General features: G+C 39.1%; 4 protein-coding genes and 1 long non-coding RNA gene across 8 annotated transcripts; 3 read left to right on the top strand and 2 right to left on the bottom strand.

Annotated features, from left to right (window-relative positions):
* Positions 1 to 791: 791 nt before the first annotated feature.
* On the bottom strand, positions 792 to 25,183 carry tnfaip8l1 (tumor necrosis factor, alpha-induced protein 8-like 1). The gene is made up of 3 exons (XM_088426549.1): positions 24,776 to 25,183; positions 7,170 to 7,449; positions 792 to 4,011 (listed from the first exon to the last, which is right to left on the bottom strand). Exons 2-3 carry the CDS (start codon positions 7,439 to 7,441, stop codon positions 3,723 to 3,725), a joined length of 561 nt encoding a protein of 186 aa, XP_088282675.1. The 5' UTR covers positions 7,442 to 7,449; positions 24,776 to 25,183; the 3' UTR covers positions 792 to 3,722.
* Positions 25,184 to 28,591: 3,408 nt separating this feature from the next.
* On the top strand, positions 28,592 to 34,139 carry cope (COPI coat complex subunit epsilon). The gene is made up of 10 exons (XM_088426591.1): positions 28,592 to 28,743; positions 28,936 to 28,998; positions 29,088 to 29,188; positions 29,400 to 29,552; positions 29,650 to 29,703; positions 30,139 to 30,220; positions 30,297 to 30,452; positions 31,613 to 31,681; positions 32,437 to 32,511; positions 33,321 to 34,139. The coding sequence occupies exons 1-10, from the start codon at positions 28,642 to 28,644 to the stop codon at positions 33,372 to 33,374; spliced, it is 909 nt and encodes a 302-aa protein (XP_088282717.1). The 5' UTR covers positions 28,592 to 28,641; the 3' UTR covers positions 33,375 to 34,139.
* A 176-nt stretch (positions 34,140 to 34,315) lies between these two features.
* On the top strand, positions 34,316 to 72,421 carry cers1 (ceramide synthase 1). The gene is made up of 7 exons (XM_088425470.1): positions 34,316 to 35,346; positions 60,627 to 60,786; positions 64,723 to 64,903; positions 64,968 to 65,129; positions 66,166 to 66,301; positions 67,791 to 67,972; positions 69,378 to 72,421. Exons 1-7 carry the CDS (start codon positions 35,113 to 35,115, stop codon positions 69,418 to 69,420), a joined length of 1,098 nt encoding a protein of 365 aa, XP_088281596.1. The 5' UTR covers positions 34,316 to 35,112; the 3' UTR covers positions 69,421 to 72,421.
* Positions 72,422 to 72,668: 247 nt separating this feature from the next.
* Positions 72,669 to 80,559, bottom strand: ncln (nicalin). 4 transcript variants are annotated; one of them, XM_088425466.1, is made up of 15 exons: positions 80,296 to 80,559; positions 79,406 to 79,596; positions 78,621 to 78,765; positions 78,384 to 78,478; positions 78,218 to 78,298; positions 78,038 to 78,141; positions 77,129 to 77,217; positions 76,823 to 76,962; positions 76,507 to 76,733; positions 75,008 to 75,095; positions 74,891 to 74,929; positions 74,559 to 74,722; positions 74,145 to 74,198; positions 73,881 to 73,959; positions 72,669 to 73,790 (listed from the first exon to the last, which is right to left on the bottom strand). In XM_088425466.1, exons 1-15 carry the CDS (start codon positions 80,468 to 80,470, stop codon positions 73,728 to 73,730), a joined length of 1,734 nt encoding a protein of 577 aa, XP_088281592.1. In that variant the 5' UTR covers positions 80,471 to 80,559; the 3' UTR covers positions 72,669 to 73,727. The 4 variants fall into 4 exon arrangements, with proteins under 4 accessions (XP_088281592.1, XP_088281593.1, XP_088281594.1 ...); XM_088425467.1 differs by having other exon boundaries at positions 74,559 to 74,719; XM_088425468.1 differs by having other exon boundaries at positions 76,555 to 76,733.
* A 1,808-nt stretch (positions 80,560 to 82,367) lies between these two features.
* LOC148416950 (uncharacterized) lies at positions 82,368 to 94,097 on the top strand. The gene is made up of 3 exons (XR_015867039.1): positions 82,368 to 82,414; positions 83,482 to 83,629; positions 92,740 to 94,097. It is a non-coding gene; the product is annotated as an uncharacterized LOC148416950 (long non-coding RNA).
* The last annotated feature ends 10,446 nt before the right edge of the window (positions 94,098 to 104,543 follow it).

Below are 104,543 nucleotides of genomic sequence, written 5' to 3'. Positions count from 1 at the left end.
AAAAAAACAAATGAAGTCCTTTTGGTTCACAGAATGCATCAACAAATTACGTTATGAGGACATTAATTCTTCTCATGTGTTGATATTACTAATAGTTGAATGGGTGTCATATTTAACACACTTATGCTTGATTTGTTGCAATCTGTATTCATTTTTTTTAAGTAAACTGTGATTTAGTGTTGTAAGTAAATGTGTCAAGTCTTTCATTGCATTGCTCACCTAATGCATGCTTGTAAAAAATAAAGATCTGCTTAGTTTTGAATGACAGGTGCACCAAATGAGCATAAACAAATTTTATGATGTAAATTTGAGGATATGAGGTTTTGATATGGATTTATTTGTGATAGTAGTGATAGTGTTACTTGAATACAACTGCCACAAACGGTTAGGCCGCTTCTTCTCAATTATATTTTGCCAAACCCCCCCCAGGAAAGAGAAATCTTTTGGCGCCCCCTCCCCACTCAACGCACTGATTTTAAATAAGATTATTATCTACCAAATTTGTTTAAAACCGTACCACTTTAACATGAACAAAAAAAGCAAAAAAAAATCAACTTTCAACAAATGTTAATTATTTTTTACAGCGTTTATACAGGTTACAGCTTAGTCTAAATCAGAAAAAAAACCATCTGAGTGCCTGAACAAATATTTTATTGAAACTACACTACATTTGGAGCATTATTTTTAGCCATTATTAAGAGCCAAAATCGTCCGGTCACGACCTAGTTTGAAACTGAGCCATTGCATGTTGTTAATTGACAATTAGTTAAAAGAAGACAAGAAAAGCCACCTTTAAGAAAAGTAATATATATTTGCAAAACAACAACCGAACAACATTTCACGATAGCAGTAAAAATGTCTCAAGGAAAGTATGAAAAGTTTCAGTAAAGAAGTCATTGCAGACCATATTTCTATCCTGGTTTGATAAACAAGAGAACCCTGAGATGGCCTCCCAAAAAAAAAAAAAAAGCTGAAAACACAAGCCCCACATGTCTTCGTCATTGAGTGTTATGATAATCAAGTGCGCACTGTTTTGTGAACGATTCCCCAGGAAGAGGAGACGTGCCGAGTAACAACAGCTCTCGTACTCCTCCTCCTCTTTGGCAGAACAGGCCGAGTTAGAGGAAGTTAAAGTTTCTGCAATCCTATCTAGGAAACGTAGGGCGCTTATTACACGGCTCAATTTCCAATTCTGTCACAGGTACGCACGCACACGCTCACTCAGTCACCGGCGGAATACCAAATTAGAGAAAGGCGCAGAGCAATCTCACGGACGGACTCGGGTGATGGAAAAACAAAGACGGCCATTACGGACTAGCCGACGCTCCTTTGTGAAAGACAAACAACAAACGTCCTTTGACTGCATTAAGTGACGTGCTGTGCAAACAGCGTGCAGAGTTTGAGGTGAGGCGGCTTTGTGTAGAAATAGAGTGGCCCGGGCTGAGGACGTTCTAACAACCTCGGAGCGGTGCGCTGTAATTACAGTGAAACAATCAGGTGCCAGTTACGTGGCTTATCTTTACGCTGCACAAGTAGCGACACTTCTTTTTATCTCGGCGAGCTTTTTCAGCACGCGGCGTGCCTTTTAGTTTGTTTCTTTGGAACTTGTGGCCAAATCAAGCCCAACCGATTCCACGGGCCCGTCGCGACAATAAAATGCCAGTTCGCATTTCACACCAGATATGATGCAAGGCTGTTCCCACAATGTCATGATGACGTGTTCGCTTCCTCTACCCGTAATACCAAACTTGGGGTAGGTACCGAAAAAAAGTCTCCCTTATTCTATCGGGTCAGCAGTATTAGAAGCTATTATGTTGATTATTGAGCAGGGATGAGATTTCGCGGTTTATTACAGTTGTGGTCCTTTTGGGAGTCAAACTGAAAAAAATGTGGGGGTGAGGGTTGCTAAACAGAATAATAGAAAAAAAAAATGACAAGCGAGCTTGCCCTACCATTGGCTTTAGAGTGTTAGTGCTAGCTTGTCACCATATATATGATTCTTATATCTGTGCACTTCGGATCAAGGCCCCCAGAACCAGACCTAGACTGCTTTTAGCCTGGTTAGCAAACTGGTTTACTTGCAAGTCTAATTGGTGTTTTCACCTCCAATAGAGTCACTGTCGGATCAATCCACTATTTTTGCTTTTTTCCACACATTCTATCTTATTCACATACAACTGAATTTGTGCAATTTTTACCAAAACGTCTTGATAGCTACCAACAAACAAAGCACAGCTTAGCATGGTTTGCAAACTGGACTGTAAGAAGTCTTCTGTTTTGGCTACAACTGAATTGTGAGAGAATATTTAGGAAAACTTAAGTAGTAATAATCTTTATTTAATCACAACGTTTACATTTGTTATGGTAACCTCCCATTAGCAAATGCAGCTAGCGGAAATTGGCATTAAAACGTTAGTGCTAGCTAAGCTCCGGTTGCCATTCTCCATTCTTATATCTCTGTGCACTTCAGATCAAGTACCCAATTTTTGTTACACCCCACATAAAACTGCAACTTCTGCCAATCTCTATATGGGAAGTTCAACCAAAGGAAATATGCTCTTAGCATTGTTAGCAAAACGCTAACAGTAAGACTGCCGGGTGTTTGCCGCTACAAATGAGTAGTCACCGTTTGATCAACCCATTGTTATTTTTGCTTTAAATAGTTTTAGGGTTTTTTTTTTAAAATAGTTTTAGGGGTTTTTTTTTTTTGGTCTTAATCGCATACAACTGACTGTGCCGGTTTTACCTATCGAGGCCGAAAGCAACCAACAGAAAAATGCTTTCAAGCTAACTTAGCGTGGTTGGCAAACCAGTCTGTAAAGAATCTTGCGTTTTTCAGCTACGACTGGATGAATTGTGGTTAAATATTTAAGAAAAAGTAGCACTCATCCTTATGGATTCCTACTTTTACATTTGTGACTTTCCATTAGCGAATCCAGGTAGTAGAAGTGAAAATAGCGTCATCATTTACAGTCACAATGTTGACTCACTGAGAGATCCATCTGAGTCAGCGCCGAGACTATACACACACACAGCGTCAACTCCTTTATATTCCAGGTCCCCTATGACCCAAATACTGCATCTTTGTTGTGCTGGCTAGGAACCAGAAAGTTAAAAAAAAATAAATAACAACAAGAGGCTTTATTGATGACTATGGAACAAAAAGCCCAGCCTCACTACAAAGCTAAGATGTTTAGATGTTTAAATGCAGGCTAAGCAGGATTAATCTGCTCTGGTTCATATTGTTGCATTAATGCAGAAAAAAAAGTACAGTACAGTACAGCGCTTATTCAGGCTTGAGTGCAATAGTAGTTTAAAGATATATACAAAAGAGCTTTTATTTGAAAATGGTACAAACATTTCTTTCCACTCCAAGCCATTGTTTACCGAGATAAAACTGCCTGTTCCGGGACTCACTTCTTCTCAGCTGAGTGAGACAGCAAGCACTACGCCCTTGGATTGAGTAGGAAGGTGTTGAAGGCGCACTGGCTCTTTTACGCTTTTGTTTTACATTCATTTGTATGGACTTTCTTTGCTTTGAGACAATGCAAAAAGAAAAAAAAAAAAAGAGAAAATTTGGGGTCCCCCAAAAAAGCACTTCAGTGTTATGTTTAAAAGGCACGCACAAACCAAATATTGCGGGTAAAAGTTTACGATTGTCACCTTAAACTATCCTTCAAGATGTGAGGTGGGGTGTGAAGGAGAGGGGCCTCGAGCAGAGGTCAGAGGTTTCCCTCGTCCAGCATCTTGTTGACGCCGTTGCAGATCCTCTGCAGGTGAGCGCGATAAACCTCCGAGGGCCCGTAGAGAGCGGCCAGGAAGTCGCAGTCGGCGAAGTGATTGAAGACGTGGTTGACGCGCGAGTGGCTCTTGGCCGTCAGGTGGTGTTTGATGGCCTGGTGCAGAAGTTCGCGGCAGTCGTTCAACAGGGCGCTCATGACGCGGCGGTCAAAGGTGAAGTCGATTTGGTGGAAACTGACCGCCGTCATGGCCAGAGTGTGGACTTTCTTCCTGGGAGACGCCAAGAAGAGACAGGGGCTGTCAGTCGCATCCTGACACGGTCGCATCACTTGCTTATAAATAGAAACTGCTGCCTTGCTCTTTTCTTGATCAAACTTTGGACACCAAAAGAAAGTATCCATGCAAAAAAAAAAAACAAAAAATCAAGATGTGCACTTAAATGATCGAATTAATTTAAATCTCATCTAAAACGTTATACAAGAAAAAAAACAAAACAGATGATATGAACTTATTGTCTTTTTGTGGCAGAATGACAATTAAAAAAAATAGAAAATAGCATTAAAATAAAACATTATCCATCATGTCCATCAGACTTGCTCAAATGCATGGTGTTGTCCAGTTTAGTTTAACAAAAACCTTTGCTATGGCTCGAAACATTAACGTCTTTGTTGCTATTGTTAACTGTGGGTGCAGTCGCAGCTGGGTGCGTTGCATTGATGTGGTAGGCTAAACTTGAGCTGCTTCTGCAGTAAGCAAGCACCTTCTTATGAAGAATGCATTTAAATCTACCCTTTTCAAAGGTGCTGTTGGGACGCTTTTCGGATTTGACTTTAGCAATAACGCACTCTTCCATTTTTGTGTTTTTTTTTCTGCCCCTGGATTTGCCCTCCCACCCACAACAGTAGATGATGCCAAAACACAATTACAGCAAAGAGTGTCCACTTCAGAGTGAGACTGACTTTTGTTTTGCAAGAGCGATGCTTGATGTATAAAATACAATACATAAAGTATGAAATTAGGAATTAAAAATCAGGTGTGACTAAAAAACATAAAATATTACACAAAGCAGAGACTAAATTTTAAGACCCAGTCTATTCATTTGTGTCCACTGTAGTCAACATTCACTTTTTGTCAATATCGTTTGACTCATGTGAGCTAACCTGCTAAGTCCTAGTGTGCTCTGTAGGGGACATCCAATGAGGTCTCCTGTTTGGGTGGGATGTAATCAGGTTTGCTGTCTTGCTGAGGCAACATGGACACAGCCATGGACACAAATGAATAGGCAGGGTTTCGGGACAGTATTAAACAATTTTCAAACACAATGTTAACCTATTTGATGGCAAGCGTGTCGAAAATACCGTATGCATAGTATTTTTGTACATGTTTGTACCTTTAAGAGCTGGGCTCTGGTGGAGTGGCATGAAAAAAAATTAAGTGATGCAAACTGGGATCACTGTTCTTAAATATCTTCACTGAGTGTTCTGATTTGTTGGATAACGGCTGCACAAACAGTTGTGTATGTTTTGGAGTGGGGTGGGGTGGGGGGGTGGGGGTCCTGTTCAGATAAATCAGAGGATAATGAAGTCAGACAAAAACATCTGCTTGAGCAGCCAGATAAAGCAAAGTCAATGTTTAGCGAAGACAGTAGATGGGGCATAACTTACATTCACACACACAAGAGAGAAGCTCAGAAATTTTTTTTCTAAACAACTACGATGTTATAACTGTTTTTTAACTATAGTACACCTGTCCAATATATTAACTTGAGGTTTTACCTCAAACATTCACCTCGCAGTTCGGGCTGTGCGATAAAGGAAGAACGTATAATCACCATTATTATGATTGATATTAAAATGACGATAATCGATATTAGTTGGGCGCAGGTTTGGCTCACAACACAAAGCAAAGTGACGGATCAAACTCAGAAAAATCGTACGATGGTGCACTTATTAAGTCAAATCCTATTGTAAAACCCACTGAAAACATCAGTAGAGTATATGCTATCGTGGTTGACTTGCACCGTTTACAGATAAGCGCACAGGGATATCACTACTGGCTTGCTGATTTTGATATGATCTCACAAGACCAGTTCAAGAAAGAGTCAAAGTATGGAAAAGAAAGGGGGCTGTAGTAAGCTGACTCTACAATATAACACATGTAAAAATACAGTTCATATATTTTTCAGCTTGGCAAGCTTCAGTGGTATCTAATAACACAGTTTTAGTTCATATTTCTATATACTGTAGAATTATTAGCTCTAATAATAGATGGAATGTATGCTTTAAATAGAACATACCAGTGTACTATAACGTTCTTCTACAGTAGCGTTTCTCAAATGGGTGTATGTGTGTCACTGGGGGTACATGAAGGCACTTCGGCAGGTATTGTAAGATTTCAAAAGGGCTTCTGCAGGTAGCTCAAATGTAATTTATTGCTGTGACAGAAACAGTACCTTTTTATTTTCAAATTAAGAACAAATTGGTCGGAACATGAGGCAACATTTTGCCAAATAATGTTATGGTGACTCCTTTGCAAACCATTATATGTAGAATAAATAGTGCACAGTTGATTTCTCCAAAATATTCTTGAAAATCAATTCAGTGAATGAAATATAATTGATGGATCATTTTAAAAATGTTTTAATAGCACAGTGAGGTTGCTTGGGGAGTGATTAAGCAAGATTGGAGGTGGTCAACATTTGAAAACATTGTGACAATCCACCCGAATTATTTTATCATATGATAACGTTTACATTCATGCGAATCAATCAAATATAAAGAACAATCTGTCTAAATCAGGTAATTAAACTCAATATTCGAATGGCATGCCGTGATCATCACGGCACTACACAACTACGGGTGGAGTGGGGGAGGAGCACGGTTGTGGTTGCAAAGTGCTCTTCAAAGCATGCACATGCTATCACATTCAAAGTCATCCACCACAAGAAGGTTTCAGCTGTGTGAATGTGCGCCATTGCGTCACGCACGGACCAGCGAATCCACTTGTGCTTCGTAGAACTCGGCGTGCCTCTCTCACAACCTTATCCCAATACAAATTACTTTAGGGACAACGTCAGGATCGGCTGAGGTTCCGCTGGTTTCAGCATCGCAAACGCCCCGTTCCACCCGATTCTACCAAAGTCCAGCAAAATACTATAAGAAGAGAAAACCCCACCCAGGCTTACGTTTAGACTGCATGCGTTGAATCTGCACTTGAACACTAAAATAAAGGCCCAAATGTTTATTTTCACCATTTTAAGATGACTTTTTAACACTTGAGATAGAAAATGGATGTTTGGGCATATATTGACAACTAAATTCACCCAAGTGTATCGTCCCAGTTCTCAAAAAATAAAAAGACAATTAATAAAATAGTGACACAGACTAACAAAGACATTTCTCAAATCCTTAGTGAATCTTGGTGCCCACCTGAAGTTCTCCACAAGGATCAGCTCCTCGCCACTGAACTGGTTGTTCCTGTAGAGCACTCCCAACTTCACTACCATCTTAATCAGGTTCTTGATAATCTTCTGGGATTCTTTGCGGTTTCGGGTGTACTCTTTAGTGACCCGGTAAAGCTCGTCCAGCACTTCGCTGCTGGTGTCGTCGATGAAGAGGTTAGCCATGGTCTTGGTGGCCATCTTGCTCATCAGCTTCTTCTGCGCCTGCAGGGCCAAGCTCTTTGTGCTGAAAGAGTCCATGCTTAACCCTGGACAAATGGAAAGTTAAATTGGTACATACGGAGTGGGTTAATACAATTTCTGGTTCAGTTATAACTGAACTGAGACCAAGATGACACCTAATGAATCAACAGTAGCTTGGCCAGTGTGTGGTATGAGAGGATGTTCTCAGAGGGAAGAGGTCAGTAAGCTTGGAATGACACAGGGTTGTCATCAGCAGGTTGCTGGAGATGTAATGATACGGAAAGTCACAAATTAGCAAAAATAAAAAAAATAAAAAAATGGATGTCTTTGAGAATGTTAAAAACACATTTTTCGAATAGCTCCGTTGATCTCAAAATTAGTCAATTGCATTCAAAGGCTTAAAGAAGGTCAAATTAAGTTCTTTAAATGTTATGGTGCCTTTTAAGTTCATCCCGCAGTTTCGCCTGAAATTTGAATAACATTTCTTTTGTGAGGAGTGTGCACGAGAGAGAAAGCAATGCATTTCATTTTCCGTCAACAATTTGGCACCCTTTGATTTAAGTGCCAACAACCTTGGATAATTAATGTTTTCAGCAAATGATCCGCAGAGAAAATTTGACTTGAATCAATTCTGCATAAACGCAATCAGGTGCTTGTAGCTGTCAGTGCATTTCACAATAAAATAGAAATCCAATGCTTTGACAACATTGCAACCTTTGTTGAACACATTTTGTTGTACCCTGACACACGTTTTTATAAGTGCGGAAACAAAAACAGAAGGTTTGAGGCAGCATTGCATCATTATGGGTAGCAGCATAACCATTACCTGAAGGACATTCTTCCAAGTCCATTAAAACATAAAAAAAAAAGAAAAGAATATATCAATGGCTATAAAAAAGACAGCTTTCATTTTTTGGCCTATAGCCGACAATTGTTTTCTTAGCTGTTTTAAACATAAAACTTGAGGTGTAATGACTACAGCGGCAAATGGTCATGACGCTAGCAAGGTTTTGAGGTGGTGGTTATCAAACACGGCAAGTTTCATGGAACACCTATCCTCGCTGCTCAAAAATAACCCTAGAGGAAATGCTATAAATCAAGTACTAATCAATCGATAATCCATGAAATGTTCACATAACTCAAATTTCCCAAATGTTGAATTTTACCTTTCGAACATAAACATTATCCAATTTCTGTTAGCCTCCATGAAAGTGCATTTTTTTATTATCTTTGTGTTGACTTTTCTCTTATGTACCAAACCAGTCTCTGAATAAAATCAATTTCTGTCAGTGCATTGTTGTGGTCAATTTAAAATGTCCTTTTAAATACACATTTTTTAAAATCCAAGTCAGCGATTAAATGAACAAAATAATTGTTGCTTTCAGCCCTACATTAAAAAAATGCTGGTTTATGCTGACCAATCAATGGATCCAGCTCCAAAGTGAGGTTTTACAAAGCCAAAAAAAATACAAGTTTAGATATTTTGGGACCTTTCCCAATTCTTGACAGAGAAGGATCGATTCGTTTGTCGATTGATCGTGAAGAATTGCGTCGTATAGAATTGATTGTTGTTCTACCATGATGAGGTAAAATGGAGTTTATTACTGGCTGCAGCTGGCTCATGCGCTTCAGATTAAAAAGTTTGCTGCAGACTAGTGAAATAGTATATCACCTAGAGCATTTCTTACACGGCGTGCAAATAATTGGGAGATTATCACTCCCTTTTAGTGCCATCCAAAATTAATACAAAAACCTATTTTGGAAAGCAAGTGGTAAAATTGATGAATTTTCCCTCAAAGAAACGTAATGAAATCCCAAACCCTCCAACGCGCTCACAGAGAAGGAAACCGGAACCGAGCAGAGCGGTAGAAACGGGTCTTGAGAATTGCAACGTGCGAGGCTGATGCAAATAACGCGCCGCATAAAGTGCCGAGGCGAAATCTTTCGTCTTTATAAGATAATGAGCGGTGACAGCTTTCAAATGAGACCCTGCCACCTTCTGGCTCATGGCCTACAAGCTAGTTAGAGAAGAAGGAATCATAATGCATGTGGACATCTCATCTCCTCAACATACTGTGAGGCTTGCGCGAGGGGAACTTAGCCGGAGACCGAAACGTCACTCATTCTCCGTAGCCTGATTTATGGACGCTACCACTTCAGTATGGTAACACACCATGCGGACTCAAAAATAGCAAGGCTGGGAAATAGTGAGGGTCAGTGCTGTCTGCCAGCATCCACGACCCCCCCCCCCCCCCCCCCCCCCCCCCCCACCTCCATCTCCCAAATCAAATGAGACCGCAGCCCTCATCATCCCGGCAGCTGTGACTCAAAGCGTTCTGCGGGTCATCCCTTCAGGTTTGTACATTGTGTTTGTGAAAAATAAAATGAATCTGTTTTCCTGTGAACTCCCTCTATAACCTGCACAGATCTCCGAGGATAGTACATGAAAATAAATAGGCAACCAAAAGTCTTTTTCCCTGAAGGGCCTTTCAATGTCAGCACAAAGAGAATGAATAAAAAGGTGCAGAGATGGTGGAATTCTACTGCATGTGGAAGTTTACAGCTGACTTCAGGGTCTCAAAATAAAGAAAACCGGTCCATTTCGGTTTCACTTTCTGGACTGTGATTTACCGCTACTTTACGGTATGGATACCAAGAGATCATGATTATACCTCAAATCGGCGTCCTTATGATGATACTGACACAAGATATTCTAGGTTACGGATAGTTTCCAATTAACGACTGTGTTTTTCAGCCGCACCAGCGAAAATTGAGCGATAAAACCATTTTTGCCACGGATAAGCCGCACTGGACTATAAGATGCAAGCTGTAAGATATTTAGGCAGAAAGATACTATCTGGAAGTTTTTGATTTTTAACATTCTTATGTAAAACCTTTTTTAATTGCCTGCTTTGTTTAGCAGCAACATATTAATAGAAAATGGATGGACGAATGGATATTTTCAGCATAACACCAACACAATTCTGCAGTTAAATAGCAGTTCAAACTCAAAATCATTACTTCCATTGTCGGCTTATTTAATTGATTATTTTAGTGAACATATTAACACATTGCAAATAATTGATATACTGTATATGAAATTTATGTCACAAACTTTTATCCAAGATCTTATTCAATTTATACATGTATCAATAATTTTTTTATATTTTTAACACTAGGTTTTCAAAACCTTTTGTACACAGCCACATCTTTTTAGTTCTATTTCATGGTTGTTCCATAAATTGACACCTTGAACAGATACACGCATTTGATTGTCTCCGAGTGAAAAAAAAAAAAAAAACCCTGCAGGTAAGCCACACTGTACTATAAACTGCAGGAATCAAATCATGAGAACAAAAAATTGGGGCTTATAGTCTGAAAAATACGTTGGTTTGTGCAGCGACAGTCACACATTCCTGATGGGATTAGTTGTTTTTTTTTTTTTTAAGGAAAAATGGTCTAAATCTTACACATTGTCTCTTTAAGGGAAATCATTTTATCCAAATTCAATTCTACATCAATCAGGCACACCTGATTATAAGGCACAATGTCAATTTTGGAGAAAATTAAGATTTTTATGTCTGCTTTATCATCTGAAACATAGAGTAATCAGAACTGTGTTGAGACTTGAGTGGGACATACAATATTTACGTGATTATTTTTGTTTACACACTACCCCTTTAAAAAGGGACACTAAATGTATCTGTCCATTTTCACAAAGTAAAATGGTATGGACTATAATAAAATTGAAAACAAAACTATTTTTCATTTACATCTAACACATTTAAAATCATACTATTCACATGCTGTCAACTGACAATGACCACGCGATAACAACCAATCAAGGCTCAGCTTGCTAAAGTCAATGACCAAACCCAGAAAAGAAGTCAGCCATGAAAAATGTGTTTCAGCCGGTATTAATTGTACATGAAAAGTCATTTTTGCCTCTTAAAATTTGTAAAGAGGTTTAGTATCCCTTTAACTAAATCCAACGGAACTAAAGGATTTTTTTCTTTTTTTGAGTTCACAAGCTCACTCATTGAACAATTTGAAGGCGTGAGTCCAGATACGAGCGTAAAAGCACCGTCATCGGAGAAGCAAAATCTTGACAGAGTACCCTTCGAAGCAAGGCGCTGAGCAAAGTGTTAATATGCAGCTTTGCGTGCAACGGCAAAGACAAGCAGCAAAGGCAAAGAAGCGAAAGAAATATGCTGGGCCTCCCTGGGGCCAAAGATGTAGAACAGGCTTAGATCTAATATGCCTGATATATCCCTGACATGCTAAACATTGTTTGGTGTAGGAGCCTCGGTTGAAGTAACGATTTTGTCAATATTGGAGTCATGCACACATTCCCTTCACACGCATGTCATTTTCAAGCAGCGGCAAAGCCTCCATCAACGCGCATGTTTGAGACAGATATTACAGCCAAATGATCGGTCGATTGCCGTCCGTACTAGAAGGTAGCGCTTCAGTGTGACTTTCATTGCTTCTCTCTCACTGCGATGTCTCTCGAAGAATATCAATAAGACTCCTTGGAGAGTGTCAGCAGGAAGCTTCCCAGGGAGGAAGACGCGAAGGGAGGGGGGTAGATAACTTGAGAGGAGGGCTTGAATGGTAGCGGTGCTGGGGTCAGGTGCGACATATCAATTCTCAGCCAGCATGGGGGGAAACCTTGTCTTGAATGAGGGGGTCATTTATATACAGTCTCCCACTGAATCCACTTTCAAATCTCTCCATTCTCTTTGCATGCGCTGGTGGAAGATCATCTAGCGCCTCGGCATCAGGCTGCACTTGTTACCGGATATCCTGCACTGATGCAATGTGCGTGAAACAGATAACAGGGAGGAAGCAAATGATCTGACTGACATAAAAACAAAAACACAGAATTTGCTTTCATTACACACGATAAGTCAGCGTCCCCTCTATTTAATCACTAAAGTGGAGTCGCTTTTTGGCACACTTAGGCTAAGTACTACCCTTATCTCCGCAGCCTTACCGACGAATGAATCATCGCGTCAGAAGGCGCGATAATGGATCGTGTTTGCACAACCTCGTCTCTTAAGATTCACATTGCTCCGTTTAATGCTTCCTCGCCAGGGACCGCTGTCATCTAAGCTGTCAACTCCGTAAAGCTTGTTGATGAGCAACAGAAAAATCGGGCAAGAAAAGGAGGGGGTTTCGTAGTCACAAATACAACCTAAGAGTGTAACGTGTCAGGTTCCATATTGCCAGGATGGAATAAGATCCAATATGGCTTTTGCTTCCCTTCATCTATCGCCCTATGGCAAGAAAAGTAAAGACTTCATGGGGGGGGAAAAAAAAAATACCCCATGGGACAAGCACTCAGGATGATGAAAAGGCTTTGGATGGAGGAACTTTTCTGGTGACTTCACAGCATGACTGTGTTTAAGGCCAAATTCAAACATCTACTATCTGGCAATTGGTGTGAACCTGACTCCCAGTCCATAGTCCCTCAAAATGTCCCCAAAAGAACCCCGTTGTCACCACGTTGTCCCCACTAAGTCATCAAAACGGCTGAAGAATCCCCAGAATATTTCCACTTTATATGGATTGTCCCCAGAATATTTCCACTTTATATGGATTGTCCCCACAAAATCGCCACCGTGCGCCCATACCCCCATAATATCGCTGGAGCCTCTTCCCTATCGTATCTCTCCATTGTGTCACCGCAATGTCTCTAGATGTGCCCAAGGAAGGTGACATCACAATGTTTTGTGATGTCACTCTTTAGTAAACAGCATACGGATGAAAATGCACAACTGGTCTCTGTCACTCGCATCTGTAGATTCGTTCAACTGCAGTGAAAGACGAGATCTTATTCCATAATTGCTGGATACCTGTACTTCTTGAAAACAGGAGAGCTTTGATTGACGGTTATATTGTTAACGATGACGTGACTCACCCTGGACGATGCTTGGGTGAAGGCTGTTGCGTTTGGAATACAAAATATTTTGTTGTCCTTCGTTACTTGCTGTAGCTCAGAAGGGTAAGGCTATGCATGATGGGATTTGTAGTTAGAGAAAGGCTTCCAGAATGTGTGCAAATGAGACCGACATGGTGACCGATGAACTCATTCAATGCCAGGAACGTATTTTCACACACTCATTCAATGCCAGGGACGTATTTTCACATTTATTTTTAATTGTCTGGACATTAAATCCCAGATACTTAAGTATCAGTTAAATACTTGAGTATCTGGAAATTAATGTCCTTAGTATCAGTTTAATACTTACGTATCTGGGATTTAATGTCCAGACTCCCAAAAACGTGAAATTACAGTAAGTCCCTGGCATTGAATGAGTTAAATTCCAAATAAAAGATAAAAGTATCAAAGTGTCTATTTGATACAACCCAGAACATTACAGTGGCTTTTGGCTTTTGAAGAAGGTTGTGTGAAAAATAACTTTGTTTTGTAACGACAAAAAAACGAGAAATAAACATTGGCGGTTACTGACTAGCTTAATGCAGTTATACTGCTATTGCAGTTCCGCCCTTTTGCTTACGCATGTGCATGACCAAAAGGTTAGAAAGATTCAGACTTATTGATTGGAAGTTCAATATGACAATCAAGCGGCTGTTTTTTTTTTTGTTTGTTTTTTTTTTTACATGATTTCTCTGCAGTGTCCCTAAAACTTTGGCCTCTTTGGAAACTATAACATCCTAACCAATATATCACTTCCTTATTTTTGTAGACTACATCTTTGGGTTAAGATGAGATGAAAAGAAACTTCGCTTTGAACAAAGGAAAAGACAGCGCTGTTTAAAATAAAATCACTTTTCATTACCAATGTCATTGTGCAATGGAAAATATTGTTCACATAATACCTAGTGCGTTGTAGGTTATTTTTCTCTGACACACCTCATTCTTATCCTTATAAATTTCAATCCTATTTGGATTTTTGGTAATTACAGCCCAATTCTGAGGTCACCATCTTGAATAGCCACATGATCCCAAAACGATGATTAATGCAACTCCCAATGCTGAGGCGCTGTCGGAGTTACAACGAAGAAGTCCCGTGTGTGGGGAACAATGCCATCTGTGCTCAGGAGTCATAGGCGCCAGCAGCTGATGCCACACCGCCGATGTGTGCGCCATATTTTACAAATAAATGTTTTGTATTTTCCCCCATTGTTAATGATCTGTAAAACTAAATTATTAATATGTAAATGCACAATTCGGTACAACTACTATACTTATATCTAAATATTTACACAGCCTATCCAAGTTGTCATCCTCCAGTTGGTGAGGGCCATTAGCCACAGATATTTCCATCCCATCAACAAATTTCCACTACACACTTACAATGCCATTCAAACGGTTGAAAATACCTTTAAATTCCAATGGTCTAAATAAGAGTAAAGAAATTCAAACTATTGAAACTGTATGTCTGTCTATTTTAATGTCACTATGTCTCAGTGTTTCCTTAATGTCCCCGCTGTGTCTCGATGCCCTCATAGTGGCCCCCACCTCATGCCCTTAGCGTCTCCACAGTTGCTTCACGCTACAATGTTGCCACTAAGGTTTCACAATGTCTCGTTTATGTCACCACTACGTCCTCTCAGTGTCTCCACTATGTCTGAACTCAGGGTGCTTCAGTTTATTCAAAGCCTCTGCAGTAGCAGTAGAATTCAAATGCAATCACACTGCAAGATGGTGGAGATACTATTCAGTCCTGTCCTGTACGATCACCCCGGTCCTCACGTCAAAATGGCATAAAAACAAACAGCAGCAGCCCACAGATACAGATGTGTACACAGTTAAAAGAATGGTTCCGAAAACACGATTCATGGAAGTGATACCTGAACTCCCACGTAGGGATGTCTTGGCAGTCTTGTGATAGTGCAGCAAACCGGGTCGCACACTCACACCCTCATGCAGGTGCAGACAGCCTGCTAAAGGCAGTGAAAAAAGCCGGGCTTACCGGTCAAGTGAGGTAAGAAAAGAAGAGAAAAAAAATAAAAACGGTAGCTGTGCCAAAAACAACACGTCTTGCAAAAAGAGAGATAGGAAAAAAAAAACACTCTTGGCTGCTCATATTTTGGGATCCAGGATGTGAGCAGAACTCAAATATGAAGCACAAAGCAGAACAAGCATTTTCCGTTTGCATCAGACACACTTGCGCGTCAATCAGAGCTCCACAGAGGTATGAGAGGTGACAAAAGGGCAGAAAGCCTCCAGTCGATGAAATGGACGCTCAAAACCAACCAGCATAAGGACAAAATCAATAAAGAACGTTTCCCTCTTGCGTTTTGCCACGACAAACACTCGGGGAAGGATTGAAGAACTTTCCATGACGCTTTATGCTACAAGTGATTTGGTTGATGGCAAATGTCACCACTCGAATGCTCTTGGGGGAAATCTTGGGGAAGTCTAGTCACGTGGACCAGGACACCATGACCCTGAGAGAGACGTCAGTCGTTGAAGCGGGGAATATTGTGTTTAGGAGGATTTACTGCTATAACATTCTCAAGAGTCATAAATCATTTCGAAATTATGCACTCCATAAACACAAACAAGCCGATAACCAGCTGCTGACAGCGACCCTTTTTTCTGCTAACGGATGAATTCGGCATATTAAGGTCAGCTGAAATCTTGTTTTTTCAGCCCCGGTGTATCAAAATAAAATCACTCCTCCTTTGTTCAGCATCTTTTCAAAAACATTAGGAAACATCGCCTGATAAATACGAAATAGCAAAATGTCAAGAAGCTCAACAGACGCACCCAATCATCACAATCATAGAAGAGCTGAGGCAGGCTTTTGTGAAGCCACCGACACACACACACACACACCATTTCCATGTTGATTATTAAATTTAAATATCAAAACCCTCGGGGAAACGCTTCAAAAGGGCCTAGCTCGGAAAACATGAGGCTATAATCAAATGAAATTGTTGACAAGTCGAATGATCTATAGGCAGAAAAGGGCATCATAACATTAACGGATCAAAGGAATTTTGCTAATTGCGGAATTAATTGTTAGTTAATTGTATCCTTGAGCAACGCCGAAAAAAATGGAGTGTGCTCCTTGCTGCGGTTGATTCAGTATCAACTAACGTGCTATCTAAAGCGGAACAATAAACACTATAGGAGACTGAGCTACATCCACATTATGGCATGACTCCACTGAGGCAACATTAACCGGACGTTGGAGAGATCCTCCCAGCCCATTTAAATTAATTGGTTCAAGATTGATTGTTAATTTTCCTCGAGTATATTTACTCTGTGTCCAGCGTGTTGGGAAAGTATTTCTTAAAGACAGTAAGGAATAAAACGAGAGACAATTTCATTTTCCTAACATTTTGCACTGGATCTATTTTTGAATGAATCAAACTTTTCAATAAACATTTTGTTTATTACTTTGAATAAAACCGTAATCATCAACAATGATTGAAGAGAGAGAGAGAGAGAGAGAGAGAGAGAGAGAGAGAGAGAGAGAGAGAGAGAGGGAGGGAGAGAGAGAGATATTCTGGCCATATTGCACAGCCATAGGTGAAAATTATTCTTAATGAATAAAATGAGCTCAATTTCTGATTGGACCTCACTGGGAATTAATGGATACTTTGGGGGTAAAAAAAAGCATTTGGAATGAGAAAAATGTTATTACTCCTGACATACATTTTTGCAATATAAATGAAGTTAGAACTAAGAGAATACGTTAAAAAACTGCAGAAGGAGTAGCATGACAAAATAAAAGTACAAGATTAATATGTGGAGAATTAGTGGGTGGAATAAAACTGTGAAATTTGTGAAATCTTCATTTTTGGACAGAGAAAAAATGTCAACATGTTTACGGCATTAATTTTTGCCATACGTTGAAGTCATAATGGTGAGAATTAGTCAAAAATTACAGGAGGACTAGCTTGTCCAAAAAGTGCAAGAAATAATCAATGGAAAATTTGGGGGTGTCATTTTTTGAACTTGGGGAAAACACAATTTTTGTACTGAGAAAAATGTTAACACCTGGCGTGAATTTTTGCTATATGTTGAAATTTAAAGCCTTCACAGAATTATGTCCTAAGTGCAATGGACGATTATTGACCACGGGTCGAGTTGAATGAATGCCAGTTGTAAAAATGAACATTTTGGGCTTTTGCTTGTATATATCGAACGGACCGACTGAACTTGGAATTCACATTGACGGATTATGCTGAGGGATAAGTGCAATGATTAGAAGCGCCGAGAGTGAGCCTGAATGTTTGATCGCGATTAAAGTTCAAGCGAGAAATCCTGAATGAGAAAACTCCCAGCCGAAAGCTGCTGCCCCGGCCGCATGACATAATCCCCCTCTCCGCGTGGAGAGAAACAATAGACAATCGTGCTAGTTATATAAAAGGTGCATCCGTGCTTTGTGTTCACAAGTAAGCACTCCAAACGAGCCCGGCCAGCAGCAGGACGTGAGCATGAGAGCCGGCTGAAATTTCATCTCTCGTCAACTTTTTGTCACGGGCTTCTCTGCGGATGCTGCGTTTTACCCATTGCGTAAGCCGGGGCGGTATACATGCGTGCGCCGCCGCAACATTCGTGCAATTACTTGAAAGGTGCTCGCGTGTGGGGCGCTGTTCAACATGCGTGATTTGAAAGCAGCACGCCGATTATTTGCCGCTTTCTTATCTTCCCACGCGGTCTTGTCAAGTCTTATGCGACCCGGCAGGCTCTCAATCAGAACCCTCGCGCCTTTTTCATGATGCGACACATTCCCGTGAACAATTAATTATTAAAACAAAGGCATATAATGGCTCGCTGATTAATAATTCAGCTAGGCGATTTGGCCCAAAATAGACCCAAGGGCAAGTTAAAGGGAGGTCTGCGGCAACAGGTTGACGCAAAGATGGGAGGCTCAGCAAACCCGGTGCGTGATAGCGGCTGTGAGCCGAAGGCCTTAATGTGGGAACATAAGTCAGGAATATGCATGTATAATAAACGGCAATAGCCCAGGGTCAAAACAACATCGGCTGACATTTGTTCTTGCATTAAAATGCGCACTCTGGGCTGATTTGCGGAACACATACAGTAAACATTTTCCCTTCTTTGACTGCCAAGTCTAAATTTGAATTTCGCATTATTTACATTATAATACGCAACAGTGGCAGCCCAACAATTAATTGAATTCATATCGGTGTTGGAGAATGATTGATGTCCGGGCCAATGACATTTTAATTAAGGCCACCGCTGAAGCCAGTCACATAATGACTAATTTTACCTCACCTCCAGCCCACACAGCCTAATTTGTTAAGTTGGTTAATAGAACAGCAAGGAGTGCTTTTACACGACCGGGACAGAAAGGTCACGCGGCTGTTATGTCTCACCACTCCATAAATTAGCCACTGGCATGACTAATCAACTGTGAATTACTGGCGTAGTATATCATTTGGATTTTGATCGGTTTGACTGCCGGGAAGAAACCGGAAGAGGGTGTAAATTCAGATCAAACTTGCATGTTGCCCAAAGGTATCAAGATTACATTTGGTGTGGAACAGGTGAGACATTTTGTATTTCCTCCTAAGAAAAAATATAACGTGATTTCTTTTCGTTAATGTCGGCTTTTAAATTCGAACGTATCTGGTCTAAGCTCAGGGCCTCGGGCTACAGGGCTTTTATGGGCGCCGCTATTTTTCCTCTCTTTAAATAAGGCAGTAAATGTTTATTTGTTCAGATGACTTGGAAATATCATTTCTTCTTGGAAGAAAGATTTCATTGAGTAAAAACAAATTATTTGCTATTCAACGCCTTCAGATATGATGATTACAAAAGAGATTTACGGATAATTACTCCTCGGATAATCCATTTAGGAAACTTGTCCTCAACTGGCCTAATATAAACCAACATGACGGCTGCATTCGTGATAATGCAGCCATGAAATCTTGCAAATATCTCTTGTCAAAGCTTCAAATTGATGACTAGACTAGTTTACGTCCTTAATGAAGATAGCGGTAGATTGTGTGCCAAACAAATCCCTTCAAAGCGATCCGTGTGAATGTTGCCATCGCAGCAGTTTCATCAGAACTGAATGTAATGTTTTGATTAAAAGATATGTAAAGAACAGCACTGAAAGCTATTATTAATGTTGGAAAAGAGGTTTTTCCTCACTCACGCACACAATGATCAATTATCAATATATGTCTTTTGTAATTGTATTTTCCAATGCCTTTGAATGGCAAAACAAAACTTTAACGAAAAATCGATTAGGCTCCGACCATAGCTAGATTTTTTTTGAGACAGATACAAATTTTTGGTCAAAACAATTACTGATTAACTGGCCATAAGGGTTATGATGAACAAAATAACATTTGTTTATCCCAAACGCATTTGGCGTAAATGGCCATCAATTATATGTGTGTTTTCATCATTCAGGGGCCAACAGCAGTCATAAATAATAGGGCTTGACCAATTACATCAGCAGATAATAGACCTTCAAACATTGGCCTAAAACAAGCAACCAAATGGCAGATATTTGTCGATTATGTTGTACTCCACATATTTTAACCATTTACATATAACAACGGTGCCATTATTTATGACATGAAATGGGTCATTCAAAACAAAGATATTCTTAATTGTCAATGATTAGGTGAACCATGGAACAAAGATGTGAATTTCAACATATATTTACGGATGTATTTAAATCCACAGTATGCGTCGTAAGTTATGACTCTGCGAAGTGTCTTTCGTGTATCAAAGTAAACAACCAGAACACATTTGCAGTGTGATTATCTTTGCGCTATGTGTGAAGGGCCATAATTGGCTGATAAAGTCTGTCGGGCCCCAAAATTGATATCGTTGCTTCCGTTAAAACATTTGAGACCCTCTTCTATTTGCGCAAATGCAGACAACCAGAACCAGGACTAGCTCATTGAAAGACCACTGTTGAGAAAAGTCTACTGTTTGAACAGGAGCTGGGGCGATATTTGGATACGTTTGTCTAACTGACTGACTATCACCTCTTGCAACTTCTGCTCCTAACGATACAGTAGCCATTGTGTCGGTGTTTTGAGTTTCCTTGGAAACTGGAGACCAGCCGCTGAACTTTGCAAGCTAGTAAAACTGGGTCAAACACCTCAACTTGTCCGGTCAATAACTTAGCTTGGATTGCACTCGGCTAGTACAACAATATCTCAAGTGTTACTACCGCAGCACTTTCACACCTTGCTTTTAATGATGATAATAACGCCACATGGGGACAGTATGGTGCTGTGACTTTATTGTCCTGTTCTTGAAGACGTTCAGAGGGGAGCATCTTCAATGACTCAGAGGAGACCCACCAACCAGATTCTGTTAAGTCTTAACGGCTCATTATTGCACGTCATTATTTATCGTCTTCCAGAATTATGTTGTGCCTGAACAACGAGGAAGCTCAAGCGCAAATCTAAGATTAATATAGGTAAAGGAAAAAAAAAGCTCATTAAAAGCATCCATGGATGAAATCTAAAATAAACAGATTAATTGCACTTTTGCTGAAGTGTACTCCACTTTTATCATTTTAAAGTGTCAAGGAGTAATGGGAAATCGACATTTTTTTTAACCATAATTATTACAGCATGGTCAGTTAAATTAAATAACTTTCGCTTACTTAATCTAAAATAAATAAAGTACGCCTTGTTTTGTCTGGTACAAGAGTAAAACCCATTCACTTAATCATGTTCATAAATGTTAGGGCTGTTTGATATCATTTTTTTTTTAAGACCGATGCAAGTATGAGTAGTTGCTTGAGGAATCAATAATACCAACTATTGATACCACTAATACTTTTGATACACCAAATTTTCTCCCTCCAATAAGCTAAAAGAAAACTGTACAGAAAGACCTACAAATTTCAATACCATGCTTTACTTTAAAGTGTAATCAAATTAACAGCAATTTTCCATCGATGTGCAAGTTCATTGCAAGTACTGATACCCTGCAATAAGGCTAGATATCAGCCTGATATCACTAGCTCATCCCCGATAAATATGTTGATGGGAGGACAATTTCTCAAATGCTGCTTAAAATTAACCATCAATTAGTTGATTTATTTTTGAATGGGATAAGAGGATCTATCTATTAACTCGACATTTTTTTAAGAGTCCATACATTAAATTAAGTATCAATTTTATACTTAAATATCTGGAAATTAATGTCCTCCATTAAGTATCGATTTAATACTAAAGTACAGTACGTCCATGGCATTGAATGAGTTAATGTTCTGTTTGCTTGCCAATGTTTTATTGAGAATATACTTTCTTTTATGATGTCACAACAAATTAGTCGAGACTGAAACAACAGTGCCTCTACTGGTGGTAGTCAAGAAGTGCATTTCATTTTGCTTCAACTAGATCCTGCTGTTTTTTTTAACAACAATTTTAATGGGGTAATGTGATGTGAAACAGAAAAAAAAAGAGGCCAGCAGACCAAGTAATCAATTTTTGTAATTCTGCAAATTTTGTAGAGCCGCATGGAAAAACTGATAGCTGTTTCAAGACTCGGTGACAATCACTTTCAAACAAGCCGTTGATCGATTCCGATGCCCACCTCTAAACTAAACAACTTAAGGAACTCCCGAAACCAGATTCTCCCAAACGTATAAAACGAGACGACTGGAACACAGGCTTTTTGGCATTTGCTCCTCTGCGACTGCATTGAAATTGTTGACTCATATTTTTGTTATTATTTTGAGACTGTGAAATCACTTCTCCGACTCTCATGACATTTTGTTCCACCTTGTGGCTTGTTGACCATAATAGCAAAATAAATGTCAAAAAGAAAAAGCATGGGAAATTCAGAGAGAGAGGTAGTGAAACTCCTCGCTGTTAACTTTTGTTGCAGGTAATATGAAAAGTTCAGTCGAAAGCCATCATTCATCAGACATGTCTGTTGCTCCTGTGCAAGATAACGTGGGCTGCAAGGCGCCCAAACCCCCGGGCTGCACAGGCAAGCCATTCATCCACACATCAGCCTTGTTCTGGAACGGAGCTTTACATTGTAAACACTGCAATGTGTTACAAAACATATCAGTGTTTTCAAAACACATGTCTCAGCCTTTTAGTCTTAGTGCACAACACACGCAGTAAATTAGCCAGCCTGCGACAGCAAGGAAAGCTTATTCGAAACTAGCCTTTTTCTGCATTTCCTCCGCTTCCTGTGAGCTCCTTGCAACGCCTAATGCGAAACATAAACTGCCTTGTGCAATACAAAATAGGCATCTCCTTCTGCAGTCTGACTCATCTATTGTCTGAAATATTGGCCCCCCCAGCCTTTACATACTAAAAAGTGAAATATGGCAAACCATTTGACAATGACATGTTTTTATGTATTTGGAAAAAAAACAACTAATAGAAGGTGGGCTGAAAATCAAAGCAAACTCCCTCAAAGTCAACATAAGAGCATAGTCATTGACAGTTTATTCTGCACCCGCCCCTTTTCATTTCCCCATAACACAAAAATACATGACATCTGCCCCCAGCACTCTCTATCAAGACCTATCAAAACTGCCACGCACTCATTAGGGATTCACATCCACATTGAGCTATGGATATAACCAAAACTTATTGTTTCCCTAGGATACGCAATTCCTTTAGAAATTGCATGAAAGTGCAAAAAAATGTGCTTCTAACTGGAAAAATACATTTCTGAATTGGGGACTACAAGGTATCGGAGTAGACCCACATTTCAGGCAAATAAATACGCCTCCAGTCTCTCTCTTTTGACCACTTAAATCTGTCAAAGAGATGATGTCAAAGACTTTTTCTTTGAGGTCTCTGAAACCCTATGTGACTCTGAACAGCATGAACCAAAAATGCTTGACTCATGGCATTTATCCAAAAAAGGGGCTGTCAAAAAAATGAAAATGAAAAATAAGGCTGCTGGAAGGCAGGAATGAATGCTCAGTTCTCACCATTTACACAGTCAAGAATGGAAATATTGTGAATGCTTGAATCTACGCACAAATAGTGTGATACAGATTGGTGTAAAATTTGACTTAGCGTTCACCAACAATATTGATTAATACTTGATTGTCAGCCTTCACATTGTTATGTTTTATGACTGATACCATTAATGGGAATATTTTGAAACCAAACAATTGGTTGGACAATCAGCCATCATAAAAGTTTTCGACTCACAACTAAGGGTGTTCCGGTTAGTTATTAATATCAAATATGGGTTCGATATCAGTCCAAAACACAGCATTGGATAATATCAGTCTACGTTCCAAATACCAAAAGATATAATCACCTACATAGACGAGTTTTTAATTGATTCTTTTATATAAATAATTTTAAAGGAAGTGAAAGTTCATGTTTAATGTAAAATATGTCATCCAAATATCTGGAATAATTTTATTTTCTCATAAATACCTTTGCTGACTATTACCCATTGAATAGTATCACTTAATCAAACCTCTCCTAACATTTGGGTACGGTCCAATTGGAGAGGATCACGTGATGAAAACACTAATATTACAGAAAAGGTAAGAGGTGACGTTTTTTTTCCCCATGTTATTTGCTACGAAATTCACCTTTTTTTAATTGTTTTGTTTTGCATTTTTGTAAAAACATGGCACATCGTTTCTCCATGTACGACAACAAAACACACAAAAATGAAAGTTGAAACGAAAGTTGTACCATTCCATTGACTGACCCATACCTATTATTCCTAAAAAATATTAATTAAGGAATTAATTAATTAAAACATGTCATGCCTACTGATATCATATAGCGGATCGATAACGCTAAGTACTCTAGGTCGCAATATCGATCTCGAATCGGAAGTTAGAAAGTTGTATCGGGGCACCCTTACTATCAACACTGACGTGTGGAATGACGAAGCATCGACTGAACCTTTATTATTTATTTATTTATTTATTATTTATTTATTGTGCCACACAGAAGAACTGATGTGCATTCTTGACTGAACATTGAATCACCTCGTATTTTTTTTATTCCATGCATCACTGATGATAATCGCGGAGCATTCAAAAACATTTTACACGCTGCACAGCATGAAAAGCAGTACAAACAAAATAGCGTGGAAACTTTTTCAGCATTAACAGTTAACTCACGGAAGGTTTGGGCGTACAACCGAAGTAGCGTAAATACCTGCCTCTCGGCATTATTACAAGTATGTCTTCGACATATGTAATGTTAAAAAAACGACTTAGTGACACTTTGCTGTCATGTCCCGGCCGATATGCTCCCAAAATGCCGTTAACTTGTTAAAACAGTCACAAAACACGACGCCCCCGTTAAAATGCTCGACCGTGTCAAAAAGTGGGCTTCGTTTGACAGCGGTTGACTTTAGATGACCCTAGCCTACAAAGGCAAGCCTTTTCAGTCCGTTAATGAAATGTTTCATTAAAAAGCGCTCGACCATTAAAAAGTTCGAGACGAGGGACTCACCTTGCACGCTCTCTGTGTCCACACAGGAGCGGTCAGAGGGACACAAGGCAAACTGATCTCAACTTTATCTATCTGGTCTTCATCCCTCCGGACGAAGTGGGGAACGGTGTTTCACAGCATGTTTGGCCGCCTTTTGCTTGTTGTCTCTCGGTTTGATGTCGTCTCGGCTGCTCCTTTTCCTGTTCTCTCTTACAACCGTGTGCCAGGAACAGATGTGTGAATTATTCAAAGAGTGTTTTCTTCCCTCGGCCGCGAGTGAGCTCGGCTGCCAGAGCTCGTTTAGTTGTAACCTGATTCCAGTTTGAAAAAAAAAAAAAAGTTTCAAACTTGAGGGGAGACCTGGAAATGGGTAGATTGATGTGGTTTTGGGCCAATGGGGCCGCTACAAGGCCGCTGGCACGGCCCAATCAGGCCCAAAGAAAGGAGCATTGACGGTCAAGCGGATTCCCTGCCCCCATGGAGGTTTCCAGCAATTATCCAGGTCCAGGTCCAGGTCCCGGTCCCAGGGCTGGAAATTACCCAAAAGAAACGGGGTGAGGGGAACAATGAGCAGGAACTGTGAGAAGGGGCTTTTCCCTTTACACATAATCATTTGTTAGACCTTGGGCGCTTCTTGATCCTTCCCAAACTTATTTCTCAGAGGGCCATATAAGAAAAAACTCAAAGGATGCAAGGGCCACTTTGATTTTTTTTTTTTTTTTACCTAATTTATCAAGTGCACCAACATACAATCACGTATTAGTTTTTCATTATAATGCTTTAAAGATAAACAGCTTTCTATAAGGCAAATAGTTTAGGATTGTACAAGATTTTGCTACAATCAGCATGTTTTTAACCCACCGTGAAAAAATTCAGTCCCCGCCCTGAACAGCAACTGAATCTCATCCCTTCACTTATCAATCAATCAATCAATTAATCAATCAATCAATCAATCAATCAATCAATCAATCAATCAATCAATCAATCAATCAATCAAATTTTATTTGTATAGCCCTAAATCCCCGAAGTCTCAAAGGGCTTCACCGATGAAAAGAGGTCATGTGGAGACTTCTTTCGAAAAAAGGAAGTCATACAGAGACATCTTTTCAGTATAAGTTACACAACAGCATCCCCTGTCAAAGCTCCCAGACAGGGAAGGAAAAACTCAAAAACCCAATAAGGGGAAAATAAGAAACCTTCAGAAGGGACCATAAGTGGGAGGAGCCCCCTTCTAGGCCCACAGGTTGAAGTGGACGCTGCATGTACCAAATACAGACAAATAGATACACAAATAGTTGCATAAATACGTATGCAACAGAGAACGATTTCACTTAGAACCAAAACAGGAGCAATCTCCCATAAGATAACAATTTATTGAGGTGTTAGTTGGGAATCATTTACGTGACAACATTTACACTTTAAATCTTGACACAGAGCAAAAAATGAAGGGAACCTGGTTTGCTTGTAAAATGTTGTTATTTACCACAGTTTCATATTGTAAAAAAAAAAAAAAACTTTGCATCAAAATAAATAATCTATCAGTAGCAAATTTTCAGTATATGGTGCGGGCTGCTTCAAGGGAGTAAGTGTACTTTTTCGCACGCAACCATGGGAGCTTTAGGGCCATTACGGTAAATGCAACAATACACACAATACTTCCGGCTGTCCGTAGCTATAACAGACATGGCGACCTCCGGAGGAGTGCCACCCCTCATGTAATATAATTTAAGTTGTATAATATGAACTAAGCAGCAAAATCCACCCGTATTTATCCATCTCATGTAATGACCGTTTTTTCATTTGCTGTTGATAGAAAATGTCATCACAGTGCCTAATGGCTCAGCTTTGTAAATTGAACCACACTCTGGCAATCACAGTCCACGCTAAATGAACCGCAATTAAATGCCACTTATCGCCACCCAAGAATACAGTACCATATACCATCTTTGCAGTTGTCTAGACTGTACCTTTCATCAGAGATGGCTAAATACTCACACTCTATATTTAGTTGAACTGCAGCTTCAACTTCTTTAATTATGCAAAAGTAAAGACTCTGGAAACTACCTATGTACAAAAGTAAAAAATGTCAATTATACAGTAGACAACACCCATTCAGCAAACTGGGTACAACAACATGAAAAAGCCCTTTTATGCACACACATATAGGCTGTGTATTTTTTTTATTTCATGGTTTTCATCCAGACGTTTGTTTATTTATTTATTCTTGGACCAGGCGGAGAATTGCTGAAAGACTGACACTGGGGATGTTTAGTTTTCCTAAAGATGAAATATTCGCTACAAATTCTCAATGCTGACAGAACAATTATTTTAAACAAGGGGATGGATGAAGAATAGCTTGTTCATCCGAATGTTGCACCATCGTAAATAATGCTCCTTACTTTATGTTCTTTCATATTGCTGCCTTATAACTCAACTCAACTGTATTTATGACGCACTTAAAAAAATAACCATATCTGTCACAAAGTGTTCATCCATCCATTAGCTACAGCTTTATCGGGTCCTCTGTGAGGATTCCGAGGTGTTTCCAGGCCCGCCGAGAGACATAGTCCATCCAGCGTGTCCTGGGTCGACCCCGGGGCGTCCTCCCGTTGGGACATGCACGGAGCACCTTTCCAGGGAGGCGTCCGGGCGGCATCCTAACCAGATGCGTAAGCCACCTCAACTTGCTCCTCTCAACACAGAAGAGCAGCGGCTTGACACCGAGTCTCTCCTGGATGACCAAGCTTCTCACCCTGTCTCTAAGGAAGAGCCCGGAAACCCTGCGGAGGAAACTCATTTCGGCCGCTTGTATCTAGGATCTCGTTCTTTCGGTCACGACTCATAGCTCACGTCAAAGAGCCCGGGCAGCCTTTATCAAGGGTATTCCATACTCTGGAAGCATATGCAAGTATAAGTATACCTATACCGCTATCCTTTTCAACAATAACAAAAGAAAAAAGAATTATAAATAAAACTTTCATCAACTGTTTATTTTTACAGTATTCATACAGGTTACAGCTTAGTCTAAAACTGAAAAAAAAAACAAGTGCAGCAAAGTGCCAAATATGAAAATTCTTATTTTATTGCAATTATACTTCACATGACAAAAATGAAGCCTTTTCCCTGGGGTCATCTGCACCCTCCTGACATTACCTCATGTCCGCCCCACTATTTGAGAAGCACTGCTTTACACCAAATTGTCCTTTTGTTGGCCACCTGCCATGAACAACCTGTGAGAAACTTTCCACATATCAATCCAATCACTCAACATCTGAACTAACCAAAAAAAACCCAAAGTAAAATTCAGATATCTGAAAAATGACTAAAGTACAGGACCAACATAGTACCAGTGTTTTTCTTTTGATCCTACTTGTAAATCTACTGAAGGAATCAGCCAAAAGATGGAAATATATTGTCTTATTTCATGTAAACTGCCAGTTGTCATTTGGGTGACAGCTGCCACTTCATTGAATATTACTCTCATATATTCCAGTAATCACCTCTCCCATTCAAGGAATTCAGAAAATACTTATGCAACAGCCAACGATTTCAAAGAGTCAAATACATAATTTACATGACAGAAATATGTAATAAAGAACACATGTGAATAAACTTAATAGGTGACAGGCGCCGATGACTTTAAAATTGATTTGGCCCGCCCTCTACTGGTAGATTCTATTATTGGGATGTGAGGAAAAAATAGAAGCTACTTTTGTTGTTTATTGGTATTTTTTCCCACTGTTATTGACGTTGAAAATATGAATGTGTTTAACAGTTGTTAACGACGATGTTTTAAATTGTTCGAACCACATTCCCCACGAGTCACCACCCACAACCCGGAAATGACGTAATAGCCATACGTGTCAGGAAGTATCGTTGTGTTCAACATGGCGGCGCAGCAGACTGATGTTGACGAACTGTTCGATGTGAAAAATGCCTTTTACATCGGCAGTTATCAACAATGTATCAACGAAGCCCAGAAGGTGAAGGTAGGTCATGTTTTGTCAGTGTTTTAACATATTAAAGTACGATCGTTTGCTCTTTAGGAATCATCTGTGGCCACCCCAATTGGACCGAACGTTGCCGACTAAAGTTGTTTTAGTTTTTAAAATGGAAACTGTAAAATTGTCTGTCACTTAACTAAAAATATAAAATGTGAAATTTCTTTCATTCTTTCGAAGAATTCAACACCAGAAAAGGAGACTGAAAGGGACATGTTCTTGTACAGAGCATACATTGCCCAGGTGGGAAGCGCATTATTCGTGAGACAATCCATATCGATAAGCAAAATAAAAAGTTTGGCGATAATCACCTTTTATGTTGTAATTTATAGAGAAAGTATGCAGTCGTCATGGATGACATCAAGGCCAACTCTGCACCCGAGCTTCAAGCTGTCAAAATGTTTGCGGAGTATCTGTCAAGCGAAAGCAAACGGTAAACACTATGGCAACGATGTTCGTTTATGGGTGCCATTTTAATTGTATACCCACAATGAATTAACGACAATTATTCTCTGAAATAAAGTGTCTTCTCATTTCGGCTTTTCCTCTTTGCAAAAAGTGTACAGATGCAGTAATACTTCAGCGGTTGATAAACAAGACAGGTTGAAAACTTAATTTCCGTTCTAAATTGTTTTTCTATGCAGCGATGCAATAATGGATGATCTTGACAAGAAAATGGCAAAGAGTGTGGATGCTGCCAACACTACATTCCTCCTCATGGCAGCTTCCATCTACCACCATGCAGGGAACACTGATGCCGCTCTCAGGACTCTGCACCAAGGAGAAAGCCTGGAGTGGTAAACAGAGCTTGAAAGATGTTTATTGTGTTTCAGTGTTCACGTTACGAGTTTAAAAGAAGAAATGAACTGTTAAATGCAATGTTTCATTTTTCAGTATGGCCATGACCATTCAGGTGCTGCTGAGTCTGGATCGTGTTGACTTGGCGAGGTAAGAATTGATAGAACTGGGTTAAGAGAGTTATATGCAATAGCCAACTTGTATGTGAATGTTGGTTTTGTTTATCTTGCAGAACGTCTAATTTAATGAAACATTTTAAATGAAAAAACGCTGGTTTTCAAATGACTAAGGTTGCTTCATGTTACATGTCACACAGGCATGCTAATGTAAAATGAAGTTAACTAAAAAAAATAACTTCTCATCCCTACAGAAAGACATGTCCTGGTGTAAAACCTTATTTTGGGCAATAAAACAAAGAAAATCTCAAAATGCATTTACACAAACTTCTCCACCACTTCTCCAAAAAAAAAAACAAATATGCAAAGAAGAAAGAAGCAAACCACACTTCCAAAGTTAGTCATTGGATGCCTGTTGAAGTGCCGGAGAATATGTCCTCATGATAATCGTCACTATATTCTCTGTCAGGAAGGAGTTGAAAAAGATGCAGGAGCAAGATGAGGATGCAACGCTAACCCAGCTAGCCACTGCTTGGGTTAATTTGGCAGTGGTGAGCAGACGAATACCAAGATTGTTTTCACAGTTTTCCTTGCAGACTGTTGATTGCTTTTTGCGCGTGGTCCCAGGGTGGAGAGAAGCTGCAAGACGCCTACTACATTTTCCAGGAGATGTCAGACAAATACTCCTCGACGCTGCTGCTTCTCAATGGGCAGGCAGCCTGCTACATGGCTCAAAACAAGTGGGAGGAGGCCGAGGGAGTGCTACAGGAGGCGCTCGACAAGGTCAGATGGAAATGTTTGTTAGACTTTAGTTTATTGCGCATACATTCTCACTGAGGCAAATTATTCAGATAAAACTCACTTTCTGATAATCCATAATGAGTGCACCAGAGGTGCTGTTAAGCGATATTGGCATTTTCATATTACCATTGAATGTCTCAATGCTGGGTACTAGAGTACCCCTTTTGTTACCAATATGACCAGATACTGATCTTGAGCATCCAACTTAACAAAAGGCTGATTTTGACCCCTGTGGCAACTATTTTTCAAAGCAGTAACAACAAATCTAGTAAATAAAAGCCACTGCTCGCAGCCCCCCCCCCCCCCCCCCCCCCCCCAACACACACAGACATACACACACTTTTTGGAGGCAAGTGTAAGGATGGATAGATCAATAATTCTATCTTTTATCAGTATTATCAGTAATAAATGTATATTGACTGTTTAAATTGGAGCCTGTAACCAAAATAGTACCATCTGTTACAGTATAATCAGGTGGACCAGAAGTAAAAAAAGGCTCTTTTCTGACGCTTTTTTTGTTGTTGAAAGATTCAGATTATAAAATATTTACTTTTTTGTTTAATATGTTGCTTCATTTCAGACAGGCACTTATAATATAAATTACAATTTGCATACAAACAATAAAGAAGGACATCTCTCCTAAAATTAGGTCCTGGAGAAGAAAAGAAGAAAATATAGTTCCACAAATCTACTACCCCCCATGTATCGCAGAATACTTTTTAATTGCGCTGGTGGACCAACAAAATAAATAAAAAGTTTCCCCACCTCATGTATTGTACTTCGTATGGTTAACACATATCCGATCAGCAGAGGGCGCCAGAGTGTTTGTCATTAATTCCACTGGCTGGTCAGGTTGACTGATGGGCATTGTGCACGATGCACATTTGTGCTTGACACTTCATGTCAGGTTAACTTTGATTGTAAACCCCAGATAAGACCTTCGTTATTGAACTCATGTAGTAACCGGGCTAAATAATAAATGAGACTCCATGTTTATGATGTAATGTTTGGCTGATGCCACCGTGCTAAAGTTATTGCTTTGGTGGTTAACTTTTTGCATTTTGTTGCAGTACAATCAGTTTCCTGGAATACAGATCTAATATTTTTTATTTTTTCCTTTCTTTGTTAATCTTCATTTACAGGACAGCGGCCACCCTGAGACGCTAATCAACCTGGTGGTGCTGACTCAGCACCTTGGAAAAGCCCCTGAGGTTAGACTTTGGACCTTAAGCTGTTAGCCTGCCACTGCTTTTTACCGCCATACATTTTGTCATTCCTTATTAATGAACACAATCTCACCTACTCTTACTTGGGTTCTCTCCAGCTTGGTGACATCATGATGTAGTTTCCACCCGGATGCTTTTAACCGTACATCTCACTATTGCTTATTATTTCCACCACGAAAGGCGTCGTCTCTAATCATATCTTTGCGTTACGTGCTTTACACTCTTACAAACATTCAGAAGATAAAACCTGATAGTCGTGCAGCAGCGTGCTGACCATTGACTCCCAAGACATCACTACACAAGAGATAACTATTGATTGCATCTTTTACAAGGTTAAAGGCAGCTTTGTGCAACATTTACTGGACACCTGATTAGGTATACTTGCACAATCGTTTGAAGGCAAGTGTAAAGATGGATTGATCAATAATTCTATCTTTGATCGGTACTATTGGAATGTGTATTCTCTCATATGAGTATGAGTGTTTGTCAGGGTGTTGGTTCATGTCTTTCTGAGTTTGAATAGAACTTCCAAAGTCAAGCTTGGTCAATTTTGTGACCCTGGTTCAAAATACTTTTTCCACATTCACGTATTTCCCCTAGCGTATTTCTCCACATTTAGAGTGTTTGGACTGCTGATGTTCCACAGTATTTGTGTTTGCTTCTGCTCACACCTCAGTTGAGATAATTGTGTGTTTTTTTTTGTTGCATTTCTTCTCTAACTAAATCAAATGTGTCCACAGGTGACCAATCGGTACCTTTCTCAACTCAAAGACGCACACCGGGCCCATCCATTCCTCAAAGACTATTTTTCAAAGGTGACCTACTTGCCTCATTCTCTTGACATGACTGATTTGTGTAATTACTTGCTTGCAAAATTGTGCATCATTACTGTCTTGGATTATCAGCACTCTGATTGCGAAAGTGGGGTGCAAACATACCAACTTTTGACATCATAACTGATTTTTAAAACTGGATAAATCCTACAGATGGACAGAAAAGAATTGCCATGCATGGTTAGTGTTTTTTTTTTAGTATGCGTTGGACCCAAGATGATCACACATGCATGATGCAGTATCTCTTGTAGTACCACAATTGACCTTTGAGAGGCAGTGTGGTGCCATAGGGTGATCTCAAAGACTAGAAGAAGACATAAGAAGCAAGGCTAACTGCTAAATTCGCTGTTAACTAGTTAGTGATTGTGAACTTTTCTTATCATTTTCACTTTTGTGAATGCCATATAAGACACATTTTTGGGGTTTTATCCTGAAATATCAAACGTTCAGCATGTTTGAGCATTTACAGAGCTCTGATAAAGAGAAAAAAAAATCCCACGCTATACAGGACAAACATGGGAAATGAGAATTCTTGAATCTGACCCGGTTGTCAGTATGTGTGTAACTTACTTGACCCGGCCTGTTGTTTTGGTGGAAGTGCTGCAGGCGTTCTGGGAGCCCTGCCAAAAGGTACTTAAAGTCTTTGGCCTTTGTCACACATATAGTTGCACAATGGTGGAGATGTACATAAACACTGGATTAGCCAGGCATTACCAAACAAGTCATGCTATGCACAGCTGTTGCTTAACATTTTTATTTATTTATTTTTCTCCCAAACCCCCCCCTTACAGGAGAATGAGTTTGACAGGCTGGCGATGCAGTACGCTCCCTCCGTCACCGCATAATGGCCCTCAAGCTAATCTACTTTTTCTTCTGTTCTTTAACGTGCATACCTGGATTTATTTGGATGTTTTATATGAAGAAAAAATGTTGAAATGCTGAAACCAACGCAACTAGGTGGATTACATACATTTTCTGGTCACACTGGCTACCCCACTGATTTTTTTTTTTGGGGGGGGCTACGCCGCTGATGGTCATCCAACAAAGAAAACAATTGGTCAATTTCCGAGCGCTGTTAAATTAACAGGATGTTTATTATTGTAGTTTGCAGAACAACCTTTTTTGAGTAAAATAGTGTTTTATATTTGGGGAAAAAAAACACAGAATTCTACCAAATGAGAAAAAAAAATAACCAATTGTGGTTTGAAAACAGACATTTGTCATTATTGAATTAAACATCATTTGTGATTAGTTGAGAAATTAGGTCATTTTTTGCATCTCGTGGCACACATTTTTAAAATCTGTTCTTGGGACACTGTCCTTTGATCTTGTTGAACAGCACTGCATCGTATTGACATCTGTATTTAATTTGGGTTATCTAATAGCTACACATATAAAAATATTGGAAACAGCCGGCAATGGGAAACTGAAATGTTTGACACCACTGCAAACAACAACCACCTCAATGATCATTGCAAAAATGCATTATTTTGCCAATGCACATTTATGTGCACTTGTGTAAAAACCATCATGGATGTTTCTCGCGTTTGTAATTCAATTCCGTTTGAAGTGCAACAATGTGGTTGAAATAAAGCGCAACTTGTACGTGAGTGTGGTTTGGTTGTGTATTTTGTGAAACATGTACGGCTGCAGTTGGCTTCCCCTTTTTTTTGTCATTTTACAAGAAGACGCGTTGCCGTGGGTTGTGTAGATAGCGGTCCCGTCTACGTCACGAGCCCAGCCTCCCCCTGGATTTTTCTCCCCTCCTTTTTTGCATAAACGTGGCCGTAGCCTTTCAAGGGTCGCACTCCAGCCGCGGACACACTACACATTTCAAAGCGAGCATCGCCGGTCAAACTTGGGTTCGCGTGTCGTTATTCGTCTTTGAAACTTCAAAGCTTCGTTATATAAGGGAAGTAACGGTCACTGGATGAGACGTGACGTAGGCTGAGGCGTAACGGCACAATAGTCGCGTGCTGTCTGTCGGCCACAACGCTGCGCTTCATGGACCCTAATTATAATTTATTCCGCGTCCGGGAGCCTTTGTTCTAGCCACTTGGTCGGATCGGGAGCCGCTGCCAATGCCCGTCTTCTTCCCCCGGAGTGATTTGAAGTTAGCTAGACAGCTAACCAGCAACACGGCGCGCTTCTTCTGCCGGTGACTTGGCCGCGTGCGCAGCGGAATGATGATGACGATGATGATGATGGTGAGAGGAAACCTGCACGCAGTGTCCCATGGCTCCTGCTAATTGCTTTTTACGTGCTTATATTTTTGCTATGATCATCTCTGGTGCGTCTGCGGAGATCCGATAAAAATTCATCACGGGCGACGAACGAGCGGGCCCGTGCCGTAAAAAAAATATGGACAACAAAGAATAAGGCTACCCGAGCGAGACAGCGGGGTGTCAGATCAAGCTTTTTTTTTTTCTTTTAACTCAGCTAGCAAGCTTGTTAGCGGATTAGCCACACGGCCTGGACTCTAGAGGGATCTCTGCGTCCCTCGATCGGAGCATTCCCCCTTTTCCCACCGTTTTTTTTTTTTTTGCTCCCGTTTCCCCCCCTTCTCCGAAGCGACGCGCTGCGATGGCCGCTCAAACCGGAGATGTGGAGCCCATGCCGGGGTACTTGGAGCTCATCAGCCGAGCTTCAAGTGTCATGCTGAAAGCGTGGAGAGATTGTAGCCAGTGCGGGCTGGAGCTCACAACACGGACTCTCTTGGATCACGCGTACATCACTTGGACCGAGATCGCCCTGTTCTTCTTTTGCGCCTTTTTGTGGACGCAAATCAGGTGTGGGCTGACAGAAAGTCTGTTCAAGGTGGGTGACACGCACAGGCACACAAGTTCGTTTTTTCTATCGTATTGTGGACATCCCATTGATATAATACATTTCCCAGCTCCAAACTTAAACCATCATCAGACTGCCTTACCCCCAGTGCTTTGCAATTATATTTTACAAAGCCTCACAACCCCAAAAAAAGCATACCTAAAATTGTATCATTGTAAGCCATATTTATAAACTTAAAACATGTTGACATTTAAGCCTAAAGGTTAACTTTTAAGCATGTTTCTTGGGGTCATCCGCGCCCCCCAGGGGGGCCTACAGTACTATTTGTGAAGAAATGCCTTACTCTACCCTCAACCAAAATCCAATTCAAACCTAATCGCTAAAAAGCAAGTCTGAACCCTTCAAAACAGATCTGAATTTGTTTGGTCCATCAAAATGGTCCCCACAAGTGCAAGGGGTCCCACCATAGACAATAAAACCTGCCATTTAGTCCCCACTATGTAGCAAAAAGCAAGGGCACACACATGCGCACGCTCATTCCGTAGCATCCATAATTGTGGCATTAATTACTCCCCGTAGGCATTGCAGACACAACAAGTGTGAGCAGTGGGGAAAGAAAGTGTTGTCTAGATATACAGAAAAAGGATGTGCCTTACACAACAACTGTGAGAAACCCGCCCCTTACAGTCTCAAGATGAAGATAGGAAGTGTGCAAATTTACACGACGCTACTTGAGAATGACACAGTGTATAGTGGTTTCACATCTGCCTCAGTTCTGAGGTTCTGGGGTTCGAATCTTGCCTGCGACCCCCTGAGGAAACCCCTTTAGAAACTTATCAGAGTGAGGCTATGCAAACTACAAGTACATTCTGAATGTAAGGCTGGGCAATTTGGGAAAAAAAATATCTTGATATTCTTTAATTATTCTGGACAATTACAATGTTAATCAATTTATTAAAATAAATAAATGTTTTATTATTTTTTTTAATCAATTCAGTGGAAAAGAATCACACTAAAACAATCAAAATGTATTTAAAATCAGCTTTAGCATAAATTTATCATAGCATGTGCTTGACTTCCTTAAAGGGATAGTCCATTTATTTAGCCATTTTTAGCAGTAAAAAGTTGAGATTTTTGTCCGATTAATTTGACTACATTAGTTTTCATGTGCAATTAATAACTTTAAAGACACACTTGTACTTGTTGTCGACTGAAATTCTCGACTGAAAATGACAATTACGGGTCAACCTGTTGGTCATGTGACGTTAATAAACCATGATTGGTGGTTGTTACCTGAGCCCTCAGCACATGTGGACACGTGGGCATGTGTGTAATTTTCAGTCGACAGCATGTAAAGTTTTTCTACATGAAAACTAATTTGCTTATCAAGTTAACTCATTCAGTCCCAAAGACGTAATTTTACGTTTTTAAGGGTCCTGACATTTAATATTGATATTTTTGTCTCAAATATTTTCACGTTTGGCTCTAAGAGTGTCTAAAACTTGCTGGTACGAAAAATGTTAGCTAATCACTGCTATAAATGGCTAAATAAGTAAACTCTAACTTTAAATGCCACAATTAGGAAGTTACTACCGACCACTCACTCGTGATGCTAATGAGAACATGAATGTGTGGCTCGTGTAGTTGTACCTAATGAAGTTTCCATTGTGCAGGTGACCCTTTGTTTAGAAGCATAGATTTTTATGCAAATGAATTTCTCTCAATTGTAAAAAATCAATATACTGTCTCTGGTCAGTTGTCGTGATAATGGTGACTTTTAGATGTTTGCTTTTGAAATGATCAATAGATGACTTATTACTTTATCCATCAATCATTGCATAGCATGCATAGCACTTTCCTTTATGATAATATGTGAGACATGTGCTGGAATAACCTTTTTTCTTGAATCTTGCTCTGAATTTTGCTAGCTTTAGCATTCACCCATTTGTGTAGGTTTTGAGTTTTGCAGTTTTTTCTTAATTCTCTGACACAATTGAGACTTATTTGACTTAAGCTGCCCCAAAATACTTCCATTATATCACTATTATAAAAAAAATGTCAATAATCTACAAAAGCATAATACTGATGTAAACAGATGTGCCATGTGTATCATCTGGAGCATTTTGTGAGCCATAATGATCACGTGGAAAAACAACAGGAAAATGTAATTAAAATACATTATATTCACCTGATATGCAGAATATTAAATGCATTCATTTGTGCAGATCACGGCACGTGTTTTTGCTGCTTGAACTTGCTCTTATCAACCAGGGAACAGAAAAAGGGCTGACGTAGTCACTGAGATGAATCTGAAATCTGATTGGATGGAGAAACCATCCCATTGCTAGTGTCGTTTAAGTTAAAGCAGACAGCCCTTGTTACAGCCCAGGGCAAATTAGATTGACATGGCAGCACACAGAAACTGGAATCTGATTGGAGAGTATTCAACAACCAAAGACAAGTACTTGAAGCAATGCAGACAAGAGAAATTTTTATCATCTAATCTCTAATCGAATCTAATATCACGGTAAGAACAGGTTGCAAAAATGCACAGAAATGTCCTTCGTGGCATAAAAAAAAGATTTCCAGCGATTAATGGCTCCATGGTTTAATTGATGCTCGTCAAGAGACTTTATGCGCAACTTTGGCTTTCGTCATGAACAGAAAGAAAAAGTCAAGAGCGCATTTGTGTTCACGCGTCACAGGCGAAACCTAGCTACGAACCTTTCAAAACGAGAGATTCAAGATTCAAGAGTTTTATTGTCATATGCATACCACACAATAAAATTCTTATTCTGTTCACTTCCCCGAGCAGATTACACTTCATAATCGAGCAAATAATAAGGTAGGTAATAAAACAAAAAACACAACCAGATATTTACTGTAATCATGTTAAAGGAATACCAAAATAATCGTATACCAAATTTGTTCGCAAATGTTTAATATTTTAAGATGTTCTTGATTAATGCAGTATTTACAACTAATGTATTTTCTTAATGAATATTTTTTAATTAGCTTTTATTTGTGAGGGCTGTCCTCATAAGAATATGTGCGCTCGCTTTCTGGTACTCTTGCTGGCGGAACGGATTTCGAGGTTAATGAAAGATAAGGTGCGTGCCAAATGCTATGTAAAATTATGTGCCCCCTGTGTGTGCGTGTGTGTGTTTGTGTGTGTGTGTGTGGGTGTGTACCCTGTTCCAATAGAGTTTAGGCCAGCCAATCCAGCACTGGTTTAATCCAATGGGCATCCCTAGATTTTGTACATTTAAAAAAAATGCAGCAATTCAAAATTTTGGTACTTGGATATCTAAACATTGTTTGGAATACAGTAATCATGTGTTTGGATTTCCCTCTTTTACAAGGCTGTTTTGTAATGACAGTAGTTGTGACAGCACTATTTTACATATGTAATGTTTATTTCTTCCCTAAACATGCATGGCAGGTGTAAGACTTACTAAGTTGGTGTGATTGGTTGCGTGAATGGTTGTTCGGCTCTGTGTGCCCTGCAATTGGCTGGCAACAAGTTTCGAGTATCCCTCGCCCACTGCCCAAAGTCAACTGGGATAGGCACCAGTCACCCTGCAACCCTTGAGGATAAGTGGCTCTAGAAAATGGATGGGTGTTCTTCTTTTAAGTGGTCCATAAATAAATAATTACTGTAAGCTTGAGTTTAATTATTTTGCTCTTTGTATTGTTCTCAGTGTCTATTTTTAGCAAACACAACGACTGCACAGCATAGGCCCTACCATCAGGGTCCATATCATGGAATTTCTACTTTTTGGAGTTTTTAACCATGTTACAATGCTAATTTATCACCTTAAATAACACGAAAGTACTTTTTTTCTTCAGTGATGCATTTCTGAGAATGCGTTGCCTATTCTGCGTTCTCAGCACTGGCCCTGCCCGAGCAGATAAAAACGCCTTGGGAGAGGCAAGACGATAAGTCTATTGTAGCGCCTCTATACTGCTTCTGTACTGCCCGTGCAAGAGTAAATACATTTTAACTTTATCCAACAGGATGAAGAGCAGTGAAACGTACATGTTTTTTTACTTTTGTTTTCATTAATTGGGGAGGAAAGATTTTGCACCGAGTCGGCCAAGTAAACAGCAACATTTCATTTATTAGTTACAAGGTTTTTTTGTAGAAAATGTTGAAGTTGTATTACATTCTTTACCCATGTGCGGAACTGTTGCGATGAATAGTGGTTTCCAAGGAGACCGATTTGGTCGGAGTAACAAGTGTTAATTTGTGTGGTCTCTCTTGACACGTCTTTTGCTTTGTTGGCTCTCCATTTCATTTTGATATGAGTAAAACACCTGGTTTTGGCTCTTTCTTTCACCTGACTCTCATTACCGATCGATGATGTGGCTGGTCTGCTTTCGAATAATGTAATAAAGGGGGGCGTGGCAAGCACACAGTGAGAGGCACGGCTTCAGTAAACAAGACGTATTTAACCACATATTTAACCTCATATTTAATAAGAAATGACAAAGCCAATGTACCAAATGCAATTTCTATCCACATATTTAAGTGGAAAGTTTGAGTAGATTATTTGTAAAACTGAAAATGAATTCCCAATAAGTGGTAATTTTGCATCGGAATCAACATCCCCAGTGTTGCAATTTTTCCCCACTTGTGCCCAAGATATCTTCCTCATTGCTTTTAAGTCGTGAAGGTTTTTTTTTGTTGTTATAGACACCCTTGTCATAAGTCAGGTGCTTAAGGATATGCACTTAGACAAAAAGGCTCCACTCTTGCGTTCACCCATCCCGCCCTGAGTGCCTCCATCCTGTTGCTTTTACCGAGCAGAGAGATCCTTCTCATTGCAACCTCTGGCCTATTGTTCCGCCATCCATACGAGTGGGGAGTGGAGTGTACACATGTGTTAGATGCTATGAGGATGATGCTATAGTCTAGCTTGGGGCTTGACGCTAAAAGCCAGATGTGACCACGGAATGCAAGTGAAAGAGGCCTGTTTTACATTTTCATTAAGAATGGAGAACAACGTCCGTCGGAATCAGCCGTTATGCTTTTGATTATGTAGTGCATGCGTAATATGCAGAATCGGCTGTGCGCTAGGTCGTGCGTGCTAGGCTAATGCAGTCTAGGGTTTGGAAATCTGCGGCGGATTGTCAGCTGATTCCAACCGCACTTAATTGACCCGGGGCTTGAACAAACAAGGTTCTTGTTCCGATGAATGCTTATTAATTCACAGTGCTTTTATTAACGTGTCAGTAAAGATTAAATATGTGGCTTTCGATGAGCTGCGATTCAATGACATTTGGCCGAGCTGTCTTTTGGCCAGAATTAATGACGTTGGAAGTAGTCCCTGTGCAAACACACCTAATTGAGGTTAAAAGTGTGGACGTCAGTGGACATAACCAGTAATAAATTGACTGCGATTTTAAATGTGCAGTTGTCATCTTGTAAAGACTTAAGTAATGGGATCTCAAAGAGGCAACATAATTGTAGAACTCCAGTCTTACTTGTAAGGATGCCCGTTGTTAAATTGAATTTCCTTCATTTTCCTTCATTGACTTTAGGGCAGGGGTGTCAAACTCATTTTTAGCGTTTATTCTTATTGTAATGATAATTTTTGTCAGTGGGCCGCTAGGACTGATTTTAAGTGTCTTTCACACTCCAATCCAATCCAATCCAACTTTATTAAGCACTTTAAAACAACCACAGCTGACCAAAGTGCTGTACAATTGAAGACAATTTGAAAGTTTGCTATTTTAAACTTGAAGTCAAATCAGTGTTTCGCAGGCCACATAAAATGACGTGGCGGGCCTAATCTGAATCTCAAATTTGACACCTGTGCTTTAGGGTAAATTAAAAGTCAATCATTTTAGAAAATAATTGTTTTAATCAGATGAAATAAACCCATCAAACATTTATTTAAAGATTTAAAATCAGTTTTAATGTAAACCTAACAAAGTTTTGTCAATAATTAATCTGATAAGTAATTGACCTTTACTGTACAATTTACTCATTCAGTCCCAAAGAAATGTTGACACTTCTTTACAGAATCCAGACATTCAATTGTTGGTATTTATTTACAATATTTGAGTAAAAGAGGATCTGAAAATATCTAACATTGAACGAGTTAACGCCTTTAAAACCCCATTTTTGTCCCTGCTGTCAACTGAAAATGACATCACCCGTGCTCAAGGCTTTTGTAACGACCAATCTGGGTCAGTCTGTTAGTCATGTGACTTTTACAAGCTGAGCCTTGATTGGTCATTACCTGAGCCTTCAGCGCTTGGGGTCATTTTCAGTCAAAAGCAAGTGGAACATATGTGAAAAAAATGTAGTCACCAAATTATAAACAACATCTTTAACTTTTTACTGCTAAAATTTCCTGAATAGTTTTTAAATGCCACAATATATGAGTATCTATTGTAAATATGTCTCATAAAACACCCATGCAACTTTGCACATTTAGCTAATTTTCAAAACTTCCATTTTGAAAACTGACGAATCAATCAAATAAATTCAATTGCCCTGCCCTAATTCTGTGTATCCTGCAATTGACATAATTTTCCTTTTCATCCTCTCTATTTTTGCATCAATTGCTTCAAGATATAACGAATCAACGAATAGATGACTTTGTCCTCGCCCAGCCGTAGTTTACATCCTTTACTCACCAGCACACACCTTCGAGGAATTTAATGTTTTCAAAATGTCTTTTTGATTTCAGTTCAGTTTGACTTTTTAGCGCGCTCCACTTCCTCACAAAAGTTACATGGCTTCTCACTTTGGATGGAAGAACACTTTGGCGGGGCCATCTGCATCAACTGCTTGATTAGATTAGGAGCAGAGGTTAGTGGGATAAGCAAACGGCCAAAATGGAATAGCATTTAGCATGCATGCGGGTCGCCTGTTGTCCTACATAGAGGGGACAGGAGTACTCACATTTTTTTACTTAAATAAAAATAATACTTGTGAAAAAAAAAATACTTATAATGAAAGAACACAACCTGGAATTTATTTCATTACAAAAGTAAAAAAGGAGTAAACATTTATTTAAATCAATTCATTTGCCATTTTAACATCTGTTAGCTAAATGATAACAATAAGGGTTTGCACAAGTACAAAATGCTGGATAGGTGGTTCTTCCTTGCTTAAATGAATGTTTATTTGGAGGTATTTGAATAAAAAACAGATTCGAATTGTAATCGTCTAGAATGACTAAAGAGAAAAAAATCTATCACAGTCCGTGTAAAAAAGTAAGAAGGAATTTTTGGGATTACTCATTTTGATAAATTGAACATATAAGTGTGTTTAAAAAGACTGCAGATTCAGCTTAGCTTCAAGCTAAATCTATTTTGATTATGTCTGTTTTTTTCCCCATTTTCCTAATACCTCAATTAATCAAGTAAATATATAATAAAAGATGAAAACATACAATTTTCTGTATTTTGTAGTCATTTGCGAAAACTAAAAAAAAATTGTATTTTCACAAAATAAAGTCAAGAAAGTGGGTTGGATAATTGACGCTTAACCCATTTAAGAGAGGTCGGGAGCCCCGAACGAGTTACCGCTCCCACCCTACCGACAAATCGTCCTTCTAGTGGCTTCTACTACCCAATCAAATATTAATTGATGTAAATCTATAAATGATTCAGTATTACTGTAAGCACACTCCCTCAGACCCAATCTTGGACAGCTTTGACTTGCATAGATGCTTTGTTGTTCTTAGACACTAAATTAAGCTAACAGTAAGTCGCTAAGCCCATTTGGAGCTGGTGTCACAGGGTTCGAATTGCACTCTTACGCAATTTCCACACATCATCCACATCTTTACTGATAAGATACATTTTCATTCATGTCCAAACTATCTATTTTGTCATCTTTGTTGAAACCGTGCATCCCTGCTGTAGTAGTCTTTTCCATAATGTGACAGTGGAACTTTTCATAATTCTTTCCACCTTGTGGGTCCCTGCTGTAGAAAAGCAGCTCCGAAATGTGCTGCTGCCATCATGCTTCACTGCGTGGTGATCTTTTGGTGAGGAGCAATGTTGTGTTTGCAGCCAAACATTGGCATTTGGGATTATGGCCAAATTGAGTTTCATTGGACCACAATGAAATCCCCTCAATCGAATGTGGGAAATGGTGATCCAATGAAACACACAATTTGGCATTTGACCCACAGGCTTGTCGAATTTTATAATCACTTCATGTGCAATTGGTCACTTCCTACTTAAGTGCAAGTTAGGGTTGTGGACATCGAATGTTTTTAAGCAGGATGTTTGATAACACTTTTGTTTTCAGGCTGAAAACTTTATGAGTACTCAACTCGTGTGTAGTTATCGATACTGAGTACCGATGACATGATACTTTTGATACACAACATTACCACTCCAAAAAACTATGTTATTAAAGACATACAGTATTTAGTCCAAGATACACCTGAGGTTCCCTCTGTCCACTGTAGTGGACATTTGTTTTTGGTCTATATCCATTGACTCGTTGGACCTACCCTACTAAGTCCTAGTGTGCTTGGTAGAGGACATCATTGCCTTATCAACGATTTATAATGTGCTTGGCTAGAATGGAATTAACTCTGCTGGATTGCTAGGACCAAATGGACACAACAGTGGACACATAGACTGGGTCTCAGAAGGAGATCAAAGTTCCTTAAACCTTGATGAAATCAATGGTAATTTTCTGTTTTTCCATTTAACTATTTATAGCTTGTTTTATTTAAATTTGCTCCGAGAGAGGGGTCGATACTAATATCGGCTGCCATGGTGAGTGCAAATACCTTAAAATAAGGCCAGGTATTGGCCCTGTACCAATACTACTTGGTATCGGTAATCGCCCGACTCCATTTTTTTTTAATGTATATCAATCATTCTAATTAATTAATTAAAAGTGTATCACATGTTTTTTTTCCCAGTTAGGTTATTTACCAATTAATGTTGTTTATTTAGTATTGTTTAGTGCTTTACAAAAAATGAAAAGCAAAATCACACAAAAAGGATTGATGGTGCACTCACCAACCTTTTTGAAACTGATTCAGTCATCAGTTTCCCAAACCAGAACCAAATCTCTTTGAATTTCTTATTTTGATTAAACACAAACAACAATCAGCTAATTTCAGGAAGGAATACAGAGATCATAATAACGACTGTTTTTCTTTGGTCAGACAATGGCTCAAAATGATGAACGATTATTTACTCATTCTTTTTTTTTTAGTACAGCTTGTGAGACAATGTTTGTTGATTGCAAGGAAGCACAAAGAGAGAAGAGAGACTAGAGAGCGGAAGGAACAGAGGCCTGCTGATTCAGCACGCAGCGACCAATCATTAACACCGTGGCGTGCATAGCCAGGCGTGCGCATAAGTTGCCGCTCGGAGAATCACTTTCGTCATGCGCGGCACATTCTAAGCGCAAGCAGCGGCACCCGAAGCATGCGCGGCGCTTCCAAATCTGTCAGCAGCACTACGGCAGTTTATAACGGCTCTCATAAATATCACCCAGGACCCGTCCTCACACACATCTTGTCCCGCACTGAACCGCGAGAACAGCAGCGCGCTTGCCGCACGCCTTATCACGGCCGGGGACCACGGAATAACGCCCGGGTGGACCTAAAAGTGAAAGCGGCCTCAGGTTGAGCAAGTTTCCCCGACCGCAAGTTACACGATCACTTTCCTCCTCCGGCTCATTGTTATTGCATTAGAGCCGCAAGAAGAAACCTGACCCGAATTGCGGTCAGGGAACGCGCTTGTCCACCGGGCCCAAAAGTGCTCACTCAGGTGGACGTCTTGGAATTTCGACCCCTGAATGAAGTTCAGCTATTGTTAGTTGCATGTATTGCCATTGATACTGTAATCTAATTCCAGCACCTCGACAGCACGTGGCATGTGATCCTTCCCCTGTCCTATATGCGCCGTTGGGTGTCGTCTTCATCTCCTCTTTGAATTGTCTCTTGGAAGTTAAACATAAACTAGATTAGAGCTAAGGATGACGGCATGTATAATAAGCTAACAAATTATCCATCAAGGGTTCAGCTAAAGCGTGTATATATATATATATATATATATATATATATATATATATATATATATATATATATATATATATATATATATATATATATATATATATATATATATATATAAATATAATTACATGGAAATAATGGAATATTTCGATGATCATTTTCCATTTGTTCATAAAATACATTTTGTATAGGCCGCTTAATATGAATGAAAAATAATGAAATAAATCAAATGAATAAACGTAAATAAAATACATGAAATAAAAGTAAATGTAAGACAAATATCCAGTAGAAAGAAAATGCCCCAAGCCCCAAGGAGTACAGTGAAGTGCAAAGAAAAGTAAACAGAATAAAATAGTGCTGCAGTGACTCATTTGGGACTTTGAGTGGCACCCACGTAATGACATACATGGCAGAAGTTGAAAACTCACAAAAAAGTCCTGATGTAACATCAAATCCGAAATTGCTGTGTGCTAACTGCCGAGCTGTAAATAAAGTAAATTTAAAAAGAAAAACAAGACTGATTATTGCTACTACATTTTGTCCTCTATCTGTAAAGGGCCCAGACGGCAAACCCTGCAAATTGTAAATCTTTTTGGGGCTCTCGAATGATTTTTTTCCCCTGCTGAGCCGTAGCACGACAAAGCTAGATGCTAATGCTAATGCTAGTGTCGTGTTCCACTTTTCAGCAGTATTTCACACAAGTGTGGCAACTGGTCACTTTCACTTCTATGTTGCAGTGCTCATCTGAGGTTATAAAATCTTGTAAAAGTAACATTTTTCATCTGTTGATTATGGACAGCGGATGAATAATTTCGATCCTATTTATTTTTTTAATGCTTCACGAAATGTCATCTTGCCGGCTGCGCGTTTGACAGATATGGCTTAAACGCCGCGTTTTAAAAATCCCACCGCATTGTCACTCCGGCTTTCGACGAACATCAACAAACAACAAACAGTTCATGCCAGAGAGGAAAAAAAAAAAGCTCTTACGGCCCACTTAGCGAGCACCACCTACTCAGCACTTAACAGCAAACCGTGAGCAAGCGACGAGCTGCTGGCTGAGAAAAAAATATTGCATCTTTTAGCAGACGGCTAGGAACACGAATGACCATGTGATGCCTTTACTACATATTGTACAACACGCTTTGAAATCTGCTTTGGCGGATCCAATTCAGCTAGCAGGTGTCTGGAGATTTTATTAGAGGAAAGAAACGAGGGGAGTGGTGTGGCGCCTGCCAACGTGGTGAATCATAAAGCGGCCATATTTTTTTCCCTCCACAATGCAGTATCATGAATCACCAGTGTTTGCTGACTGTGATGGTCCTGCGCTCTTCTGGGCAGCAGGAATGCGCCGCTCGGCCTTGGCCGCTCCGGAGTTCCTGCGGCCGGCCACTAACCGATTCTCCTCCTCTTTTGGCCTTATTTAACCTCTCTGACGGGGCGGGCTTTTTTGAGGGCTGGACACACTTGTTTCCAATCGGGCCACTCTTTGACTGCCTGTTAGGACGCAGTCGTCGGTGGAAACCCAAATTCGTTCGCGTGTTACGTAAGGGTGACACTTTGCGTGATCCTTTCCACTGAGGAGCTCCCAAGAAATAGCCATGAATCGGTTGCTCCTCTGTTTTGAAATCGGTGCGCTCTCCCCCAAAAAATTCATGTACCATATAATTTATTATACATTTGAACGCATTTTACTCAGAAAGTATGACTAGAGGTTGTAATATTTATTTTATATGCATGTTCCTGTAATTCCTGATATCTGTAGTTCCAGATTAATTGATAACTAAATGATTCCCCATTGATCATTCTAATGAATCAGTAGTGTTCGATACCACTTTTTTAGACTGATACCAGCACAAGGTCAAATCTTGTAGTGCTGACACCTCTAGTACTTTTGTGCTAGTTCTAGTACACAAAACAATAACATTTCAAAGAAAGACATATCTATTCCAACATAGCATTTTCCTTAAAATCTCAAAAAATTTACAACAATTATTTATCCTTCTAATTTGTGATTCTTAGTTTGTAATTGTAAAACTGCCCCAAGAGAGTGGCCGATGCTAGTACCGGTAGAGGTAAATGTTATCTTATTTCTGCAGGCCTCCATGAAAGCAGGCGGATTATCTTCGTGTTGAATCAAGATAAAGCATTTTGCTTTTATTTTTAGAAAACAAGGATCGACAATTTTTTTGTGACATTGTAGAGGCCAAACAAGAAGCCACCATGTTTTTGAACAAGGGCATTGAATGAAAAACATATTAATTAAAACTCTGATTAATCGCTGAATCCACAAATTAATTAATTACTTTTAAAATAGTATTTTTTTTTCCAACCCTATTTCTTAATTGGAACTTGTGCAGATGGGAATTTACAGTAGTAACCTTCGTATTATTAATCATAATAATTATTTGTTTTATTTTACTTTAGGAGTGCATAATTTTCCCGTACGGTTCAAATTCTATTAATTATTATTGTAAAAGTAATTGCATTCCCGACAAGAATTCCACACTTATGTAACCTTCAACTCATGATGTTTAGTGAACAAATGATCAGGCCTGTATCAATAACCTTTTGTTCTGCAGGCAGTGCACTCTCTTTGCCTCCATCGCTTCAGGATGCAATACATCAACAATTCACACAACCGACAGAATTTTTAATCCACTAATTGATTAGAGAACCCATCCCTTTCTCATGCATTATTCAATATTTGCTATGGCGCGCGATAGTAGAAAATTGATTGAAAAATGGTGCACAAAAATGTCATTTTACTTCCAAATTATTTGTGTTTGAAAATGTCCTTGTACAAAGACAGGGACAGATGCTGGAGACTTCAGTCACCCACAACATCAGCAAAGACAAGAAAATGAATGGATTTTGTAATAATAATGAATGTCTAGCAAAGAGAAATTCTTTGGACGGAAAGCTTATTGTTTTTTTAATTTAAAAGTTTTCACCCGGTTTTCAGTATGTTAGTGTTAAGCTTAACTGACTTCAGACCCAATGACATACTTTTGTTGGTTGTTTTGGTGTTTACAAAGTTACAAAGTTTATTGTCATGCTTTATGGTTCAATTTTACAGTACATTTAAAATGGAGAGATGAATCAAATCGAATCAAGTATGCTCCTTATTTGGTGATCTGTAAATTGTAAGGAACGTAAAAATGAATGTAAAGTAATACTTAAAAATGCATCGTAATATAGTTCAAAGGGGTGGGAGGGGCTCAACTATTTTTAAAAACTTTGAAAAAAAAATATTTGCTTAGGTTCACTGTGTTCATTTATAGTAGGGCTGCAGCTATAAACATTTTGGTCTTGGGACATATTTCGGAAAATGTCATGAAATAATCAGGTATTCTGATCAAAAAAACAAAAAACAAGTATCTTCTAATTTAGTTTATGAAATGAAGTGACAAAACCACAGTACAAATTTTAGCCTGCTAAAACTGTACATTTGAGCAAGTCCACCAGACTACGTGGAGCAGTGGACTGCTACAAGCTGCTAATGCTGCTAGCATCTTGTGCTTCTTTCCGATGCTAGTTGCTAATGTTGCAGCTGGCTAATTGCTAGCAACATGTGCCGTATAATACAATGTTAGTGTAACGGTCTTTTTTAAACATCCTCATTTAGCTTAATTAGCATTTAAAGTTGATTTCAAGACAGCGTAGTGTTTACGTTGGTGATGAGTCTTCAGCTGTTACGTTGTGACATCAAGTCGGTATCTACTTCAAAATCAAGTGTAACAAGGCAGTGATGTCCTCATGTTTTTGGTGGTCGTAAAGTTTATTTTGAAATTTGTTTTCTCACCGCATTGCCGTGTTCACGCATTGTAAGGACACTTGTTGTTGCAGTTAGCTTGATTCCTTCCTGCTATTATACAATGACTACCCGCGGAACAAAATGTTTTAACAGAGGTACTCGATTTATTCAAAGGATTCGTTTCACTCCTAATTCACAGCCCTGTGTTTCAAGTAATAGTTTGCTGTTTATTTGAGTTCCCAATTTGTTGGCATGAAATCCTTTGAAATTCTGCTGTGATTTTCTACAGTGGCCTCTCTTTTAATTGACACACTGATGTGAAATTAAGGCAGCATGACAGTGGACTGGCAGGGCACTTTTGCACAATTGCTTCATAAGAGTGGCTTTAGACTGTCTCCAATGTGACAGCTACTGTATAATCATCAGCCTGTGTAAATCTTCTTTCTCCAGCTAATAGAGAACTGTCAAGTCTGTTGGAGACACACGTGAATCTCATACACACACACACACACACTCAGCTGTAGTGTCTTGTGACCTCCCTTCTAAGCAGCGTTAATAGCATTAGCACTCACCAGGGACCCAACCTGCTCGGACGCTAACAGCTATCCATTTAAATTCTCATTTGAATGGTCTTTCGTATATTGAAACACTTTGTCAAGTGTTTCATTAGTGTCACTCACTACCGGACATACAATACAGAACAGAACATTTTCATACCAAAAAAAAAAATGCAGTAATGACAGCCTCCCTGCAATGAATGGGGTTAAAAGATGTTGTTGAACTGCTGATTTACTGAGGGATAATTTTGATCTGTTACTGAAGTCTTTAATGCCCTCACAGTTGCAAAAGGAGGCCCGCGGTCGCCCTTTTCAGTAAAGCACACTAACGCAGGAGCTGCTGTCGGCCACATCTCACACCCAGACACTCACACGACGTGCCTTAGTTGAACCAACCAGCCTATTTCCAGCTAACCGTATAGACACCATTCCACTAGACTAAGTAACCTGGCGGAAACCCGTACTAGTGGTAAGTCTCCATGTGGATGCTGTCTTTATAAATTATTAACCAATCTTAAGTGTTAAAATGCTTGCTGTCTTTGACAATGCAATGTTAATGGCTCGGCAAACATGTTCTTTTAGTGGTTTCTTGAAAAGGGATGTTTGCAAGTAATTCTACAATGGTTAGATGCTCTATAGATGTGTGGGACAAGTTGAAAAAAAGCAAAACTAAAACAACTGTTCAAGATTCAGTGCTCATTTTATCTCTCGGAATCTGTTGGGTCCCCTGGACCCGCAATACTAAAACGCTATGGGTCCCAACAGAAATGTTGGGCGTCCCGAAAATTGCGCAATAAAGGACAAAAGGTTCCAAATGCATTTATAAGATCTGAGACATTAACAGATAATAACAAATGCCACAGAAAATGTATTAATTACATGCTGTTTTGTTCCTCTTCTCGATCTTCCGAATTGTTTTGTTTATGCTTTTTACTCTTTATTTGACTTGTCAGTGATACTAAAAAGAAAAATTATGTTGTTTCTGTGCCTAAAGATAACACACACAACGAGATCCTGCAGACGAAACCTCGGGTAAAAACTAGACAACGTGATTTGCGAGAGCAAAACAAACGGACAAAATTGTCAAAAATGTTCGTAAGCATGAAAGTTTTGCTGAATAAAAGAGTACATGGACGATAATTAATATTTTGATGTCAAAAAATGATATCTCCAATGGACGTAAGTATGCGTCCCTGTCAAAAATGATGCGTTTAGGATGCAGGGACGCGGTGAAACGAGAGCACTGATTCGATCTATTTTATTATACGTTACTCATATTGTTCTATTATTTTGTTTTTACACTTACAGAAAATGTAGTCTTCTAGTTAATGTTACCAAACATTTTTCAAATTCAAAGTATCCAGAGAAAACCTCTATAAATACAGAGAGGAAGTGCACAACTGGGAAGCCAGATCCAAAATCTGAACATAAAAATCAGAATTATGCGATAGACTCGCTGACCACAAGCCGCGCCGCCCCTCATTAACCCCCTTTTTTTTTAATCCAAAATGTACAGTTCATTTGACCCACTTTAAAGTTCAGTCTTAAGAAAGCGCCATTGTTCACGGTGGCGAGCTCTTGAACGAGCCCATTGTGTGTTAAAGACACACTTATTGTGCCAGCGCTCTTTTGTCTCCATGCTATCTGTGGCACTGCTCCTGCATTATGAATGACAGCCATATGTCTACTAACAGACCAGCGAGCCTGAGTCGTTTAAAAATGAGTACAGAATGAAGTCTCTCTTGCTTTCAGTGAGGATTTCAAATGAATTACAGTGGACTGATTGTTCTCTCCATATACGTCATACTAATTAAAGGAATACAATTTTAAGTTTGGGACAAAATTAATAAAGAGCACATGATGCTCTATAGGGAGGACAATCTGGTGTCCTTGTTGTGGTCAACTGTATTACAAATTAATGTGGCACTTTTTTTAGATCATGCATGTGATAAATTAACTAGAATAAAACACCATCTGATGAAATGAAATCATCTATTGTAGAAAAAGCTGAAAATTGCAAGAGCTTAACTCGTCATAGAATAATTTCATTCCATTTTATAATGCAAGCGTCTGAATCATTAAATGTTTGTCTCCTGACTCACCGCACAGTGTTGTAAAATCCATATTACATAATTTGGAATGGTTGCGGCATTACAGAGGATTGAGGAAATTAATTCAAGAAGCTTCAAAGATGTTTACAGAAACTTGACACTTATTTTCTTTTTGTACCGAAAAGATAGGTTCCACCCTATTTTGGGGCTGACCTGTGACAACTGTGCGGCCAAAAAGCCACTGAGTCAGCCCGGTCAGATGTGCCAGGAAGCATGATGATTCCTTTCCGCAACATGGGCACTGTTGATGGTGGCTGAAACTAGCAATTGTTTGAATTAAAAAGTCCATTTTAATTAGTGAATTGGAATTAAAAAAAAAAAAAAAAAAAATCATCCCTGCATTCAAAAACAAGTCTTTATTTTTTTATTTTAGAGTGCAGAGAATGGTCTAACATTTGTTCCATGATTCCTTTACTAGTTGAAAACTGGCCAAATTAAAAAAAAAAAAAAAAAAAAAGAACAGATGTTTGTCTTGTGATAAACTCTTTGAGTGTCATGGACGAGAATTAAAAATTAAATTAAAATAATAATAATAATAAACAATTAAAATCTCGTCAAATACATTTTTTTTATGGAGAGTAGCTGACATCCTTGTCTAATGTTTACCTAATATAAGCCAATTAGCGCACTGTAATGATAAATGTGACCATTGGATGGCAGTGTTTCCACACTTACAACACAGTTATTACCTACATGCAATTCAAAGTAAGGGATGGAAACCAATCTTTCATATGATAGCACCCATATTTACAGACATAGCACACAATATTCTGTCAGCCTTGAAGAAGAGTGAAAATGCTAAATACACTGCCCCTCTAGAGGTTTTCTTTTCCGATAACGCTTTGCATTAAATGATGTGCTAATGATGTGCTAATCGGTCAATTAATCGATTAGGTATTTCACCTCGACTGTTGGATTATTATTATGGTATATTTTCACAATTTAAACCTGTTGTCAGATATCTTACTTGAGGCTAGGGCCGCACAATTAATCGAATTTTAATCGGGATCGCGATATTGGCTGCCACGATTAATCAAGCTGATTCTCGGCGATATTAACATTTAAAAAGCTGGCTACGGTCCATGTCAAATCAAGCACTTTGTCATCCTACCACCAGGGGGCAACGTTTCCCACATGTTTGCATGACAAAAACCTCTGCTTTTCTTACCCTAATATATTATTTACCAGTGTGAAATGACGTTGAGTTTGAAAAATCCAATTGGCAATACTGCTTGTTTAAAAAAGGGGCAATAAATAGACATTCATCAGTGACAAAAGGGCCTTAATCAAACAACAAGATCAACATGGAACGAATTTAAAGGAAGTACAAGATCAGTATTCTAGTAGCGTCCGACTGGCCCCTCTGAGAAATGTGCGTTTACTTGGCAGTAAGGCAACACTCGCTTGATCTAGTTTTAAGCTCGCTTTATTCCGACATTCTCATTACTTTGCGCATGTGGACAGCTATTTGCTGTTTGACGGAATGGAAAGTGTCTCCATTGTTGAGCTCATTCCTTTAAAGAAGCCTATTTTTCTTTGCCGCCGCAAACAAATGCGCGTTTCTCCGTTGCGACCAACGGCGCTGTGCATTTAAATGAAACCACATGTGATGCCTGAACATTTGTTTACCTCATGTTTCCTCTTCTGCTATTACCTCTGCATTTTTTTCCACCAACATGTTCATCACCGTTAAGTCATTCATGCTCGTCCAATTCTTTTTGTTTAGTAAAAAAAAAAAAAAAAAAAAAATAGCAGCTGGCCCATCTTGACATGGAGCGCTCCAACTGGCTCCAGTGAGCATAGAAGATGTGGATGATTTAACTTAAATGACCCCGAGAACGTAGCGCGTGTCTGAGTAGGTGCGATTGAGGGAAAATCAGCAATGGATGTCCATTCTGATTTTTTTTCTTTTTAATACATGCTTGTTTGTCGCTATTTTCTTTTCTTTATAGAATTTGCCTTTAATTTGCACATTGAAGAGGAAGGTGAGAGAAGGGTTAATGGCGCTGACCTGTCATCGTTATTATTATTATGGAGCTGCTCAGGAACGGCGCCAACCGCCCTTTCTCCAGTCATTATTCGTCCGGCCATTTTGTTAAATGCTTTTTCCCTGATGCATCCTCCAAGAGCGCCCATCTGTCACGGCATTCAATGCGAATTGAACGTTAAAGTGTGACGTGACTTATTTTTAAAGGCATTGGATTTTCTTCTTAAGTAAAGAAGTAGTAAGTCTGCTTATCTTCCATCCCCAAATTGTATCTCCAAACCTTTCCTCTGAGGGCTACAAAAGAAAAAAAAAATTGAAGGGCTGCTTTGAAAATTGTTTGACCTAATTTATTAAGCACGCCAACATCATTGAAGTGATCCTATATATTTTTTTATTTAATTTCCATGTTCTTAAAGCCGAAAAGCCTTTTACAAGAGCTACATTTCGGGATTTTACAAGATTTAGTGGCGGTCAGAGATCTTGGAACTCACTGTAAAATATCACCCCCTGCACAGCCAGTGAATCCCAATCTTTACATTTAGAAGCCAAACATCAGTAATATGTCATATAATGGCCCTTTTTTTAGAGCCGTTAATCGGGAATCGTTCATGTGAAACGTTCACTATTTGGATCTTGACAAAGCGCAGAAAATGGAGGAAACAAGACCATGTTATTCACCACAGTTGCATATTTAGAAAAGGTCTGCAGGAAAAATGGATTTGCAGCAAATGTAGTTTTTGCTATATGTTGTGGGCTGCTTAAAGATGTATCTTTTTTAAACCGAAATGGAACACGCTTACTCAAGCCACAGGAACTTGCTGTTATTCACTGTATATGCAATTTCATTCTCCCAATACAGTTACTTTCATCACTTTTTTTGTTTGCTAATCATTGTTTGACTTTTGGAGGTGTGATGACAGCCACGGGGCAAATCCAGGTCAAACCTTTTGCTTGCAACTTACAAATAAAATAGACACAAGAAGGACAGGCAATAAAAAAAAAAAAAAAAAAACAGTATTACGAAAAGCAGTAGTAAAACATGAATAAGTGATTATCAGAATCCTGACATCATTTGTTTGTGCGTGTAAACGTGACGGCGTGTCAAGAGTAACATCATTCCGGATTGGAAAGAATCCAGCTGGAAGAATCCAAAGAGATTAAAGTGGACCATTCCGAGCAGAAGCGCGCGAGCGAGCCGGCGTCCTGACTCACTGGCCCACTTTACCGCCTTATACAACAGGCCAATGAAGTCCATTCACCCTCAATCGTCCCTCATCATTTACTTCCTGGAAGGAGGGGGCGGGGGAAGAAGTTTGGAACGTGGATGGTTCAGTAATTAGAGCAGCTGCATTTCAGCAGGGAACCAAAGGAAATGACAAAAAAGAGAGAGGAAGAAGGGGAAGAGTGAGCCAAGGGAACCACTTGTCATTTCCTTCACATGAACTCTGATTTTTTTGTTGTCTGTTTTCTCCTCTCGCTTCTTTTTTTTTTTCATTTAAATGAAGGTAAAAGCAGAGACGGGCGTAAGTGACCGATGTGCAAGTCATAATTAAGTCCCTTTTCAAGCAAATTCCTAGTTACTGTTGCAAAAGTGAAACAAAATTTCAAGCAAGATTCATTCAGTCGTAATCGATTACACAATAAAAATGTCTTTTTTTTTTACATTGTCACACACCAATTTGTGTATTGTGTATTTCATTATTGTCTTGTTAAATTCAAAACAGGCATGCATTTTACACATTTTTGCTCGTCTGTTTTTGATCATTCGTCACGCCATTTTTTTTCCAAGCTGAACCAAAATGTAATCGTCAGTCTTTCATTTTGTTGTTTTTTTTTTTGACAGTTTTGAGTTTCTCGTCATGTATTGTTTGTCGGCAAAACGAGTTTCCGTCAGTAATTGACCAACGGACTGCCCACCTGTTTGGTGAAGTAAACTTCTGTAGGCTAATTCACCTAGCTTACCTAGCTAACGATTTTATAATGATGAATGAAGTTCAAATTTGTAGGGTTTTTTTTGGTTTACTTTTGATTTGCAGACATTGCATGTTAGCATTCCTAAAATGACGAAAAACATAATCCTTGAGTGTTAAATCCAAACAAGTTCCCGGCGTGAACCGTTTTCTTCATCCTAGCATACTTAATTTAAACAGGCGATAGTTAAAGTTAACTTGAGTGTCTTATTTGAGGAATATCAAATCAAGATATAGATTTAGCTGAGCATGAACCAAGTTTAAAAAAAAAAAAAAGACAACTCGAGTCTGATTGGACACGAGTTCCCCAATAAACGCAATAGAGATCAAAAAGGAACTGCAGAATCAAATCCGACGAGGGCTTTTCCAGGAGCGATGGAGGAGAGGGTTGAATGGTCAAAGGCGAGTTCAAGGCCACTTATCTGACACAGATTATCGCAGTGTCCTTCATCCGCGGTCATAAACGACACTACAAGATGGGACTTTGGCCAAACTCATTGTCAATAACAATGTGGGACGACCTTATACTACTGTGAATCCAAATCTCACATGCTCACATTTTAGGAGCTACTTTTAGCCTTCTGTTATTGTTTTTGTCCAAGGGCCCAGAAATGTAGCGGACCGTATCGTAGGCCTTGTTGATAACTCGGCGAGACTTGAGTAGATCTAAAAATATGGCACCCGGCAGACGTGGTCCACGGAGGATTTAAATGTACCTTCAAAAATCTATGTCACACGTACAAACAAGCATTCGTGTACATATGCATATCCATGGAAGAAATAAAGTCTTTGATGAACCCAACATGAATTTTTGGAATGCGGAATAAGGCTTCAAGTTAAAGTGTTTGATAAGTTAACAAATCTAAAGTGGAAAATAAGATGTCTTTCATATTGATTAACAGTAAGACCAAAATGTTTATGAAAAATAAATCTTAAATTGTTATTGTAACTGTGCTGAAAAATTTACAGCTACTAACCATAATCAAATTATTTTTTGCCCAGTTTCGATCAATTGAATATTTTTTCTATGGGGTGACCGGGTTGTCACAACTCGTCAATCGGGTGATCCGGACAATTGGGGTTTCAGTAAATCAAATAATTTATTACATACATGTACATGTAAATAGACAAGTTATTCTAAATAATTGGAGGTTTTCAACCTCAGGGTTTGGAAGTCTATTCATTTATTAGTGGTTCATTATTATTGCCCTTATTGCTCTAATTGTTTTGTTTTTGTTTTATCGCCTGCCTTCCTGAGACACTGGGGTGGCGCCAGTGTGCCAGCGGCTCTGGTGAAAGGGCAGGCGTTTTTTTTCTTCTTCAGAATTTCAGTAAATATGCTCAGAATTCTGACTATCATTGTGTTCAATCAAAATAAGAAAAGTAGAAGCATTTTGCTTTAACCTTGGAAAAGCAATGATCAATATAAGTATTTTAGACTATTTCCCAGCCAAACATGTAAACAAATTAAGTAATTAAATTTTTTTTCAGTCAATTTGGAAAATATGCTGTTTTAGAATATAAAAGGTTGAACTATTATTTATCATAATACTGATTGAATTTAATGCTTGTGTTGACATAAAATTACACATGAAATCACAATTTTGAAGGGCAACAACCCCCCCACAGATTATTCATAATAGTGCATGGTACATGGTTTTTATTTTCAATGAGTTACGAACTCCAAACTATCGCCTGGCTCCGTGCGATCATTAGCAACGACGCGAGAGATCATCCACAGGAAAGAAAACATATGAGTGGTGTTGAACAAGCCATGCGGGACTCATGCTTGACATAGTCGACCACTTTTACACTGCTAATCCTCAGCTATCTTTTTTTTTTAATACTTTCTGATTTCTCTCATGTAGGAAAGGAGAAAATAACACTTAAAACGCAGTGTATATTTTTTATACAATTTAAGCTTGCAATTTCTGCGTTTGAAGTGTGTGTTGTAATGATGCAGAGCACCTGCAGTTTATTTTGATAAAGATGCGCAAGCAGGTGTAAGTGCTTGCACTATAAGTGCGTTTCAGGCTTTGGAGAGCACGCGTGGGCCTGTGTTTTGTGTCGATCGGGCTGGGGGTCCGAGCCATGTGAAACAAGACTGAGGGGGCACGCAGACAGCTGTCTTCTATAAATAAAAGTCGCAGGCGGGGGGGCAGACCGACAGGGCGAAGGAACCGTGGAGGGGGGGCTCGCAGATGCGCTTGAATCCACAACACAATGCACACACAATCTGCCGTCTGCTTCGGTCTGCGCGCGCAGGCCAATGAGTCATGCGCTCTCCGTGCGCTATTTTTTTCGACTTAAATTTGTCACGGCCACACAACACTTAAGAGTGTCACAGTTGTGTGCTCTCGATGTGAGGAAGACCGTCAGCTTCCTTCCGTCTTCTTAGTTGAGGGTCACACAACCGCCAACTGTACTGTATTTCATACATCTATCAGATCAGGGATCTCCATTTACTCCAGTGCTTCAATTATTTTTTTGCAAAGCCTTCTCAGGAAAGAGAACATTTTGCAACCCCCATCCCATTCTACAGGGAACATTTCGCACCCCCAACCCACTCCATGCAGGGACTACATTTCTGATTAAAAAATTTTTTTTGGGCAAGTATACCTAAAATTGTATGCTTTATAATATCAACAAAAAAGAAATAGATTACTACATTCAACAGATGTTAAATTTGACAGGTTTTATACAGGTTATCTGTTAGTCTGAAACAGAAAAAAAACTAAGCACATGAAAGTGCAAGTACGTCATCCTCATTTAGACTAGAAGCATTTGTGACCCACTGAACTGTATGATGCTGTAAACAAAATATTAAAAGAATAAATGATCTGAGTCTTGAGCACAGGAGCATCAATATCTTAAACATTTTAACCTGAAGGAAAATGGGTTGAACTTTGGGCTGATTTTTTTTTTCTAAACATTGATGATCAATGTAATTCAGAAAAAAAATGTTGACGCAATTAAAAAAAAAAACTTCCACGCAGACTTTGATAATGCACCACTGCACCACCTAGTGCTGTGGATGTGTAATTTCAATTCACACAGCATCCCCTGGGTCATTGACATCTATATAAATCCAAATTCTTATTTTAAACAAGCTGGCAATGAATGAGATAATAAAGGAATCCTTTGATTTTGACTTTGAGAGGACACATGGTTTACACTCAGCCGTTGCCACACTTCCTGCATCATGTTGGGTTGTAATCAGAGCCTTATCGGATCACGTCCTGTTGACTGTTTGCTAACATTTGACTCAGATGGACTGGATTGCTGAGGCATGAGGCATGAGGCATGAGGCAGGCATCTTTGGCTTTCTGCTTGTATACTGTGAATCGCAAAGTGTTGTGTATGTGGGAGAATAGTATTGGGTTTGAGTTGAAACAAAATATTAAATAAAAACTGTCTGGCTGTTAGACTTGTACTGAGTTAGTTTAATCTGTCTCTTTTAATCTCCACGACCGGTGAAATTTCACATGATCTGGTGGCGGACATTCACATTTTTATGGAGTTTTTCAAAAAGTTAGCACGTGTATAGGAGGCCGTAATGTTGGTCAGAAGGAAGTTATAACCTAATATGGCTTTCAGTTTACAGCTATGCGTTATGAAGTGTTATTAGCTTGAACTTCTTGACATCTTATTGCGTTTCAGACCATTTGAATTTGAATGTGTGTGCAATAAATTACAATTTAATCATTACTTCAGTACAGGTTTTCTAAAAAAAAAAAAAAATCTAATATTTAAGCACAGTGTTATGGTCAAACTACATAATGTTACATTGGATTACAGTTTTAGTCAAGTGAAGTGTAATTGCAACAAAATAAGAATTGTATCTTTTTTTTCCAGGCACTTTGATGCACTTGATTTTTTTTTTCTATTTTAGACTAAGCTGTAACCCATATAAACGCTGCAAAAATAATTAAGTTGTTGAAAGTTGATTTAGATTGCTTTTTTCTTTTGTTAATAGTAAAAAAGGATACTTGGATACTTATACAATTTTATGGATAATCTTATTTATAGTCAGCGCATCAATTCTGTGTGTGTGTGTGTGGGGGGGGGGGGTTCTCTTTCCTTTACTTATCAGATATTTGGTTTAAAAAAACAAAAAGTTCAGTTTTTCTAATTGTGACCATACGTACGCATAAAAAAAAAACAAATTCTAGGAAAATACATAATGTGTTACTGTAATTGAGTAAAATATGAGACGTGTTTGCCGATTTACTTGCTTAGTTTTTGCTCGTCCTGTTATTTGCTCAAGACGCACCTATTCACTGTTTTTGTGTCCTAAGAGTTTCTCTTAAGAGATAGGTTGGAGTACTTTTGAGACAGTGATTTTTGATCTCAGCTTCAATAAACTATTTTGCAAATGACGAGAAAGTTAAGCATGCACATGAGGAATTTTTGGTGCATCTTTTTCCAAAATAAATGAATCAAAAAAGCTTTTGTTTTTAATAGTGAAACAGGAGTTGCATTATATTTACTGCAAGTATTTGGGATCTTAGTTTGGCCACTTGATGTACTACTTTTTCTTTGCGATTAAAAACAGGGCTCTGCGGCTATCCCTTGCAAATAGCACAGAACTGTAGAAGCGTTGCGTACTATATCTCCCATCACATAAACAACATTCCAACACAATCGGCTTCATTTCTGTACTTTTTCAACACATTGCTGTGTGTGTACTTTTGTCTGAGCGGGTTCTCAACTAGGACATTCAAACAAAGAAACTATTCTACAGTCAACTTTAGAAAATGGGAAAATTGCTTGTTGGAGTTTCTTCAAAGAGCAGATTGATTTTGTAACATATTTCACAACTTTATGCGCATCTTCACAATCAACCCAAACAGAATTTAGAGTTGCAGTTAACTTGTTGCTTCCCCGTCTCACTGTTTTGTCTTATTTGTCTGTGCAGCCTCTGGCACAATGGTGTAAGTTGATGCCCAAAGATGCCGCCAAGATGCCGGAGAGCGCGTGGAAGCTGGTCTTCTACACCATGTCGTGGAGCTACAGCACCTATTTGCTTTTCTTCACCACCTACACTTTTTTCGACGACCCACCCTCTGTCTTCTACAGTAAGTCACGAGGCACCGTGCTCCATGAGAAAATATTTCGTGTTCCCCTTGCTTGCTGTGAGGTCATTATCTCTTAAAATTCTGGAAGTTTTCCTAAAATTGTATCCCTTTTACCATTAAATATCAACTTTCAGCAAATGTTTATTTTTTATGCAGGTTATAGGATATTCTGAATCTGAAAAAAAAATACATAACTTAAAGGGACAGTGTGCAAGATTTAGACTGTTTTTTTCATTACGGACAGCAGCAGGTGCTGCATTTACCATTGTCCGTAGCTATAACAAACATGGCTGCCTTCGGAGAAGTGCAATATAATTTAATGATAACAGACCTATGATTGTATTTAAAAAAAATCTGTTGGTCATTAAGAACACATTCATTTGCAAGTTTTTAAAATTTACAATCATTTAATTTATTCATTTTTAATGAAAAACTTGCCAAATCTTACACACTGTCCCTTTAAATAGCATTAAAGTGCCTAAAATAGAAAAAAGCCCATTCTTATTTAAACTACAAGCGTTTTTGACCATTTTAATGCATGTAATGTCATTTTCAGTCAACAGCAATGGATAAAATGTTTGTAAAGGCATTAATTGTTTATGAAAAATACTTTAATCAAACACATTTTAGGCAAAATATTAACGAAGTCTGTTATCGGAAAAGGCAACCCGCTGATCACCTATTTCGCAGCTATCAGAGCTACAATCCAATCAAATGGTCACACTTAATTACTACAGTGCTCAATATTGAGCACTCATCTTAAAATTATGAGGAGCGCTGGCCATGCGTGTCATCACTCTATTCATAAAAGATGGGGCTTGTCCCTACCAAAATGGCTGGCACATTGATGAGTGTTATTACGTGTTATGTTTATCATTCCATCTCTACTGAGTCCGGGCCCTTTCGGTTCCGGATCCCTTAAATGGAGGTTTCAATGTGTTGACGCTTTTGCAGTAAAATCTGAATCAGAATTGAAGTGACTGAACAGATTGTTCCGAGAGAGAGCTCTTGCACTGGATCTCATTAGACTGTGAAGGTGTACCTTAGCGAAGAGTCAAATTCAGTTTAGAGTTACACCGAGAATATGCATATTTAATCGCAATGTTACCGAGCCCTATCTCTTATGTAACTGTTTGAGGTAGAGAAGTCAAGACGGCTCTACAGTATTTGATCAGCATAAAATAGAGAAGCTTGTGTATCTCAGCAGCAACTGCATTATTCCATCCTTTGCCCTTAAGCAGTACTGGTGGGCCACATAACCGGTGCAGAAGAGGCCCGTGGGCGGCCAGCCAGCCGTCTGCCCCCGACAGGTTGCAAAGATAAGAAGCCGCAGACGTTTATGCGTATGAAACAGCAGCGATGGGCCTGGCCCCTTGCCGCTCTGAGATTGCTGCCTTTTTAGACAAATAGCCCCTTTTTGGTAGGACATTATTGAATTAGGCTTGTACAGTGGGTAGCACGTATGCCTCGTCGTGAGGTTTGAGGTTGGGAGATCTGGCCTTTTGGTGTGGAGGTGAACGTGATCATCTGCAATTTTAATTGAGCACTTTCTCAACCAACATAAAGCCACAATGGGATTGAAACGATAAGTCAAGTCACTTTTTTTTTTTTTTAAACAAAAGCGTGTTCTGTGCGGCCCCACAAGTCGAATCTGATTGAACATGAATTAGGAAGCAAAATCTACCCAATTCTATGCACCCTCAGGGCGCGGCCATTTTGCCTTTTGCTGTCAACCGAAAACGCTATCACTGTTGCTCAGGGCTCGGGTGACAACCAATCAGGGCTTAGCTTGTGAATGTCACAGTAAACAGGTGATTGGTTGTTACCAAAACCCTGAGCAACTGTGATGTCAATTTCAGTCAATGGCGAGGGGCAAAATGTCCTCCTGAGATGGATAAAAAGATGGATTTTGCTGCTTAATTCATATCGCACAAATGGAATATTAATTACTGGCATTCACTGTTATTCAACATTCGAAAATTCTTGACATGACCACCTTTACACAAAAGCTTCTTTCTCCAATTTTCCATTACTATCTCATTTATTCTTTATTTCTTAAAACACTAATCAATTTGAATTCATTTCTGCTTTAAAATTGCCGTTGTCGTAGCAGATTAATTTTTCAATTTAGGGCTGTTATCAATAAATAAAATATATTTGAAAACCGCACTGTTGTTGACATTTAAGGCAAGCATGCAAAGAAATTGACAACAACGAAGACTAGTACTAATTTGAACTTCATAAAGCCATTGTTTTGTTATTCGTAATAAAAGCTGTTTACTTTTGCACAGCCCATATAGATGTAGACTATTTGCTATGTAGCCTTTGATGTTTTGCTGGTCTGTAGCAGATGTGACATCATTGTGGTTGAAGTGTGGCGAGAGTATTACCTCTCGTTGTGTCAAGTGTAGCTGGCAGATGTTGAGCTGGTGTGACAACTGCCGCCGCAGTGTTCACAGGGGGCAGAGCCGCTTGTCGGGATCCCACCTAAATCCTTTTTTATCACGTGGATGTGATTGAAATCACTCTCTCGGGGCACACGGATTACATGACGGTAATATCTTCCGGCAGTACTGAGGAAAACACAAAAAGTCTGTATCCAGCCATTCAAGTTCTTTCGCTTGCCCTCGTTCTGTGTTGTGGCTGATATCCCAGCTGATTATGGAGTGAAAAACACCGGTTGGAAATAGCAAAATTCGAGGCGGCTCGGGATTTTCTTTTTCTTCTTTGAAATAAGCTTTCATTCCTGAATAATTTCCAATACACATAACAAGCTTTTAATTCAACAACCTTTTTTAACTATTGTTTAACTGATAGGTGGCAGACTGGTTAGCATGTCCGCCTCACAGTTTCGAGGTTAACATACTTGGTAGGTAAACTGGACAATCTGAATTCTTCATAGGTATGTTTATGAGCGTGAATGTTTGATAATGGATGTATGGATAGATGTTTAACTGACTGACAGGCCACCAATTGCAGGGCATTTATAGACAAGCCACTAGTCCACGACTGTCCCAGTTTTGCATAGAAATATGTATTCTCCAAAGGACAAGTATGGTTATAGAATTAGAAAATTACAGTAAATTTCGTTTTTTAGTTTCATATATTGAGCATTTTTATAATTATATTTTTCTAATTTACAGGGAAAATGCTATGTAGATTGTAATTATTCTACCAAACAGTGGTTCAACAGTTTTTTACAGGCGCTGATATTGAATCCCATGTGAAGTGCAATTGCAATAAAATATACATTTTCCTAATTTTTTTCAGGCACTTTGATGTACCGGTACTTGGTCTTTTTTTTTTCCCCAGTTTTTGACTAAGCTGTAACCTGACTAAACGCTGTTAAAAAAAATTAACAGTTGTTGAAAGTTGATTTATATTGCTGTTTTTCTTTTGTTAATGTTAAAAAGTATACAAGTTTAGCTATACTTATACAATTTTTACAGATAATAATCTTATTTATAATCAGTGCAGGGGGGCGGGGTTCTTATTCCTAGGGGCGGTCTGGCAAAATATAATTGAGAAGCACTGAGTTAATGTCATGTGTATTCGGTAGTGGTGCAACAATTTATCTATTAATCGACAATAAACTATGAAACTAATTGATTTATCATTTAAAAATCTAAAATTGTCCCAATGCCCAGAATTTCAGCTTTGAAAAGAAATATTCTCACATTTATTTAGTCCTCTATGAAAGCAGACTGATTAACTATTGTGCACTTTTACTATGAAAACATATGCTCAGCATTTTTTACTGTTTTCACACTTTTATGCACCGAACTAGCAACCAAATATTTAAAAAAAAATATCATTGTGAGTTTAAAATAAAGGGATGGAAGGTAAAACATTTTAAAAAAATGATTCATTGATTATTCAACACAGTTAGCATCCCGAGTTTATCAGACACTGGCATCTCCACTTTTGTTTCTCCAGACTGGAAGAGTGGAATGTCAGTGCCTATCGACATCGCCATCGCCTACCTGATCCAGGGCAGCTTCTACGGTCACTCCATATATGCTACAGTCTACATGGACGCCTGGAGGAAAGACTCTGCTGTCATGGTGGTGCATCACATCATCACCCTGGCACTCATCTGTTTCTCCTATGCCTTCAGGTATTGTTTTTTTTTGTCATTGCTATCAAAAATGTGAACTACAAGTTGCTGCGGCACTTTGTAGATACCACAACGTTGGCATCCTGGTGTTGTTCCTCCATGACATCAACGACATCCTGCTGGAGTTCACCAAACTCAACGTCTACCTGAAGTCCAGAGGAGGCGGTTACTTCCTGCTTAATGACGTGCTCGCCAACATGGGCTCGGTCAGCTTCAGCATCACCTGGTAAGTGGATGCAAATACGGAAAAATGTGAGAACAGGGGTTTTGGGCAGAGATCTTCCGCATTTAGCAAAATAGGAAAAATCGGTTTCTTCCGGTTCTGGGAACTAACGGGAGACTGTGACAGTAGCCCTCAGGAGTGTTGAACATCTACAATATGTTTTGTTTTTGTTTGGAGCAGCCAGGGTGATCATATCTGATGTTTAGTCTTTGTTTATGTTGACATACAATCATCTCCTGATATCTGCAGTAGATAGAGAGGCCAGCTAGCAAATAGCAAAACTACACATAAGATGTCCATTGAATTGAAAAATGTTAATGGTCAACTGTATATGTTATATTATGCAAGGCGAGAAATATATACAGTATTTTTTTTGCAGGGCAGTTTTATGAATCTTTTACATTATTCGAGGAACAGTTTCATGATTTCGTGTAGCATTTTTGTTCAAGTTTATCCCGTGGATCTGAAGAAATAACAACAACAACTATGACGATTATTATTGTTCGTATAGTTATTAATGTTTAATGCATCTAAGGCTTTTTATTTGGGGTTCTGCACAGTTTAAAGCTACAACAGTATTACCAAAGGCAGGAAATGTATCTTTGAGATGTTTCTTAAAATGCATTATGTTCTTCCCAATTATTCTTTTTTTCCTTCATTTTTTAAATATTAGGCCACAAATCACTCGTGAAGCAAGTGACTCAATTCCATTTGACTGTGATTGGTTCTCATCTTACTCTGTCTTGTTTGTTCCTCTTTCTGATGTTTTTTTTTTTTACCTGCGTATTTTTCCTTTCATCTGTATGTGCTTCTTTTTGTCTTATTGACAAGATTCCCAATCAATTTTACTGTTCTTTCTTTTGTATGTTAGTTTTTGTTTTCGTCTGAAAAAATGTCGTGACAAATTCAGTGATGAAAAAAATGTAGTCAACTTTGTCGTGACGGTGATTACAAGGTTGACGGTGATTTTAATTGTCTTAACTTGAAGGGGGCATATACAGTATTCCTGTGTAACATATGGTGTCCCTTTGTCTCTCAGGTTCTGGTTCCGTCTTTACTGGTTCCCCCTTAAAGTACTGTATGCCACCTGCGTGTCAGTTCCCAACATTCCATTCTACTTCTTCTTCAACACACTCCTCCTTGCCCTGTTGCTCATGAACATCTACTGGTTCTTGGTAAGAGCATTACAGTATTTCCCTGTTATATTGTGGTTTACCTACAACTCAACAAGTAATCATTTTTTAACCCATTTTTCCAGTATAGTTACTTATTAGTGCCTGTCGGAAAGGAAAGCCACACTTGCTGATGCAGTTCTCAGTAAAACATAAACGCAATTAGCACACTTACGCAGGAGCTGCTGCTAGCCACAGCTCACAGCAGATTAGTTGGCCACATATCACCTCACCAGGCCCCGCCTCTTAAAGGCAAGCTCTTAAGCACAAGCTGCAATACTGTATGTCTAGTTTTTTTCTCTACGTTTTATGCTTGCGATTTTTTTTTTTTTTTTAGCAAAAATTGCACGGTATTAAGTTTACAGCTCTATTATTTTCCCCAATGAACACATTATTTTTAAACAAAATGTTGAATATTTGGTACATTAGAAAATGTGTGCCATTAATTTTTTAGCCTTAATTTTTTCAATTGGTAAAGCAATCATCTTCCGAAAGTGGGCGACATCAAAGTTCTGAACGTATCATGTCCTCCAGTAGAGCTTCACGATTATATATTGAAACCACGATTATTAATCATGATTATTCATCATGTTTTTTCAAACACGTATATTTATTGTCCTTTTTTAAACAAGCAGTATATAAACAAGGCTTCAAGGCTTGATGCTCACAAATAATGAAAATATAAAACAAATCAAATAAATAATATGGCGAAAACACACAGGGCAACGCAGCTAAATTACTTGCTGAGTGCAAACCAATGAAAAAAATGAAGCCTACTTAGAACCAAGCACATTATTTACTTTGAAGCAAAGTTTAATCAATTAGCAGTCAAAATTTCATTTTTGGTCATTTCGAACCGAATTAATTTTTTTTCCAATCAGATTATTCAAAATGGGTCTTAATTGACAGCTAGCTCTGTATATATTAGGAATCAGGTGTGAAAGTTCATGCCATTTCACACTGGTAAATAATATATTAGGGTGAGATAAGCTGAGGCTTTTGTCACGCAAACGTGGGAAACATTGCCCCCTGCTGATAGAATGACAAAGTGCTTGATTTGACATGTACACAAGGCAGCTTTTTAAATTTTAATATTGGCAAGGATGATCATGATTAAAATTCGATTAATTGTGCAGCCCCATCCCCAAGCATGCTGCTTAGGACCTCCCCCTTAGCCTCCGTGCAAGCCAAGGTTAAAAAAAAAAAACACTTGGCTTGACAACTCTGCAAGGAGCCAATCAGATTTTCCTTTGTTTAAACGCCCCTTTCATTAAACAAAAAATAAATTTCAGTTGTAGATTGTAGATTGCATTATCAGTTATTTGACTTTTTACCACCACGGTACCGTGTTTTAAAAGACTTGAGGTAGGGCTAAAAGTAATATTTTAAATAAAGTTTTTATATATTTGATGACAAATACACACTATTCATATTTTCACCCATCACAGGTGGGTGTGGAAAGAAATTGACCTTGTGTGTTTTCATCCGCCAGTTCATCGTCATCTTTGTAGTCAAAGTGCTGAAGATGAAGGAGGTGAATGACGTCAGGGAGTACGAGGATGAGGAGGGCGCCAAGGCAGCAGCAGGCCTGCTCCAAAAGCCTCAGGATGCGGACAAAAATCACGGCGATGATCACCCCGATGATGATGCTGGACATCACAACTCTGACGAGGGGTGAGTAGATGCGGACACTTGACCTTTCCGACATACCGGCAGTGGCGGAAGTGTCGTTTGTAATTCTCTCAGTGTTGAATGACCAAATTAGCTTGTAAGTTCGTTTTTAATTCTTTGGGGGTTTTTATTTTAGAAAACAATGATACATATGACACATGAATAATTCAAAGCCCAAATTCTAATTTATGTAAAGCCAGGAAGAACATGCGAACCAGACCTTTGCAAATATGAGGAAGCTAATTTAATTATTGTTATGGAACAGCTTGTGTTGAAAAAAATAGAACTTGAGAAAAAAAAAAAGCACATTTATTCTTGTTTTTTGTATTTTGCACATCAGAGCCACCGTAGGTTTCCCTACAATCAAGATAGTTGTGGAACTCTTCATTAATGATCACTCGTGGCATCGTAAAGACGCATCTGTGTAGTGTGAGGCAATCAATATATGATAACGTGAGCCTTAAACGAGAAAACGCCAAGTCGACTCAAACGCAAGTACATGTTTGTGCGTATGTTCTGTTATCTGAAGTCATGGATTCATCATCATACCTTGACTCCATATTATCTTCTATCTTTGACCTTAGCACTCAAAAGAAAAAGTATTGTGATGGGTTACTGCAGTGCAATGTTGTTGGTTTTTTGCTCACCTAAAACAATACAGAGAAAGTCAGTGATTTTCAACTAGTGGCTCTGGATCCAAAAGTGTGTGTGTTGGAGCTATTGCTATTTTCATTTGTTCTATATTTATGGCCTTAAAGATCACATACATGTTTTCTGTACTGTACTTTTTTGTGAGTGTTGGTTAATTCCACAAATTTGTCGCTGCTTTTTTTTAGAAAGGAAATTGGTGCATCACATGTGCATACAAAGTCAGACTTTCCTTTTACTGTACAGTACTTGGAAAAAAAAAAACAACAGATGTGAGTCAGAAACATGATTGATGGCTTCACAGACGGGAACTCCTCAAGTCACCACTTTTAAAACTTGGACTTGCATGTCTTAATTTGCGAATACTTCTAAAAACAAACAAACAGACAAAACGTGTTCCTACCTGCTGTCGACCAAACATGGCTCCCCTAGTTTCTGGATTTGGTCACGTGATGTCCGCAAATTGAACCGTGATTGGCCTTTTCCTGAACTTTGAGGACATGCGGTGTAGTGTCACTCAACAGCAAGTGGGTAAACACTTTCTCAAAGGTAATAATTGTATGTAAAAAAATGTAGTTATAACATTAATTATAGAGGAAACAAGCTTTTTACTGCTAAAAAATTAAATTTTGCATCCCTTTGAGTTTGGGGTCCTCATTAGCCAATTGCGTCACATGGCCATTACGCGTTTTATCTGCATGGCCTTGAACGCATCTGATATCCGCTGTTGCCAAACTCTTTTCCTCTTCTCTGTTGGCAGGAAGCACGTGCGAAACGGCATCGCCAAAGAGAAGCATCTATGAACGGAGCTGGGGCGCCCCCACCTGGCAGGAGGCCACGAGAGGAAAGGAAAGGAGAGGAACACCACCGTCCCCCAACACACACGCACATAGAAAACATTTTGAAGTATTCCATGTTGTTTTTTGTTCAAGCACTGTGAATGTTATCTTTTCCGAAGCAGTGAGGAACGCACAGCCAGGGGGTGCGAGGTGTCGCGTTTTTTTTTTTTAATTCCCTCTAGCTTCCAAACATCATTTATTGATTTGACTCTCATCACATGCGTCTGCTGTGGCCTCCTGCCGCCATTAGCGTCATTGGTGTGCGTGTGTGTGAGTGGTGAAAGGATGCCGAGCGAGTGGATGCATCTTGTTCTTTTTACAACACTTCACCTCAATTTTACTTGTTAACCCCCCCACCACCACATCAATGTGTGTCTGTGAGTGTGTGCACTGACATGAAGGCCAACAAGCTGACTGCTGCTTTAATGACACAACTAGCTGAAAGTGATTGACTTGGGTTTTGAATGATTTTTTTTTTATGTGTGTGTAAAAGGACCCAGAAGGACTGTTAAAGGATCGGAATCAATGTGAGACAAAAACAAAAAAAAAGTATGCACATGTATTCAAGAACGCATGATATCGGAATGATTTTGGGAACGTGCTATGGAGTTTCGTAACGCGAGATGGTCTTGCTATGTAATCCGGATTTTTATTTGGAAAGGAGCTAACCCTCTTACGGACGCATGCGATTTGCACACAATACCGAGTAGGAAAAACCTCCGACCTTGTCGATCAACTTTCGGGCTCTTTGTTTTGAAAACTCAGCATGCTTGTGGTGCTGGAGCAAGGCGCGCACTTTGTCGCCCGTTTACCTTGTCGTCTCCCATCATTCCCGCGTGCGCCACTCACAAAAGATTTGGGCTATATTCGACTTTCATGTGAAATTTCAGGATCAACCCTAAGCCCCTTTCCCACGCTTTTGTTCTCTTCTAGTTCAAGGTTCTTCCAAGGTCGCGTGAGGTCGCTAGGCAAATAATTCCTTACACCACGAGCAATGTCTGGCGACCTCTAGTGGCCTTTGGCGACCTTGAACGAACCCTGGAGGAGATTAAAAGTAACTTTTTAAAGGTTCTTGTGCATTTTAGGTTTAATCCAAAATTTCACCTCGGAGCTGACCCAATTTTTTTGTGAGTTGTGTATGTCAGTGTTTTAGTTCAGGGTTATTGTTTTCCTTTTTCATTGGGACCGCTGCTGTTTAATTTCTGTCTTTTTTTTTTTCTCTGAGCACACTGTTTGTATTCTTTTATTTTATTGTATTTTATTCTCTCCTGTCTTGTTTTTGGACAATCTGATGTAATCAGATACATGAGGGACCAGGGAGAGTGGACTTCTGCACGGACACGCAGTCACACAAACACATACACTTGAGCGCAGATGAAGCATCACGTCATCGTGTTCATACACGCTGACTCTTCATGGTCTGCTGCAAGATCTGAGATTCCAGTTAAAAGCCCCACAGACACACAGTGCTAAAGTGGATAGAGGAAGTGGACACTGGTTTAAAAAAAAGTTGTTTTTTTTATATGTGTTTTTGCATATATATATATATATATATATATATATATGACTCGAAATAACCCATTTTGCATCGTTGTTTCCTCGATGCACTGGTTACATTCTATTAGCTTGTTGCTGTTGATTTGAGGAAGCCGTTTGGCACATTCTAATACAGTTGGATATTTCAAACTCATACAGAATAAAAGGCCATCGATGCATTCAACATTAAGAATGATAATACTACAAATAACAATGAGATCAACAAAATTGTTGTGTTGCTTCAGGCCTTTAGGATGGATCTGCAAGATAGATAAATGCTCCACAAAATTAAAAGATTGCTCCTCAAATTCTCAATGCTTCATAAAACTGTTCCGCAACGTACTCTCTCTCTCTCTCTCTCTCTCTCTCTCTCTCTCTCTCTCTCTCTCTCTCGCTCTCTCTCTCTACAAAATTATTAATATTTTTTGTTTTTATGAACTGAGGAAAACGAAATTTGCATGTGTTCACTTTCTCTTTCCATTGTCTCTAATCCACCACCATGTCACTTCATCCTTTTCTCAAGTTGAAGCAACTGATGTTTTTCATTCTGTGGTTGACACGTCAGCATCTCAGGCTGCTCTGTTGGAAATCAGTGAGGCATCTTGTGGCAGTTTTATATACCAGTTTTTTTTTGTCTTTTGTTTTGTGCATGTAACTATCCAACTAGTTTGTTTAAAAAAACAAAAAACAGACAGTTAACTCCTCCTTTGAGGAACTGGCCCAGGAAGTGAATAATTACTTGAAATAATGAAACAAGAGGATTCCAGGATTCTTTTTTTTTTTTCTGGATAAAATAGTCACAGTTAATCAAGTCACGTCTAAGACGATGTAAAAGTACAAAAGTGGTGGAAGCTCATCTTGGATGGAGTCAAAGACACTTGAAGCTTGTCTATTAGAAATGAAAAGTTAAAAAAAAAAATAGTGGTTCGCATAGCTTGACAGATGATTTGTCGCTAAGTCAGGATATGGCCCACAGAAAATGGATGGCGGTAAAGAAAAGGCAAATGCATTTGGTACCCAAGCAGCGGTGATTTTTGTCTTTTGCTCGACTCCAATTGATGGCAATGAAAGTTTCGATTGTGCCAAAATGTCCACTCTTATTGTCTAATCATGAGTCGGGAAAGCTGCAAGGATAAAAGTGGTCTTGCTGTTTTGCTAAAAAAAATAAAATAATTGCACTGTAATTTATTAGCATTTCTAATATACTTTAGTTAGATCAATATTAGGAAAGGGAGTAATTGGGGGTATTTCTAAGACTTTTTTTTTTTATCTTGGGATGACACATTGTAATCATTCATTTTTGGATGACTGATAAAACAGCCCTGTAAAACATAATTGCCCAAATGCAACCACTACTTGCTCTTTTATAGAATATTCAGATTTCTTTTTGGTTTTAACCCCTAAAATAAAAAGGTGTCAATTAAGAAAATGTGGCTTGGGAGTCATTTTGTCGTTCATTTATTTTTCCAATCATCCCAATTTGGTACATGCTTGCTGCTACCTTATTCCATTTGACAACTACCAGTCATTCAACTCCATTATTTAAAATATGAAAATGAAATAATTTTATTTCACAAAACCATGACTATGCCCACCACCCCTGAGGTGTTGTGACACCATATATATATATATATATATATATATATATATATATATATATATATAAAATGAGGTGTCAAGTCAGTAAAAAAAGAAGCTATTTCTTTTTTTTTTATATTTTATTTTTTGCAAAGATCATTATTCAGGTTCCACCAATGTTCAATAAATTAACTGCCATCAGTGTGGCTTTTGATTTGGGGAATAGGAAGAAAACATGCAGCAACACACACACACTCACACACAAAATTCACATATTGGTCAGTTAAAAGAAAAAAAAAACATTTAAGACTAAATTCTAGCCCCCACCCGACGTTGTGTGATTGTGGCCACTTTACACAACACGTGCACTCAGAGGTTAGCCGTAATCAGCAAAAGGTCACGGTAACACTCAGTGATAAAAAAAAAAAAAAAGTAACTTATGGAGTTGCAGATGCACTCTTAAACAAAGCTGTGATTAGACAAGAAAATGGACATGTGGCTTTTTCCGTTTGCTGTGTTAAAAAAAACGACAAAAGATGAGCGGTTCAGAATCAGACATTAAAGCGCACACACGCACAAAATTAGAATCACTTTTAAGGGCTTGATTTGAACTAAGATCTGTATTTTTTTCAAGGTTATTTACATACTACTTCACATCAACTTTATTGGTTAACATTACTTCAGCTGGGCTTGATTTTGAATCAAAAGATTTAGTTGCAGCCAACTAATTAGTGTGGTACTTTTCAATCATTAACGTTTTCTCCGTACTGGTCTTCAAGGTGTTGGACTGTGACCCATGTGGCCACATAGGTGGACGAGGTAAAAACATCCGACCTATTAAAGGCAGCCTTGCTCAAAAGATTGCTTGTTATCATAAGGAAGTTCTGAACAATAAAAAAACAAATCTTAATACACTAAGACAGATTCACATCCCTCCAGCTGCCTGTGACATCAGTGCGTTGGCAAAATAGAAAGAGAAGGCGGGGGGGAGTGTCAAACTACTTGTGACAGCATGCAGATTTCAAGTTGGCAGCGAAGACAGGAAGTGACATCATAGGCGTGTGGCGGAGGGTGATGGGAAGGAGCTTCCAAAAGCACCCTGAGAGTCAAAAAGAACCGGGAAGAGTTTGTGGGCTGTGAAGTTGTTCCTGTCGGGTTTAGTGGGGCTTCACTTTGGCTTGGGTGACTTTCCGCGCCATGCTGTATAACACACCGAAGTTCTGTCGGGGAGGGGGGAAAAAAAACAAAACGATTCGAACACAAATTTTTATCGCTCAGATTGTAGAGATGTCTATATGGGCGCGGCTTACTTGGATGGCGAGGTACATGGCGCCCAGGTAGGCTGCGATGCAGACGGCTAGCAGCAGGTCAAAGATGGCGGGCTTGACTCTAGTTGCAAGGAAACACAAACGCCGTCATTATCGGGCGACATTCGATTCCGCTGTCCATACACGAAACAAAACAAGACGACTTCCTCAAATTTCTAGAAAGGCATCATTTCTATCACGCTGAATTGAAAACGTTCTTAAGTTGGTCAGATGGCAATCAAACAGTCCTGCGGAGAAGATCATCACCTGTAAGCATTCATGGTCTGCTTGAGCTGGTCATAGAAGACAAACTCGGGATCTCTGGAAGACACAAACAACGGAATGTTGCAAAAATCGCAGGAAAATCAATGTAATAAATCCTATTAAAATGCATCTCAAAAATTATGGCTTTATATGGTCCAAAATTTGGACAATGGTTATTTTTGTACACAAAATCTCACACGTCCAGCTGCAATCACATAGAAATGTCAGAATCGTAGCATTTTGAAATTGTATGTGTTTTAATCATCTGCTGGAATTTTTTGTTTTTTTTCCTATTGATTCTTTTATGATATCATAAATAAAGAAAAAAAGAAAAGGAATTTAAGGTTACATAATTTGTAACGTAATGCCACAAGCGTTAACTGAGTGCAAGACAGTTTAATCTTGGGTGGTTTTTACCGCTTGTCTGCTTTGACGTAATGTTTCTTGACGTCCTTGAGGTAGCGTCCCAGGTGGTACTCCAAGGTGGACACCACGCTGCTGTCTTTGTCCACCAGCTGGGCTGCCCGTGGCTGCGCTGCGAGCCAGTCCACCATTGCGGACAGGTGCTCCTGTTGTACCTGCTAGACAAAATAAACACTTCACATACATATCCAGAACTTCAAGAGTTGCCGTCAACTCCAATTGTAAACAAAAATAATCATCCCAAAAAGCATTTAAATACAAATGCACTTTTTCACTTATCGCTGCTGCTTCTGCATAAAGAATGAAAAGCAAAGTGAGTTTCTCACCATTTGTTCCGTGAAGATGTGCAGGTCACTAGGAGCTCCCTAAGAGGACACGACAACCCACCGATGACAATCACTTTCAAACACGAAACGGATGCTTCTCCATTAGCGCGGCCTCACCTTTTCTGTCAGGTTGTAGATGACTCGGGCTAGAGCCTCCGCCACCACCTTTGTGTTCCTGCTAAGCTTCTCAATGTCCACGTGCGGCCTGGAACACACAATTGACACATAGTAACACCATATCCACAATTAGGTAGGGCAAAAATTGAGGCAATGAGGAAAACTTAAGAGGGCCGGTATTTAGTGTAGTTATGGCTTAACTGCTGTATAAGTCTAGCCCAGCGGTTCTCAAATGGGGTAAAAGTACCCCTAGTGGTGGATGAAGGAACTTCACACGGTAAATGAGATTTTAACAAGGTTTTTGCAGGTATAGGCAAATCGAATATAGCGTCATTTCCGCACTATAAGGTGCATATAAAAGCCTTCAGTTTTCTCAAAAGCTGACAGGGTGCCAGTTTTCCTTTTTGGGGTATGAAAAAATAAAATAATTGCCATATGAGGTCTTCAATTTTTACCTCTGCATTTCAGTTATATATGTATTTTTTAGTTAACATTTTTAGAAAACCCAGGTTGAAATTTTGACTTACTATATATGCTCAATTTTGAAGCAAAGCGTGATTTATTTTAAACCAACAAAACAATTTATTTTAAATTTAAATCAACAAAACAATTTAAGGTATTTGGTTGCAATTTGATAAAAATGTTATTATTTAATTGTTATTATTTAATCATGAATATATTCTTGTAAACTCTTGAATCATCTTCGCGTTGATTTTAAAAGTCTTTTAAAGTAATTAAGAGGCATTTTCCCCCATTCTTCAAATTGTACTTTCCACAAATCCATTTCTGATTGTCTATTAATAAAGTTTGACTGACATATATGATTGTTATGTTGACATAGCCTTTCGCGCAGCTTGATCTAGTGCAAACACAACTTAACCCCAGCCACTATTGTAGCTTCAATTCTATGTGCCTCATTATGCGGCGATCCCTATAAATGAAAACAGTTTTGAATCAGGCCATTCATTGAAGGTGTGCACCTTATAATCCGGTGTGCCTTTTAGTACAGTCCATAACAAGTAATCAATTACCTTAGTACTTATTAACAAAAGTAATCAATACTTTAAAAACCTTTAAAAAGTAATTGATTGCTCCTTTATCTAAAGCAATGAATTACACAGCAGAGCCCAGTGAAACTGAACTTAAATGCCTATAATCAGTAACGGCACTGAATGGGTTGAGTTGTACATGGATGAAAATATTCCGCAGGTGAACACCATTGGAAAAAAAGTTGAAAACCACTCATCTAGGTTAACTGACAGAATACAAAATGCTCTTAACAGCTACAACAAGTTTTGAAAAAAATACAAAGTTAGAATTCAAACAACCTGTGGAAATCTGCATAACGCATGAAATCATGAATGGAGTGTGAGGAGTAGGATGCAAAGCAACTGGAAAGGTGATGACAAATATATTTCTATCAGAGAGGATTTTAGTCATGATGTGATGTCAAGTGTTCTCCTGAAAGGCTAACAGGCCTTGTGCAGTTGTGAACCCACCCAGCAGGGGGCTCTCCCGCTCCATAGCGAGGTGAGGGGGACACTGACCGCACGTCCATGATGCTGGAGCGCTGAGCCAGCCGGTGGGAGGGCAGGTGTGAGAGCGTGAAGGCCGGCAGGCGGCGGATCCCAAAGCGCTCGTGCTCCCACGCCAGCATGTCGTCAGCCAGGTTGATTTTCTTGTGGACCATGGAGAACTTCATGCTCGGGTACTGGCTGGCCGCCACCTGGGAGGAGAGGCGGCCCACCGAAATATGAGGAACACCTCACAGCGTGACGCAGTTAAGTCAAGACAGAAAGCTGGGACGTGTTTTACCATCTCCAGCTCTCTGAGCAAAGCATGCTGAGGAGTTCCCTCCTTGGGAGGTTTGGAGACATGCAGGTGGAGAGCATCCCCGTTGCCCAAAGTGTCAAGACACAACACGAAGGCAACATTGTCCTGGAGAAGACTCGAGTCTACAGAGAGAGAGAAAGGACATTTGAGGGGAAACCAAATGGAGACATACGATTTTTGGCCCGTGTTTGAGGATCCATGATCAACTGATTTATAGTAAATAGGCCGGGCCCCACCCAGAAAGAACAGGAAGATTAGAGAATGGCAAGATCTGACAGAGTTGTGTACCTGTATGATCCAGATTGTCTTCCAGCCAGCGTTTGGTGCCTTGGTAGTTAAACTTCCCTCCACCAGAAACAAAGAACAGCAGGTTGTATCTGAACACACAAGAACATTCTTCAATAGAAGCACAAAGTGGACAAGATATTAAATTGTCTTTTTGGCCAAATATACAAGGCATTGGTGATTTTGAGTGCATAAGAGAAAGTCATTTGTTCCATTCAAGGAAATAAGTGTAAGTTTGTAAGTGCATTAGTGGTGCTCTACAATTGACATGGGACAGTCTAAAATTTACAATGCAGGTCCAAGAGTCTAATTCCAGTAATGGCTGACATTCAGTTCACAAATTATGTTGTCCATTGGTCTAGACAAAAAGTGCAGTGTGCGATCAAATTTAAATACAGTAAAATATGTAAATCAATTAAATTACAATGAAGCAATACCATCTGATAGCAAAACACAGAGCAAAAAGAATCATCAACAAGAGCTCCGTTAAGTGCCTCTGAAGTTGTATCTTGTATCATGCTAAACTATACCATTCCAGCGTTTAATATTATTAGTAGTATTACTATTATTTCACGTTTTATATCACTTTTTTAGAGCTGCCGTTGTCTTCTAAAGTGCTATAGAAATGAATTGAGTTGGGTTCAAACTGTGATGACTCATAACTGAATCGTGCCACTTGAGAGGAAGCAAACAAGTGTCACTTGAACCGTGCAGAGTAAATCCAGCCTGATAAAACTTTATTATATGCACACATTAATACCAGTACTTCTACAGTAAACAATTCAGGCAAACAGTGTGCATGTGCTGCAATATAAGAGCATTTTAAAAAGATACCGTCCGAAAGGTATGAATATTTACTATTGTGATGAATTTAAAACTGCACTGCATCATACTTCTGATCAAACTTCTCACCCAGCATGTGTCCTCTTATAAGTGTAGAGTTTCGAGAAGAGGCGGGCCAGCTCCAGTAACATGGACACTCCGCTTCCATTTGAGTCGGCACCATACGACAGCCACTGTACATGCGACACAAATTTGTATTAGAGTATTATCCGATGCTAATATTGCATGATAACAAAATGGCATCTTTACCGGGGCAACTCCAAAAGAGTCATAATGAGCCACGACCACAATAGTGGGTAGGTCCTCTCCACCGATACCAGTCAGGCGGCCCTGATCAATAATAATACATTTTATGAACTCCCATGTACTTAAGAAACTTATGAGAAAGAAGGCAGAATATTACCAGTGAACTCACCTCAAGACTGGTGATGGCCCAGTCACTCATGGCTTTGCTCTGAGCACCACTGGTGACCATTTGGAACCCATTGGCAGTGGCCGTGTGCAGCAATACTACAAAATGATCGCAACAAGAGAACAGACTTATTTAAAGTGACTGTGCTCTTATTTATGATGATGATTTATGAGGATGAGCAGTCTAACTAAAATGATTAGCTTATTTCAATGCCAGATGAAAAACCTTGAGCGTTTTTACCTTCAGCTGCAGACAAGGCTCCCTGAGAGGAGGAGGAGGTCAGGGTTTGAGTGTAAATAGACAGAAGCTCGTCATCCTCCATGGCAAAGTAAACAGGAACGATTGTCTCTGTGGACAACATCTCCGGCTCCAGCTCCATGAATTGCTACCCCCGCCCCCCAAAAAATGAATAAAACATCAAGATTGGAACTCACAAAGTGAGATCGTAATTAGTCACATTTAAAGCAACAATTTTTAGTCAAATATTTTGGAATGACAGAAGAAATTACACAGTAAATTCTTTGTCAAACACCTCAGAGTGAAAAACGCCTCCAGAGCGGTCAGATGCTGTTACAAAAGCACTGCTGTGAAAAGCTGATGAGCGCAGCAATCTGAAAGCCAAGCAGGATAAGTTGTGCTTGACTTTTTAGCTCCATTTTCACCTCCCAGAAAAGATGCATTTTTTCCATCTCTTTAGGTATTGCTCTTTCTGTTTAAACATCACTGCCATTGAATTGGAAAATGAAGTCAACTCATCTATTTTAGCCACAAAAATAGTATCTGAGGTGTAAAAAAAAGTGGCACATTGTTAGAGTCTTAAAAGTGAAAGGGGCAAAAACGCAGCATACCTGCAAATCTGCCCGCAACTGTCAAAATAAAATTGGAGAAGTTAAACTGCTGGATCAAACCAGTGTCTATTTTGCCACCTGCATCAAAATAGTAACGTGCCAACCATTATTTTACTTCAAAATGTACATTAGTTGTCTTGTTTTGAGAATGCGACACCAACGCGTATGAGTGAATACCTGTACTATGTCCTGAGGCATAGTGGACATGTTTTGGGGCAGGATGATGACCACGGCCCCGGCCGACTGACGCAAGGCTTTCTGATACTTGTCATAGGAGAAATCTGCAAGCCGCATGATGACACAGCGGCGACTTAGCACCTCGGCCTCCACAGTACGAGCTTCAGTGTTCAGGATTGCATTCCTCGTACCTGAGCAGAAAGTGTAGTCGTTATATTTCAATCTTGGATAAATTAACATTTCACATGGAAAGTATTCCATACATAGTGGGTAACGCATCTGCTTCACAGATCTAAGGTCCATGTTCCAAATCTCGGCTCTTGTCAAATTGTCATAATAGAAAAGTCTACTGTAAATTGTCTATAAGTTTGAAAAGCATATCCAACCTCGCTTCCAAAGTCAGCAAATCTTATGGAGGACCAGTCTCTTCTAAGCGCTTGATATGACACACGTGAGTAAAAGAGGGAAGAAACTCCAAACAAACCCCATACAGGAAAGCCAGAGTCGGAATTCGAACCCTCAACTTCATAACTGTGAGGCAGACTTGCCGAACCACAAGTGCACAATGATTAAAATAGCCATGCATTAAAAAAAAAAGAATAATAATGTATTAATATAAATTGTATACATTTGGTTTTAGGGATGCAATAAAATGAATAATTTGATAAATTGTATTAAATGTTGCTACCACTTAGCCAACTAGCATAACGAGCTACATTAGCCACTAGCTACATCATTTGAGCCCATTATGTTATTTTATAGCGAAATACACAAGAGAGCTAACCTTAGACGAAGACAAGATTTGGTTTCAAGTCAGTACATCTTTCATGTGGAAACATAAATGACATTTCAAGGGAGTAAATGAACATAAAAGGCATTGTGGGACTTACCGTAGGGCTGTCCCTGCAGGTCATACTGCTGCATGCGATACACCGTGAACTCATGTGCAGCTTCGGCCGGGAGCGGTGACACCAAGATGAGCACCGCGGGGATAAATACGATGAAGGTGAGGGGAAAGGAGGATTTAAACATGTTATCGAACACTTCGCTCGCCTCCTCGAACATATTGGCGACTGCGGTCGGATCCGAGAGGAAAATGAAATTCTGTCGGCCGCCGTCCCACCTTGTCTGACAGCTCGAGTCAGTCAGCCGGACAATTTTAGTCAGGCTAAAGGTAAAAAGTCTATTTTGTGTTCCACTTGAAACGGAGCCCAATAAAGTCGTATCTTGTAAATATTCTAATAAGAATCAAATAAAAAAAAGACGATTTATTTCACATTTATATGACAAACAATTTACCGTATAGTAATGGTCCTTCAGGCATAATCTAGGACAGGCCAAACCACCCGCATTTGGGACTATAGATTTGCCACTGGGGGGCGCTAGTACACCGCATAAATAACAAATGAAGCCTGCAGCCAGTGTGTTTACTGTTTAATAAAGAAAACTCCGCGGTACTAAATTAAACGTGGTGGGAAAACATAATTGAGAAGAGAAAATAGCTTAATCGTTGCTTTTTAAAAGTATCACTGCTGTACATTTTGGGGTACGTATTCTTGTGTTGATGTGTACCATTAAGGGGTGTGGCCTAGTGAGTGACATCACGATCTGGCATCTGCAGCTGATCTCATTTTTTATTCTTGTTTTGATTGTTTATACAGTCAAATAAACAAATGTAGGTCATTCCGAAGGTCTGAAAAGGTGAGAGCACGTGCAAGCTACATTGCTGTTTCTACTGTGTACAAGTTGCACAGATGATAAATATAAATTGACTCCGAAGATAAAGAGTGTCTATTTACTTGTGCATTAGCATCAAAATGAGCATCAGTCCTGTAGTTAGAAGGTTCCCTACACCCCGACTACGGTCTCTAGCCTCGAGTTGGATCGAAAAATAACTAATGTTCAAACTTACACTTGAATGTCATTTATAATTCTTTTTTCAGCATTTCTGAAACTACAATTAAACACTGTAACTGCAAAAAGAAACCGGATATAGCGTCATTTTTAATTAAAAAAAAAATCTATTGCAATGGAATATTCCATTGGGAAGGTCATCTGTTTATAACAAAGCCTTATTTTTGGCCAGCTTGTACAGCACTCTTCCACTTGTTTTAAGCAGACTACAGTGACAGGCTGTTTTCTTGCCATTTCGTTGTTTGTGGAAGAACTGTTAGAACGCAGTACCATGGACACTTTCACATGTGTTCAGTCATATTCTTGCTGATGTAGCCAATTTGGCCCGGTGTTGCATTAAATGTCAGATATAATTTATCTGTATAGCAAGAAAAACAAGACAAAACAACGTTTTGATTCCCTGCAAAATAAAATAAATTCTCTGATTGCTTCCTGGCCTCAAAGGTAGAAACTTCAGTTTATCCGACCAAACGAAAACACTTCCTACAATTGTAGGGGGAAAAGTAGAAAGGTGATAGAAGCTGCTTGGTGCACAGAGTGCAGACAATCTGTCCTGATCTTGATCACAGTTCATGGGAACACCAAAGTGAATTTATTCGTGACCTGATCAGACCTTCCCATGTTTTATAGCCAAGTAAGAAAGTCATAAAAGTCAAAAGCCCGAGTCCGGTTGGGAAGAGCTGAGAATCACATTTTCTCCTTCTCCATCACTCTGTCTGTCCTCAGGCTGCTCCGCTAAGTGGGAGATTAATGCTGATATGATGTCGTTCCATCCCATTTAATGGAGCTTGGCGTCATGGTTTCCTGTTGTATGAGTAATCCTTGGTTGGTGAAAGGGGAGGCAGTAAACAATGCACAAAAACAATTTGGGGGACATGTCCGAGCTAGGGTTGCGTCAATTGAATCAATGTTTGTTTTCATTGCCTGATATCGATAAATAAAAACATGAATCAGTCTGCAAGCCACATAAAATGTATGGTTGCTAAGCCTCTGTATGCCATTTGGTGGTAATTCCTTATTCTGCCACAAGGTGGAGTAAACCTGTAACGCATTGTCAGAAACTGATTGCAGCGTTCCATGATGAGCAATCACAGGGTAGGAAATACTATGTAAAACAAACATGCAAACAAAAGACTAACTTATTGATTTCAGTAAGTTTCTCGCTCGTTAGAACAACAAAGTGTGTGTGTACTTTGATATCAGGAGCTGTTTCCCATCAAATGAGCTCCTATGTTGAGCCCTGGTATTGAGCTAGCTTGCTTGCGAAGAGTCCCGCCCTCAATGCGAACGTGCTGTATGTTTTTTCCCTAAAAAAAAAAAAAAAAAACCTCAGCGTTCTAGGAGTATTTAACTCCCCTTGGGATTGTAGCACATTTAATTTGTGATAAAGGAATAGAAGAGGATGCTAATTGGCAAATATCATGAGGCTAATGTTAATTTCTGGTAGGCAAATGCTAAGCTAGTTTTTACATTTTATTACTTGAAGTGACAATATGTAATATTTAGACCGTTATTTGTTTTGAAAATATAAATTTCAACAAGGAATAAATAAATGTGTTTGATCCAACCAACATATATTTTTATATCTATTCGTAGGTCTTTTAATCGCTCTTGATATTACATGGCGAACGCCACCCAGATGGGGGCAGTTACGTTTCTTTTTGCTACGGAAAGCCTCAGAGGAGAACTTTCACCTACGCAATTCAAATCACGTTTCGGATGTCAGTTTGCGTCTTGTGTGTAGCCGAGTGAGTTTCTGGTTTGTATGTAAATTGCGAACAAAAATGAAAAAAAAAACAACAACAAAAAAGAAAATAGATGTTTTGTTTGCCAATCATAAATAAAAGAAGGAGAAGGAAGAGAAGGGGGCGTAGGGGATGTTTGCTTCATGCAGCACAAGCAGCACAGAGAACTTGAAATAATCCATAATGTTGGGTGCTAATTATGAAGAAGGCTAAGCCACAGTACTATGCCTGATGTTAATTAATTCATTTTGGTTGTATAAAATTTATAAAATCAAAGGGTACACAACATCAAAAATTGGATGTAGGATTTCCCCCCCCCCCCCCAGACTGTGACTGAATGAATCATGGCTTTTGGTGCACACCACAGTGACACACAATGGTTAAACTGTTCAATGTCCTCTTCATCTCTTTCTAAAGTTTCTGGGAATGTCTTGAACGAACGCAGCCATTGCCCCTGACGGACTGACCCCAGACGGCAGAAACACATCCTCTGCGACCACACAAAAGCTTCAGTCAGTGTGTGTTGGTAAATGCTGGAGATTAAGGAGAGATTAGCGACCTAGCGGTAAGCAATTTTCTTTCCCAGTGACATTCCAGTTTAAGTGGCACCACTCCTTGTTTTTGTTTTAATTCCTCTTTAAATTCCATAAGGATGTTGTCATTTCATCATCATTGTGGCAGGTTGGAAAAACATAACGTCAAGTCATGCAATCCTGAAATTGTAATGCAAAAACAATACATTCGTGTTCCATTTAAGCGCTTGTTGATGAGCAAATAGTTGCAACAAAATCATATTGTTCTTTATTGATAAATATGTGACATAGTTGGCCAATCATATGTTATTGTCACAATTGCAGACAACCACTGTACCCCACTGGATATATTCTGGGTTTCTTTACCTAATATGGAAATTGTTGAATTACATAAGCAATTTCACCAGCACTTTCATCAGAAGGCTATGCAAAGTTTTAGCCCAGATTGATACCTCTACATGTAGTAAAGTTGATTTTGTAATACATATGTTGTGTGTTTGGAAAAAAAATATTTTTGTATAGATTTTTAATGTACAATAAATGTCTTTTAAATACAAATTGTCCCACTTGCTGTCACCTGAAAATATCATCCCAATCATGGCTCAGCTTGCAAAAGTCACATGACAAAACTCAGAAAAGAGGTGAGCTGTGATTGGTCATTCCCTGAGCCTTGAGCACATGTGATTCCACGTTCAGTCGACAGCAAGTGCAAAAATATGTTTTAAAAGGTTAAAGTTGCACGTAAAAAATAATTTAGCTCTCAAATATTTATAGACAAAATATTTACCCATTTATTGCTGGAAATTTCTAAATACCCTTTTAAGCAAAAATAAAAAAAACTTTCCTGGAAGTTATTCATTTAAAAAAAAAAAAGAACATGTCATACTAGAACACTAGGAGTTAAAATTTGTCACATGCATTTCAGTGAGTGCCCAGTAGATGAAAGTTTAATGACAGTTCCATCAGTTCTACCATCCCATTGAACTCCATTTGAGTATCACCAGGGAGGTGACATTTAAACACACATGCACAATCACACACACAAATCAATGAAAATGACTGGTCCATGAATTGATGCAGACCACCTGCATATACGTATGTCCCCATAAATAGAAAAAACATGTTTTCCAAATTGATGTGACTTCCAGACATAAACTAATAATGATGGATGTTGTTTTTCTGACAATAACTGCTTTTCACTTATGCAAATCACTCCTTGCCTTTTTTGTTACTGATACAGTATGTGTCCTGGGGCCCACGAGAAGCTCTTTTTTTACGTTAAGCAGCCAATTGATTAAGTGATTCATTACAGTATCGCCCGTGGAATTAAGACAAGGAGAAAAAGAGAATATAGCATATGACAGGCAGAAAGGCTATCTGGTTGCGCGGGGCAGCAGTCAGATAATGGATGGCGAGGCATCTTGGAGCCAGTCCTTCCATTAAGTTTTGTTAATATGCTCAGAGGAGGTTTGCGTGCCTCATCTGCCTTCATATTCACTTGCAGAGACGTTCGCTCATTATGGCCGGTGCTTTTCCACATTTACCGCACTCTGTCTCTGCCCCCCCGATCTCAATTGCAGTTACATTTCGATAAAGCTCTTCCCAAAGGAAATATTCATTTCTTACCACTCTGTATTTCATTGCACAATTCGGAGTTCATAGTCTTTGATATGGCAGGAGGATATGTGCAAGGCCAGCTGAGTGGGAACTTGTGAAAGAGGTGCACATGTAATGACTGACTGTCAGGAGAGTGTTGTGAACTGTACATTTCGAGGGTGGAACATAGATAAAATTCATGAATGGAGACATATGCATGCGTAAGTGTGTGTTAAGTACATATGGAGCAATAGCATGACAGGAAGACAAAAATCAGGCTTTGGTGAGGCAGCTTCTTGTCTTGTGGATTTACAAGGAAGTTACATATAATGCCAATAAGAGAAGTGCACCATCTGAACAAAAGTAATGGACAGGGGTCGACAGAGTAGCCACAAATTGTAGAAAAGTATGACTGCTGAAGTTGTTGTAGTGCTGTTGTAATCCAAATACATATTTTAGGTATTTACTCCAAATGTCATTTTATCCAAAACAAACGTCAGATAAATATTTATACGATAATATAAATCAAGGCAAATTCAGCTAGAACAATAATATAACTTCATGTTTACAGTCTTGAAACAGTCGAAGTTCCAATTTGAATTCTTGGCACATGATAACTGACAGCTGCTTTTCTCATACTTTGCAGTAATAAAACTTGTGAGGGTATGGGTATTCTGCCTTCACAACTAGTATTTGGTATTGTGGTGTTATAATATTATGGATGGTTTTTGAACACAAACAATGGAGCAACATATGTACGAGTAGACAGACATATGTTATTTATTCTCTTTGAACAGTTTGTACTACTGTAGCATAGTGCTATTGCAGGCTCGCTACATGTAATTTACAATACCATACTGTACAGTCACAGAAAAAAAGACCTTTAAAGTATAATGCTCAGTATTCCGGAGAGCTGTTTAAAACACTTTACAAATATTTTTTTTTCCCTTGGGAGGGAGGCAGGAATGGAGTAATCATAATTTATTTTCCTTTGTTTCAGTGTGAAAACATGATTGAGTTATACCTTTTGTTACCTTTTTTATCTCAGGGCTCCACTGTTTATGTAAAAATATATATCTTGATAGTCTTCTAGAGGGTAAGTCAATCCATTTTTTCAGTCAGAAATTTCTCACAACAGGAGATTTTTCACTATAGCAAATCTATGTCTCGGATGCAAACACAAAACACATGTGCAATCTACAATCTGAAGTTAAAAACAAAACCCTCCAACTAGCCTAAATTGAAAAAAAAAAGAAAGAAATTGCCAAATCTACGATAAGCATTCATTTTCACACTTACATCAATTTCTTGCAAAATGTCTTTAAATTTGCTTCATGCATCAGTCATCTTTATTACTTTTATCCTGTCTTCAAAACTTGGTTTAAGCTTGATGCGTCTGCAAGCTCCACGAGTCAAATGACGTTATTTCGGCAACCACGCCCCTCCACGCAGGCCAGATTTTCTGCAACGCGTACTTTTCAGAATTTCTTTCCAAGTGGAAAACATGGCAGACAAACTATAGCTTGTAAAAGTTTGCCGGTACAAATACCTTTATGATTCGACTGAAAAAGGCTACCGTGACATAATGTCGTAAGCAACTCTTGGCGAGCACCACGTGGGAAGGGATGAAGGGTCTGTTAAAAACACTCGGGCAAATTTAGATCATTTGAATCAATTGGGATTCTCTACCTTTGTTATAGAGTTTTGTTGTTTGTATGCTGCGGACTCCCATTTACTGCCACCTAGTGTATGGGTGAACATCGTCTGACTGCGAAGGAAAGCCGCACTGAGTATAAAGTGCTGCACAGCGTGTGCCGCTGCGTCAAGCATAAACCAAGCTACACCCTTGCTGCAGGCTTTCTTTTCGCTATAGTGAATTTCAATGCTAGGGTTAGAGTTAACGCCACACAGGAAGGCAGAGTGAGCAGGATTTGAACTCAAGGCACTGAACTGTTAGGTGGATATGCTAACCATGCGTGAAATCATACAAGGTTCTATAAAATGAGGTTTCGTTGTGGTGGGTCCTTCTACGACTTTCCAAATTCCTCCGTAAGTGATGCTTAAACATTATGGCCACAGCCTGAGCTCTTCATCATCCAGTACATGAACAAGGCTTCGGCTTCAAGGCTTTAGCTTCTTCAGCCCCCCCCCCCGACAATGAACTTCTATGAATGGACTTCTATGCTCTCTTTGACCTTCTCCCTCACACTGACCCTGCTGATGACGCTGGCTCTCTCACCCCCTCCCGCCTTCCCGAACTCAGCGTATAAATAAAGACAACACATTGCTGCAGGTTACAAGTATGCGGCGTGGGCCGAAGCGAGTAATGTAATGAAGTTGGCTTCATGGAAACGCAAGGCAATTAAAACTCCCACGATGCCGCCCGCCTGCCCGGGCAGATGGACTGGAAGGGGGGCTGATGGAGGGGAAGAGAAAAATGGGAGCTGGATGGAGAGAATGGAAGCATTTGTTGAGGATGTAGGAAGTGCGCTGAGTGTGATTGAGCTTATTTGTCATGGTGGGGCCGCCATGTCCCAGGGTCAGGCGGAGCCTACGGGAGCAGCGTCCCGCCATCGCTCACCCTCCCGCTGTTTGTTTTTGCTTGTTTGCAGCCCTGATTGGCTTGATTGCTCGCTGATTGCCTGCCAATCTTTGGTTAGTTCGCATGGCTGCAAATGATGAAGGGGGCTTAATGTATTTGGGAGCTTTATGTCAGGGTGTGCGCCATCACAAATTTTGGCGCGCACTCTTTTGAGCTTCAATGTGCCTCTTTGGAAGTTTTTTTTTTTTTTTTTTTGACAAGCGCTTCCATCTGTTTTCAGTCATAATGCTGAGTTAAGCTAACAAGCTCCGGGCTGTTGCTTCATTCATAAAGGTAGACAATACCTTTTGCAGGAGCTGTGTCAACAATTCTGCTATTTAAAAATAACATCCTGCTCATTCTTATTTTAGTAATTTAATACTTCAATGCTTCCATTTATAGCTTGTTTACTTTTTGTTCTATTTATCCTGATAGTGAATATAATATAAATTATTTCATGGTTTTAAGAAAGACAGGGAAATTAAAACCTATTTTCAAACCTGATTCTTCGATGAATCGAAAAAATGAGTGAATCGATGATTAAAGTAATATTTAGTTGCACTCCTTTTTAAAGCTTAATGGATATTTTAATTCAAATCGGATGAGACTGGTGTAATGTTACAAATTCTTGTAGTATAATTGTTGTACTCACTGAGAATTGTAGAGACACGCAGGCACTGCCGTACTGATATCTGTTCGTTTTTCTGTACTGTAGATGGCATCAAAATTAGCATATTACTTTATTAAAAGACAGACATTCATTCTCATGACTTTGTAATTAGAATTGTGAGAAAATGGCTACCATTTTTCTGTAATTTTCTAAAGAAAAAACAAAACAAATAAGCACTTCAAGTCCTTTTAAAACACCCCATAAAAAATAATTAAATGCTTTTGTATGTTGTGGGCCGGCCTCTAACCTCAAAAGTCAATTACATTTTGTCCAACCCTAGAAGCTCCACTTACCTTCCAATCAAATACCTCTTTTGTTATAGCAATACTCCTACTCACTCTAGTATTTGCATTCTATGTCGCATGATAGTCCGAAATTGATCTCGTTCATTTTAGTAGCCTCCTCACCCAGCAGTAATGCAGAAATCTTTAATTTTCCTTAGGTTGGGCAAGTCTGGTGGGCATAGAAGTATTATTCATCAGTGCATGCAAATCAAATCCACTACGCCATCCATAAAAAAAAAAAAAAAAAAAAAAAAATCCATCATATACAGCAGTGTTTGCACGACAGCCATTAGTTTTCTCCATATTTGCTATGGAACAACAGCCAAACAAGAAAAATACATTCATATTATTTGGTGAGCAAGCGAGACAAAAAAAAAATAAATAAAATAAGGATGGATGTAGAAAAGTTCCATTGTGCCAAGCCAGCCCAATGATGATGCTGATGATGCTGAGCAGAGCGCTGCAGGCTGCTGGAGGTGTCTGCAATCCATCCAGCCTGCTGGAAGTTTATTACAGGAGGCAGCAGCCTTATAGCACTGCCTCACTTATTTTATATCATTCCCTCTTGTTATGAATATAAATATTGGCCAGATGTACGAGAAGGAGGAGAGAGAAAAGCTTGTGATGGGTCGAATCTTCGGGAAATTATCCGGCGATGGATTCCCTTGGCTTCTGTTTCGCGACCACATGTGGCTCGCATGTCAGCACCTACCTGCACCCTATAGATGCTGCTAGCGCCTCACACCACATCAGAGCAGGGTGTTAACTCCATCTTTCCGCGTAAATGCATAACATCTGTGCGGCGGCTGATTCTTAGAAGACCAAACGTCAAATGGCAACACAATCGCATACAGTATGCGGGATTGAAAACTTTTAAGTAGCTGCTGACATTGATTATGAAACATCCGATGTCCAATGTCCATGTGGGAGTAAATTTCTGAATCTGATCAAAATAATAGTCAACATAATAATAAATTTTGTTTTCTCGATTCGCATAGTCTGACAACATATTAAGATTTACTATTAACGATCAAATTGTCACATTCCTGTCCTTGTTTTGTTTAAATTAGTGTGTATCTAGGGGTCGCCCTTGTCTCACACACGATTGACAGTAGCATCAACCCTCCCAAAAAAAAAAATGTTCTAAGCAAATTTGAGGAAAGTTCCACAACAGACTGTGTTCAACCCAAAAGGTTCCCTTGTACCAGGAAATAGTCAAATAGTCATCACATCCTCCACAGAACATACAGTGCCCATGTCATTTGCGTGCTGCTGACACACAGGAAGTGAAGAAATCGTGAGGAAAGACAAGGAGGAAGTTCAAAGCAGTAATGTACTGTATTTACTGTATTACTGAGGATATTACTATAAATATGAATTATTCGTCACCGTACTATACTGTATATAACCAATGCATTATCACAAAACGAGGCTTACGTCTCAGAAAAAGAAAACTGAGATATTGATATATTCCCTTTAAGATGATACATAATACATGGAGGTAACTTGAAATTCAAGTAAATTGCAGCAATATGAATCTATCTATCTATCTATCTATCTATCTATCTATCTATCTATCTATCTATCTATCTATCTATCTATCTATCTATCTATCTATCTATCTATCTATCTATCTATCTATCTATCTATCTATCTATCTATCTATCTATCTATCTATCTATCTATCTATCTATCTATCTATCTATCTATCTATCTATCCATCCATCCACCCATGTTATGAACGTTTAGAAGAGAGTGATCATCTGTCAGTGGTCGAGAATCAGTACATTTGAGTTTCTTAATCAAGTGTTCTGTGGATGTGCCTCTGAAAGTTGCTGTGCCACCTGCCCACTGGCCCTTCCTCTTCATACTTCCTTTTGATGCTGAATGCTGATGCGTGTGATCCAGATGTGGCACAAGATGGGGGGGGGGGGGGGGGGGGGGGGGGGGGTCATTTCATCCCCCGAGATACAGTATCCCCTTCCAAGCCCCTCACACAGGCCTGACCGGCTCTTGGAGACATGCTAACAGACGTGCACGTGTGCGTGTGCATGAGTGTCCCTTCAATAACCCCAGTTCTTATTCCCTCCCATCTACCCTGGTTGAGTTTACGTCTTTTCACTACTTCGACTTATATTATTTTTATCCTTCATCTTTTATTTCCACTCCCTGAGCTCTCTTGGTGCCAGATGTCGCTATCACGTACAAATCTGTACAGCATTATATTAATGAGATCCATACTTTTTATTTTTGTTTGTAGTTTTTTTTTTTAAGTCTTGACTGTGTTCTCTTTCTACCCTCTGGTACTTAAAGTATGGTAACATTTAGTGATGGATTTATTGATGTATTTATTTATTTTTCAAATCATGCTAGCCCCTGAAACAAGACTTGTATAATGTAATCGAATGAAAAACGCAGGTGTAATGGGTAACATTCGCAAGGCCTCGAGGGCCTCCTTGGCTCACTGACACAATGAAATTGAACTGGGCCTTCGTTAATGTGGTTAGCTTCACCTCTGCTTGTCGAGCTGCCGCAGACCCGACGGTGTGATGGAGCTATATGTGTATGCAGTGGTCCCCTACTATATTGCATTTTTGATTATAATGTGATTATGTTTTAAAGGACTTTGGAGGAGGAAATACCCAGTTGCGCTTTTTAGCTGTTAACGTTCTTGTGGGAAGAAGGAAAATTGCATGAAAGCTGTTTTTATGTGGACTCTAATAATAACAGTAATTAGGGCTGAAACAAATCCATGAGTAATTTGAGTGTCTCGGTTCAAAGAAAGGTTCGAGGCATTAATGTTGCCCTGGAACAGAGCAACAATTTTAAATGCTTTGCATGACAATAAAACATGTCTCCGATGATGTGAGAAGGCCAACTTAAAAGAAATCTCACCTTAGCAAATAATATGCGGACACGAATGTCCCGGTACCATATTTTGGAGTCATTACATGCCATATCGTCGCATGATGGGTTTAACTAAGCAGAGTTTGGTTCTTTTATGATACTTTGTGTACTTGTTGATAGTGATTGCGGAACCCTAAAATTTACATTTTGACATTTTCAATAAAAAGAGACATGACAGCCTTTCTTTGAACCTTTATATCTCAGGAACAACGGGGTCATTCTTCACAAATGAGGTATCAATGGAAAGGGAGGCTCGGAAGGATTCCAGATCTGTAATCGTTTTTACTTGACCTTTTGATCAATAATAATCTCTAATTTTAAAAATGGAGCCATTTTTTTTCCGTTTGGCAATAAAAATACATGTCATGATGACATGTATCATCATATATACGTAATATAATATGTAGCAGGCCCTAGAAATGCATTAAACATTCATAACGATAATAATAGTAATTATTGTTATGATAATAATCATTGGTTCAGCTGCATCAAGACTAAAACAAACAAACAAAAATGTTTACATTTCCACCACAACTTAGATTCCACTAAAACTTGAAATGGCAAACATTTCCCAAGCTTATTAAAAAGTTGAGCACATATACGACAGCGACCGTAAACTCTGTGGTATGCAAGCCAGGCCTCAATTTGTCAATGTGATATTACACCCATGAACCAACTAGTACACAGAATACACAATAATGTACTATTTTCAATATACGCAAAACAAATATGTCTTTAGAAGCTGCACCTCTGTTTTCTCTTCGTCGCTGCTGCCCTGCGGGTGGAGGCGAGCTGTGGTTGAGTTTGGAAACAGGATGTGGGCAGGAAAACTGGGCATCTGCCACATGTCATCAAACCTCTGGAACTCATTTGTATTGGCCATGTGTGTACAAGGGTTTGGTTTCATGTTAATACCAGATCAAACCCGTGCCAGTCTTGTTGTTTTGCAGATTTTCAGTCAATGGCCCAGCATTGAAATCCTTGTGCGTAAAGCACATGCCAATTTGTGCACAACTATGCATGTGTCTGTGTGTGTTGGTGTTCCCACTCCCATCTGTGCGTAGGCTTTTTCTTTTCCCGTCACTATTCATGGTGTGCCCACAGGCTCCGTCTTCGGCCCACCCTGGAAGAGGCAACCAAATAAACAGGCGCTCTGTTTGTCCACTAGAACATCCAAAATTGTGGCTACATCTGTTGTCAAGACCAAGATGACCCTTTTGTAATTGGTCAGTTTTTTTCTTTATTTTAAATATACTGCACAGAAAGTATCTTTCCAATTGTCTTTCCCCATTGAAATGAATTGAAATGCCATTACAGCTTGCAAAAAATATCAGCAAGTTTTTATTTTTTATACCACTACTATTTTTTTTTTTTACATAAAGTAATAAAATAAATACGCACTAAGCTAAGAAAAAAAAAATCTTCATCCTTTAGTTGTAGTGAACATTGTACTGCTCCTTCAGTTGTGTGCGCCTTGGTGTACTATACTGACGGATGGATACTTTTATTCAAACTCACTTGAAAGGCTGATCCAATTTTGCTTTGAGAAGGACAAAATATTCGAAATTGCTCTCAGGAGGATGTAGTGCAGTCCACCCACGGACATACACAATAACCAGAAGGTTCTCGCAGCTGAAGTGAGAGGGCAACGAACTTTCTATGCCACTGTTGTTGACAAATTTCTTTTCTTATTTCTTTGGAAACCCTGTTAGCAGTTCATTACACTGAGGTTCCTGTATGGGGTAAAAAGAGCCTCGCAAAGCGCGACCTTCACAGACTGTTTCCACCATTCAGTTTTTCCTGTATCCAGAATTGTGACTGAACAGGGGTTCTACATCTTTTGATGGACTTTATTGGTCGCAAGATGGCTGCCGGTTGCATTATTTTTTTGGCGACTAAGGCAGCATGAGCACTCCAGCTCTTTTTTTTTTTTTTACATCTGTGACTGTATCACTTTTGCAAACTACAACAGCCATTATAAATATGTTGTTGAAGAAATAGTTTTCTGAGTGTGTCAATTGTACAGGGCATTATCATCTTTCAAAAGGCAGATTTTTCATACAGCGCTTCCATTGGATCTCTCTGGTGTACCTTATCTTGTGACTGATGAAGATTTGTAATATCCACTGTTGAGCAATGATATTAACATCTGTTCAGAAAACATGGGTCACTTAGCAACTTGCGATGGGTTTTCCCAACTATTGCTATGTTTTCATGAAATACATGTGTTGTTATGCTCCCTGACAGCTGTTTTCATCCTGGGAACTCAACAAAAGAAGATCAAGGCAGGGAATTGGCCCTATGACAAGTAAATCCCGCACTGGGCTTGCGTTCTTTGTATACCAATACAGGAGGGATACTGTATATAATGAAACATAAGATCGCATCCACCTTCCATTCAGCTTATTTTATTCGAATCTTGTGGAGCTGGAGGCTGTGCTAGCCAACTTTGGCTATGACGTTCATACAGTTGTCATAGCAATGTAAACGATAAACGAAATAGAAATTAATTTATGTTCACATTCATGTCACAGCTGAACTAGGACTACATCCTGCTTCAGCGTCAATAAAGTCAAGACCGTAGCGACAGGCTTTGTGATGATAGTGAGATATGTTGCGCTAATAGATTTTCAGTTTTATCAACAAGATTTTGGAAAAAAAAAGTGTTCGCATCAAGGGAACACTGGCATCAAGCAAAGACATTTGTGTCATGGTTGACTACCGTATTTTCCGCACTATAAGGCGCACCTAAAAGCCTTTTTTTAAAAAAAAAAAAAAGCTGATGGTGCACCTTATAATCAGGTGCGCCTTATATATGGATCAAAATTGAGATTGGGATTCGTAGATGAAGAATGACCTGATAAAGTAAGCTTCATCTGTTTCTTTTGTGTGTTTACAGTTGAACAAGGTTGGTCATATTGACTGAGTTATTATGTTATTGAGAGTTTTGAGTTATTATATGAGTTATCATTATTATTTCTTTAAGTATTACTATATTGTGATTGAAAAAGTTTTAAAATATGTCATTAATTGAGGGTGCGTCTTATAATCTGGTGCACCTTATATATGGAAAAGGTTTTAAAATATGTCATTAATTGTGGGTGCGCCTTATAATCCGATGTGCCTTATAGTGCGGAAAATATGGAATATTGATCAGTTTAATGCTGTTGACCTTTCCTCCAAGGTAGCATTTAGCATTAGCTAAAGTAACAACATAACCACAGGTCACAAGATGATCAGTGATCAAATTTCCCGGTGAGACTTAATTGCAAATTTGCGCAAATTCATGCACCTGTTTTTATTTTCGAAAATCTTGTCACCCTAGGCTATACACTTAATGGTTCTGCATTCGATCACACTTATTGACAAATATCAGATTACAGTAATCCACATCAGTAGAAATGAGACATCAATTTTTTGCTTCTGTGTGGAGTTTGTCGTCTTTTTTTTAATCTGGCAATTATGATAGTATGCTAACAATATGAAGATAATGGAGTCCTTTTTGGCTTAAGCACTGTCATTAAACACCATCCCTCTGCTTAATTTCATCTAAATCGTTGCCTTTTGTGCTATTCTGCCAGAAGCCAAACAAAGTGACGCCAGATAAACATAATCTGATCTCCTTGGCAGAGTGAACAAATGAAATGGCGGGCACAATTTGCAGTATAGTCCAAGTAAATACCGCAAATATCTCGCCAATCAGCAGCCAACAGAGAGAGGCTCCCCGAGTCTGAAGTCTATATTGTCCCTTCGAAGTCACCATGACCTCCTTGAGAGAGTTTTCCACTCACCTTCATTTTATAAGCAACTCCATGAAAGCTTATTTTGCTTTCTTTGCTATTGGTGCACAGAATAACCCCCCTAAAGTCCAGTATTGAAGCAGTGAAAGAATACGAGACACCAAAGGAACGGCAGTGAGTTATGAAAGCGCCCCGAGAACATTGCAGGGGCTGCAGTTCTGCTGCTCCAAACTGCTTTTGTAAGATATTATCTTGACTCAATGAGAGCACAAGAGTTTAATTAATGAATGTTATGTCTGGCCATGTAATAGTCGTTGAAATACGCTCTAATCTTCACTCCTGTCCCCTAATCGTTTTGGATTTACGGCGGGGAACAGTTGGAGCCACCGGCTGCCGTGTTCCTAGCACAGCCCAGCACCACCATGTTATTCTGGCACTGGTGAGTCCAGTGGTTCTTTTTTTGTGAAAGGAAATTCACTTGGCGCGAATTATAATTGCAAAACAAAAAAACAAAAAAACAAAAAAACAGCACAGTGGTGCATTGACCTGAGACAAATGGTAACTTAAGGCTGATTTTTTCTGATCATTTTTTGGTCTTGAATTTTATCAGGAAAAAACATGTCTAAAATGTGTTTTTTATATGTTAAAAGTATATAATTCTTTAGTTTTACTGTGTTGATAGGAAAGTAGTTCTTGGTGCAGATTTATTGTTTTTTTTTTGTTGTTCTTTTTTGCAGGGGTAGGATTAAGTCACAATTATGTTAATAAAGGGTTACTTAACTTGTTTTTCCATTTTCAGCAGGCAAAAGTCAAGATGTTGCCTGTAGTTAATTTATCAAGTGTTTTGGACTTTACATTAGGCACATTTAAAAACACTGCCATTTGCTGTCAACTGATATGACATCATATGTGCTCAAGGCTCAGGTAACAAAGCCTATCGAACAGATTACAAATGAAATACAGTATTAACTTTGTACTGCTGAAAAGGGCTGAATAAGTTTTAGTACTGTATCTCTTTAAAAAACTACAACTACTGTTTTAATTGGAAAATAATGCGCAGTATGTACCCTGGGTGTAATTGTGGGATGATGTTTAGAGGGCTATCAAAAAAGCTTCTATTTCAGCAAATATAGTCTTTAACTTTAAAGCAATGAAAAAAAGCAAAGCATTATTTGGTCAATTCAGTGGTGTGTGTGTTTAACTCATGTTTGCACAACTTGTTGCTTGGTAGAACTCGTACACATAAACAGTATGGATATATAATACTTTAGCATACGTTCTTCATGACAATATTACATACTGACTTGGTAGACAACTGCCGCCCTTTCCCTTAAAATTAAATTGCAACTTGGTGATACAATGGGCTTGCAGTTATGTGCAACCATTCATTTTTGAGTAATGTTATTATGACTAAATACAACTATGTCCTTCAGTTGAGTAAACACTTCAATCAAGGCCACCTTTATCCATAGTTTCACCACAATGTAATGCCTCCTTCTTCACCCACAATTTTTTTTCTCCTTTTTTTGGCTGATATATAATTTTTGTAATGTCCAAAGAACAAAAAGACTGCAATTCCATCTGAAACAGTGCAAGAGAGAGTTCAGCCTAGTTTTAAAGAGACTTCAGAGTGACTTAAACTGCCATCCTCATACAAGACTTTGCCTCCACTGAGCCCCTCTGTCAATCTTCAAGGTTTTCAAATTGAAAGGCCAAGTCCCAAACTACTTGAGTGTCCCTGCTGATGAAACACTGGCATCTACTCTGCTGTCTTTGTTGACAGCCTGATTTTAATGTGACGTATTCATGTGATATCTCACAAACCTACTGGACACCAATGATAGGGCTGAAAGGTGGTCTCCATGTGCCCACTTCACCTTCCTCTGCTTTAAATCATCTGCTTGAAGTTCCTCCTAAATGTACTTTGATGTTCTGCATAAACTCCTTCGAGTCTATTCCTGCTTCCACAACGTCGAATTGTGCGTCTCTCCTTCGTTGAATTTAAAGGGAGCGATTGGGGCTGCAGGGGGCATGGAGGAAAAGTGGGTAGCAAGTCCGCTTCACTGGTCTAAGGCCGCAGGTTCGCTTCCAGCTCCGCCTTTCCTGTGTGGAGTTTGCAGGTTCTTCCCGTGCCGGTGTGGATTTTCTCCAGGTTTCCTGACACATTCCTAAAAACATGCGCGGTAAGTATATTGGACACTCAAAATTGACCTCTGGTGTGTTTTTTTTTTTTTTTTTAGTTTGAATCGTTGTTTATTGCTGTGTGTCCTCCGATTGGTTGGTAGCCAGTTCAGACTATACCCCACCTACTGCCCGAAGACAGCGCGCCCATGACCCTAGTGAGGATAAGCAGCTCAGAAAATGGAAGGATGATAAATGACTGGCCAGGAGGTAAGTTGCCCGTGTTCACCCCCACAATAGCGCATGCACCCATTGTCAATTTCTAGTCAGGCATGAAAACAGCATTTCCCCCCCTAGTCATGTTTCTCACATTTTACAAATCAGTTAAGAAGCTAAAAATTGCTTTGCTTGTATCCCGTTTTATGTTGTTCCAATCAATAGCGGGACCTGATCAGCCATTAGTTGAGCTGAATCACACTGCTGAAACACGATCGTGCCCTCCCTCAAGGAGGTTTGCAAAAAAAAAAAAAACCCAGCAAAAAGCCCTTTAAGGGGGGGGACTGGTCGTGGAGAAAAAAGCTCGGTGTGCATGTGGACGTGGACGTCAAAGTGACAGACACTGGGGGAGAGATAAGGAAGCAGAGAGACAAAGACAGCCAGAGAGAGAGAGTCAACATTGCATTAGCCACTAAGAGCCACTGCTGGCTCAGTTGAGGCTAATGCAATTGCCACAATAAGGGTGTCTCAGTGGAGGCAGTGAAAAAAAAACAACAACAAGAGAGTGGAATGAAAGAGGAGAGGCATGCAGGCGAGGAGGGAGGGATAGAGTGAAAAGAGAAGGAGGGAGGTAGAAGTTGAGCCTCCAGACTCTCATATGGCCAGTGGTTCTCTTGGGACCGGTGCTTGAAAGTCTCACTCCCAGTGTGTGTGTGTGCATGTGTGTGTGTGTGTGTGTGAGATTGATCAGGCTTGAAGGGAGGAGAGAGTGAGGCAGATGACACCGGTGGCAGGCAGGCGAGCACTGTTCACTTACCAAGCGGCTGCTTCTGTGTCTGAACTCTGTGAGATGACAGCAGCTTCCACAAAGGGGGCGGGGTTGGACAACACCTTAATTATTTTTCCTGGAAGCCTTCGGAAAGAACCGGACGAAACGTGGAGCTAGATTTGAACTCCTGGATGTGAGGTTGCGTGTGCAGTTGTCTTGTGCATCTGTCATTACAGACTGTCGGGAAGGTTAGGTGGTCCGGCTCTCAACCGGACGCTTCGCAAATGCTCCACTTGGTGGACGTCCAAAGCTGAGCTCCAAACCAGGAGCCACCGGCTTGCACGGTAAGTGCATTGCGAACACTCAACTGACTTTTTGCTTCTTTCTTTGGGTGGGTCTATTTAATTGGCTGCAAATATGTCTCGTCAAAGCATTCGTGTGAAGTTCATACACTAGGAACCAAAGGTTGTAAAAGTCACGTCTTGACTTGTGATGACAGAAGGAAAAATTCATTTTGACCACAAAAATTGACAATAAAAAATGAATTGATTAAAGCAGCCATTTAGATGAGAAATCCTATTTGGGTTGGCTTTACTCTGGAGTTCAGCAAGGCTCATTATATGGCACTGAAAATTTTGTCATTTCATAAACACCAAAATTAAAACAACATGGAAAAGCATAATTGATCATGTTAAAAAATCATGAAAAATCGTATAACATTGTAATGATGTATGAGTTTATATATTGATCATTTTCTATAGCAATTTGGACCTCTAATTATAAGTCTGATAAATATTAAATGCTCTTGTAACATGCAGCATATCAATGTAGCAAAGTTCAAGCGTTAACTTTGGATACTTTAAATCATATAAACGTTAAAAAAGACTCACTTAACTTAAGTTCTATATACCTCCTATAGCAGCTGAACTCAAGTGGAGTGTCACTATGATGGAAGTAAGGATTGGATATAAATAGTTTTACTTTAAAACGTTGCTCAAACTCTCATTGGAGAAATTAAAAATGTCTGCCCTTTGGAGTCAGATTTGGTCATTTTTTTCCATAGTAAACAATTGTATCAAAAGAAAGCATTAGAACAGCCTTTTAAGCAATTTTTAACAGATGATTTCATGTTAATTCCAAGACTTTACTCGAGTCAATTTCTGTTAAAAGCGTCAAAGAAAATATGTGTTGAAAAATGAGATTAGTCATGAATAATTATGATTTTTTTTTTTTTTATTTAACTTGATTGCACTAAAATGAGTACATTTTTTTTAATTCCACAAATATAACAATTAGTTGGAACATTTGAATGTCAATAAGCATAATCAGAATTAGGGCTACTATTTTAATAATTATTTTAATAAAGAATTATTGGGTTTTTTTGTCAATTGATTGATGAATCAGATTTTAAAAAACAAGTTTCAATTTGCATTTTTTTTAATGAAAAATTTATTGCAGTTATGTTTTGTTATTTGAAACTAACAGTGCAAAAAAAAAATGCAAATCAAATAAAAATCCATCTCTTTAGTCCATAAAATGTTGTTTAAAAAAAAAAAAAGAGCAAGAAAATTGTTGACACTTTTTTTCCATTGTAAGAACAAATGTTTTCTTTTTCTTTTGTTTTGTCTTACTTTGATTCAACACAATCCTGGTTACGTGGAGAACTACAGAATCTAGATCATTTAGTGTTGAGAGCCTGAAAGGACAAAGATTTGCTCACTTTTAAACAAGGCTATGAAACAATGAATTGATCAAATATTCAACATTTCATTGATTAATTCTTGTATTTCAGTGGACTAACACAGCCTACATTCTGTAATTCTTAGATTTCTACGTAATTTGTTAATTTTGAACTTTTACTCCCCTTACTTTTACTTATTATATACAGTATTGATCTCTTGTCTCATTTCTTTGGCCAGCATGTGTCTAGCATTTCTTTTCTTTGTTTCTATGTTTATGAAAGGAGTTTTAGTTGACAACGTTGACCCTAGAAAGTCAAGTGCACAGAACCTTTTTTTTTTTTTTTGCTTGAACAAATACTTGAAATATTTGAGCATGCTCCAAGGCTGTATCTGGCTCTGCAGTGAAACCTCTGTGTTGTTCCCATGTGAAAGGGTCATGCTGCACAAGGAAGACACATTAGACTGGAAAAGAAACCATGATCAGTCTGCATTAGGTGGCATTTTTATTATCTCGAATCTTTAAGAAGCTTTAGCTGCGGCAATAATGTATCTTGGAGGCGTATATTAAGATCATATTGCACTGTTTTATTTGTGTGTGTTTTTTGGCCCATCGTGCTAAAAAATCTTGTAAAAAGTATTAAGTACTGTGTTAGTAAAGCAGATGTAGACAAGGGCGTTGTCTCAAGAAGAGTGAAGCCACATGTTTATTTGGGTTGCTAATTTGCCTGTCATCCATCAAACTGGGCTTCATGCGTTCCTTCTCCAATGCACCTGCATGATTCCACACTGCTTTTTTTGTTTGTCTTTTTCCACACAGACTTTACTTCCCTTTGTAAAGGGAACACGTACAAAGTGTGTCTTGGCAAAATTTTAGACCGGGGATTTTCAATCATTGTCGGGACCGACAAATGACTTGCAGATGGTAGCGGATATTATATTTTTTCAGTATAAAATTTATATAGGGCTGTGCTCATTAGTCAAAATTTCCTTTTGCGTATGATGGGTTTACATACCAAGAGGTTATGTTAAACATATGAGCACAAATGTAAGATGGTTGTGGACAAGAATAGTGGTTAGCCTTGCAAAATTTGTTTATTCCGATTCAAAGAAATGAGGGTGGTAGCATACAAGAAGACCCTTGCTAATAACTACGGTATTTTATTTATCATAGAATCATATAATACAACACCCACTATTATGAGACTAGTGAGAAAAATAATGTAAATATTTATTGACAATTAATTATTCTCCACATTCTGTTATCTTTGTGTCATATTCATTTGGTTACACTCATTCCAGTGTTTTAGTTTTAGGTAACATTTTTATCATCAGAATTCAGCTAACTTGTGTCACCAGGCTGTATGAAATCTGCCCCAGGCCTTCAGAATCAACAGTGCGGGTGTCTGTGCACTGTATGTGAACGGGCACATGTCGTCGGTAAAGAGTTGTGACAGCCAATCAGATCACGAGTTGGTGACAGCAAGGCCAGCTAGAAGGCCTGACGTTGATTGTGACATGTACTGGCCCTGGATAAAGTGGATGGGAGGCAGCGCTATGCAGACCAACCAAGCTACACGCTGTAGCTTGGTTGCGAGCCAGAGCCGGGGACCTTTAGCAGAAAAATCAAATACATCTACTCGCTTTTTTAACCCACAATGGCTGAAGAAGAGAAAAACATCAACCAAGTCATTGAAGTCTTCTTGAGGAAAGAAAGAAGAATGGATTTTGTTTTGAAATAAGTCTTTTGGGGGTTTTTATTTCTGATCGGAGTTTATTGATGTTTAAATGCTCCGGAATATAGCCTGTGTAGTACACGATGAAGGTGATGCAATGCCTAGTGATGCGTACATGTGATCTCTCCAGCTGTGGTGTCGGACATCACTGAAGGCCTAAGTGTGAAATGCGTGGAGCGCCACTGCTCGAAATATTCTCAGGTTTTTGTTTTTTACCCCTGAATGAAAGCTGGCTGATTATCATTGTGTTTGATCAAAATAAAACGTAGGCAAACATCTGCTTTGGAAATTAATGATCGTGTTACGCTCCAAATCAGCAACCAAATCATCAAAATTTGTTTTTCAATCTCAATTTGAAGAAATGTCCTGATTTTTTTTTAAATAAACGGATGGAAATTAAAAGCTTGTTAAAAAACAAAACAAAAAAAATATCAGATTCACCGATTAATCAATAGATTAATCGATTGTTAAAATAATCGTTAGTTAATCCTTAATCTTTAGCGCATACTGTAGATTAGAGAAATTACCTGTATTGCTGTGACCTTCCTTGCTCCGCATCTTATCTATTCGCACCCTGGCACGTATCATCTAGATGGAACCAGTTAAGACCGTAAGGTCACACATAGTCACATGGGTTATTTGTACTCTCTCCGGCTAAGGCAGACCTTCTTCTGCTTCCAGCAAAATAAGGTTCCACAGCTGGGCAGCCATCTTTCTGGCGTACGGTAAATAGTTTAGCGGGAATTCCTATTCATGAAATATAAAAGAACAAGGTAAAAAAAACCTCATACAAACTAACTTTACACTGTGTTGTAACACTTATTGTAAATTTGGAGCTGATATTTTGAAGTTATGTTGGCGTCCTGAGTAAGATTTTGTAAATCCGTGGAGAAGCCGAATTATGACTGGGGATTTGTCTCAATAATGTGCTATGAATGAGTGCTATGAAATTTAGGTATGCACGATATGATAAACAGGCTATTTTTGAAACAATGTTTTTTTTTCAAATTATATCAAACAAATGTGGGTTGTGTTTTAAGGACATTAGTAAAATGCACATCCTAGGGTGACGACAGGTGAGAAACACTGTTTTAGATGAAGTTTGGTTGTGTAGGAGATTCCGGTGCGCCTGAGCTCTTCAAGCCGTCCTCTGCGGACAAATTTAATCAGAGGCAAAAGCAATTACAGCACTCATCCAAAAGCCTTGGGAGCCAGGATCCAAATGAAGGGGCCTTTGATAGACCCCTACTGGTGCATATTTACTTTTTACAAGCATCCAAGTCGTAAACAGCTCGCCTTGTCACTGCAGGAACGACACTTTTTCAATACGGTCCTGTTCACACGCATAAAAACTCTTTGTATGACCAAAGCAAAAAAAAAAAAATCTAACCTTGGTCCTCCTGTAGCATAAAGCATCCGTTTGCTAATGTCATAATCAGGTTTGTCGAGCTACGTCTAGCTGTTTTGTTTTTGTTTTGTTTCGTGGGAGTTGCAGACACGGCAGCGGTAGCGGCCAATTGAAGCCATGTGTGGGGGGGGGGGACAGACTCTCACTTTGCACAGAGATGGCATGCTTGGAGTGGGAGGGAGCCTGCGTGTCGGTCACCGAGGTCACAACGTGACGCGCCCTTGACTTCGCCACAAACGCCGTGACCACAAATGATTTCGACACTCGGTCTGTCGCTTTCGTCTCACTTTTGTACAACCTTTTGGCAAATGTAGCAACGCTGCAAGCGTTGCTCGCAAAGCTTTGCCTCTGTACAGTATTGAACTGAATTTGCCACAAATACGAACGGCACTTCCTGTGTGAGTGATTCAGACATGGCTGCTGAAGCATTTCAAATATATCTGTTCTCATAATGTATGGAATTCATACAGTAAATATATTTATATTTGTTTGCTACCAAAAAATAGCGCTCTACCGCAAATATGTATAAATGTATATATTAGTCATAAAATTTGTGACAGAGACGCACGGGAAAAAATATTAATGACCTCGAGAAGGCATTCGAGGACTGGCCAGACATAAAGAGAAAGTTGCATAGCATTGCCCCCAAAACATTAATACAGCATGTAATTTGCGGCAAAATATGACACAGATTTTGCAAAAAAACATCAAAAATGTTTGTGTTTTTAAATCTGAAAAATCTGTAAGAGTTTCTTAAAAACATATTGTCATACAGATAGATAATCTGTAACGAGAGACGATCATAATTCCTCTGTTTACGCAGTAATAGTTGTTCATTAATAATAATGTCAGTGAATATTATTGTATTGTCTCTCTACATGTGTTGCTCCACTGTTTTTGTGCCAGTAGTGTTTTCACACCTTGACACCGATGCTGTTTATAGCAATTTTGTGGCTTTTTCCATTGTATAATCTTGGAAAACATGGTTCACGTGTGTCCCAAGGCACTACTGAATATGCTAATATGTTATACAGGTATTTTGTTGTTGTTGTTTGTTTGTTGTTTTTATAATAATGTATCAATACTTTTGTAAATCACAATGACCCACGGTATACAATGTTGATAGTAACACAGTTTCTGCAGGTCCAGCACGTCTAATTTAATACATTTTAATGCCATGACAGGAACACAATTTTTTTTAATTGAGAGCAAATTAATTGGAACATGAAGTAACTTCTT

Source organism: Hippichthys cyanospilos, chromosome 10 (genome assembly GCF_059441005.1).
Source record: "Hippichthys cyanospilos isolate Australia breed blue-spotted pipefish chromosome 10, RoL_Hcya_1.0, whole genome shotgun sequence".
Classification (NCBI taxonomy): Eukaryota; Metazoa; Chordata; class Actinopteri; order Syngnathiformes; family Syngnathidae; genus Hippichthys; species Hippichthys cyanospilos.
This window is presented reverse-complemented; position numbering and strand designations above follow the sequence as displayed.

Coding starts and splice junctions, on each gene's coding strand:
- tnfaip8l1 (XM_088426549.1), bottom strand. CDS start 7,441: ATGGACTCTTTCAGCACAAAGAGCTTGGCCCTGCAGGCGCAGAAGAAG. Junction 4,012..7,169: donor ATCCTTGTGGAGAACTTCAG/GTGGGCACCAAG, acceptor GGCGTCTCCCAG/GAAGAAAGTCCACACTCTGG.
- cope (XM_088426591.1), top strand. CDS start 28,642: ATGGCGGCGCAGCAGACTGATGTTGACGAACTGTTCGATGTGAAAAAT. Junction 28,744..28,935: donor ACGAAGCCCAGAAGGTGAAG/GTAGGTCATGTT, acceptor ATTCTTTCGAAG/AATTCAACACCAGAAAAGGA. Junction 29,704..30,138: donor GATCGTGTTGACTTGGCGAG/GTAAGAATTGAT, acceptor ATTCTCTGTCAG/GAAGGAGTTGAAAAAGATGC.
- ncln (XM_088425466.1), bottom strand. CDS start 80,470: ATGTTCGAGGAGGCGAGCGAAGTGTTCGATAACATGTTTAAATCCTCC. Junction 77,218..78,037: donor TATAAGAGGACACATGCTGG/GTGAGAAGTTTG, acceptor TTGTGTGTTCAG/ATACAACCTGCTGTTCTTTG. Junction 76,963..77,128: donor AGACAATCTGGATCATACAG/GTACACAACTCT, acceptor CTCTCTCTGTAG/ACTCGAGTCTTCTCCAGGAC.
- cers1 (XM_088425470.1), top strand. CDS start 35,113: ATGGCCGCTCAAACCGGAGATGTGGAGCCCATGCCGGGGTACTTGGAG. Junction 66,302..67,790: donor TGAACATCTACTGGTTCTTG/GTAAGAGCATTA, acceptor TTCATCCGCCAG/TTCATCGTCATCTTTGTAGT. Junction 67,973..69,377: donor CATCACAACTCTGACGAGGG/GTGAGTAGATGC, acceptor CTCTGTTGGCAG/GAAGCACGTGCGAAACGGCA.